This window comes from Amblyomma maculatum, chromosome 2, assembly GCF_055883805.1.
Source record: "Amblyomma maculatum isolate TAMU_Amacu chromosome 2, ASM5588380v1, whole genome shotgun sequence".
Classification (NCBI taxonomy): Eukaryota; Metazoa; Arthropoda; class Arachnida; order Ixodida; family Ixodidae; genus Amblyomma; species Amblyomma maculatum.
Window position 1 is genome coordinate 43410164 of NC_139345.1, and position 144179 is coordinate 43554342.

Consider the following 144179-nt stretch of genomic DNA (forward strand, 5'->3'; position numbering starts at 1 on the left):
TGGTTGGTTTCAACTCTGAGACACGTGGAGGTACAAGTGGATGTCGACCGGCCTGCCACCGAGCCAATAAAGGTGCCCCTTCGAGAGCGGAAACGTGTTCTTTCACCACGCACCGAAAAGTCACGTTCCGCAACCCTGAGAGGTAGAACTAAAAAAAACAAACGTAAGCTTTTTCGTTCTGGTTTGCGCGTTACTGAATCTGCGGCATGCTGTGCTTTCCTTCTCAAAATTTCTGAAGTTCGCCTGCTTACCGAGCAAACAGTCGCTTGAGGTTTGCATTCCTTCAAGCCTTTTTGTCAGTCCAGTTCGCGTTAAAAAATCAACGTAATTTTTTATCGAAGACTTGAAGACCAAGGGTTTGATTCATTTTTTTTTTTCAAATCTGTTTTTTTGTATTAGTGTTACGCAACAAGCACGGCATTATTTTATATTTTTCATGTGCGGACAACTGCTCACAACTGATGGTAGTAAGTGAGTAGTGCGAGACCGCGCCAAAGGCAGCGCGCGTGAAATGATTAAGAGCGCCACCTATTTCCCCTGTTCAGCTTCCAACCAACACCTCTCTCCCTGAAGCTAGAATGGCCCAAGTGCGTTATTTGTGTCGATATTAACGAGCTCATTATTGCCTCTTCATACGTGCGCCTAAATATGCTTACAAAAGTTTTAAGTTTGAACGTGAATCGCCAGGTGGGATAGTCAACAAATTTTTTGACAATAGACTTCTTCATGGACCAGAAGAAATGAATGGATTAATAATTGCCTCTTCGTTTTTTTTTTTCTTCAACGTTCATGAATACAATGCGCGCTCTTGTATGCTTTTGAGGGGAACCGCTTTGTGCCGACTTTGTGAAAGACCTGTTTCGCGCAATAGATTCATAACCTGAGCGCGCTGGGGAGAAGAGAATAAAAAGGACATGTCAGATGCATATGTTCGCACCAGGAAAGTCAAAGGAAAGCAACAAAATGTCTGCAGTGGTGCTCGCAGCGGTACTGCAACTTTCCATTTGTACGGTTTCTGGGACCTTAGTGAAGGATTAGAAGTGAATTTTCACTGGCTGGGGTGTTGCTAACAACGTTGATAAGCGGTTTGATACTTACTACTTCTACGAGTCGAAAATAGTCCTTCATTTTACTAACGATGATTTCACCATTTGTATCGTGGTAAGAAATGAAAACTACTCTTTATGGCTCTGCCCTAGTCCTCTCTCCTTTCTGGGCATAAGACTTTTCTCTGCTTTTCATTCCTTTTTCTCTGTTTATAGGGTAAAGTTACATCTGCTTTCTTTGTGACACACAGCAAGAACAGATCTTTTTACATCTAGCCACTAATTTTCTGCGTCAGCTTCACGGTACGTTTCCTTTTAGGCAATCAGCTTTCCAAATTCGCAGCTTAGTTGGGAACCCTAGCCCCTTCCTAATTTTTTGGCTAAAACATTTTAATTTGCTAGCATTGAATGCCCCGTTATTCAGAAAACGCGTCCGTCTGTATCACGAAACATTACCATTCGTTCATACAGGTCGCGTGGTCTAGTGGCCTCACATCTGGCACCCAATTAGCGGTTCGCCATGTCATGGGACCTTCTGACGTCATGAAACCCCCGATTAATTTATTGGCTGAATTCCAGGTGTCCTCGCTTGTGACAGGTGGCAGTGCCGAGTGCTGACTGTTGGAGGGGCGTAATCTCACGTGACCCCGTCAAACGTCAGATTTAATATCTTGGGTGCATAAAGACGCCATCAGCAGGGTCGCTAACAGCATTGCAAAGCTGCGCTGAAGAAAGAAAAGCTGTGGCGGTTTGGCGGTGAAGGCGCTCAAATGCTAAGTCCAAAGACCCAAAGACCAGCCGCAATGGCAGCTTTTCAATGGAGGCGAAAAGCAAGGCGGCCGCGTACTCTGCACTGAAAGTGCATGTTCAAGAACCCCAGGTGGTCGAAATTTACTCAGCTTTCCACTACAGCGCCCCTCGTAGCCTGAGTCGCTTTGTAACGTTAAATCGTATAAATTAAACTAAAGTTTAGCTGAAAAAACAAATTCAAGATGAATCGAACCACCTACTTTGGGTTGCGAAACACATGCGATACCCCTACCCCAATGAGACCTATCCTTAGTTGCAATAGTTTATAGGCCTTATGCGACCACCCCATGCCGTACATTTGACATTAGCTTCAGAACGGCACAGATACTTAGCTAAAATTAGGACCACATTTCGCACTACCAACCAGCTCTCCTAACTATCACTTACGACTCAGCCCTACCACTTAGCTCTGCTAGGTGGCACGACAATCTTGCCTTACTAATTAGTACTGTTCTTTGACACTATTTATGAAAAGCGCTGAAGGGAAGTTTTTAAGACTTTTACCTAAGAATAATTTACAACGCTTATGCGACAGTGCACATACATTTAAGTATAGTTAAGCCCGCCCCCCCCCCCCCCCCCCCCTCCAAACTTAAAAGTTATCCGGGTGATAGGAGACGCTGTATCAGACATTACAATATGCACTCTCTTCGCCATAGCATTGTGAACGGTCATGCACTGGAGAATGCAGCAAAGAGTTTTAACAACGTGCTGGTTAACTAATAATGCATATCTTTATAACTATTACTTTTAGGTTCTTTATATTAAGAGGTTTGTAGCGCATGGTAAATTATTCCCACATCAGTTTTTAAATTTTGGAAAAATGCCTTTCTCATCGCCTCTGCACTTGTAAGAAAACGAAACTAGGGCGACCGTCGACGCGCGTCGCACAGCAGGGCACCTGTAATGCGCCAGTGCACTCGGAGCTCACTTCTCACACCCGGGCGTTGTGAAAAGAGACCAGGCGCGCCTTCAAGTATTTCAGTCATGAAATATCACAGAAAGAATAGTTCAGACTGAGGTATATAATGATAGTCAACAGGCCTACTAGTGGACCCTTATTCGTTTTCTGGTGCACATGGCCGCTTACAATGCTATGCCGAGGAAGAAAATGTTCTTGTAAGACAAAAGGCCTACTTTTGAAGATTGCTGAAAATCTTTGGTGAATCACATAAAGAGGTATTTAAATTGAAAGGCCATGGGCGAACACGTTAAGAATGTGAATATTTTTGAGGTTTATTGCGCCGCAGAAACCAATGAATACGGAAGTCCCTGCAGCAGGGCCTTTAGTATGGTGTTCGGCGTGCAGCTAACAGCACCCACGGAAGGCGACATGCCTCAAATAAGTTACTTCCCTTTATTCAGCAGCGGATTCCATTCGCTTTCATCAACGGGCGGCTTAATGAAGAGTTTTGAACAACGAACAGACGTGTTTCGGACAGGTTTGCAATTCAGACTGCGTACTTTTATTGGCACGGTAATTTAAGGACGTTTACAATGTTATATTTGTCTCAATATAGCAAATGTCTAATACACCTTTTTCTATGGGTATTCAAAGCTGCATAACAGCATCTGATGTAGAGATTCATCTCGAAGTTATCTCTTTTTTTTTTTTTTTTTTTCTATGAGGGCTGAAACGAACTACTTTCTGGCCCCCAACTTGTCACGCTGTGCTGTTACAGCGGGAATTGTACGTGTTTAGACGAAGGCAATGGAAATCTGTATTTGAGTGCGGAATTTCATGTCCTCATCGAATGCCATTCACTTTTCCTTTTTCTTTTTATTTTTGTTTTCATAGCTTAGAGGTGAACTTCCAACCTTAAGATTTCGTATTTAAGCTCATTTAAAAGCCTAGACCGAGTGAGAGTTCATCGCATGGTGTCTCACTATTGCTCACAGCAGATTGTTTAAAATTTCTATCAGCGATATATCGAGTTGTCTGTAATTGCTTGGTTTGTTGCATTAATACGTTATAGCAGCTTGCTCTTTTTCCTTGCAGACTCAAATGGTGCGCTTAAAACTTTTTTTCAGGCTTTTCGCCAGTCTGCTCAGTAACGTTATGAAGCTAGAACCCTGCCGCCGACCATGACCTCTTTGACCTCGGTGAGTAAATAGTCGTCATAACGGCTTTTAGAGGTCGTTGTCTCCTGCTGAGCCGCCACACCCTTCGCAAATAAAGATTTTCTCTATTACCGCGCATTAAGCCTCTTCTTTCTGCTCTAAACATTCCCCGCGTGTATAAATGCAGCCACCGAGAAGAAATAATCGATGCCAAGCGTGGTCAATGAGTACAGAGTTTATCCGCAGTAAATATGGCTCCACTGTTTGCTGCAAACTTTTTTTAGTATATAGCTGATATCCGCATGCCTAGACGAAGCTCAGTCATTTTTGTTTGACCTCCTAGATCGCGTATTTCTACTATTGCCACCACTGACGTACTGGGCGTTTTTTAATCCCAGTAAAACCATGTAACTTCGCAAGTTTGTCTTCTTTCCTTCCGTCTGATTCCACTTGCAATCCTGCACAATGCTTGCATTCAGAATGAAAGACACATCGTTCACGAGTGTCATCCGCACTGCCTGTAGAGAAACACTGTTCTTTTTTTTTTCTTATCTGTTTGCTGTCGATATCTGTAGCCATTCGCATGTAGTGCTAGACTAGCAACTCTACAGGGAAAACAGAGAGTTTCTTTTGAGCTCACCGCTCTCTACATCTGCATAGCTGCTGGATGTTAAGCATGCAGTCAAAAAACAGAAGACATGCATAGTGTTATGCGGCAATTTAGAGAGAAAAGGTGTCGTGGAATTCTCGCTGTAGATTGCAGCACATGCCAAAGTAAATGTGCTCGCGATGCGCGCTGAATAGGAACAAATGTCTCAGAGCTAACATCGGCGCCAGTGCAAAGTGTATAAAAGGAGCGCAAGGACATGTTATTGATTGAACAAAGAAAATTTCCTCTACGGGAACATTTTTCGGTCGCCAATACGTAACAATGAATCTGTTTCGAGCATGGATAATGCAGCCACAATTGCGTACGTATTGTGAAACTTTATAAGTCCTTTTTGTGCAACCTATTTTTTCTAAGTGCTAACGGTGCACGTACGCACCTATTTAATTAATTTGTAAGTTAGTATTGTTGGTGGATTGAGAACTGCAAGTCTGCCGTCATCATTAATTGGCGCTGCTATGGCGCGAGATCCTTGCCAGCGGGCTGGAACTTTCTAGTGTAGGCTCCCCTAACACACAAAAGTGTCACGGTGCTTGCAAATTGTTCTTATCATGTACCAGCAGCCTTTTCGTGGTTAAGAGCTATTTTCTTAAACTTGTCTTGTGTTTGCCTTCAATCATTCAATGCTAAATAAAAATCAGGTAACCGCTTGGCGATAAATTTTCGAATAGTTTATAAGAAACTATGCAAGTGTGCCAACATGTAACCGTACATCCGTCCACTTCTTAACACAGACTGATTTTTCGCCTCCAATAACGATACTACATGTATTGCTTTCGTCAACTTTTTGCATAATCTGGCAGACAATTCACATATGAGAAAAGGGGCCAGTCGTTTATATGAAGAAACCATTGAGCACATAAGGGCAGACAAAAGGCTATTTATTCTTAACTATTTGAAGCGCACGAAAAGGTAGAAAAGATTATAGCAATCCCAAAGTTGGTCAAGTTTTCCGCGGTATACAAAAATGGGCCACGTTAACGCAGTTTTACCCGCTCCAAAGAAGATTAACAACTTTTGTTGTATACAGAACCAGAACGATGAAGAAGACACAAAAGATTAACGTCAAATATGCAACACAGTATGCTTCATGCGCTGAACGTGCGATATAGGGAATCGTACTGTTTATGGCGGACTTCTTTACAGAGGCTAAGTGGAGCGCTTTGTAGATGCCCTTTGAATGGAGAACAATTTCTTACGATCGTCGATGCACGCTCATCTAACGGCACGCGCTTAAAGCTCACGTTGTTTTAAAGTAAGTTATATCATGCAGCTCACAAGCACACCCGCATAAGTGCGCGATAGAAGTTTGCGAGCCATGGAATGAAATACAGTTGGGGACTACGTGCGTTTATCGGATTACAAAGGCCTCAGTGAAAAACGGGTCTTGGAGATATTGTATTGTATTTTCAGTCTGTGTTTTCCTACTGCGGGGCTATAGCCGGTTACTCATTCTGTGCTTCCGTGCACATAAAAAAAATTGTTGTGTGTGAACGCTTGTCTTTTCTCCCCCACTTCTGATTGCGAATTACGCTCTGTTGAGTTACATTACTTGTGTCAAGTCGTTTACAAAACGCTTTAATTTATACCTATCTACCTAAGGTAAGTCAAATTCTGAAGGATAAGCACAGATGGCTCTCATCGCGACTGGATAGACAGCTCTTTCTATGTTCCATGCAGTGAATAGAATCATCGCTCCTCGACCTTCCTTTCACGCATTATTATGCAAAGCATTTCTGCAGGGATTGAGGTCTGATACTTATCAGCGGCAAAAACCTTGCTCACGTGACGAAGACTGTTTTACCCAAAGAAAAACAACGGGGTAAGCATCGTAGTGGTTTTTAACTTCACGCTGCCAGGTATTTAAAAGCCTTATTTTATTACTCGATCATGTCGTACGTATACATTGAACATGAATAAAAAGTTAAACGCCACCTTTACGTTGGCACCGGTCTCTTTCCCAATTTAACCGAGAACTACATCCATTTCTTCTTAAGAAATCATTTATTCACTATGATTTCCCACCGATTATTTTTACGTGAAGCAATTCTACCCGCCTTTGGGACGAACCGGTAGTTCTGATCGGCATTCTCTACCTGCGGGCGGATGTCGTTCGAAATCACCTAGTTGTTTCTGAACCAGCTGGTTCAAGGTCAATGCATGGAAAGCGGTATCAATTCTTAGGGACGACTCAAACGAGCCTCCGAGGCCGGCACCTATACTTACTGCCGGCGTTTCAAGCCTCACTTTCCGATCGGCGCGGGTGACGCGTGTACCGCTCCGCACTTGCACCGCTGGGATCCCAGCCGAGCGGCCCCATCGCGACCGAACTCGGTGAGAAACTTCTTGACGATGATGGAGCGCGCGTCTCGACGTATGTCCGCCACTGGTGGTGGCGGGCTTTGCTCGGCGCGCGTCTTGTGGTCATCGCGATGACCCTTCCGATCCTATAAACGCCCGGGCGGCCGGAGGAGCACCCGCACTGTTCCGAGGATAGTGTGAGAGAGATATGGAGAAGCGAAGCGATGGCGCCGGGAATTGCGCGTTTCTCCTTTTCTCTATACGCACAACCCCTCCGCCCCACCTAGTCACTTGTGCTGCTGCTTCATCGCAGCACTTCGGCAATGAAGTTGCGTTTCCTCGGCTGCCTCTCGGACAGGGCGATGGAAATAAGTTGTCGAAAGTAGTTAGGGAGAGCTAGGAACGAAGGCCACTAAAGGCATAGTTGACTCCGGTTTCTCCATATCTCCATTATGTGGCCGAGGACCAAGCCGCGAACTCCCTGGGGCAGGAGAAGCGTAATGTTTATGGCGTAAGCATGCAAGAACGAGCATATATATATATATATATATATATATATATATATATATATATATATATATATATATATATAATAGTTAAATTCCGAGCAAGCGCGCCTCCCCTCTCGCGCGTCGCAAATGCCGGAAAAATGAAGGGATGGGAGAGGGTACTTTCTCCGATGTTCACAGAAATTCAAGATGGCGACAGCAAAATTATCCTGCCGGAAAAAAGTTCAGCTCCAACTATAACTCCAAAAAGTTCATTCCAATATAAAATTTGGATTTTTGTGCTGGGTGTGGCTGGCAGTGTTGACTGGGTGACGTACGTGTTAAGAGTAGAGTAGGGAGCGGAAAGGTGCAGTGCGGAAGAAGCAGGGAGAGGAGGGGGGGGGGGCTTTTCCTGAACGGCGCGGAAATGTGAGCCTAGTCGTGAAGTTAAAGAGGAGGGTGGCGCTTGCTTGGAATTTTAGGGTATGTATGTATGTATGTATGTATGTATGTATGTATGTATGTATGTATGTATGTATGTATGTATGTATGTATGTATGTATGTATGTATGTATGTATGTATGTATGTATGTATGTATGTATGTATGCATGCATGTATGTATGTATGTATGTATGTATGTATGTATGTATGTATGTATGTATGTATGTATGTATGTATGTATGTATGTATGTATGTATGTATGTATGTATGTATGTATGTATGTATGTATGTATGTACGTATGTATGTATGTATGTATGTATGTATGTATGTATGATTGCATGTATGTATGTGTATGTACGTATGTACGTATACATATATGTATGTATGTATGTATGTATGTATGTATGTATGTATGTATGTATGCATGTATGTATGTATGATTGTATGTATGTATGTATGTATGTATGTATGTATGTATGTATGTACGTACGTACGTATGTATGTATGTATGTATGTATGTATGTATGTATGTATGTATGTATGTATGTATGTATGTATGTATGTATGTATGTATGTATGTATGTATGTATGTATGTATGTATGTATGTATGTATGTATGTATGTACATGCACGTCAGCGCAGAGTGACATACACCTTCGCGAGCCTGTAGGTTCGGGAACTTGCTCCCTCACTGATTGAGGTGCGAGTGTCGCACCCACGCTATTTGTTTAATCTCATAGGGATGTGGTATCGTTATTTTAGGCTCTGTAAACACTTTTCAAACCTCACTGACCTTTAGGATTAGTTCCGTAACCCCATTCTGGCTCCTTCGCTTTTTCGCTTATGGCGCAGTTGTTGACAGGAAACCAGACGTAGCTAAGCGAACCAAACTACGCCACAGAGCGCGTATTTTATGACCGTATCATTCAAACCCACCGCGCGCGAGTTTCTGAATAGGTGGCTGCCTGGCATTCAGCGTGTTAGAGCCATTCGTTTCGCAACTGTTCAGCTCCAATGAACGCGGCCTGCAGGATATAACCGTTTGTGTGCACGCGCCTCAATATACAACCGGTCTTCTTTGACTCCGAGCTCCGGTCAGCGTCACTTTCGCGCCGCCTTTCACGCGGAGATCGGACGCCTGGAGCCGTGAGATCTCGCCGTGGGGCGCCGACGTCTTTCCTGCATTACCTCTCGCTTCCTTTGGTTCCTTTGGTTCTTTTCTCTGCCGGATGCATTCACGCCGACTCAAACGAATGAACGCTGGATGGGTTTGATAAAGTTTTCTTCTGGACTGTTATTCATTGCACAGTAAAAGGACTACACTAGTTCGTAAAAAAAAAAAAAGATGTTACATACGACGAGGAGAAAATACTGAAATTAGCGGGTTATATGAAAGGACAAAAAAGAAATCGTCATCTGCAAAAACGTAGAAATAACTCCCAGGGCGCCTAGTGCCTTTTAAAAAGAAAAGAACAAATCAGAGCTGGGTGATTTGACCAGGGCTATTGAGTAGTAACCGATGCTTCGCATTCGAGCACCTTCATTGACAGTATTGCAATATTAGAGTCTCTAAAGTAAAAAATAGCAATGTTCGTCAACTGCGATGCTTGTAATACAACACATGCTTTGCTCTACTGAATTATATATTTTTTTCGTTTCCGCAGCACAAAGCAAAATTGAAGCTTGCCGCTCCCGCTGTCCGCGTAATCGAGAAGTGGCATAAGCGTCGTATTTCGAATAACAGGATTACGCGGGTTTTGCTCAAAACAAAAAATTCTCAATTTTGTAATAATGAGGCGAAAAATGCGCACAAAGCGGACAGATAAAGGGGAACGAAGTACGTTATTACAAAGGTGACCAATTTTCTTACAACGTAGCTATAGCCCTACAAGCCCGCGCAAAAACCAACTAAATAAAAAAAATTAAATACAAACGGCGTGTCGTTTCTCCTTTGCCATTCTTCGTCCTCCATGTAGGGAATTGTGGTAACAAGGAGTTCATACGTATATTTATCTTGGCTTTGTCAAGTTTATGTCCTGAGAGTGATCGCAAAATGTTTGAAAATTTTGAATTTTACGAGCCCGTCAATAATACTCTCCTTCTAAATTGACATCCGAAGAGGAACGAACTTAGCCGTTTAATAACCTAAGCGCCGAGCACACCATAGCGCTTTCAGCCTCCAGGACACAAGCTCGTTCGTTCATTTTTATGTTTACGCTGATTGTGATCGTTTGAGATCGCGCGGCTTCCAGGGAAGGATGGTATGGGTCCTAATATTCCGAAGGGGTTCCCGTGCAGTATAAAATCCTAAGCACTAAACAGAAAGAAATTGTCCAATGCGTACTACTCTAGTCGGCCCTAAGAAGCACCAAGCCGGGCTAGCAGATAGCCCAGACAGGATAAAAGGATAAAAATGAAGCACGGTAGAGCTCTTCATTGAGGCGGGTTGACTCGCACGAAATGAGTCTTCGGCACTCCATATGTCCTGCCCAGGAAAGAGCACAGCTACTCTTAGAAAAGCTGCAGTACCAACGGAGAAAGACGCGACCAAGAGCACAAAACAACGGCGGTCGCGGAGGCAGAAAGAGCGAGGAAGGAAGGAAACGGGGGCAAATGGGGCCGGCTTAGACGTGATACGATTCACGCCCTACGGAAGCGGAATCGCCTTGGCAGGCTGGTCGGCTGCACCAACGCCGTGGAATTGAGAAGCGGACCCATATTTTCAGTCGGCATTATATGGCGGCTGCGTGGCCTCCACGTTGGGTTGGCTTCTTTTTGGGTTCGTTTTTGGGCCCTATTCTGCCGGTGTCCTCTCTTCATTGCAAGCAGCCTACCCCTCTGCCCCTCCCCCCCCCCCCCCCTTTTTGTCAATTTTATATATTTATATCCCTTTTTTTTTCTAAGTATTCTATACACGAACGCTTTCTTAGTCAAGACCTCTTTCCATGCTTCATCATTCGTATCGAGCATATTCGCTCCCAGACGCCAAACTCGGCGCTTGATTTGAAGGGCTAGTGGATGTGAATTTTGTTGACAAGACCGAATGAACACCCGACAGTTTGTAATAAAGCGTCCAAAGTTACTGGACTTTTGTAGTCATGCAGTGCCTCCATTCCTTGAGTGAGGAGGTGATAGGGACGCCAAGAAAGCTCCCTGCCTCTATGCGCGACTGCCTTTATGGTATTGTGTTCCCATATCTCAGGTACGTACAAATCGCTTCTATTGATTTTTGTAAGAAATTGCTGTTATATTTGTTATCGGACTTACCACGAGAATAAAATCAATCTGATTTCTTTTTCTAACTCGAATCTGCATTGCTGTTATATTTGTCATCGGCCATACTACAAGAAAAAAAACAATCTGATTGTATTTTTCTACGTGAATCTGCAGTATCTGAGCGGATAAAGATGCTAGTTGGCTTAAGCGAAACTGCGTCATTTCCGAGTCTTATATTAGCATGCGGATTTCTTTCTCTGCATGTGTATTAGTGCAAGCACAATGCCATTCGTCGCCTAGTTGTCATCTAAAAAATTTGTCAGTGAAAAATCTTGCGCTTGAAAATGTCAACTAAAACTAAGCTCTAGCTCGAGGTTGTGCCTGCAAGCCGAACGCATGCTCAGTGATAATTTCCAGGTACTGGGACACTAATTGAAAAATGGGATATGAAAGCAGTTTACCGATAATCAGGAGATGGCTTCGCGTAACATTTAGAAACTCATTAGAGAACGGTAATCTGCAAAGATGAAATGTACTTTACGGTAAATGCGCTGGTCATTCGCATGTGCAGTTTTATGGGGTTTGCAGGATTCCGCTGCATTTTGTTATGAAAGAGACTTATAAAGGTAGTATTTTTCTAAAAGGTTAAATCCCAGTGTTTCTGCTCCTAAGCCGCGCAGTGGAACGCGTTCAGGATTCGTAGAAGTCCTTCCGGCTGGAAACGGTAGGACAAAAATCGTGTTACCTTCAGGAGGTTTGGAACACTGGTAGTGCATTACGAGCACTACGAGAGACACGATGGGGTTCAAAAGCAAACTCCCTGGGCTCTAAACTTCTGACAAATAATATGCCTTTCGTAAAAAAAAGTACTTGTCTATTTGCTAAGTTTTTTTTTTTCTTTTTATTAAGCGTATTAATTTCCTCTCAGTAGTCTTTCATAAAGCCACCAAGCTGTATGGCTTACAGAATAGTCGTTTAAAACAGGATTTACGGATCCCTCAAGAGTTAAATGGACCGTTTGATAACAAGAGTCTCCTTAGCTTTTGATGCCTTTATTTCTTTCTGGATGTCTCGTGTGTTCCACTAAGAAACTGAGAAATGAACCATGCAGCTTGGATACAATAAGAAGAGACAGAACATTTCTATAAATTATTTTTTCAGAGCGCAGCTCTTCGGCGCGCAGTCCTGGCTTGAGCGCCAATGCCGTTGGTATCGGCATAACCGGTAGGCAGCTATAAGGGTAGCCCAGGGTCATCCTATAACCTATGGGGTTATATGGAGCCTATAACCCTATATGCTGTAGGTTAAAGAGGCCACTTTATAACCTATAAAGTGGCACTGGCCATCCTGAGGCGCAAGATTTCGGTAGTCTTCCCGCAATCCGCCATAATCATCCGCAACATTCAGGTCTTGGGCAGTCCTGTGAATGACAGAATGAAAGTCCAAGGGACCTTTTAACACTAATGAGTTGTGCCTGAGTTGGGGTGCCTCGAGTAGCACGCATTTCAGGCTACTGCAAGCGTTGTAAACGGTACTGCTATGGCACCTAGAGAATGAAGTGGTCAGCGGCGGTAGAGGAGAAGGTGTAATTGAAACTTTGAGAGTGCTGGAGGGGGGGGGGGGGGGGGGGGGGGGAGTCACCACCCAGCCTCTAGCACACAGTTCCCAGGTCATATGTACTACAACCATACCATGGAGGTGGTATGGATTGCTACCCGAGTGTCCAACTACCGGCTTGGCAGCTCTCTGATGGGACGCTGCCATGGGAGTCGAATCCGAGATCCTTGGATCCCGAGTGACACATAGAACCGCCTAGGCCATGCAATGGAGCAAGTACGGCATGGTTAGAATGGAGCCTAAGGAACGCGCTAAATATCCGCGGCGAAATATTTTTACGGAGAAGATAAACGCACTCCTATCGCCCACGCTCCGTTCGGGACGAGGTCGTCAAAACGTGGCTGTGGTGGCGGCATGTAAAAGCGCTTGTGTTAAAACAATAAAGAACCTCGAAGGTATTGCGTTCCGGTTGAAAGCAGTTCAAAGGTGTTTATGTGGGACAATGTAGAATATAGTTGAGGATTCGACGGAATCCCGTCCGGCGAGGGAAATTCAGCACATTGAAGAAAACAGCACTCGCCGAAGTCACGGAGGAGTATGCTCGAACAGCACATTTACAAAAGCATGTCTTCTAAATTCTATACATCAGCATACAGCAAAACTAAAATACCGGGAAAAGTGCTGTGCTCAGATTTTTCATTATTGAGTATTGTAATCATCAGCCCTTTTTTTACTTCGAAAGTAGTTCTATCGTGGGCTACAAGTAAAAACGGTAGCGAGGAAATTCCTCAAAGCAAGCCCCCAACCAGTGGCTTCGACAGGGAGAACATCCCGGCAACTGGGGCACAAAAGAATGTTTCCCCTCTAATGACTAGCAATGAATGGCCATGGCTACCAAGCAAACAAATGCTGTCTGTTATCTCCTTTTTATGTACGGCCATGACCATAACAAAGTAAACGTCTGGTCTAATTAAGGCTAATTTACACTATTTAATCCCATGTGATGCAAATGCTAAGAAATGAAGTCTGAAATTGTTCGTGCACGCATTGGTGTAATTACGGCTTCATAAGCCTAACTGAGCGTATTAGGCTTACGTAAGCCTAATAAGCCTAATTAAGCTTAAAAGCCTCAAGGGCATGTTAAATTAGCATATTACTGCTTCAGCCCACAGCCGCCGCAAATGCGGCTCCCTAAGCTCAATTCAGCTTGATTAAGCTTAGCTGAGTTTTGGTCCAACTAAGCGTATTTAGTGCGAAAGCATGGTTAGTTTTTATACACAAAACTTGGGCTTTTCAATAGCAAAATCACTGCCCATTTTCGGCGATTGTGCACGAGCCATAAGGAATTTTATAAGGAGAATTGGGAATTTAGGGTTTTCAGGAAATAGTGCAGACTATACTTCTAATCAGAGAGGCACAAATATTTTTCATTGCACCAGAGTCCTTCAGTGCTCTTGATGGACTCTGATTATACTGATCATGCCTTTTCTAGTGTTTGTGGCCCTCTTTTTAGCTCCAAGGCACGCCCGCCTTCCCAAGGGAGAGTTCGCACGCAGTGGCCGCCACTAGGCATATCCACAAGTGCCGCTCATGGCACGCGCACGGTTCAGCGTTAGAGCCAGACCACTTGTCAACCTTGGCAGATGGTTGTAAGACCGCCATTGCAGAACAAATATAGCCAGGACCGCCACTGCCCGAATTCAAAATGTCCTCCTTCCGAGTAATACTAGGGGAGAGCAAAGAACTATTGTGCCCCTTCGCTGGCAGAAGACTTGTGGTTCACATGCGATATAAAGGAATAGGCCCTGGGAAGAGAGGAAGGTAGTATGTCGTCTTGTGCATCACGGTGTGTCAGTGTATCCGCATAAATATTATGAGTAGCACAAACATGACTGCTAGTCCAGTTTAGACACCGTTACGATCGGAGGCCTTGTTGTCTACAGGACGGTTACAATTCGAGGCCTCCTGGGTCTCGAGCATTCAAGTTAACAACGATGCAGTCAACCAGAGCCTTTGGCTTGATGCGTAGTTCTGACGCCTAGCTTTGGCAGGGGTGGCTACCGAGCCCCCCCCCCCCTCCCCCCTAGCTTCATTTATGCGAGAAAGAACATGCTGAACAGTAGTTTCAGCTGGACGGACGCAAGAGCGTGACCACCCGGAATTATCTCGCCATTGAAATATTTTCATCAAGGCAGCTGATTGGGGTAAGTTGGTTGCGCACAATGGAGATTGTAGTGCTCGGTAACACGGACAACACGGAGGCATCATAATGCGGTACATTCTTTACCACTATCCATCTAGGCTTATATTCTTTTTTTTCTAAGGAACAATGGAGGCGAATCGGAAAACGCTATTCTGCTAGAAATGCGATGGTTCGAGAAGGGTGACCCTACTCGAAGTTCTAGAAGCCTTTTGTACTATCGTCATCATCATCGGAAAGGCTGATCTTCGACACAGGAAAATGTTCGAGTTGGTGGCAGAGACGAATTCCGCTGCTCCTTTTCACAAGACTGCCAGAGCGTCCAGCTGACTGCACGCCACGTAATAAGATATATTTACCAGTTAGGAGCTCAGGACCACCAATAGTATAAACGAGCCAAATGGTGCCTTGAAGTGTTTTCGTAATGCTCCTTCTTTAGGATTTTGCGTTACATTTTTCGACCATGTTCTTTTTTAGAAATGCTGCTACCTATATTTGTGCATATATAGAAAACATTGTACAGTCGTCTTATGGGTACTGTGTGCAAAGCTGATGAATTAATTCTGTAATTTGGAATGAGATCGAATAGCCTTCAGCTACTTAAATTATGCGAAGATGTCGGTGTAGAGATGAACTATATTGAATCTGAAACATGATAGCCCAAATCACTGTAATTTTCAGTGCTAGAGCTCAGAACATATTCTTGGTATATGCTATGTGAGAGTTGATGAAAATGATATGGACTGTAGACAATCAGCAGCCTCTGCTGTGATGTGTACGATGCATCGTCACCAAGTATGTGTTCTCAAGCTAGATATAAGGCTGATACGGGAAGAGTAAGTAACCATCCATTGCTGGTACAGCAACCAAAGGGAGTGAATATAGTGATTGAATTAGAGATGCTTTGCACGCTGCACTAGTCTCACATTGACCTATCATGCATATTTTAGAACAGCGGGCAGGGGTGTAAGACAGAAAATATATTGGTATGATACGCCCAACTTCAACTTAGTACCACTATCGGCAATTGAGTAATTAATTATTCAACTCGCGGTAATTAGTAATCAGAGCACTTAAGCACTCCTTTGTTGGAGGTGAACTAGCCAATAGAAGTCTTGCTTTTTGGAAAGCACTAATGGACAGGGGAAAATGGTGTGAAAATTTACGCCCACTCAAAGCTCGTTAGACGAGCTATTTTCAAGTTTTGCTTCAAGAATGCTCTCAAAGAAACTTACCAGCCTATAATCTCAGAAGCGTTAGGCCATCAGTCCTACGAACTGCTGAGTGCCGGATACCCTGATCATCTCTTCATTTCAATCGCTGAAGGTCTCCTCGAAACGATGCACACTGAGGTGGAAACCTGTGACGGCCACGCACTGCGCAATTGAAAATTCCGAGACAACTGTGGAATCTACACAGCAGAAGTGCGAAAGCCGGAGCGTTGCTGCTGCACACGGTGCATCACGTTTACTCTCATCATCATTATCAACCATAGGCATCGTCATTATCATTGCTACTGCCATCGTTGTCATTATCACTAATTGCAGCATCATTATCATCGCTACCATCATCCTCACAGTAGACAAGGAGAATTACGATGTGCTCTTCACGATCCCGGTCGCGGTGCAGTTGGTTAAAGCGCTCGGCTGGGGATCTGAGGGATGACGGTCCGACTTCAGGTGGAGACAGGATTTTAATTTTTCTGATTGACAGGTGCCGCGGACACTCGCTGTCGACGCACGCACGGACCGACACTCAGGCGGGTCATGAGCCATTAAATGCCTTCGTCTTAAAAGCTAGCTCTGAAAACTTGTATTCGCGCGCTGTCACATAGCCCATGAAAGATTGCGCAGCGTTACTACTGAAGGTCGTATAGTCGTGTACTCTGCCCCTTACAAGCTGCCAAATACATCTATAATGACTAAACCGGATGCAGGGCAGGAACGCATTCTTTCTTTGGTACCTTGATCAATTGGTCCCGCTACTAGCCAGTCAGGCTATGGGTCCAAACCAGTTCTGCAAACTTCTATGTAATATGACCATGAAAGTGGCAATAAAAAAAAAAAAACACGAATGCGGCAAGAAGCCGAGGTGACATTTGGAGCGAAAGTTTTACTTGGTCAGCTACGGCGCGTTTCGCGTACGCTGTAGTTTGACCATCAGCTGACTTTGAAACGCGTGCCTAGCGGGGCGCGACAAGCTTTACACCCGCCTCTTCTTCACAAGGAGAGGGCAGCACTCCATTCTTCTGTTGCTGCTTTGCTTCTTCTTCTACATCTCACACGTGCTTCTTCTTCTTCTTCACACACCTGACAAACTCCATTCGTACCGGTACGACCGGTACATATCGCCAGTCTCAGCGAAGCACCACCCGTAACGTCATCCCGTAGCTATGCGCCTCACAGCGTATGTGCGGTGCTCTTCAGCTGCTGCGCCGCAGCGGGGAATATAAGCTGCGGAGAAGTCGCTCGCTTACGAAGGCGTATATATATGGTGAGAATTGCGGGCAGTCTGAAGTGCTATGTCATGGATGAGGCAACAACGCTTAGTGTAAGCGCTCACCTATAATCCGAATGAACTCATCCTGCCTCCCCGTGAAGTGTACATGCGGCACGTAAGAAAAGTGGAACTGAGAGAGCTAAACGAGCGATGCAAACTCCCGAAGAGCGAGATGAGAGACTTGAAAAGCGAATACCCAAGGCGGAGGAGGAGAAGGTGCGACCAGAACAACTACATAAAAACGATTCGGTCTCATCTACGGCTACTACTGATTACGGTTTGTACATACTGGCTTATTTGAGTTAAGCCATTGCCGTTTTTTTTGTGTGTGTGCGTAACGCGCAGTACGCGTGGAATACTAAATTCAAGTTTGGAAACGTGCACGCTGGTGAAATTGGGAGTTGCGTAAACGATAGTTCAAGAGGGCAGTGCTAGTTTTTAGGCGTGCTGCTAAGGCAAGTATCTATACAAAAATTAGGTGGGTAGTGGCATTATCAAAGGCCGCTAAGGGCGACCAACCGGGAGGAAGATAGTGTGGTAGTGCAGCCAGGAGAGAGAAAAACTGAGAGGCCACAGGAAGGGAAAATTAACTCTCATTTACATTTAGAATAAAGTAAATACTTTCTACACGATGCTGTAGTATTTCAGGTAATATGTATCACTTCTGATGTGTTGCATTTACCTGATGTGGAAGTACAACGCAAGGAATCCACTAATAACGACCTAAATGTACTAAATTCCGTTATTTCCTGGCTTTGTGTCTTATGTGCTAAGTTGTCATGCAACATAAGCGCTAAGCTGACCGTCCAAACTGCACACCAAAGTACACCTAGCGGTCAGGCCACAATAATGAGAATACAATGCCCGTGGCCGTGAGCCAATATATATACATATGTATCTCCTAACCTCACTAAGCCCTAAGATATCCCATTTCATACCCTCTAGTTCCTTTAACAGCACTGCTAAACTAGCCTCACTATAGTAAGTTTCTAGCGTTAAACATTTCCAGGGTCAGTTTCCAACGGCGGCCTGTCCAGCGGAGCCAGAAATTCTTTGTACCCCCCACTGCATCACAGGTCTGACCGCCACCGTGGCCAATTGCTCTGCGGTCACTGGTGACTGGGGGCCTATGTTTTATAGGACTAATCATGGGAGGTAGTAGCCAATTACTGCACCAGGGTGTCCAACTCCTGTTCTGGTGAGGGAGTGCGTTGCCGGAGGTGTTCACCGGCATCAGGTCGTAGCCCTAATCTGTTTATGCAATTACATCGGCGCGCTGGTTTTTTTTTTTTAATCTGGTGGAGAATTGAGCGATACCGGGATTCGAACCACGGTCCTTTGCCATGAGATGCGGATATTCTATCTCCACACACACACACACACACACACACACACACACACACACACACACACACACACACACACACACACACACACACACACACACACACACACACACACACACACACACACACACACACACACACACACACACACACACACACACACACACACACACACACACACACACGCACACGCACACGCACACGCACACGCACACACACACACACACACACACACACACACACACACACACACACACACACACATATATATATATATATATATATATATATATATATATATATATATATATATATATATATGTTGTGAGCCCTCCACGGATCTTCTTTCATTTGTACATACCATGATATTCTTCTTCCTCTTGTACATATCATCATCATCGTCCCGCGGCGCCGGCTCCGGCACGCGCTAGGGTTTTGTCCATCGGAATAAACGCCAGACACGGCATCCGTTGCCTTGCCGTCTCGACCTGGCCTTCTTCCACAAGTGGTGGAGGTGAGACTTGATCCCCTTGCCGTTTTGTGCCCTGCCTCTCACTGGAGCTACGTTCCGGTCGCTGTTTACCGCCTGCCACCATCGTTATGTCTACCGAGAGTACCCACGAATCGGCAGGACCCTCTACCTCGGCTGCACCACCCCCTCCGACTGTGCCCACACGACAACGCGACCCACCGCTGTTCGCTGGTCGTCACGATGAAGACGTCTTGTGGAAGAAGGCCAGGTCGAGACGGAAAGGCAAGGGATGCCGTGTCTGGCGTTTATTTCGATGGACAAAACCCAAGCGCGTGCCGGAGCCGGCGCCGTGGGACGATGATGATGGTATGTACAAGAGGAAGAAGAAGATCATGGTATGTACAAATGAAAGAAGATCCGTGGAGGGCTCACAATATATATATATATATATATATACATATATATATATATATATACATATATATATATATATATATATATATATATATACATATATATATATATATATATATATATATATATATATATATATATATATATATATATATATATATATATATATATATATATATATATATATATATATATATATATATATATATATATATATATATATATATATATATATATATATATATATATATATATATAAACTTGAAGTAGGTGACACACGATGAAAAAACAACACTTTAATCCGACGTTTCGGCCGGGGTACGGCCTTTGTCAAGGAATGTAGAAAGAAGCTGTCGATTCCCATTTCTTATATACATGCACAATCGAAACACGTGACCAGCCACTGTCAACAAATAAACACCAAAATATCAAAAACAAGATTTCACACGCGTGATGTAATGGCGGTGCAAGGTATATAGACCGACCAAGGTATACCGGACCCATTCAAGATTCAACTCCCTCCCTATATATATATATATATATATATATATAATCAGGCTGACTATACTCGCTGCTGTGAGCCGGCCGCTCCTCCTGCCGCTAAAGCTTACCATAAGTCTATTTTTGTGCTGCATTCAGTCATCTTGCGACATGGTCCCCCGAGAGTTGTGATAAGTGAGAGAGGCCACCAATTTACTGCAGATGTAATAGAAGAACTCCGTTTATGTGCACTTTATTTTAGACATTCGACCTTGTACCACCCTCAGACAAATGATTTAACAGAACGCACCAACAGAACTCTCACCAATTTGCCTAAAATGTACATCGCTTCGGACCATAAATACTGGGACTGTGTTCTCCCGTTCTTCCCATACGCACTCAACCCTCCCAGGCATGAGACCACAGGATACAATCCGTTCTTCCTCCTGTGTGCCCGCTCCCTTCGACACCACACTATCCACACCGTCCTTCCAATTTCCTCTGGTGACGACTTGTGCTTACCGGAAACTCTTTGCTTGGCTGAAGAAGCGCGGCGAATAGCCCGACTGCGCACATCGGCATCACAAGAGCGATTGAAAGCTCGCTATGACGACCCCCACCGCAAGATCACCTACCTTCCTGGTGATCTAGTCTGGCTTTGAAAACCTATGAGAACGCGCGGCTTACATCAGAAAATGCTGGCGCGTTACACTGGCCCATATGTGATCCTAGAACGACTCGGTGAACTTAAATACCGGATTGCACGCCTTACGTCCAGTGGACGACTTTCGGCGGAAACTGGGGGACGCATTCACCCGCCTGAAGAAGTGTTATCGGCATGACACCTAACTCGCCCGGAGAACTTTGTTTGCGAAAGGTGGTAACGTTACAGAGCAATATGGATGAAGAATGTTACAGACTATATAGATGAAGAAATGAAGAACTCGGTGTAGGAGGACGAAAAGGAAATGGGTAGCAGTTGAGGTGCCGTCTGGCTGGGGTGCGCCATTGTTTTGTCTCAGTAGCGTTGCTTTCGTGGTGACATAAAGAGCGCTACAATATATATGTCAGTCAACACAAGGAGGGGTTAATATATGACACGCTTAGAAAACAAATGGCTCGGTAAGAAGCAAAAGAAATATATTTTATTCATGTTGAATGTTGACCCCGTGAAAATAATCATTCCCTTTTCAGATTATCTTCGACGAGCCACCACGTTCACCCTCCCTGTACACCGCTGTACATTTGTGTGCAAGTGTGTATACGAAGATAAATAGAATAACTGCGCAAGCTATGGCTATTTCAAGTTGCACGACGCTTCAGTCGAAACTGTTCGCCTCCATCGATGAGTTGCAAATATAATAACGCTATCTGCTGGTAATGGAGCCAGCTTGCCTGCCCGCCTTATCGCCTACCCTTCCGCCAGCTTGTCTGTCCTTCGTTACTTTGGCCTGCCTTGCTCTGCCTGCTGGTCGGTCACTCGGATGGCGGGAAGAAGAGCGCCTCTGCAGCGCATCAGTGACGGTCGACTGCAAATATTTGTAGACGCTGTTTCTTCGCCATTGCCTTGCCGTTTTGCCTCAAAGAGTTTTCTTGCTGGCAGATTAGTCGCTCGCGGGACCACATCTTGTGCGACGCGACTAGTGCCCTCATGGCAGAAGAGCACGCGTTATACCAAGCCCATCACGAAATCTGGTTAAATCGCTACATAAGATCGTTGCGTTAAAGAACTGCAAAAAAAAAAAAAAAAAAAAAAAAACAATCTGAACGGTTATCGATCACGGCTAAGGAATTAGACAATTGCAAAAAGAAATTAACAACAGGCGAACTTTCTTCAAAAATATCTTCCCGTGTCCTGGGGGCCAACGCTGTTAGGCTAGCGAGCTGTACACTCGGTGGCTTAAACGATGGAATACATGGGACATGACACTGCGCTAAAAAGCTTATTCAGACAGAAACCTAACGTAATATCGTGCTGACGATAGTACCGACGGGCGTTAGTTCTTGAACTTAGCACAATCGTTTACGAACTAGTGAATTTTCCAGTATGTTTAACGAAACCAGCTTTTCTGCCGAATTTATAACGATTCCATGAGTGCAGCTACCAGTCGACTTACCACGCAGTTGAGTGACGGCCTCACAAGAAGGGCACGAGAAAAATAGTTGATCCAAAGTCGTATTTAGCGCGCCCTTAAAAAATCATTTTAGTGCTCGGTATTTCGTGGGAGGGGTTATTGGGTGGTCGTATTGGGTATCCTCCTTCAGGCTCTGTAGCACTGAAAGTTCCAACTGCTAACTAGGATGGAAGGTACTGCTTGTACTACTCGTCGAAGTAGGCTGTGGCAGTATGAAAACAGCCTCGAGCGTTCGTCACTCGTTAGTTCGATCAATTAAGAAACGCAAAACTTGCGCGTTATTAACGGTATCTATTTTCTCTGCGCTGCTCATGTAACGGCCCTTTTGGAGAATCTTTCATTAGCTGATTATTTCCCGCTTTAATGGTTTAGCACAACACTCGTATCGATAAGAGCAATTAAGTCAGAAAGCCAGCCGAGTTGTCGAAACACACGGCTCCGAAGAGACTCTGCTGCGGTCTCCTAAACAACTAGCCTTCGCAAGGTAACAATGCTCGTAGCTGGCCAGGCAGTTACACGGCCCGCGAACACAGACAAAGGCAAACGGCAGTGCTACGGAGTCGTCGGCGAAAGGCGGCTGGTGTAAAATTAACAAAACGGCTCCGCTACCACAGCGTCAAAGCGAGCGAGAGCACCGCCATTGTTCAGAGGCAAGGAGGCGGAACAAAAGCAAACAGACTGCCGCAGCAACAGCAGAACTCTTTTCACGAGCCGGGACTAACAGCGCGTACGCCGACCCCGGTCTGGCGAGCTACAGCGGCGGAGCCGCGGCGGGGAATTAGTGGACGACTCACTTCATCAGGGGAAAAGTCTGTCGCTCTTTTGAGCTTCCCCTCTTCCCTCCACCTACCCAGCTTGCCGCATAACGAGGGTGAAAGAAGGAGAACGGCGGGAAACGGGTTTGTCGGATGCTCTTCGCTCCGGCAACTTTCTCTGCGTGAGCATCACAGCCAAGGCTTCACGCGTGGGAAAGAGTAGCGTAGGTGGGGCACAAGTCAGAAGGACAAAAAGGGTAGAAGGGTGCAAGAACGGTTGGAAAGAGAGAGGAGATTGTGCCGTGAAGAAGACTGGCGCGGAAAGACGAGTGTCGAGAGGTGAAGGCCCTCGCAATGCGTCACTTCAACAGAGCAAATTAGAAGCCCCGCGGACATGACACATTAGAACCGCTTTCTCTCCGCGTGCCTTTCCATTTCTTTCAATTTTTTTTCTCATTTTTTTTTCTTTAGCAGCACGCAGTGGACGCAAATGAGACGCGCGTGCATCTCTCACGCTGAAAACAAGAAAAACAGAACGGAGCAAGTCAAGGACAAATGCTCAAAATTCCTTCAAGTAAAAACGAAACGGATAAGAGTGACAAAGATGCGCATAAGCGACGAAGAGGGAAATTGCTAATAAAGAAGGTAAAATGCCAAGGAAAAGAAATGCGGCGTGTCACAGGGAAGAGAAAACTGTGCACTCCAGACAAGCCTCCCTCTGCTCACTTCCGTTCTCCCACGTGCGAGAGCGAGGTACCGGTCGTCGAGGGAGGAGCGGCTGGCCGAAGCGACGCTGCCGCCACCGCGAACAGAGGCGCGTCGAAAGGAACACGCAAAAGGAGTGGTCGCTTCGCCTCCAGGAACAGCCATCCATTAGGCCTAAGCAGACGCCGTGTCCGAACCCTGGGACCCCACTCGCGGCAGGAGAGCTCGCCTATATTCCAAGTCTAGTCTCTCTGGTCAGCCAGTGATGAGGAGAAAAATTGGCCGGATAAAAAAAAAGAGAGAGAGAGAAAGAAAAAAGTTAGAAAGAAGGAACGTGCGAAAGCAGAACCAGTCACCACCGCGGCACGAGCAGGCAGTAGTTGCAGGAACTGCACCACCACGAAAAGGATCTGAGAAAAGCTGTGCTCTTCTCAGAGTCGATGGCATCGGCTGTCCTGGTTCTGTTTTACGACCGTGGGACAGAAAAACGACGATCTGCATTGCAGTCATCGCTGCGGGTCGTTGTAAGCTGTGTGCATTGCGCGTGCGCGTCTGCTGTGACATCGCTTTTCTTAACTTGACTGGATAGCGGGTCTGGACGATGGTCCAAAAAGAGTAGAGTCGGGTTTGTGTGGCTTCCTGCTTTAGACAGCCGTATATATATTAAGTTGGATTTACAATAAATGGTGTTTAGTTTTCACAGCGACATTGCTAACGTGTGTGGCTAGCTAGTTTTTCTTTTTTTTTTATAGTTTTGGTGGAAATAGAGTCGTGCGCCGCAGCAGAACTGGTTTATAATATAGGTTTTATTTTTGGTATCAAGCGCAGCTAACGCCAGAGCTAGAGAAGCACGACCGAGCACAGATTCCACGAATGGGGTTAGAGTCTCTCTCACCTGTGCAGTAGATTCCAAAGGAATGTTAACACCTGCGCGGCAGTGAAACAGAGTTGAGTGTTTGCTGTATCAAAGGCTTGCTTTTTTTTTTTTTTAAGAGTCGACTGATTATAGCAGATTACAGCATGAAAGCGAGGTGCCCAGTTTTGACTGCCGATTTTGGCATGCAGTCTTCACAGGTGAGGACGGTGTACGGCCTACGTCGATACTGCCCATACTTATTTAATTCAATGGCCCAGGTGTCTTAGAGCAGAAGGCTTTCTTTGCGAAATTGAAAATTCCACCTGATAAAATAGATTACACTTGCGCCAAACGTCACTACCCAGTGAATTTAAGGAACCGAGCCTGGAAACGCTTCTACCTAAAAAAAGCTTCATGATTTCTGGGCGTAACGTATTTTCGCAGTTATTTCCCTGCGCTTATCATCAAGGAACGTTCAATTTCTGAGCGGAAGAAATTTTAAAACTGCAATGAAATCATTTTAATTAAGGACATGCGCGATAAAATGTCAGACCTCATGAAATTTCTTTTGCAATTATTGAAGATAGGTTATACAGTTAGTCATTCAGTTTAGTGTGAAAGGTAGAGATCTGACTTCCAGCCGCATAAACTAATCTGCGCACATTGTTTTGTGTATTTTCTTCCCACCCATCTCAGAGCCGCTGCGAAAGGAATCTGGAGCTCGCATGTAAAACGGTAGATTTCGTGAGCACTCGAAAGAGGCCGTTGTTCTGTAAAAAGCCATTGTGCATACCCGTGAAGACATATTTCACTTTCGTCTCCATAACAGCGCGAAACTTCGGTATGCGCTTTCCTCCTGCTGCTGCGACGACTCCACACGGCACCCCTTCCTTTCTTCATTTTTTTTTTCTGGAGGAGGAGTTACGTAATATTCTTCCACTTCTTACTGCAAGAAAATTTACCATTGTATGCGGTGGTTAGGAGACTGCGATTGATCGAGTGGGTACACAATATTCGAACCTGTGCAACTGGGCTAAAGTTAAACAACATGGGGTACATGCTACTGTAAATATCTAGAACTGTATGAAAAGGCCGCGGAACGCGCAACATGGAGACAGAACGGGAGCTCATGCTCAGACTGTTGTATCGAGTGTCCCTAAGAAGAAACCAAAATGGGCACGTGCGTCTCGCGATGTAAGTGGACAAGAAAAGTGCTTTCCTTTAGCACTCGCGCCATTCCCATTTGTCCCTTTCCCACGCCTCGACTTCGAGCGACTGCTCGCCGAATCAGTCAATAAACGGCGTTGAAGCTCCAGCTCTCAATTACTCGGATGCCGCGTGTTGCTTTGGGCGCACACTGCTAACAAAAGCGGCGAAGAAGGGGTCGAAGGGAGGGCTGGGGGAAGGGGGAGGGAGAGACTGCACAACACTGCTCGCATGCAAAAACGGGCGATGGAGGACGGGTAAGAGTTGTACGTGCTGCCGCCCATATCCGTTCCTTGAACAAGCAGGAAGCTCTCGCGGGCCGCGCAAGCTGCAGCCTTGAATGCGGGGTGAGCAATATCGCTAATGGACGCTAATTAATCGCGCGACGTTAATTATTTTCAGGATTCGAACGTCTTGGCGATATTGCGAACGAAGCGGGTATGTGCGCCAGGCAAGGAAAGGAGGAGGATGGAGAGCAGCTCACGGAGGGCCCCGCTTTCTGCTCTCTCCAGCCAGCTCTGTCTCACCGACTGTTTCTCGCTTTACTTGTCGGCAACTTCTACGCTTACTTTATTCGTCTGTCATTCATTATTTGTACTTGGCTGAACTTGCACTGTCGCGCTGCTCGTCGGAAGGCGTTCAAATCTCCAGAAGGCGTCGTTAATTTAAATTGCGAGCGCCTTTCTAGATTCCCACCGCATACTTCCGCTTCCCTTTTTCTATTCCTCTCGTTACTTGCTCTCCCTCTTCCTCCTCCTCCCTAAGCGTACGTTCTTCCTCTTTTACCTTGTGCTGGACACGGGGTGAACGCGGCGCGAGAATAACTGAACGTGGGAGCTGGGCACACCGCCGGCGCACCCCACTAGGTTCTGACTCCCTCTTCCCGTACCTCCTTCCAACCACTTTGTGGAATTCGTTTCAAAGGAACAATTTCGCCGTCCGGTCAGAGAAAACAGTTTTTGACTGTTCCTTCTGCGGCGGCCCATAAATATTTATTACGGGCCCGGTGCTGCCCAGCTCGCGCCTTTCCAGGTTCGCGGACTTGTCCTTTTCTTTCCCGTGCTCTAGCAATAAAGTGTGTGCGTACACGCGGGTGAAACGCTCTGTTCTCTTGGGCCGTTCTTTAGCCCCGCTGCTGAAATTCAAACATTAGTGAAGCTGAGCAAGCTCGGATATTTCTTTCAGAAGTTAAAAAAAAAAAGAAATACTTCTCGTTGTTATCGCCCGGCTCCGCCACATTATTCCTTCAGTCCTATTGTCCCGGTTGCACCTGTAAATGCCTTTGATCACAGTTCATTTCGAGCTAAGAGTTTTCACTGCTCAGCTGCAGGCTATTTAAAAAGTACCTGCTTCATGCGCAAGGCACGTTGCCCGCATGGTGGTCCCTCGATGCATTTGTTTGTTTCATGCACTGATATTAGCTTCCACGTATATCAGCATATTGTTTTAGGTCATACAATACGGCTAGCTATCGTGTACCTGGTAGCAATGATGCCACAAAAAAGTATGGAGTCTCAAGCTGGATGACGCTACTTTTGGATTACACTTGCGCGTTGAAGATTTGTGCTGCGAGCGAGAACATTTTCTTTTTTTTTTTTAATCTCATAGTCACAGCAACTAACCAACGAATAAGTTTCAACTTCTCGGGAGGAGTTCCACAATACGTGTCTTGTCGCCGGTTATAGTCCCGTTTTCGCCCTGTCAAAGGGCAAGAAAAATGCAAATGAACAAATAAATTGTTTTATTTAATCAAGGCTTCGAGTTTCGAGAAATTTCGGTTTATACAAAGAATGAGTGCTGTAGGTTGCTTCCAACAGTTTGAGGATCAAAAAACAAAAAACAAAAACAAGACAAAAACCAAAACAAACACTGCGTATGAACTGAACCCGTACGGGACAAGGCTCATTCGAATACTTATTAATAGAGAGCTACGTTCGTACCGAGCAGTTCTATACCACTCATATTCTACAGCCATCATCACACTGCGTTTTCTCTTCTCGCGACACTCACACGACAAATATAACGACATTTGGAACACGCATTTTCACGCGTTCTTCTCTGAAAGAGACACTGATTATTTTGCCATAGTACGCATCGTAGTCAATGGACCCCTACTGCTGTTAGTTTTAAATTCCTGCTGCAAGTGCCTATCTTGCGCCAGATTATTAGAGCTTAAATACAAGAACAGGAGTATAGAAATAGAAAAATGCAACTTTTTCTTCCACTGAAGTGGCGAAATATTTTCTAACAAATTGCTGACGCTTCCAGGCATCGGCGAAAATATTCTTAAGATTAGTGATTAAGACATGCGTCTGCTGGAGACTGTTCCTACCAGTAGCGGACAAGTACCATTTTCAATACTTGGTTTTTTAAAAGACACAGGCACCCAAAACATTCTAGACAGTTGATTTTACGCACTGTTTTATTTCGAAAATTGCTACTGAAAAACGGTGTGATGTTTCCCCGTTTCCAATGTGCTTCAAGGTAAAGTATGAACGGTAGGCGTACTCCGAACAAATTATTACGTTTGTCTATCACCCGAATTCAACAGCAAACAGGATAAGATTATTTCATGATAAAGATAAATCTGTGTTGTCAACCAGGTAAAATTGCGCACTTGTTACGCCTAACTGGTATATAGCTCAAGGCCCCTTTCAGATAATGTAATTAAGGTGACAACCCAGAACAATTTCGGAAGTTAAGCATCTGAGGAGACAGATCATATGCGATGATTTCGAGATGCGCAATGATTAACGCTCGCCTAGATTGTCACAATAACTTTAAGGTGAAGCTCGAATGTTTAGGCAAGTATTCTTCCTGCGGCCTTAATAGAATAATTTAATAAATTATTTGCTAGTTATTGTATGATTAGGACTTTAATTAAACGCCTCACAGATAAAAACTTTTGTAAATGTAACAGATCATCCAGTTCCACGACGTTATTTCGTGTAAACGTTCGGTTAGCTTTAGTACGGAGCTTGGAATCTTGCAGTCGTAGGTGGAAGGCTTTTGACACGAAGTTGGAAAATGAAACTGCAAGATATGGTTCAAACAGCACAAAACAATTTGTATTGATAAATGTGCTTGCAGCAGTATTTCTCTTACTGCTTTCGCACACATTGCCTGCTTATTCCAAAATTTCACATGTTCATTAGGAACGACTAACAGTGAAAATTATGTAACAAGCGATATCACTTTACATAGCTTCCACACAAACTTAACGAGCAGCACTTCTTTGCAGGATATTAGGTGCAATCCGACAGCAAGTGAACGCGGCGAAAGGAGGAGAGGCAAAGAAGGTAAGAGCGCGGTGAAAAAATGCGCACGTGTGTTCCTGTGTGTGTTTTCTTCTTTGTACCTGCTCCTTTCGTGCAGGTCGTTTCCCTGACAAAAAAGGTCTCTCTCCTTCCTTCCCTTTTCTTTTTTGTTTTTCCGCATGAGGACGACTCCTTTTTAGCTGATATTTGTTTTTGTTACTACCGCCGAGAACTCACAGCATAGATGGCACGTGGATTCGACTAGAGAAGCGAATACAGACTCAGGTAGACTAAAAAAAAAGTCGTACAAGTTAAAAATTACTGACGGCCTCTGACAGCCGTTGAAACATTAGTCAAAATTAACAGATTTTATTTGACAAAAAGCTGTTTTCTGAAATTGATCACGTAACTGACATTCACTGTCTACCTTTCGAGTAATTATATTCCCTCTGTCAGCGACCGTAGAGCACAGACTGGATCGGCTCTTCCTTCTGTTTTGTGAACAGATCGTCGTCTTGTATCGCGCGCTCACAGGCACACACAAGTTAAAAGAGCATTGCCCGGCGCCGCTGCATCTTTGGCAAGAAGATCTTGGTGCATCACATTTCCTGAGTTTTCACACTGGCGGAAGCGGCGAGTGTCCAGGATACTTGTTGGCTCAGCCTTGGCAGCACCGCATACGAAGAAGCAGCAGCCCAACCAAGATCACTACCCTGGTGGATCGCACAGTCCCTGCAGTGCCTTTAGATCGCCCACCTGCACATAATTAGAGAATGAGGAGACGGTATTAAAATCGCCATCTTAGGAATGAAACAAAAACTGAAAAACTGAAACGCAACAGGACATTTCCCCGCTAAGATGGTTTTCTGTGGTTTGACTTCATTTTGCTTTCCCTACAGACACTCTTAGCGAATCAAAAACTTCTGGTCTCATATTTCTCTTCTATAACTACGCAGGATTTTGGCAAAATAGATACGGCCTAACACAAAAGATGAGCTCTAATCTTTTCGCGTTGAAATGGTCGACTACAAGGACCAACTTGTTTGAGATTTCGTTTCTTAAAATCATTAAAGTAAAGCTGCCAAACATCTACCTATCTTGTAATACGAATTTCAGCGTTAGCTTGTTGCACGAAATGCCGAAAGTAGCTCGGGATGACTGTAAATTTTTAATATTGCTGTGTGGCGGAGATGCAAGTATTTAGAGGTTTAGGGATATAGGGATATAGGTGTTCAGGCATGCTGGTGTGATTTCTATGCTGCGTCATGCTCGGTTCCTAACACATGTAAGCTGGTGTGGCAACGTGGCAATGGCAGTGTTGTAGCCGAGAGCCGAAAGCAGTCAGCAGGTCTTAGAATGAGGTTTAGATGTATAAGGTTCAGTGTTAGATTGTAAGCTGGATGGTCGGACATTTATGGTGCATAATTGGGGCACTGTGAACTAAGGTTGATTTTTCGGTTCGTCGATGGCGGACAGATTTACGTTATAGTGGCGTATGAGTTTAGAATGGGGCGCGCATGGGCTATGCCACTACCAACGACACGAGATGATTTCGCGAAATGAAAATTATGCAGTTCTTGCTGCAAAATGCAAAGTGATGTTTTATTTTCATAAATATTCATGGCATCAGCCGAGCAAACTCTAATCGCCGCTGCTTTCTGCCTGTAAAGCGTGCTTCGCCTCTACAAACATCTACTTGCAACAAAGCGTACTTTACAAAAGTTTGAATTTGTCGTTCTTGCTGTTCTACATCTCTGGCTGTGACATGGTTACCAACTGTTTCTATCTTTTCTTTAACTTCATTCCAAATTTATTTATCGTTTTTTTTTATTCTGACATTTCTTTCTTGGAGACAAAGCACTCTCCTCCATTTGAAAGGACGGTAATTTGTCAAATTTTTTGTGTGTCCATGAGTTCTACTTTTTTAATCATTTCCAAACATCTCATCAAACACTTTAAATGAATAAACGACATAGTGAATTTAAGTACGCGTTCAATTTCGCTAAAATATAGCATATGCTGCTTTAGTCTCCAGCAAGTCGAAGCATTGAAGAAAAAGGATATCTCCCACTCTGTCTAAATATGAGCTGAGGTTAATGGAGAGGCTGCTAGTGGAAGCTCACCCTTTTGTCCTCTGGAAGACTCCTTATTTTGAATACCGTCTTGGAAGTGCTGCACGACCCAATGGCCTTGTGTTTTGTCAGGGCTTTTGACTCCTGTCACGGTGTTGCTTGCAGGCTTCCGGTGGGTCCGGTCGGATCCACCTAGAAGGACGAAAGAAGTATTCCCGGAGTAAGAAACAGAATGAGATAAGGCACATCAATGCGGTAGAAACCTTTTATACGCGGTAGCATCCCTTTTGTGTTTCTTACAGAAATGTAATTTCTCTCATTCTAATTATTATTTTTTCCACTGGTAATTTGTTCAGCTGAAATGCACTTCTCCCATTTGAATATGAAGGTAATGTTCTAGTGCCATTTCTTGCTTACCACCTAATGTTAAGATGCTGTCAGTACACGGACACTTATACCTTCTGCTGTCTTTCCGTACCGCAATACGCCAGGACTAATGGCAGGTTTGGTAGAAAAAGCTACATTCGTTTGTAATCCTGCTTACAAGCTGACACATGTTTTGCACCTAACTTTTAATTTTTAGCCGTTTATAAAAAAAAAGAATCTTTTTATGAGCGTTATAAGAGAATGATGGTTTGCATATATATTCATTTTATCTTGCATGCCTTATCATTACCTTATCGCGAGATTCGATGTTTAAAAAGAGAGTTTAGCAGTTTGTATGGTGCTCATAGTGGCCTAGGCCTTGCCTTTTTGCTGAGATTGTTCGTATATCGCTCGTAGAAAAAAAAAATATTCATATAAAGCTATCAGCCAGCGCAACGTCATAGATATTCCAGATTCTTAGTGCTCAGGAGATGAATGATTTTATCGATTGTTTTTTTGCACGCGTAGCATCTGAAGCTTATTAGGCGTCATTAAATGAATATTTTTAGGGCCTCGCAGAAATTCCCCATGCGCCTTGTTTGGTAAGGCATGGATATTGGAACCTATAGGTCTGGCTTCATAGCTAATTTCTTTTGGCGCGTTACGCCTGCGTTGCGAAATGACACTGAAATGCTCCTCTTCCAAGCAGAGAGCCTTCAATCTAATGCCCTGTGACTCCTTCATGCGACGGCTTTCTTTGGAACAGGGAAGATGTGCAGGAATGGGACTCCAACAGGGAAGGAAAAGCGAGCTGTGATTTTACACGCTGACCGATGCACGTGTCTCGTTCATTTCACCTCCCCTCAGTCTCCTCCCTTATTCTGACTGCGCTGCCTCCTCCTCCTTTCTGTCTGATGCTGTTCTCCCAACTGGCTTCGTCATGGCTGCATTCATTCTGAAGGAAGATCGTCGCGGTGCTGCTTGCTTGCAGAAAGGGAACGAACAGAGAAGGGGGCGCTTCCTCTCCGCTTGGTGGCTCGGAGAGCACAGCGGGGAGTGGTTCGCGCGTCCGCTGCAATTCAGCGCACAGTCGAGACTCTTATGAGCCTTCAATGCCACTTGCCGCCGACAAAACCCCGGGAATCAAAAGGTCCTCCCGGATCGCCTTCCACTGACGTCACCTCGGATGGCGGTGGCGGCGGACGACGCTTCACGCGTCTCGCTCTCCGGAGGGGGGCTTAGAATAGGGAGAAGGTGGAAGGCTGTTTATGCTCGCTTTTATTTACATCTCTTTTCGAGGATCCACGGGGGAGTCTCGTGGAGGATGCGAAGCGCAGAAGGAAGCGGCTTTGGCGCAATCAATGTGTTTCTCTGGGCTGGCGCCACCAGGGAGCGCGAACCACAAAAGGGTCCCGCACCAGTCCAAAGCAGGCATTCGTTCACGAAGAGCAGCGGATATAGAGGTGCAGCTCGAAGAGACAGCAAAGAAACGCAGGAGGGTGACTCCCAGCGTCCGAAGAGGGACGGCCTTCTTAGGTTGCAGACCGAAGAGCGCGCGGAACAGGACACTACAGACCGGGAGAGATACCACGCCCTGGAGCAGCCAGAAAGGCACTGGAGGGACAGGCAAAAGAGAAGAGAAAGAAGCAAGTTGGACGCGACGTGGAAGCGTTAGAGCGGGAGGAAAACGAAGCAAAGCATTGCCGACCCGGGGTTGTTTCAATGGAGGTCCTCTTTCTGACACCGCGGGTGTCGACCACGATACTGGGTCGAAGCTATAGAGAAGAACCCAGGCAACTTTTTCTCGCCGCTTCGGTTTGTTAGCGCGCTTTTGTCTCTTACGCTACCTGCTTCTGTCAGGCTCACGGCTCATTTTTACCGATTTCTGGTTCTTGTTCTTCGTCTCATGTTCCATCGCTTAGTTTTCCTTTCTGATAACGGCGTTTTTACCCGTTTGGCTGGCCTGACACTGTCTTTGATGTTTGCTTGTTTCATTTACAAGACATCTCTCTTCTCCATTTCGTAGTGTGGATATTGGTGGTCAAATATAAGGAACAGGATTGATTTTTCGGGTCCCCTTTGAATTGTGTAGACAATGTCGATGACGGTGGTTGCCGCGCCGCGATACGTGCGCAAGCAGGATACACGGCCACATGTCTACGAGTGATAGAACCCGCAAACGTGGAGTGTATGCAATATATCTAAATTATCGCGTACCGTTCAAGGTGCTCCAGTGCTCAGACACTAAACATACGATGAAAAAAAAATCTGTTTCACATCAGTGTTGCTGTGCTCCCACATCAATTCATGCTGCGCTCCCACACAACACGTTCCCCTTTACACTTAGCTGTCTGCAAATCTCGCTTGAAGTGAGGTTGCGTAACCTCAACAAACAACAGAGTGGAAGAACTTCACGTCAAGGGTTGCTGCGTGTGCAATAAATTTTCATCTAACACCACCGTAGTGGCGTTTTTTTTTTTCTTAACGATCACGACTCGTGTCCTTTTTTTCTTCATCATTCTGGTGAGCTATGTGAGCCGAAGTCTTCCGCGGATTAAGGTGCTTTTACGGGCACTAGTAAAAGAAATAGCAGGCTTTAAAAGAGAATGATGTCAACCAGCGTAATACCTGCTAAAGCATCGACCTTATTTATTAGCCTCATTATTTATATAAACGTTTGTTTTTTATAGTGGAGGTGTCGTTATAATAGGTTTGTGATTTATTAGGTTTGCCCCCCCCAAAAAAAATGTGGTTCCGCACATCCCGTCTGCCATGTTCGTCCATTTTCCTTGATAGTCCTGGACATGAAAGAGATCTTTCATACGTTTTTTAACCAGACTGTGTGCAATACATTATTCTATGTTCTTTCAGACGACAGCGTGAGGGACAGGAAATGGTTTTAAGTAAAATTTAATTGTAGTGTTTGAAAGATGCAGACGGAGACAGCGCACATCTGCAGGCTTACGCAACCGCCAGCCGGTGTGCTTCGCAGCATTTTTTCAATATCGGAACCGTCGGATCAGCGCTCAAGAGCAAACGTCGCCTTCTGCAGCATGGTTTCCGTTACGACGCAAGGGTCTTGAATGCATAGCCGAACATGCGCCTTTAGGTTGGCATTTCTGAGTCCGTTTCAATTTATTTGCCATTTCGCTTAGATCTGTCTTCATCACATACTTTTCCGCTGGCACAATCTTCAGTAGAGACGCTCTTTGTAATTATTTGTTGGGAGCGACAGATCACAGATAAACAAGCGGGCAAAACAGAATATGTGGTTGACTTTAGTGGAGGTGCTTTGAATTTTCTTTCTGATAGGAGAAAAGGGGGGGGGGGGGGGGGCGAATGTGTAGAACTCGGTGATCTCATCCACCAATCTATTCAGTACGTGTACAAGTTTCTCAAGCTTAGAAACCCCGCACAGTGTGAGCATGTGTAGTCCTCTCGCTATTCCATGAAGATACGATAACACACCACACTTACATAACTTACAGCAGTAGCTTGTGCGGTTCTGCATGTTTGAATTGCTGGACTGCGGTTTACCTGTTGCCAGCAAACAACGGCCTTCCTTCGCATGAAGTTTGAACTACTGTTGACATGCTGTCTGGTACATGTTTGTGTACTTTTTTACAGTTGAACCGTGGTTAGAGTACGTTTATTGTTAACGCAAACCTAATGCCTGTAAATCTGTCTTTTTAATATTTACGTGTAAAGTTATATTGTTATATCATGTAATTGGGGGGGGGGGGGGGGGTTCTGCTGATTGCTCTGTAGCCTGTGGTGCCTCCTGTCATCCGTGTAACGCTATAGACTCATGCATACCCTAATGCCGTACACAGTGAAGCTGACTGACTACGAGCATCTTTCCTTTGACCATCAACTGCGGTTTCTTTCATAGGTGATTTGAACTTATGTTTAGATTCATATTTCACTTCAGCATGAAATAATCAGTTTTTAAGACATGCAATCTCAGCGCTCGCACGCTGCATTGCATCCACGCATAAAAAAACAAGCCAAGAGAAGCCATTCGCACATTTCAAGAATGAGAATAGCATTCTGCAGCAATTACGGGAATGGCGTCTTCTATATGCGCCTCGCCGGGATGGTGCAGTGGTAAGACGCCCGACTACCACTACGGCTCCTCTTTCTCTCTTTCCGCTTTAACTCCCACCTTCCTCTCTTTCCTTACGGCGTGGTTCAGGTGTTTACAGATACAACTGTGACAAATACTGCGCCTTTCTCTTCCTGTGAACCAATTAATATTATTATAATCATTATTATTTTTTATGCATCAGATACTTGTGGGAATACCTCAAGCGTTCTACGTCAATGATGACTGAGTGTCAAGAAGAAAACTGTTTCAATCGCGCGCGAAAGTGAGCCAGAAAGGAAAATTACCAAGCAAGATTTCAGAGCTCTAGAAATAAATACAATTGCAAAAATTAAATAATGAATGCCGCATTGTGGTGGGAACCGAGTAGAGCTAAAATAAATCAGCGCGAAATATAGCCACAGAACACAGAACGATAACGCTCGTGTAAAGAATGCCCAGCATCTGCTTTATAGAACTTTATCTTCCCTGTCTCTACCTTTTTCCGTTTATTTTCCGTTTCAGCCGCAAAAGAAGAAAAGAGCATTTATTGAAGTTTGCTGCAGTACATCGCGTTGGTTATCGTGCTCTAAATAAGAACAAGCAAGAAATGCGCACCTAGCAATGAACCAGAACAAGAAAACGAAAACCGAGTCTTAAAGCAGGGATTGCACTCCCCATGTTGGTTGCCGGCAAGAATGCCGTTCAGTCTATTGTTCTGCAGGGGTCGGGACAACTCTCGTAAATTCTAATAAGACTTCCCTCAAAGCACCGGCTGTAAAATGCTTTTATTACTACTGCAGGTTACCCCCAGACTACTGTTCTGGCCAATGAACCCCTGTTATGGTGTCGGCCAAACAGTGACCTTCGCCCGAAGCATTGGATTCCGCACGCGACACCAGACATGAAGACGACAGGAAACCTGTGGAGCCATACTTCGGTGCTCGAGCTCTATACTTCGAGGCAATGAAATAATCCCATTCCATGCCGCTTGTAGAGCGTGTTTCGAGGAAGTCTCGACAAATACGGAGGAGAAATCTTAACATCTTTTCAATATATTTGTTCGCGAGAGTTGCTAAAACTCTGCTCACTGAACGCATACAGTCGAAACAAGTGGCTTTCACTTTATCGTATCATGTTGATGACTATATTTTATTGGCACAAATGGTGAGTCACGTATATATTTGGAGTAGCTGAGGCACGGGAATCGGTAATGCATCATCAGACAGGTAAGGCAGAGTACAGAGATTCATCCACGGTGATTTTAATCAAGATGGTGCAGCGTCAGTGTACTGCACCACATCCTTACACCGCAGCAACTACGCTTCTAATCCTGCCAGGCTGCAGCACTGCTGCTCTTCCAGCCGCAGCGGCTCGACGACTACTCATAAACAGACATGTGCTTGCTGTCTCCGTCAAGCGAGGCAGGTGTTACCGGAGAGTCTTCTAATCCTGCCAGGCTGCAGCACTGCTGCTCTTCCAGCCGCAGTGGCTCGACGACTACTCATAAACAAACATGTGCTTGCTGTCTGCGTCAAGCGAGGCAGGTGTCACCGGAAAGTCTTCTAATCCTGCCAGGCTGCTGCTGCACTGCTGCTCTTCCAGCCGCAGTGGCTCGACGACTACTCATAAACAGACATGTACTTGCTGTCTGCGTCAGGCGAGGCAGGTGTCACCGGAGAGTCTTCTAATCCTGCCAGGCTGCTGTTGCACTGCTGCTCTTCCAGCCGCAGTGGCTCGACGACTACTCATAAACAGACATGTGCTTGCTGTCTGCGTCAAGCGAGGCAGGTGTCACCGGAGAGTCTTCTAATCCTGCCAGGCTGCTGCAATGCTGCTCTTCCAGCCGCAGTGGCTCGACGACTACTCATAAACAGACATGTGCTTGCTGTCTGCGTCAAGCGAGGCAGGTGTCACCGGATAGTCTTCTAATCCTGCCAGGCTGCAGCACTGCTGCTCTTCCAGCCGCAGTGGCTCGACGACTACTCCTAAACAGACATGTGCTTGCTGTCTGCGTCAAGCGAGGCAGGTGTCACCGGAGAGTCTTCTAATCCTGCCAGGCTGCAGCACTGCTGCTCTTCCAGCTGCAGTGGCTCGACGACTACTCATAAACAGACATGTGCTTGCTGTCTGCGTCAAGCGAGGCAGGTGTCACCGGAGAGTCTTCTAATCCTGCCAGGCTGCAGCACTGCTGCTCTTCCAGCCGCAGTGGCTCGACGACTACTCATAAACAGACATGTGCTTGCTGTCTGCGTCAAGCGAGAAAGGCGTCACCGGAAAGTCTTCTAATCCTGCCAGGCTGCTGCTGCACTGCTGCTCTTCCAGCCGCAGTGGCTCAACGACTACTCATAAACAGACATGTGCTTGCTGTCTGCGTCAAGCGAGGCAGGTGTCACCGGAGAGTCTTCTAATCCTGCCAGGCTGCAGCACTGCTGCTCTTCCAGCCGCAGTGGCTCGACGACTACTAATAAACAAACATGTGCCCGCTGTCTGCGTCAAGCGAGGCAGGTGTCACCGCAGAGTCTTCTAATCCTGCCAGGCTGCAGCACTGCTGCTCTTCCAGCCGCAGTGGCTCGACGACTACTAATAAACAAACATGTGCTTGCTGTCTGCGTCAAGCGAGGCAGGTGTCACCGGAAAGTCTTCTAATCCTGCCAGGCTGCAGCACTGCTGCTCTTCCAGCCGCAGTGGCTCGACGACTACTCATAAACAGACATGTGCTTGCTGTCTGCGTCAGGCGAGGCAGGTGTCACCGGCGAGTCTTCTAATCCTGCCAGGCTGCTGCTGCACTGCTGCTCTTCCAGCCGCAGTGGCTCGACAACTACTCATAAACAGACATGTGCTTGCTGTCTGCGTCAAGCGAGGCAGGTGTCACCGGAGAGTCTTCTAATCCTGCCAGGCTGCTGCAATGCTGCTCTTGCAGCCGCAGTGGCTCGACGACTACTCATAAACAGACATGTGCTTGCTGTCTGCGTCAAGCGAGGCAGGTGTCACCGGATAGTCTTCTAATCCTGCCAGGCTGCTGCTGCACTGCTGCTCTTCCAGCCGCAGTGGCTCGACGACTACTCATAAACAGACATGTGCTTGCTGTCTGCGTCAAGCGAGGCAGGTGTCACCGGAGAGTCTTCTAATCCTGCCAGGCTGCTGCAATGCTGCTCTTCCAGCCGCAGTGGCTCGACGACTACTCATAAACAGACATGTGCTTGCTGTCTGCGTCAAGCGAGGCAGGTGTCACCGGATAGTCTTCTAATCCTGCCAGGCTGCAGCACTGCTGCTCTTCCAGCCGCAGTGGCTCGACGACTACTCCTAAACAGACATGTGCTTGCTGTCTGCGTCAAGCGAGGCAGGTGTCACCGGAGAGTCTTCTAATCCTGCCAGGCTGCAGCACTGCTGCTCTTCCAGCTGCAGTGGCTCGACGACTACTCATAAACAGACATGTGCTTGCTGTCTGCGTCAAGCGAGGCAGGTGTCACCGGAGAGTCTTCTAATCCTGCCAGGCTGCAGCACTGCTGCTCTTCCAGCCGCAGTGGCTCGACGACTACTCATAAACAGACATGTGCTTGCTGTCTGCGTCAAGCGAGACAGGCGTCACCGGAAAGTCTTCTAATCCTGCCAGGCTGCTGCTGCACTGCTGCTCTTCCAGCCGCAGTGGCTCAACGACTACTCATAAACAGACATGTGCTTGCTCTCTGCGTCAAGCGAGGCAGGTGTCACCGGAGAGTCTTCTAATCCTGCCAGGCTGCAGCACTGCTGCTCTTCCAGCCGCAGTGGCTCGACGACTCCTCATAAACAAACATGTGCCTGCTGTCTGCGTCAAGCGAGGCAGGTGTCACCGGCGAGTCTTCTAATCCTGCCAGGCTGCTGCTGCACTGCTGCTCTTCCAGCCGCAGTGGCTCGACAACTACTCATAAACAGACATGTGCTTGCTGTCTGCGTCAAGCGAGGCAGGTTTCACCGGAGAGTCTTCTAATCCTGCCAGGCTGCAGCACTGTTGCTCTTCCAGCCGCAGTGGCTCGACGACTACTCATAAACAGACATGTGCTTGCTGTCTGCGTCAAGCGAGGCAGGTGTCACCGGATAGTCTTCTAATCCTGCCAGGCTGCAGCACTGCTGCTCTTCCAGCCGCAGTGGCTCGACGACTGCTCATAAACAGACATGTGCTTGCTGTCTGCGTCAAGCGAGGCAGGTGTCACCGGAAAGTCTTCTAAACCTGCCAGGCTGCAGCACTGCTGCTCTTCCAGCCGCAGTGGCTCGACGACTACTCCTAAACAGACATGTGCTTGCTGTCTGCGTCAAGCGAGGCAGGTGTCACCGGAGAGTCTTCTAATCCTGCCAGGCTGCAGCACTGCTGCTCTTCCAGCTGCAGTGGCTCGACGACTACTCATAAACAGACATGTGCTTGCTGTCTGCGTCAAGCGAGGCAGGTGTCACCGGAGAGTCTTCTAATCCTGCCAGGCTGCAGCACTGCTGCTCTTCCAGCCGCAGTGGCTCGACGACTACTCATAAACAGACATGTGCTTGCTGTCTGCATCAAGCGAGACAGGTGTCACCGGAAAGTCTTCTAATCCTGCCAGGCTGCTGCTGCACTGCTGCTCTTCCAGCCGCAGTGGCTCAACGACTACTCATAAACAGACATGTGCTTGCTGTCTGCGTCAAGCGAGGCAGGTGTCACCGGAAAGTGTTCTAATCCTGCCAGGCTGCAGCACTGCTGCTCTTCCAGCCGCAGTGGCTCGACGACTACTCATAAACAGACATGTGCTTGCTGTCTGCGTCAAGCGAGGCCGGTGTCACCGGAGAGTCTTCTAATCCTGCCAGGCTGCAGCACTGCTGCTCTTCCAGCCGCAGTTGCTCGACGACTACTCATAAACAGACATGTGCTTGCTGTCTGCGTCAAGCGAGGCAGGTGTCACCGGAAAGTCGCGCGAAACTGCACCTCTCGCCCTTTAAGCGCACCATCGTGCGCATGCACAATCACCTAACCACCGTATTATAAATCTCGAGCGCAGGCATCGTTTACGCCGCTATGGCCTTGGAGAGCAGATGTCCTGCCATTGTGAGCTGAGGATTTGTGACATCATCTTCAGAAAAGCTTAATAAAATTCAATGTGAGCCTAAATTTTAAGCCTTATGATTAGAAATGTCGAAAATAAATTCTTTCTGATGATCACTAGCCAGTATCGAGTTGCTAGCTGAAATGTTCACTGCAAAAGCCGCAAGTTCCCGCTAACAGCTCCATAGCAGCTGCTTTTGCCTCCTCATACAGTTCCCTTCTCCGTTAGCTTCGTTGTTGAGGAGTCAAAAAACATTTTGGTTTTATTGTGGAACAAAGAAAATCGTGCAGTATTTTGAAATAAACTGCGGCATAACAGCTGACCGGGAATACTGCACTGCCTGAGCGCCGGCGCGCACTGCGATCGGGGACAGCAGCATTTCGATAAGGTTGCGGCATCCGTATGTGCGAGCTTTGCAAGCTCAAGATTATCACCTATAGTTTCTTGATGCGACCGGAAAGGGCATTTTCAGCATGAAACACTTTTGGCTCCCGTTGACGGCGACCTTCATGATATACTTCGAAATAAAACTGAAAGCCAACATCCGGGCACCGATTCTCAATCATGCGGACATGCTTTCTCTTCATCCGAGCACCGAAACGTGAATATCCAACCAGAGAACGAGATTCCACGTGACGAGTTGTCTCTCTCAGGCTTTCGTGCCCTTCTGAAAGATGGCGCCGTGGTGCCATACACTCGTGCGTAGAACGCCGTGCGACGGCGGCGTTCAAGGCGGCAGGAGGTCGAAGAGCGTTACGGCGTCTGGAAGAGTCTTTCATCGTGTTCCTCGTCTACTCATAACATTTATTTTTGTAGCAGACGGTTGTACAGACGCTCAGGAAGCACTTATTTTCATTATACAAAACACCCAAATGGTTTACTATTACAGCCTTACCATATCGATCTTAGCAGAGAAAAAACTTCAATATGGAAATATTTGTACACATGGGAACATTATGTCATTGCCATCAACGCATGAGTAATGTTATTTCGCAATACTTCACAGTTATCCCAAACTACAAGCGAGTCCAAGAAAGCTACACTCGGAATTTAATGGCAACGTGCAGTAGGCCCGAGTGACTTGGAAATCTAGTTACGTTTTCTGGTAAGCAGCGTGAGTTTCATCTGCAACAAGAACGTTGATTTAACACCAGATCTGACACTCGATTAGGGTGACTATGCAGCAACAATGAGGGAGAGCTTAAGGAAGAAACACAATTGAATGGAAAATGGAGACTAAAAGCAATTTTCTTTTCGAAAGTATTGGGTAGTATTGGTAACTTTACGAACCCACCATGTAGGAGCTTCTCATTCTTTCCGTTTAAAGTAAAGACTAGTGTACCGGCAGCTGGGGTGCCTGTAAATTATTGCCGACAGAGCTTCAGGGGAATGTACATCGTATTTTATCGGAAGCTAGATTTATAGCCGCTAATCAGTGGTAGAGGGCAGGGAGTGACCTCTTCCAGAGAACATGAATTAGTGGTATGCCCTGCAGGGATGACGACTCAGCTACTCTTGCATCCTCATTAGTTATAAAAGCAAAATGAAAGAAAGTTCAGTTACAAACGCATATTTGAATGGCAAATACCACTCGAACTTTTTTTTTTTTTTTAAGAATTTATATTGCACAGTTGAGCTATTTGAGCGCAGTCCTTGTTATGTAAGGCGTCGAGCTGGTGCTCGTTGTAATATCGACCTCCTCAGTGCTAGTATTGACGACACACTGCCTGGGACCCCGCCGGGGTAGCTCAGTGGCTACAGCGCTCGACTACTGTTCCCTAGGCTGAGGGATCGAATCCCGGCCTCGGCGGCAGCTTCTCCATGGAGGCCAAAAGCAAGGCGCCCGTAGCTGTGCGATGTCGGTGCAGGTTAAACATCACCAGGTGGGCGAACTTTCCGGAGCCCTCCATTACGGCTCCTCTCGTAGCCTGAGCCGCTTTGGGACATTAAAACCCATCAAAGAAACCAAACCAAACATATAACGATACGACGAACACTTCAAGGGCAATGTCGCTACATTCGCAGAAACCGGCGTGTCCAGAAGTGGGAAAGGAGGAGGAGTCAGAGATAGACCGCGTCAGCTTGACGCTGCACTCGGGGCGATGACGCGAAATTATCGCCGGCCAGAAATGAAACACCGTGGACAGCTTGACAGGTCATGAGAGAGGAGAGCTGCTATCACTTTCCGAACGCGGTCGGCTCTTCTTGGCTGCTTTGAGAAGGGCACATTCCGGCGCTCATTTTTCCTTGTCCCTCACGCTAGGCGTCCGTGGTCGCGACCGGCGTCTGCACAGGGCCGTCACTTCTTTATTTTCTTCCATCATAGCGCTTTCGTTTCTTCGTTCTTTTTTTCCTGTTATTACCGCTATTTTTGTCACGTCATCACGCCGTCAGCGGCCTTTTCATTTGCGCCACCAGCCGCGCGTTCCTACAAGACTTTCCTGGCGACCACCTTTCTACTGCCGTACAACGGCACCCCTCGCTTTTTGCCTCGTTTTCGCTCCGATCCAGTTCCTTTCTCTTTTTTTTTTTCTTTCAGATTGGCTGCATGAACGCCGCGTTTGATCCTTCTCCCTCCTCCAAGCTACCCTCCTCTTCCAAGCTCATCTCAGGGGCACGTCACTTCTATTTTATGATGCGCAGGATGCGGGGCATGGCGTAGAGGGTGCAGAAGAACAGGAAGGTTTCTTTGCTTGCCAAGAACGACATCGTTTCACGTCGGGATCAGTCGTTGCCGTCGCCTTCGCCGCCGTCTAACGTGCGGGAGAATTACGGTCTTCCACTCTTTCACACAATCGATACCAGATGGCACAAGTGACCACCGCTGTGCCAGCAGAAGCGCGATTAGTGACCGGGGGTCAACGAGAAGATAATCGAACCCTACGCGTGGACCGGTGCGAAAGGCAACAACCCCGACCTGAGCGCGTCTTCATGCTTCACTTAGCTTCACCCTCTCCTCCCTCCTCTTCCTCTCACACTGTCTCCCTTGATGCCTCCTCGTCCCACTCGTTTTTCACGCCCACACAACCCTTTTCACTTCCTTCCCTATTGACTCCATTACTGTCTTTTTTTTTCTCTTCTTCCCGGCAGTGTTTCATAATTTGACTCATCGCCTTCCCTTTTGTGCTCCTCGCTCGGCGTGCTGTGCTGATGTACGCAGTGTCGTCCGCACGATTCGTTTGCTCCTACGGCTCTAACGTACGCTGCTGCTTGTCAGGGTTCCTTTTGCTGCTGCGTACATGGGCGAAATGAAAGGAAATGACATCTTCACTTTTCTCCATATAGCTTAGCAGAGGCTTAAATCCCCGGCGACAGAAGGAGCAGCGGTCTCAGGAACGTCTTCATTGAATGGAACGCTAAGACGTCCGGTGGCAAACTCGAGACGCCTTGCGCAAACGAAACGCCACCGCCGGCGCTGGACTGGGAGGGAGGGCGGCCCGAAACCTCTGGAGCTGCAGATTCCGCCTTTGGTCGCAGCAGCGGCAGACCGGTTTCTCAGCGTCTGTGGAGCATGAAAGCGGATAGCGACTTAGTGTGGAGGCTCCCTTTTCAGAGACTGCCGCCGGAGCCAACTTTTCTCGCAACGTGCCTGCCAGAGTGGAAGTGATTGCTGCTATAACGACGTCGTCGGAGAACCGGAGCCCGAAACGTATACCTATAGAGACAAGATTTGCTTAGAGGAGAACGCATCACTCGCAAAAGTCCCGCACTGCTGCCCGGGGGAACTCGGGTGAGGGTAGAGTCGCCGTTTCTTGCGCAAGACGCCGCGCCGGTACTCGCGGGCGACCCTTGATGGGGTTCGTTTGGCGACGCTGCAGCGGGTTCTTGATGGAGCCTGAGAGTAGCGCACCACTCGAGGTCAAGGCTTTTTCCCTGCTCTACAAGGGCGCTTCGCCTTTGTGGACGACCCCCTCTGGCAGGATGACGATACGGGAAATCGGGCTGCCCGAGGATCCTCGGCCAATAAAATACTGCGCGATGGTTACTGAATTGACAACAAGGACGTCAGGATTGCGTAAGGCACGTAACGTCGAGCTAACGTTATGTTGCATACGAAGAGCGCTTCGGTTTGCGAAACTGACTTGCAGCGCACGAATTATTTGCCTCAGTAAATTTATACAAACTCTTGCGCACGACTGCCAACCCGCACGGCAATGCAGCACTTCAAGTGCTCACTTACGCTCATTATGGACGCCAGTCTCGACGTCACGATGACTTCACGTCGCGTAGCTCTCTTGAGGACATAGTCTCCAAGGTCGCAACTTCGTTACGTCGCCGAAGGAGTCGGAGTTATGTGCTCGTTATGTTGCCTAAAAGTTAAGGCTTGCGTGACGTATAGAGGAATAGCGCGGAATATTTCACAAGAGCGCATATGCGCACGCGTAAAACATTGCGTGTGCAGGCCTGTATTGACTGCATTATTTATATTGTGCACGAAGTAGAAAAGAGGGGTAAGTTATCTCAGTCATCTTTTTTAACCTGTATATGCTTTAGAAAATTCGCTAAAACTTCACCCGCCGTCACCTGACATTATTAGCGAGAAAGCTTCCCCATCCTTGAATTAAAAACGCAATAAAGAGCAATAATTAAATTTATGCGGTACTAAAGTAACAATAAATATTACTTTTCAATTTGAACTCATAATGTTCCAGCTCAACAGAACCAGTGTTACAGGTTGTCTGCCACCTAGAAGAGCAGTAAAACAGCATGCAACCGTTCAAGGTCAACACTTCTTTTTAATTTTGTATCCTGGCGTAAAATATCATTTGTATCCATGAATAGACTATTGCGTGCTTACACCAGCTCATTTGAGAGGTTCAAATATTGGCATCACAATAATAGCCATGCAAAAACAAGCTTACAGCACCTAATTACCATTAGCTATGTCAACGCGATATCATGAGAACAACCTTGTGCGGAGCTTCTTACGCCCGGTCACACATACCATACATATAACCACCGACAATAGTACAAATCAATTCCCAGTGCATGACTGCGGACGCCCCATGCATCTTTCGACCTGATTAGAATTACCTTCCTGCGGCAGACCCCGCGTCGTTTCTCCCTAGTCTCCCGTAAAAGACAAGACAATCCTCTCTTTCCACCTTGCCACCTCCAAACCGTGGCTGGTGGCTGGACGCAGCTGATTCTTCCGATCAGCCTCGGCGGGTGACGGCTGACAGGTGTGTTACGCCGCCGACGCCGGCTTTTCGCCCCAAGCGAAGTTATTCCCTTAGTCCGTATGCTGCATGAAGAGTTGGACTCTTGGAGATAAGCTAAGGAAAAGCCATTGCTGGATAGAGAAAACGACGGTGACGTTGCGTGTCTAGCGTGTTTGTTATGACATACCCAGCTGAAACAAAGTTTATTATCTAGCCGTAGCCATGCTATAGGTGATAGCAAATGCATAAAGTCAAGTTCTTTTATAGAGTCGTCTGGTTCTTGTCTACCACGTGACTGCTGGTTGTAGATTGACGCGAATGGACGAATATTTCGAGGGAATATTTATATAAATTATTTGTGAGGTCTCGTCCGAGCGAACGAAAGCGCATTATGCAGCGTTAAAGCCATGTAAAAACATCCGGTACTGCGGCGTGATTCCTTATGCGCGCATTTGTCATATAGTGCGTCGCCATCATATATTCTCCTTCCTTGCCTCTTGCTACGTGCGTAAGGTACCCAACTGCATTAACTTTCGGTTAATCTGCCACATTCTTACTTAGTCCAGTGTTTACTTGCGGTTCTCGCAACTGAGAAGTGTCGCACTACGCAGGCTCCGACAGTTTTAATAAGGTTTCGGAGACTCGTCTGTCGGTGCAGAATCTCAATAAATGTTCACGTCTTACGACGAGAAAAACACAGTGACGTGAGACGTGTCCTGGACTCCTGGAAGCAATTGTACTCGAACAAACGCGTTCAGTATGGATTGGTCACAGCGACAAAGGACGTGGCGAGGGGGGGGGGGGGGGGGAGAGAAGCAATCGGTTGCTTCTCGTTCACCCCAACATTCGCAAAATTGACAGTCCAAGGAAACGCTGATTCTTGCTTCCGCGATAAATCAAGGCCGGAAGGAAATCGGCGGGCAATATCTGTGAACACATCGCATTGTGTAAGCAAAACGCAGTACAAAGCCGTACACAAAGGGGTAGTAGCACTAGCCCATCGGACTCCGGCTGCAACGCACCCAACGATCGACGAGTCAGAGCCGCGTCCCGCTCCTCTATCTCGCGCGGTCCGAGACTGGAAGAAGCAACCGCCACCACGGCGACTCAATCTTCGCGTCATCTGAAAAGGCGCCAATCGACGCGGCAAGAAACCTTTGCCTTCTCGCGCGTGACTCTGTTGTAAGAGGAACGAGCGCGTGCCAGACAGCGAAAGCCCGCGTCGGCAGAGGATGCTTCTTCCGCCGGAAAAGGGGGAAGAGAAGGAGGGGGAGGGTGGCGGAGGCAGCACGCCGCTAGCTCGTCCGTCACGTGATGGCGAGGACGCATCAATCTGAAGCTAGGGAGGCAAAACCCATCGAAGCTGAAACCCACCTCGGGGCCGCGGGGCGAAAACCATCGAACTGGAAGCAACGCTGGCGGACGGGGAAAGGAGAATCGCACGGCGCACAGCGCCAGCCAAGCCAGCCGGAAATACTCTCCCCCATTCTCCTCCTCTCTCGCCACCCTCCTTCCCTGTCCCGTACCCAGTGCGCTCTTCCTTCCTTCCTTCCTTCCGCAGCAGCTTCGTAGCGGTCCTGCCCTCCAGTGCGCTGCCGTATCTGGCTTTCCTGCCTGGCCTGGTGCACGGGCTGCTCGCCAGTGGGGCTGCCGGAAGCGCCTGTGGTTCGCGGCAGTGGCCACGAGTTACTCCGGCTTTACAGATAGCTATAATTGAGTCAACTCCCCACTCCGGCCCTGCGGCCACAGCTCGCTTTTCGCTTTCCCCTGCCCCACCCCCCTTATGATGAAGCACACCGCGAAACACTCGGTATTTTTCTTCCACACGCTCGTGCACTCCGGCTGTGCGACTTCATATATCCACAATTAAAGGAAGAAATGTCGTTTCCTCGGAATAGTAACGCAACCGCTCCCTAAAATAAACCAGTTCCTTCAAGGGGCCAGTAACTTCACTCAATGGGATTGCGATTTGTCGCTATGCCGGCGTACGTACGCAGCTCTTTGACAAGCTCATAACTCATGCTTAAGGACGTTGTTCTTTGTTTGGCAGTCGACTTGGAACGTTTCTGCGCAATGCACATATTCCTACAATGCTTGCAATGGTTATGCGAACAAAAACCCGGCGGCGCCTGGTGTATGTCTAACAGAGCAAAAAAAAAAAAAAAACAAAAACAGACTTTTAGCCATACTTGCGGCGAGATAGATTTGAACACTTAGCGGTGCGAAGAGATTCGCCGAGTTTCCCCACAACCGAGACGCGAATACGTTGAAAAAGCTTGGCCCTCTGAAAAACTCCATAATTCGAGTCCTTCACAGTAGCAAGCAAACTATTTGATCCAGTCATCCGCATAAATCAGGATATATAGCCAGGTCGACATGCAGGCTCTGTTTCCGTTAGCGTATTTATGATTTCTCGTATTGAGACACTTTGGCTGCTAGAGCTGTGGTGAGGTTATTTGGTGTTTCTGCGCTGTTTTACAAACGCCGCTTCACGCTTTAGTCAGCAGAGCCCAGAGAGTCTACCCTCGCTCTGTTACTGCTTCTCAGGTGATCGGGCTCACCAGTTGCTGGCATCCGCAAAACTCTCCCAAATCTGCAAGGTATCAAGCGACAAGCCCTCTTAAGCGAAACCTGAAAGGAATGACAAGTTTAGTCACGGCTTCATTCAATTACAACATTGCTTTATCACAGTTCTTTTTACGCCCCTAGCCGTATTTCTGAACAAACGAACTTTGTGCGTTGCGCTGTCTTGCGCTGTCTCGCTCAATGTTCTCATCGCTTATCTCTACTCATGTTGAAAAGTTTTCGCAAGTAATATGTACCTATTTTTTACACGGTCCCGTGTCGTAGGCAGCCAGGAGCAACGCCTCCTCTAGGAGCCACGCTGCCGTTGTTGTAAGGCGAAAATCCTCATTGGCTGACAGGGTCATGATGTCACTGCCACAAGACTGTCGCGTGGGAAAATTTCAAACCCCCACAACGCTCACATGATACGTGACATCAAGCGTGAAATGGCATAGATAATAAATGGCATGTAGTGTGGATTTAAGGCCACCGCATTTCTCCAGTGATTTCAGTTCTGAAATAAGTTTAGGGGAACTTCTTGTTGGGCGAGTTGGCGCATACTATCGTGGGAACAAGTTGTGCATAGAAAGACACACAGGAAACATGAACACAGGTAGGCAGGAAGAGCGCAAACAATCAACTGGTTCATTTATTCGTTTCAGCCTGCGCATTTGTAGGTAGTGTGCACACATGCCTACAAAAACGGGAGGTGCATAAAAAATGAGAGGGCAAATTACACCCTGCGCGACCGTCACCCAAAGCCGCTCAAAAATTTCCTTTCAATTGTACAAGGAAACAGGAGTGTCACTAGCATAATTATCGCCTTTTTTTCTTGATATGATACGCCTCTAGAATTTCACGGGCTACTTCGTCATTGCTCCTGCCTACAATTATAATGCTTGTAAACACTGGTTCACAGCCGACGCATGCAATGCAATGAGCAGGCAAATTTGCTCTTTCTCTGTATCTAATTGAACGCTGATGCTCCCCTGCGCGTTCTTTGACGCAGCGTCCTGCCTGGCCCACACACACGCGTCCGCACTTAAGTGGGATCTGGTACACAACGCCCATGGCACATTTGATGAATCTTTCGGCATGTTTAACATCACATGCTCTTCGTCAAGCGCCTTCCGTACTGGGCATAACCCTGCGAGCTTCCGTGGAGCTGAAAAAACCACAGGGATGACATACCTGTTTGCCACCTTTTTTATGTTGTAGGTGACCTTGGGCATATACAGGACGACCGTAGTCTTTCTTCGGGGCAATCGCTCCATACTGTTGGCGTTGTTTTCTTTTTTCACCTTAAGGTTCTCAGCCACAGCTGAGATGACCTCACAGAAGAAGCCGGCTGAAAGCAGCCTGTTTATCTGGTTATCAAAGCTGGTCTGCATTGCATGCGGGCATGAATTCGTGAGAGAAGGTTTCTAGACACGATCTTGCTATGGCTCCCTTAACCATCTTATAACGGGCAGAATCGTAAGGAAGGAGTTCTTTCTGCGCTCTTGGAGCGTAGTGCCAGCAGACGTGATAAAAACTGAACTGCAAGCTTGGATCTAAAAACTGTTGTACCTCACGACTGCATGCCTGCATGTGTCCAATAGGAGTCCAGGTAAATATGACGTCATACAATCAAGGCAATCGCTCAAGTTTCGCCCCAATTCTTAATTGTTATATTTTACCCTTCTATATTTGCATCGACTACAATTTTATCACGTATTTAATCGAGGATGCAAACAGTTAGGAAATATTTACATTTGTTATTTTAAGGCCACGTGTTTCAATAGCCTGGAACACTTTTATACGTTTAATTAAACTACTTGCTCAGGCCTGCCATATTGTGTTTTTTCGCTCACACACACAAAAAACTAATGCAATGTAATAAAAAATGAAGTATGTACTACATGGCAAAGCCTTCTTAGAACCTCTTTCGAGAAACGTTTTTTTAGTTGATTGCCGTGAACACCTGTGAGAAAGGAATTAACCCGGAGATTGTACAGGCCAAAGCAGCTTACTTTATAGATAGTTGTTTCCTGCTACAATTCCTGAGCATGAATGTTCTGTCTAAAATTACGTTTTATCTCTACAAACTACAGGATTTAGGAACCACGCGAACAAGCTCTATTGATAGCAACATGCATCCTTCGAAACCTTCAAGAGCGTCTGAATAAACAGCGAATGTATATTTGGCATAACTTGCATGCGCAGCTTTGAAATTGTAGTTCTGAAGGAAGTGGGGCCTGTGTGCCTTTACTTGCGTATTACGTCAAAATGTTGAAGCAAATGAGCGGCACAAAACCACCAGATTGAACTAAATGGTAGCAGCATAAGCAATACACAGGAACAATACGCAATATCAACCCCCTCCCCTCCAAAACCTCCTTTCTCTCTCTCTTTCCTCTCTTGTATCTAACTATCAATTTCGCGTAATGCACTTTATTTTTGTGCCTTCGTTGACCGTTTTCAAGGCTTAATAATCATTGCGGGTGCACTTTACCAATTCTAAATTTTACTTCTTGATGCCCACGTGCTTAAGCTAGGCTCATCGAATATACAACTGGTCACGTATCAGCGAAACTTGCAACCTGCCAACCGTGACCATAGAAAATTAAGGGCACGCTGGCTTCTGTGCGATAAGCTCTACCCCGTGTGCATCACGGTGTGCTACTCTGTGTGGCGACAGGGCTATATCTCTGCAATTACTCACGAGCAGTTGGTTCGACGCAACGCTTACGCCGGTGTACTGACCACATTTTTACATGATGCACTAAACCAGCAGGATGCAAAAGCCTCATAGTCAGAAATTTGTTCAATATTATTAATATTATCATCAATATTAGTTTTGTCAGATATAGTTAGAAAAATTCGTAAAGTGTAGACGCCGAAATATCGTAGCAAGACCGTTTATCTCCTCTTTGCGGTTTCGGCGTGTGCAAGCTCTAGAACCAGAACTGCGGATTACCTTGACTTTTTCCCGACGCAGACGTAGTCGTGGAAATTTCCGTCGAAGGCTCCGTTCTGCCCAGTGGCGCCTCGATTTCTGCAGCCAGGAAAGAGAAGAACGAATCATTCAGTTTCGACTCCGAAAAGAGTCTCTTAACACCAGATGTACAGCTCCTTCGCAGTTTTTCGCGTCATTTCAAATGTTTATTACTGTATTCTTTCTCTCCTGTTATACCCGCTTCTAATAGTGTTCTCAAGGGGAGCATCAGAGGGCAAAATAAAGCAGACGACAGACATTTTTGGAAGGGCCTGCAGAGTCGAAATCTGAGTCGCTCGGCGCCGAGAGATTACTCAATATTCTTTTTTTGATGTGTGTGCTCAGGCTCTATCTCAAATAGTTTAGGTTGTTAGACGAATGGTGACGATAGTATTAGGAAGGAGTTTAGGGCTGTTTTATTTGATTGTTCTTTACTATGTTGGACGACGCGTTAAGACATCGGCACGTGTTAAAATGGCAGCCAACAAGAGAAACGCCAGATACAGGAAGAATAAAACGTAAAAGAAGCATGAAATAATATAAGGCCGGCAGGGAAGTTAGCAGCTTTGCTTTCGAAGCACCGATCATAGTGTTAGCGAGTTTGAAACGAAAGTTTTCTCTCTTAGAAATAAACAAAATTAAGCGAAAAGCGTCGTCAATTGATGGAGCCTCAAATTTTGGCGCAGGGTTTTCTCAAGCTGAGCGTTTGTAGGAAGACGTGAACTCCTTAAAAAATGAAGCGCACTGTCAATAATAGAACGGAGCTAAGACCTTATGATAATTCTATTTTCCATGAGGCCGTATCCGACATTCAACTCTAAGATATTCACCATCAAAACTAATAATGAGGGTAACTATATGTAACAAAAGTTGTCTTGTAATAAAATGACACTCATTATGGAGTTACTGCTATTTCCACATGTGATGCTCCATCTTATTGTCCAGTTGAGGTCACCAGAAAAGAGGAAGGTATATGCCACTTTTAGCCTTAAGTAAGGTCCTTCTCAATCACCGCCTCTCGTCTTGAATTGCAGGACTGCAGGTATGAAATTTTGCCGATTGAGGTTGTGGCGCAGCATATGTTATTTATGTTACGTTACGGGTATGCAATTCGCGCATAAAACAGCGCGCCCGCAGATGTTCTCATGCTAAGCTCCGAGGTGGCTTCCTGTTGTAAGTCTTGTTCGTTTTAATTCTTTGTGCAAGGGCTCCTTGTCAACCGGATTTCCTTTTCTTTTTTTTTATTCTCTCTCTGCCACTTTTGTTTCATTCCTAATTATAAAAAGCGGAGGCACTTTCTCAAATGCTTAAGCTTTGTCGCAGATGCGTCGCCGTGTTTCCACATTTACAAATCGAGCGAGAGAGACGGCCATTTACGTAGTAGGCCAGTGAGAGAAAGCGAGCGATAGAGAGCAAGTAACTAAGTGTGTGCACGAATGAGTAAGAGCCACCGAGGTTTGGGCGAATTAGGAAGCAAGTGAGTTAATGAGCGAGTGAGTGTGGGTGAGAAACTGAGCGGTAGATGGTTTATGATTTATGGGGTTTAACGTCCCAAAGCTTATGATGCTAATTAAGACCAGTAAGAGAAGGCGCGAGTGAACAATTGGGTGAATGAGCGAATGGGTGAGTTGGAATGTATCTGAGTATGTGATGGAATGAAAAGAGCGAGTGACATAGTGGGCTAATTAGAGAGTAAATGACTGAGTGAACGAGAGAGTAAGAGCAAGCAATTGAGTAGCGAGTTAAGAGTGAATAGGGTAGTAAAGGAGTGAATGAACGAATTCAAAAAAGGGAAAGTGAAAGAGTGGTTAAGTTGGGGAGTCAGGGAACGAATGAGAGCGAGCGAATCGTTGTGATTGATTAACTTGTTTATTTACTACGAGATGTGAGTGAGGAGGAGAGAGTTAGTGAATGAGGTAGTGAGGGAGTTAATGAGTGAGTATTGCCGACACTAATAATGATCCCTCTGATATCACAGGATTTATATTAAACGTGAAACCGGTATATAGACTAACTACGCTCACTTCGTCGCTCACTCATTCACTCATTACAGGTCAGCACATATTTAGGTTGGCACTGGCCGACAAAGTGCACCAGCACCCATCGCACGCACACGAAACAGCTACGGCATTGACATTTTAATTCTGCCTTTTGCGTGTTCCGGCTAAAGATAACGCAAGATATAAGATAAGACTTATAGCTTTTTCTGTATTTCTTAGTGTTTGAGTGTGCACAGGCACATGTCTGCGCGCAGTCGATGACATCCATATAGGTTACGTCGTCCAGTAACCGAAACGGCGCATTCGATGCCGACATGCAAAACAGGTACCCCGATGGCAAGTAAACCCACCACAACTGCCGTAGGTCCCTACTATGCCTTCCTTTAGCTTTACTAAACTTCACCAACAAATCACTCAAAGTTATGCCTCGGCCGACTCTACAAAAAGAAATCGGTGCAACAAAGCATTTGACCTCAATGAACACTAACGCAGTTTTGAGCGATAGAATTCTATTCTTCCTTAGAATACGTAGCCACCTTTAAAATGGAGTTTTCCTTGCAAGATTCAAATTTTTTCTTTGATGTCGTGTACATTTTCTGACGTTGAGAAATATGTTGCAGAAAGACTTATGTCTAACATGTTTCGTTCAAAAGTGAATGGGGGATGAGGTCTTTGAAAACATTTTCTTTATTTTTCAACATATCTGGTTGAAACTTGACATATGAAGTACAGAATAGCATGCTGATTTTAAATATGCATATGGATTTAAAATATAATAAGAAAGACAAGGTATGACAACTTAGCATAAATATTTATTACGGGCAATTATGGTAATTTCTCGCTAAAAAAAAAGACCCATTGGCAACATGCACACATTTCAAAAGATCCGCTACACATGCTAAAGCTATGGAAATTTCTGCAATGGCATTTTCTTGATCATAAATAAATACCGACGTGTGAATTAAAGAATTAAAAACGAACGTGGCAGCAATTAACCAAAATTTATTCTTATGCCTAATCTGGCACACATAACGAAAAAGGAAAGCCGTGAGATGTGCGGTGAACCTTTGAAATGTCTGCATGTTCCTGAAAGAGGTTTTTTTTAACGTGTTATTAACATAATTCCCCGTAAGAAACGACCTAATTAGAATAGTTATTTTGCCATACCTTCTCCTCGAGATGAGATCAGATATTTGAAATGTATATGTACGTTTCAAAATAACATTCTATTCCGCACTTGTATGTTAAGTTTCAACGTGGTCTTAAAAGAAGAGAGTTTTCAAGACCCTCACACCCTCTTAAGCTTTTTTCTCGAGAGCTCTCGTCGCAGCTCCGTCGATGAAACTCTACACACGACCTGTGCCCACTCGGTTCTAGAATGGGATGTGCGTTCAACCGAGCGAAAGCACGTGGCACAGGACAATACATATATGAAAGGAGGGGCCCTCCAAATGACATCAGCTACAAAGTGGAGCTAATGCACAGTGACATCTATTCAGAAATCCCAAAATATCCGTGTTTTTATTTTCTTTCGAATAGCATATGATTCGGGAGCGAACTCCCTAAGTTGTCTTGTTAGACTCGCACACTCTTTTGCTCGAACTCTGTAGTATTGCATGCCACTTAAATGGTAGAAACAGGGACACTGCAGATACCTCAAAGCAAGTCACTATTCAGACTGACTGCCATTTGCGTGAATAAGGACCGCCAACGTGTGAAGGCGACGCGACTAGTGACGGTAATCAGTGCACTCGTGATGAGAAACGAATGGAAGAAAATATGGGAGCAGCGAAACGAGCAAGCGATGAACCCGCGAAAGGTATGAAGAATAGCAGCTATGAACACGGTGGGTTTCAACTACACAACCACCAAGGTTTTCCATGCAGGCCAGTAGGATAAATTCGAAACTTCATTTTCGCGTTTCACAGTACTTTATTTTTTTTTTTTACGTTTCGCGTTACGGAATCCCTCGTAACATCTTAACATACGAAACTGTTTAAATAAACTCAGCATGTTCTGTTTAAATATTAAGGCATGCAATGAACTAGGTTATTTGTAAACCATGGATAAGTTCTTATTTTGTGAGAAATGCTCCCTCCTAGAAATTGCACAATGTTCATTTTTTTTAAATACATAACTCGCTTCCAGCTCATATCAAAGCAACGATTGTTGTTCACTACACGGAATAATTATGCACCTGCATTTAGCAACAAGCGGCACATACAAGTTCTGGCATTTGGCCTTACATGCATACGTATTTGCACTAACTGTATTGTTGACTGAGTGCTCAACAAGATTTTTCAAATATTCTTATCGGCCAACGTAGTGAAAGGATATTTAAAACTGGCCTTCACAAGCTGAGACGAAAAACAAAGCTTTAAGGTCAAACTTTTTAAAGAGACAAAGATGGCGAAATAACTTTTCATTAGCGCAGTATAAAAGGTTCCGCTCACAACATAATGAATTTCTTGCACTGATGATGATCACCAGCTGACAATTATTTACAATATCAGTACATTGCGCTGCTTTCAAATGTTGCACACATGTCTTAGATCGTATATAAGGTTCTCTTAGGGCTGCTGACTACCGCCGAGCTCGAGCAAATGTTTTCGAGAAATATTCAAAATTGAACTTTCGCATCTTTCTTCAAATCCTTTAAGTTAGGCAAGATAATCGTTTTAATTTTTCCTAGTAGGCAAATTTTTTTACCCAACACTTTTACCATTTAGGGCATATGTAACCCCTCCTTCACGGCTGGGCTCGCACAATCTTGAACCGAACAAACCCTGCGCATACTCTGAAACTAGTCCACCTTTTCCCCTTCATGCACTTACACATACTTGCCGATAGGCTAAGACGTATCATTCTCAAATCAGTTGCCTGCCACCTCAATAAGTGTCCGTTCCGGTGAGATTGAAGGGTAAGGTGGCTCGAATTTTGCGCATAACGCATCTAAGGCGCAATAGCCTAGGAAGTAAATGGAAGGAAAGGGTTCAGGCAGTGGGAAGATTAGCAGGGCCGGAGAAACAGACACGCGCGCACCTTGCGTGCTTGAAACCAGCTAATACCACGGCCAGCGAAGGAGCTCATCCTCGTTGAGAGCCCTTCTTCTTCGAGGGTAGTCTAAACGCTCATCAGGCGTCAAGCACCGTGCTGGGGATTCGAGAGCGTCGTTATTGGGAGCGGCTGCCTCCCCCTCCACTTTTCCCAGTTTCCTTCTCCACCATTTTCGAGCCCAAACAAGATTAAAGCAAATGAGCGAGGGAAAAATAGGCAAAAAAAGGAAGAACCAGTGTGGCGTCGAGTTCGAGCCCGCGGCCATCAGCTGGGGCGCATATGAACGCTTTAGGGAAACCATCGGGGGTTCACAACTCTAGGAGTGGCACCGGAGTATGGGAAAAGAGCGTGGAAGTTAGCCGGAGGGAGAGAGTAGGCTCTTAGCCTGAAAGCGAAAGTGGGGAAAGCGAAGAGTGTGTAGGGAGATGGGGAGAGGAGCACCGGCCGATGCGCGCTCCCCATAATCACACACCGTACGCTGGCGGAGAGAGCAGCCGCTGGCGGCGGAACGCTAATATCGGGAGAGTACTTTACGATCCTGCGGGGCTTTACTGCTGATGTGATTATTTACGAGGGCATGGCGCCGCTCGCAGCGCTCTTCAGTGACGGGCAGAGGATCCCGTTGTAAACGAGACCGTATTATTTACGCCTGAGACGGCGCGCGCGATCGTCCTCGTCTTGCCTAGCGTCCCTCGTTTCCGCGCTCTGCCTCATCGCTCCTTTTTTTTCTTCATATTATTTCCCTTCGTGGTTAACTTTTTAACTATGTAAAGCGCTGACCTTGGCTCGCTGAGTCTGAGTAGATAATGAAATTTTGAACACTGAGTACATTAAGCTGGTTCATCACTGTGGTCATTTAAGTCTGAAATCCCTGGCTGGTTAACGAGATAGGACAAAACGCATGTCAAAACGCTAGAATCACGAAACCTGGTCCTTCGAAAGGCGATTTACCGCAAGGCGTGAGGAGTCACTATAACGGCGCGAAATAGCGTACGCTAAGCACCTTAAGCATTCATGCACATGCGTACCTAAATCGACAAACTTAAACAAAAATAGGTTCCAAAGTTGAATGCGGCTTTAAATTGAGTATAAGTACGGAATTGATTTTTTGAGCCTAGAAAACAAACTATTCTAAAAGGCATCGACGTGATTTCTTACAAGAACAAGAGTCATTTCATTACTCGTTCTGTGAAGTATAACTACTCTCATGGGAGATGCTAGTAGAACATAAATAAATCTTTAATTGCAGTGTCATATGTCTGTTTCTTTTTTACCCGTGTGTTCGTCCTCACGAAAATATATTTATACATATCTGAAGCAGAGAGCCTCCTAGAATCTCGAAAAGCAGTTCGCAAATGTAAAAAAAAAAAAGAAAAAAAAAAGGAAAAGAAACACGCAAAAGAACTAAACTGAACAACAACCAATTTATTAAAGCTCGGGGCAACTGTACAACTTATGCGTTGTACGAGCTCGCCTCCGGACTCGCTGATGAACGTGGCTTTAATGAACATTCTTCACGGCCAAAAAAAATTAAAAAAGGAAGCATTGATGAAGAAAACACTCAGTGGCGTAACCCCCTCTCCACCCCCTAACTCGCTCCAAATAATTCTATGATGCTCTCCAAAAATACCCTGCCAGACATAGTCATGTTATACTTATAACCCCTAGCGCTATACTTAAATAATGAATTACGGAATAAATATTTTGAATGCTAGCAAAGTAGTTCTGCAATTGTAAACCGATGATGCTATCATCCTAAAAAAGGTTCTCTTTGAAATTGGTACGTGGTTAAGCACTCGTCCAGGACGCATCTGAATGTCGTATTAAATCAAACGCAGGATGACTAGACGTGTACCGGCCTTAACAACCATCAGTTTCCTCCTATACATATTCTAATATCGGTACTGACTACAGGTAGTTGCCCATACGCCGTCACTCACCATGAAGTTGTATCTTTCCTTCTGTTTTATCCAGGGCATTTTGTGCCATGCAGTGGTATGTGCCGTAGTCTTCTTTCCGAAGATTCTTGATTGTGAGCTTCATGTAGACCTTTAAGGAAGCGTGCAAGCAGCAATAAATAACATTTCATAACAGCCTATAATAGCATTCACGACACTGTTACCACTGCTTTGCACGCCCTGAAACAAAACGTTGCGGGTTAGTTGGTTCATCGCAAGGGGGGAAAACGCAAGTTACACACGGACAAAAAGGGGAGGATGAGACACAAACAGCGCTGACTTACAACTGAAGGTTTATTTCAGACACGTCGGTAAATATAGAGTAGCATCAAGGGATACAACAGCAACCTAGTTAGAAACAGTCATCACCACCAGAAAACATACAGGAAAACACAGATCATCCAGCTCCCGATAAGAACTGCAATCTTTATCTATTAGGGCTATGGGCTATTAGGACTATATTTCAGACACCGACGTGTCTGAAATAAACCTTCAGTTGTAAGTCAGCGCTGTGTGTGTTTCGCCCTCCCCTTTTTGTCCGTGTGTAGCTGGCGCTGTTCCCCCTTACGCCCTCGAAAATAAGGTCCTGTTTGCGGACTAGAATGAAATAAATTGGCTTACTATTAAAACCTTACGCGTTAACTCTGCTCGTCATGTACACAATGAAGTAGATGGAAAAATGCACCAGCAAAAATAACAGAACTTCAAGGCTCGTAATGTTTCGAGGAACGTTAAAGCCATCTCGCTCTTTAGTTCCTTTAAATCAAATGTCGGATCTTTTCTGACTTCATGTCTTAAATACGTCATAAGCGATGTTTATTAGCCTTCATATCCGCAATCTTACTCTTCCAGGTGCTCACATGAATAATAATAATATATTCATCCGCTTTTATTTCTGATACAGCGTTACTGCTTGCATAAGTTTATACAAAGCAAGTAACTTCTTGCAGATTGAGAGCATTCGTTTCATTACATAGTACTAAGATGCATTTATGAAGCTAATCATTAGGCTAATCGTAACGTATCCGATGTAAATCTTCGCTAGTATGCCATACGCTAAGTGAGTACATTCTGGAAGCCATGCATTGGAAAAGATATATGGTATCCCTTCCTCAGATAACAATTCAAAAACCTGGCAAACCTGCCCCCCATTTGATTAAACGATTGCAAGCGACTAATTGAAAGCTAAGACTCCGGTATCGTTTTACCGGCAATCTGTAAAGTAAGGCATCTTACTGAAGTTCTCATGCCTGTTTAATGTGGATTACAATGAAAAGCTCAGTGCAGTTTGTTTGTTTTTTTTGCAAGAGTTTGATAACTCGAAAGGAAAGTTCTCTGGGTGAACTGCACAGAAATCCGGTTATAAAGACAAGCAGCCGAAATGAAACACTTATTTGCTCTCGTTGCAGTAATACAGTAAATGAATCAGTTTTTAATGTGGCTGTGTGGCGTTTTTTCCTCGCGTTCCCTTTTCTTCACGAAGCACTACGTTTTTTAAAGAGTTGTACTCATCACTGCATTCACTTCTACATTCCCTGAACAAACTGCACAGAAATCCGGTAATAAAGATAAGGAGCCGAACAGCAGACGGTTCTTTACTCTAGTTGCAGTGAGATAGCTCATGATATGGTTTTGAGTGCGGCTTGAATTTTTACTTTGCATAACCTCTTCTTCACGAAGCACTATGTTGGCTAAGGAGTGGTAGTCAGCACCGCACGCTCTTCATCATCAATTTACTAACAAATATTGGCTATCAAACAATGTCTTGTACCATATGCATTTGTTTCAGTGACTTGTACTGAACTCTGATATGAATTACATTAATGATGTATTGTATTTGAAGGCTTCCTTATCATTACTTTTTAACGTCGATTCACAGAGGCTCAAAATATGCTCAGCTTATTTATGACAGCAGTGCATTCGCGTTTGAGTTTCTTAATGCGCCTTTTCTGAGCGGTGAGGAATCACTCTGTCTGAACGTTGTAAATAACTCGATTTAGCTCGTACAGGAACAGCTTACACTCAAACCGCTTAACTGAATTTTCTCAACTATTTCAGCATCCTCCAATGATATGTTCGCAAACTTTGCATCTACTGAGCGCAGCGTAGGTCAAACTGGCACCTGTCTGGCTACGTACAAATATGGTGGCGGACATTCTTTGACTGTAAAATATATGCACGAAGTTAAATAATGGCCTCTCAATCATTTCAGCTCTCTGGCGGTGCTACGACGCCACTTATCAGATCAAAAGAGAGAGAAATCATCGTGCGAAAGGGTGTAAAAAAACACAATTTCTCCATATTGTGTCTATCATTGCAGCTACCATCGAAACAATCCGAAATGCAACGTTTTTCTTGCTCAATTGGTCTCAACTGGTCTCGTCAGATATTTTATTGCGCATCAAGACAATCTGTGAGATGGTCTCTTTTTTTTTTTTTTTTTTTTTTGCACTTGATAGAGGAAAATGCCAATGTTCCAACTGGTGTAGGCAGCCATCTTGAGTTTTTGAAGAGTACTGGATGCCTTATTTGCTGGAACAAGCAATTGCGGCCCCTGTGTTTTTTCATCAAGCACATTTCGATTTCATCCCATCATCCCTCATACCTTGAGCCCTGTCCGGGTGATGTAAGCTTCGTGCCTTTTCGGCTTCTTCAGCCTGGCTCGAGAGTCGTTGGAGGTAACCGACGTTATGTTGGTGGCTGCCGTGTCCAGCCGATGAGAGCTGCGGAACCAGAAGTTCTCCGAGGGCGGATGCGCTTCTGTATGGCACTCCAGGACCACGTTGGAACCCAGCGGGGCACCCACCACTTGGTTTGGCACCCAGATCATCGGGGTGACTGAAAAAGCCAGCGGAAATAAATTACCAGGAAACTGATAAGATATTAATAGTAACATGGGCCATGAAGCAGGAGTTCTCCTTTGTTGTACTGCAGAAAAGTTTCATCGACATTAAATAAATATCTGTTAAAAAGTAATTTGCTGCCGCCTCTGAGATGTTTCTCGGCTGAACGTGCGGTCTTATTTCAGGTTTCAAGCATTCGTTTCTGACGAAGGCGTCTGTTTCAGGCTTAAAGGAATTCACAGGCGACTTAGCAGTAGAGATTTAGCAGGCAATGCGGTGACAGTAGGCCCTGTTATTTTCAGAAAAGTTCCTCCGGTTCAATCGTTTACCCTCTCTTCTTCGTAAAAGCTGTACTCTGCGACAACAAAGCTGAGACCGAAGAGCTCGAAACCTTGCTGCATGTGCTGCTGATCTAAAACAAGGAAACAATAGCAGAAGCATAAAAGCGCTAAACAAAAACCACACACCGAAATATGACTCTAATTTAATGGAGGTTACTACAAAATAGGTATGGTGAATTGTGAAAACGAGAAAGGTCTAGAATCCTCCGCCCGCCTTGTGGAACTATATTTCAGTTCATAATCATAAAAAGCACGAAGCCAAATAATTCGAATGCAAATATCATCGTAAGTTAAAAGATGTTACTACAGGAAGAAGTGGATGTGGTGAATCAGGTAAAAACTATCTGCCAATGAGACGACATCTTGTGGAGGCTGGATCAAGCCAGCTGACGTGTGCGAGCTAAAAGAAAAAAAAACGGTTGTTTTTAAAAGTTGCGATACAGCTTTTTTGAACGTTTTCGTTGCAAGATGAGATAAAAAATATCGATGAATTATGAACTGACGATTGAGTTAGGGATGATGATAGGTTTTATGAAATAAGCAGAGCCCGATATGCGTGCCTGCGGTGACCTTTGAGTGAGAGGGATTTTTATAGGTGTGACGCTCCTTGTGCGATTGCAATTTGCACCTATTCTAATTAAATCCGAAATTAGGCCCTTGACTGCCGCCGGTGCATTAAAAAGTACCGACGTAGACTGCCAGCGGGCAGTTTGATTTTTATTATTTCATAGGACATTTAGATCAGAAAGCAAGTACGTCTTCCTGTCGAATGCTTTCTAGCGCACTGACACTTCCGCTCTATTCTTGATCATATTTTCACGTGTTGGTGAGAAGGCCTAGACAAGAACCAAACAGAAGAATGTAGCGCTGGAAACAGCTCTTTATTTGGCTGTCAGCTTTCAAAACGCAATGTTTGGCTACTTGGAAATGAAATAAATGAAATTAAGGTGCTCGTGTAAGACACTTGGGTAAAAATGAATTGTGGTTAGGTTATTAATTTGAATGTGCAATATTTTTTTTAAGTCGTCCCAATCAAATATTGATGCTCCTTGAATATGCGTGAACTTGAGTGAGTCCCCCTTTATTGAGAGAGGGAAGCATAAACAGACCCAAAGCACTAAAATGGCGGCTAGAAGCGAGACCTTCAGAGCAGTGTCATTCAGTTTTATTTTATTACAAGACAATAATGACTGCTGCGTTTCATGAGAGGAACAGGACACTTTCCCATTGAAGATACCTTTGTGTATCGAATGAGAATATGGCCCAGTATGACTGAAATAACAGCTGCTTGATTCATTATGGGGTGCAGTTGGTCACACGTTTTATTCTTCCAGTGATGCATGTGCTAAACACTCCTTCAATGTTATTCTAAACGTCACGGAAAGTAAACAGTTCTATTTGTCATAAAACAGATATGAGTGTTCCGCTTGTTTGGTGCCTGGTTTGCTTAAATGCTCTCCTTACTTTACCCTGGCAGCAACGAAATTAAAGGGTTTAGTATTGCATTCGTGCAGTTTGTTGAAGCGAACTCATAGTGTTTGCTATTCAGTGTTTTTTTTTTTTTTTCTGAGGTGCGCCGTGATGCGTTATGAGTAAATTATACTTAAACCAAATTCTATTGGCAGCAGGTTTCCGCCACACCATCCTAACATCCTGTTTAATTAGGCTACTCTATCGTCACGCAGCGGTGGCGTAGCGGTAGAACATCCGCCTCGCATGCAAGAGGACCGGGGCTCAAATCCCGGTGCCGCGCAATTCTCCACCGGATGACAAAAAAAAAAAAAAAAAAAAAAAATCCGCGTGTCGATGGAATTGCATATACAGGTTAGGGGTGCGACCTGATGCCGGTGAACACCTCCGGCAACGCACTCCCTCACCAGAACAGGAGTTGGCCACCCTGGTGCAGTAATTGGCCACAACCTCCTATGATAAGCTCCATAAAACCCCGGCCCTCAGTCACCAGCGGCTGCGGAACAACTGACCACGGCGGCGGTCAGACCTGTGACGCAGCAGGGGGTGCTAAGAAAGCCTGGCTCCGCTGGACAGGCCGCCATTGGAAACTGACCCTGGCAACGTTTAATGCTAGAACCCTAGCTAGTGAAGCTAGTTTAGCAGTGCTGTTAGAGGAACTAGAGGGCATGAAATGGGATGTCATAGGGCTTAGTGAGGTTAGGAGGCCGAATGAGGCATATACTGTACTGAAGGATGGGCATGTACTGTGTTATCGAGGTTTACCAGAGAGGCGACAACTAGCAGTAGGTTTCCTTGTCAATAAGTATATAGCGGGTAATATAGATGAATTCTATAGTATTAATGAGAGGGTTGCAGGCATCGTAATTAGGCTTAATAAGCGATATAAACTGAAGGTTGTACAGGCCTATGCACCTACATGTAGTTATGATGACCAGGCAGTTGAAAGCTTCTATGAAGATGTTGAATCGGCAATGCGAAAAGTAAAGACGCAGTATACTGTACTAATGGGCGACTTCAATGCCAAGGTAGGGAAAAAACAGACAGGAGGCAAGGCAGTAGGTGACTATGGCATTGGTTCTAGCAATAGCAGGGGGGAGTTACTAGTTGAGTTTGCAGAGCGCAATAACTTACGAATCATGAATACCTTCTTCAGCAAACGGAAGAACCGAAAATGGACATGGAAAAGTCCTAACGGAGAGTCTAAAAATTAAATCGACTTCATAATGTGTTCAACCCCCGCCATTGTGCAGGATGTAGAGGTAATCGGGAAAGTTCGGTGTAGTGACCACAGGATGGTGAGGTCTCGAATTATCCTAAATCTGAAGAAGGAACGCAATAGATTGGTAAGAAAGAAACCCATCAACGAATTAGCGGTGAGGGGGAGGGCAGAAGAGTTCAGGATCTCTCTACAGAATAGGTATTCAGCTCTAACTGAGGATGGCGACATTACCCTAGAGGCAAGGAACAATAATTTCAGAGATATCATTACTGAGTGCGCGGTAGAAGTAGGCGGTAGGATAGTTAGAGAGGATACCGGTAAGCTGTCTAAGGAGACGAAATATTTGATTAAGAAACGGCAGAGTATGAAAGCTTCCAATCCAACAGACCAGATCGAATTGGCCGAGATATCAAAGCTAATCAATAAGCGCAAGGTGGCCGATATAAGGAAGTATAATATGGAGAAAATTGAGCATGCTGTAAAGAACGGGGGAAGCCTTAAAGCGGTAAAGAAGAAATTGGGCATAGGCAAAAACCAGATGTATGCGATAAGGGACAAGGCGGGCAACGTCATCACTAATATGGACAAGATAGTCAAAGTAGTCGAGGAGTTCTATACAGATCTCTACAGTAGCCAAAGTAGTCAGGACCGTAATGAGATTGGCGGTAGGGAAAAAAAGTCAGACGTTCCACCAGTGACGAAGGACGAGGTCAAAAAAGCACTAGAAACTATGAAAAGGGGGAAATCAGCTGGAGAGGATCAGATAACTACAGATTTGCTGAAGGACGGGGGGGATATCGTGCTAGAAAAACTGGCCACCCTGTATACGCAGTGCCTGGTGTCATCGACGATACCGGAAGCATGGAAGAATGCAAACATTATCCTCATTCACAAGAAAGGGGACTCTAAGGACCTTAAAAATTACAGACCAATCAGCTTACTGTCTGTTACGTATAAGGTATTTACTAAGGTAATCGCTAATAGAATCAGGACAACCTTAGACTGCAATCAAGCAAAGGATCAAGCAGGGTTTCGGAAACGGTACTCTACTATCGATCATATCCATACCATCAATCAGGTGATAGAAAAATGCGCGGAATATAACCAGCCCTTATACATAGCATTCATTGATTACGAAAAAGCATTTGACTCAGTTGAAACCTCGGCGGTGATGCACGCATTGCGAAATCAGGGGGTAGACGAGCCGTACGTGAAAGTGCTGGAAGATATATATAGTGGCTGCACAGCAACCATAGTTCTGCATAAAGAAAGTAACAAAATTCCCATAAAGAAAGGTGTTAGGCAAGGAGACACAATCTCCCCAGTACTATTCACAGCTTGTTTAGAGGAAGTATTCAGAGACTTGGAATGGGAGCAGTTAGGGATAAGGCTAGATGGAGAATACCTCAGTAATCTGCGATTTGCTGATGACATTGCCTTGCTAAGCAACTCGGGAGATGAACTGCAAATAATGATTGATGACCTAGACAGGAAAAGTAGAAAGGTAGGCTTGAAAATCAATATGCAGAAGACTAAGGTAATGTTCAACAGCCTTGGGAAGGAACAGAAGTTTACATTAGGTAGCGAAATACTGGAAGTAGTAGGCGAATATATCTACTTAGGACAGGTAGTAACCGCAGATCCGGACCATGAAAAGGAAATAACAAGAAGAATAAGATTGGGATGGAGCGCATTTAGCAAGCACTCGCAGATTATGACTAGCAGCTTACCGGTATCGCTCAAGAGGAAAGTATACAACAGTTGCATCTTGCCTGTACTCACCTATGGGGCTGAAACGTGGAGGCTAACCAAGAGAGTTCTACTTAAGTTGAGGACAACCCAGAGGGCTATGGAACGAAAAATGGTAGGGGTAACATTAAGAGATAGAAAGCGTGCAGAGTGGGTCAGAGAAATAACTCAAGTTAACGACATTCTAGTGGAAATTAAGAAGAAGAAATGGACATGGGCAGGACATGTAGTGCGAAGAGAGGATAACCGATGGTCGCTGAGGGTAACAAACTGGATTCCAAGGGAAGGAAAGCGTAGCAGGGGGCGGCAGAACGTTAGGTGGGCGGATGAGATTAAGAAGTTCGCAGGGGTCAAGTGGATGCAGCTAGCACAGAACCGGGTTAAGTGGAGAGATATGGGAGAGGCCTTCGCCCTGCAGTGGGTATAATCAGGCTGATGATGATGATGATGATGATCGTCACGCAAATTTAGATAGCGGATGTAGATGGGTGACCACACTTACAGGTGACTTCGAGGAATATACGCCGGCTGATGGAAGGCGGCACACCGTTGGAAGCGAGGCACAAGTAGGCGCCCATGTGGGACCGTGAAACACGCTTGAAGAACAGCTCCTGTCCCCTGTACACCGTCACTGCAACGTCGGAACAAGGACGCGAGAGCAGGTGTGAGCACGCAGGCTGTACGCATTGTATTTCCTTCTCAGTAAATAAAAAGATAATTCATCGGGGAGCTCAACTACATAATGTTTGGCATTATATCAGCATTAGAACCTGTTGATGCCCTTGCACAGAGTTTTATGTCGTGCTTTCATGGTCGTGTTTCGGATCCTTACATGTCTGTCTGTACAAAACCAAACATCTATTTCCGGTGAAAGTGAAGAAGGTAACCAGAAATCGCTTTACATACAAGCACTATTTCTCATAGTTTCATGGTAATTCACAATGAAGGAAAGGTCCTCCAAACCGCTTCATCGCAACATACATATCCTTACCAGCGCTATACGCAATGGAAAGTTCGTCTCACTCAAAAAAACTATAGTGTTCTGAAAAATGCGCCCAAATGTGTCTTTTTTTCTTCTTTTCAGTGGTTAAAGTAATAATGAAATAGATCACGGAAGGGCAACGCTGTATGACTTAGTGCAAGATCTGCACTACGTGCCGAGTAAAGCAATATCCGGAACCTTGCGCAAAAATTCCTTTAAAGGGATACCAAATTCGATGCTATAGCCTTGGGTGAAGAACAGGCAGCCATCATGCTTTACAAATCTCTCGAGCCGGACACAAAGCAAGGAGGATACGTGATGCATAAAAACAAAGGCCAGGCCCAGCAAAGAAAATCAAACAGCAAGCGAGCACAAAGGGGAAATCGCGCACGGTAGTTCTCTCTTCGGGGCCTTCCGCGAGAACTGCCGGGCGTGGGCAACCTAATGTGTGCCAGGCGAAATGGCAGCGTCGGCCAGCCTGCTGGTTTGTTCCGGGCGTCGCGGCGGCGAAACGAAAACCACCGGTCAGCGGTCGGCGTAGCAATATAACTTGCGCTCAAACGGCACTAAAACGTATCGCGCCCGCCCCACAATCAGCGGAGCCCATTACTCTTCATTAAAGGCCTATCGTCCGAACAGGGCGCCAAGATATAAAAGCCTCCCGCTGGCGGGTGAACGGGGCGCGCGAAGAGCATCCTTGACCAGCGGCCCTGGTCGACCAGAGAGCGTCTCTTATTCCGGACACGTCGCGGCTTTGCCCCAGGCCGGCCCAACGCCGCTGCGCGCCGCACGCTACGGGCCGAGATCCAGCGAGCTTGCTCCATCTCGGGGGTCTGTCGGCTGTACTATATTGCGGGACCGAACCACGCGCTCCGAGCGTTGATGAAGATTTGTTCGCCGCCGGCACATTCGTCACGCCTTCCGTTCGTTGCACCGGCTGGGGGATAGTCTCTGACACACGGTCATTCGCATCAAAAATTAAAAAAAAAAAAAGAAAAAAGACCTGAGTTCATTTCTGGGCCAGGTGCTTCCAATTCATGCCTTAGTCTTTACGTTGTTTCTTCTTCACGCCTTCTTCTTTTGCTCATTTCGTTACCTCGCCTAACGATTGTCACAACTTCAAAATTGAGTTCATGAACGACGTTGGTGTCGAAACGTTTAAAATGAACGAGCACAGTGTTGCGAGAACATCGCTGTCAAGTGAAGCCAGCGGCCTTGTCGGAAATTTTGCAACATCTTGACATTTACAATTTTTCATTCCAAGTTACAACAATGTGAATCGCGTTTCCTTGGCGGTATCGACTGTAGGGCATGACGGAGAGTGCGTAAGAAGCTATTTTTGTTGACAAGTCTAGAAGACAGTTTTCACAAAATATTTTGCACCAACTCCCTCAGCCACTCTTTTCTTATATATTATCATCAGATTAGAGAACCCTTTTTTAATGTTCCTTGGCCCAGTAGCGCAGCTGCCTCAGGAGACCAGCCCAAAGAGACATTTTCTAGCACATTTGTTCTCTCATTTTTCCCACGTGCCCGAGTTTATGGGCATTTTAGTTTGAAATAAATTTGCAACACTTTTCTGTTCTTCTTTCGGAAGCATGTCTAAGCAAGAGTTTTCATGGTGCTCTGGGACAGCAGCGTCTAACACGGATGTACTAATTATTCAATGCGATTTCTTTTTGGCGATCACTACAAAGACACCCTTAAAAAGCAAAGGAAATCGTGTTGAAATGGCACTAGAACAGACAAAATAATTTATTGTCGCTGACGGACGGACACAACATCATTGCCTTTATCCTAGTTTTATAGTATCATGGAGGCATACGACAAATACGCTGTTCTTAAATGACGCAGGACAACACGCAGTACTCTATAGCATTCCGTGTCCGCGCGGTTCGTTGTGTTACACCAACCAGCCCGTCGAAGAAGTGTTGAATCTGAAGGGATATTTTTGCCGTGAACAAGACATCTAAAAACCTACCATACTACGGTGGCACGACCGCTCAGAAGCCATTGCCACTAAAAAATATTGATCTAGTTACAATCCCGCAGCACTTGCAAGAAAGCTCATCGCCGGCAGCTATATCCACGCTAATGGCTATCAACATCGTCAGTGCAAACCTTGAAAAAAAAAAGTAAAATGAAGCAGCTTTCCAATTTTCAATTGTTAACAAGGTCTACTCATATTAACGTCATTTACAAACGGAATGTTCTTACAATTTTATTTCCGAGTGCATAAGATTTCTAAGCTGCTTTGATTGTAAAGTTCAACTTTAAAAGTTTGCAGCTTCTGGAAACATAATAGCGGTTAGAAGATCCCTCCAAAATAACTAGGAGGAAGTGCAGTTTTGAAATTTCTAAATCTAAACGTCGCAGTTCTTAAAAATAACAAGAACGGAGCTCGTTTTAGAAAGTTCTGAAAATGTCACAGTTGCTAACAATGCCAGCTCTAAGACATGAGCTCGAAGTTTTTTGGTCTCTTTTTTGAGCCGAGAAAAAAAAAAAAAAAAAGAAGTCTTTATAATGCACAACGATACCAACTTAACATTTTCCACAAATGGCTTGCGCAGTACTCTTCGTCACGTGATCAAGGATGAAGGAAAGGGATGAAAGCACAGATATATTAGCGGCGGAAGTAAACTGCGATGATCTCACTGCTTTTTACTAAATTACAAGTTTATGTTGACTGTGCATACACCCGGCAGAAAGAGGGACGCCATCTTTGTTGGCCTTGCACGGGAGCTATGGTAGAAGCAACTAGAGCAAAAGCAGGCGCGCAGTTGGACCTTGATGTTTGCCGGCATGCATACGTTCTAGCTTTTATAGGATGCCGATGAAACTCGGTGTAAATTTAATCTGAAATAGCAGCATAGCTTCCCAGGAAATGCTCATCTGCCTTCCTCATGTCCCTTTGGTGCTATTGAATTGCTGTAAGAGCGCGCTGCATTCATCGCTCTAGAGTCAATTAAAATTTTGTCTTATTTTCTGACATGCTGCCTCTTCCCCTTTGCACTGATTGAACAGCGCTCGCATCTTCCTGAAACCCGACTCTAGTGGCTTGTACAGTTATATATTTCTTTTCCTCTTGTTTTATATTTTAAAACTAGATAATATTGAAACACACCCATACAAGACTGCTTGCCTCCTCTACACGATATACAATTTAGAGCCGAATTCTTCAAACAGTCCCCCACGCGTGACGGATAAAAAAAACTTCGGCACCATAGTTTCGAATATGTCGCATAGGGAATATGAAGAAATGAAAAGAAAAAAAAAAGGTAATATGAAGAGAAGACAAGTGTAAAAATGAGCAAGCGGAGGAACCAAACGTGGGTGCGAATGCAAAAAGTATGGTAAAAATAAAATTAGAGAAAATAAGGGAGCTGCGGCCTCCGCTTGTTCCATTTTAAGCTAAACGCACCACAAAAGCAAAAGGAATCAGTGTGGAAACTCCATATATTAAAATAGAACGAATAAAGAGCAAAAATAATCGGTCGGGGGAAGCGTCGAATCAAAAGCTATGTCGGAATCAGCGTACGAGGACGTTTCCACTCGAACTGTTCCGAGTGGGACGTATTGCCCGGCGAATCCAATAAAATGACGTGATGACGGACACGTTCCTCTTTACTTCTGTCTCATTTGAAGCGTTTTCTTTGTGCATTAGTGCCCTAGTCGAGATTTCTTCTTTCCCACCCTCTCTCTTCCCTTCGTACTGTGCGCCTCTCTCTCTCGCTCAATCTTTCTCTCTTTGCGTTTTCCGCCTGTGCGTTTTACTCCCTCGTCTCCTCTCCTGCCCCTGACTTGCTACCATCCATTTCGCCTTGGTCTCTTCTTCTCTCAGACCGTTTCTTTGGTTCCTGTTTCGCTTCCGGTTGAACTATGTCTTCCGTCTCTTCGCATCAGAGGCGACACCGTCATAGGCCTAGCTCGCCTACAGACATGCTTTGAACATTTCTCTTTTCATCTGTCTACGCTGTCTCCGACGCTTTAGCTCGCCACTTAGTACTTTCAATCTCGGTGTCTTTATATATTCGCTTGTTGCATCCCTCCATACGACAGTACGTGCCCTTAACGCGTACGTGCTCTTGCGAGCACCTCCCCCCCCCCCCCCCCCCCCTCCTCTTCCTCATCCCGAATAGCGTCCCATCCATCACACGCCAGCCTCTCCTTCGCAAAGATGAGATTGTGAAAAATAAATAAAAATAAAGACGCAATAAAAGTTTGACGTAAAACGGCACCCCGATAGTTTCTTTTTGGTCGGACGTCCAGGAGGAATCCTGGCAAGTTTTATGAAAATGCCAGCTGTCAAAGGGGAGGATCTGGAATATAGCCGGCAGTCATACAAGGGCCAATCGATAGGGGTCTGCTTTATGAGCGTCGCTTTTGTCGGTAAGTTACGTTTCTCGGTCCACTCCGAAGCGCATTAGGCTATGGGCACCGAACTTTGTTAGTTCATTCAGGCGGATGTACCGGCGAAAAAAATAGCTAGAAAGTCCTGCGTGTCAAATACGATATTTTTGTTTCGGTATCTGGCGGCATTATTTTAAATTTCGGACACCAGAAGGTGCGCTGGGTCAAATACTTGCAAGGTCTTTAAATCAGGTCGCATTTATATACCGGTCATTCCCATAAAAATATTGCCAGGAATAACCCGACTTGACTTATATTCGTAACTAAACAAAATGACGCAAGGTCGTTATCAAACGGCGCGGCTTATATATCTTAACCTGATACGGTCTACGAGACAGGCTCTTCTCATTCGCTCGCCCTGTTTCCCCAGTAACTTATTATTTTTGTTTTATAAACTCAATCCAGCAGCCATCATATTAGTTAAAGCCAGCGCTCGAGGATAGTGAGTCGTCTTAGTTAAAGCCAGCGCTCGAGGATAGTGAGTCGTCGAGTCCATTTCAACGTATACCGCCTACTTCTTTTAGGTTCTTCTTTCAAATGTACACCCAAAAGGCATTTCGTACTTCATTTTTTTCTACTTCTTTATTGAAACTCGGAACATATCTATTCGCTCACTTTTATTTCACCTTAGTGTGAGTGCGAGTTTACCTGTTCACCTGGGCCCAGTTTACGCCCAGGTTTCGTTTGCTCACTTGCGCTTGGCAGCGGAGCTATATGGCAGCGCATGAGCGCAGTCAAGTGGCATTTTTTAATATACCGCGGCATTTCCTTATGTACCGGAATGAAAGGACCCCGTAGGAAGGTAACTTGATATAAAAAAAAAATAAACCGATTGTTTTTTAACTTCTCCATATAGCCCATGGCTATTAAGGAAATGTTAACGATTTTGGCATATTTATCATATTTGTGAGCTAATTAAGCGGAATATAAACAATGGGTGGGATGGGTGGAATATAGGAGCGTCTCCTTTGAAACGGGTTGGTAGCAGTTGCTATCATGCTCATTTCCCCCCTATATCTTAATTATTGTTTTAGATTGGTTAACTATACCATCATTCTATTTATTGAATTTTTGCTTCTACATTACTAACATTATGTCACTTTTCTGCTCTTGAGCCACCAATCTTCCAATCGTTTTTTTGCTAGCTTCCGCTGCAGGTTTATTCACCCGGCCACTGGTATCTCTAAACCTCAGAGCTTCAGGAAGAGTGACTGCGCCTACATCGATTTCCGGATGAATACCAATACATTTGAGTATTTTATTTAGGAATAGTGTCAATCCCGGGCGAGATTGTTACAAGCAGGGCACAAAAAGCATACACAAAATCAGACAATATTTGTAACATGTTCAACGAAAGGGACAATAATTTAAAACGAAAGGAAGATTGTAGTCAGAAATAAACGAATATTTATTTAGGCGCGGCGAAATATGTGGCTACGCCACTCAGATACAGGGACCCGTGAGGCGTCATAAATTCCGCGCCAATGTCGGAAAACCTGCGCTTCCTGCCTGCAACCGGAGACCAGAAGATTCTCCCTGGCCCCGTAGCCAAGGCCAGTCAATGCCCTCTCGTCAAAGCTACTAAAGTAGGACAATAACTGCGGTGGTTGCGAGAAGGACAGGAAACTGTACTGCCATCGCCGCTGTAATCGAGTGGCTACCTCACATGATCAGTGATCAACTAACAGCAGCGATTTCTTATGTTTAGATGCAATTCACTAGATGCACCTTGCTGACCCAGCCGACCGTGCGGCAATAGCCGCCTGCCCAATCAGCTATTGACACTCTGTACTGTGCACCGCGTGCAGTCAACACTAAATATAGCACAGGTGACACCAGTGACGTGATACGTTTTTCACGCACGCGCGAAGCCCTATAGTCTCAGCGCCTGTTAAATACAGGAACGACACACGACACTGCAGAAAGATCAAAATCATAATGCATTTTTCCAATACGGCCTACGGGTCGGTACCGAAAGCGTTAAATGCATCTACATTTCTGACAGCGCATTATTGGTGCCCAGGTTCTTGGACCTGGTGTCACCTGAGGTGTCGCTGTTGCTGAAGATTGGGACGCCGACACAGCTACGAACTGATGAAGCACTGACTGCGAAATAGGAGCTCTGCTTTTTACCCAGAATTCTATATGCGGGATGACGAGGAAGTCGGCATGGCGCCACCTTCCTTCTTGCTTCAAGCGTGATTAGCGCCCCTTCAGCAGACTGATAGGAGCAGTCTCGGTTAGGTAGGGACGAAATCGGCGGACAGCGTAGAAAGCGCCGCCGTAAGGCTATACTTGGTAGATCCACACGCGCAGAATATATTTTCTTCGAGACATAAACGCTACTTTTGTCTCTTGGTATTTCTAGTGGTACTGTGGGAAGTCCACTTACTAGGAACTTTAGATACGACGAATTTAAGCCGTCTGTTCGTAAGCTTCGTTCTAAGTTGGCTATAGACTGTGTCTGCATCCAAAGCCGTACTATTCAGACCGAATATACCAGAATTAATTTTCCTCTCTTCTGGCGATCCTTTATTTGGGAGGAGGAGAAATTTCAACGCTAGACTGCATCAAAGACGGTGATACCGGAGAACACGAGCGAAGTGCTGAAGGCGAAAGAAGCTGCAATGCAGGACTGTCGGCAGCCTAATTAAAAGCCTTTCCATCAAGTCCTCCTTGCGGTCCGCTGAGACAATGTAATATATACAGCGCGTCCCCGTTAAATGGATGAAGATATAAAAAAAAGCATTCTACCGAAAAAAGTTAAGCAAATGTTGTTATATATGTAAATTTCCAGCTACTATTTATTCTTTCACTTATTTCGCAGACAATAATTAACTTTATAAATATGGTACTAAGCGCTCCAGGTGCTTCTGACGAGATAGGCGTAGTGCAGCGCTTTTTATTCAACAAAAATGAAAGCCTACGAAGTTTGCAAAAAAATGCAAGTGACAGTATGCTCCGTGCGCTTGAATGCACCGCGATTACAACGCTATCAACCGTCACTTTGTGCAGCTTGGCCGATTTGCTTCTTCGGCGTAGCCTACAACAAAACTTTGCATTGCACGGTTCTGAAATAACAGCAGCGACTTCAGCCAACACGCCGGAAAAGTGCGCAGTCTGCAACCGCTGACGTTCATCTCGCAAACATCAGCAAAGCCAGGCTATGCCGTGAGAAGAGCAGAAAGCGCGAATCTGGCAGCGTTTTGCCAAGCCGCCGATGAGAGCGCAGTGATCGCTGCGCATCGAGCAGGTATGTTATTTCTTAAACTTGCCAACTTTCATAATTGTCCAATAAAAATTGCTACGCTAAGGTTACCTCGTCTGAAGAGCCAGCTAGGACTGTACCATTTTTGCGGCGCACGACAGCTTTCGTACTCATGCCTATGCGTCTGAAGCCATGCTTAGAAATTAAAATATTTAACGTACGCTAACTTTTCATGTACAAGCTACGCAGAAAAACTGCTTCCCAAGCTCCGCATAATCTATATCAACATTCGCTTGATTGAAATGAGGAAGAACGCTTCGGTGTATATATTTTTTTTTATCTTGGTCTATAATAGCTTAGACAATCTGTAAAGTGTATACGAAATGTCTGGTCAACAGTTTAGAAAGCGCTGCAACAGAAACAGCTATTCCGACTTCTTGCTTTTTTTTTTTTTATTGAAGGGGGTGCTAAAGGGTATTTTAGTGCATTATAGAGGTCATGGCGGCTACTTTTCACACAAAGAAAGGAAACAGGCTTGAATTATTGGCATAACGGTCAAAAACCACACCTACAACACACGCACAATTGACAAAACATTTAGTACAATGCTCACACACCTAGAAATCAAAACAGGATAGAAAGCATAGCATGAGATAATCGCAGTTATAATCACAGTAAATGGCACAAAAACCAAAATACAATAAATTAACCAGGAAGCAATGAAAGCAACAATAAGAATAAGAAAGCAGTACATTAGGCAGACGATGGTGATCCATAAAACTGATTGGTAGAGCACCTATGATCAATCAAAATGAAAACACTGGAAAACTTGAGCCGAGACAAAAAAAAAAAAAAAATACTCAAGTAAAATATGTAGCACTTCTCGAGGATATTGTTGCCCTCTAGAGAATTTACATCGCTGTCTGGCGTATTATAGTATGTGTGGGTTAAGAAAGTCGCACATGCGCCAGCCGACGTAACGCCTGCTGCGTACCCGCGAGCTTGTCTTGAGGTGACTGGAGAATCGCTGTATATCGCAGTATGGTACAGACACGTACCTCAAAAACAAAACATTTAGGCACAAAAGCCGTTGTGCATCAGCATACGCACATGCGTTCTCGTTTAAATTCAACATCCTCGCGAGGCTGCTCCGCATTCAAAAGCACTGGTTTATAAAAACACACCCGGTCGGACCAAAGTGACCGCAGTACCTTTCTGGTCGCCGATACGAAATGGTTGTGCGTCCTCCCGCCTCCAGGTGACTTTTGGTTCAGGGTTGCCGCTTGCCTCGCACCGGAAGCTCACGTTGTTGTTTTCGCGCGCCGTCAGGTTGCGGGGTCCGAAGGAGTCCACGAAGTACGGCGCCACTGTTCTCGGGGACCAGGAAGATGCCGAAACACGGGAGGTGGTCGCAAGAAAGAAAGAACGATAGGAAAAGCTAAGACACCGCCTATCTTCAGTGGATGTGGACCGGCTAAAAAAATCGAGAAAGTATATAGCGCGCCTTCTTCACTAACAAAGCGCTTTGCTGCAAATCCCACAGTGAAGATTGAAATTGTTACTCTTTTCCCAATGCTTAAATTCAGTTCAGGCGCGAGAAGAATTGAATCTGTTGAATCTACTTCCAGCGTGCATAGTACGCACAAATCGGAAGTCTGAAAACATGGGAATTTCAATCACCTAGAAAAATAATGAGAAAAACCACTGTTAGACTGGCAGTTAAGGAGTCGAAAATAGAAAAGAACCAATCAGAAGGAAGCAGTTCCGAATTTCCTATTTATTAATTGTCGAGCGTACATGAAATGTCCTCTTTCGATATTTATATTCGTGCTGTTTATTTCGTGCTTCTGTCAAAGCAGCCAGGCTCCAGAAACACAATAGTAATTGGTGCGAGATCACAAGTAAGAGCCTTCGACTGGCTCTGCAACACTATCGTACGTACGTAATATCCTATCTAACGCACACGTGATGACAGCGCGTCCACACCAGCAAAGCCAGATACACCCAGAAACTGCGAGCATCGTGCGTATTAGGCTTGGACATCAATAATCAATATATGTCGGCAGATCCTCATTCGGTTCGCATGCGGTTTTTTGCTATTTATTGCCAAAAACACTACCTTTTAGTTTTATATGGTGATTTCGATAGCAGGACAAACAATGAAAGCAAGATTTTGCTGCGTCTCGGAAGCTTATCCCGTTACAGTAAAACAACAATCCTACCAAATGTTCATGAGTATCTAACAGCGTCCCCCGCCTCTCTCACATTGATTGTGGAAATCCACCCAGTGGTTTCCTAAAGCACACTTACCTCTTCGCTTGGAGCTCAGGACAAACTTTAAAACCAAATTAGCTTTTGCGACTCAAAAAAACGTTAGATTATTATCGTCAATATGTTCATTTTAATGTCTCAGACTATTGTAATGTTGCCTCGCGATTAAAAGGGATGTCCAAGAAACTTTCGGCGTCGATTAGGTGCTTACGGCAATGATGCGACTTCTGTATTCTTCTCAACAAAGCACGCGTTTTTTTTCGCGTGAATAAAAAAAAGGCACCAACTGGCGACAATTCGTCAAATGCAATACATTTTGTAAAGTAGCTGATACGTATAGCTCAGTGGCCTGTCTAATATCTATTATTTTTCTGTTTTCACTCTTGAATTTTGATCTGTATATATATTCTGCTACAAGTTACAGCTTCTTACTGATAACGTGCACGCCCAAAGGTTTTATGAATACGCACACGACTAACTACTGTAAATCAGTGACGTTTGAAGGCGCAACACACACCGATGATTACCACGTCTTTAAACAATCCCGTTTTCGGGTACTGTTCGCCAGCAGTAATTCAGGAAGTTCCTGATTTTTCTCTGCCTTACATAAGGCTATGCTCATGAAAAAATTTGACTCTCAGGAAAAATGAATGTACGAATTTGGCTGATGCACGCCTTTGCGCGTATCTCTATTTTTTCCGGACTACAACATGCATTTCAAGCAAGGGAGACTCGTAAGGAATGTTCACTGCCACCACGAAGGATGTAAAGAATTATTTCAAGTTTTATACAGACAAAGCGCAGTTTTGAACGTTAGAAAAGGAAACAAGCGCGTAGTTAATTCGAGTGAATGCGTATCACGTACTTTATTTTCAAAGTTAAACATTAAACTCGGCTCTTATTTCTAAACTAGCCGGTCGGTTGCGTCTGCGGCCAACTTCGAGAAGTGGGGAAAAAAAATATATCTGAAACAGTATTTGTTTGCTTCTATTTACGTTTTCCCGACACACTAAACTTTGCCCGAGCCTTCAGGAAAGTCGTAAATGCGGCAGTAACGCACGCAACAACGAAGCAACTGCAGGGAACGCTGGTGATATCAACAAACTAATGACACTGTGGGACTCAGTGCTGACTGTCCATGTCGCCCTTTATTCATAACCGTTTTTTGTGGCTCTCTGAAAAACAAAAAGAAAGGGTGGGCGCACAAGAAATCCTAATGGCAGTAGAAGCAACTGCCACAAATTGGAACACTCGAGGACGGCCATAATACATGTCTTCCGCACCGGCCTTAAGACGTGAAGACGTCATCTCCCCTTATTCGTTGCCCCTGTAAACATGTGTGCGCTTTGACCAGGTCGTGACCTTCGTGACCAAAATGATCCCTAGCCGCAATAAGTACCCTCATTTTAATCCCAATTATTAAAATATACTGAAAACTCATCGAGATTCTTTTTTCTTCTTCGTTCAGGTGCCAAGTAGTACTGAAAATTCTCCAAAAAGGAGAAAATTCCCAAAATAAAACTCCTTTGCTACAAGTGCGCCTTGAAGGCAGTTTTGAGAACCAAAATGGAATCTTGCTGTATCATTGGATATAAGACAGTGTAAGTTATGTGTAGCTGCGACTCATACCCGCAAGTGAGAAGTATGACGCAATAAAATCAGAGAAGTGTCGATTAATTCTTATATGTAAGGCGAAAACTGCTCATGTAAGAACTTTGTTTCTGCCTTGATCAAAAGTGGCGCGCCTGGAGGCCCCGCAAGAAGCGCTTCGATCAGGCGCGCAGCGGCGCTCGGTCTAGGAATGGCTTTGCCGACGGTTCACAGATGGCAGCAGCTTATAGCCAGACCGTGTGAGCGGGATGCGGGAGCAAGCCGGGAAGAGATTTGGGGACAGCAGCGGCATCTGGATTCCATCGATCGAGAGGGATCTTGCTGCGCCGGTTCGTTCCTTTCCTGTGAGATGGCACCGCTATCCCATCAGAATGGATGGCGCGCACGTAGTGTAGGTTTGAAGATGCCTTTTTGCTATCGCTTATGTGTCCAGCAAAGAAGAAGCGTTCGGTAATTGCTCATGGCTGAAACTAATTGGTCTCTATCCGGCTCATTAAAAAAACCTTACAGAAGATTTTGCTAAGCAACAACGTTTTCGGGAATGTCATGAGGCAGCAATCAGGAAACGTTTAACGGAAGGTTCCTTTAACTTGGCCTAAAAAGTCATCCTCCTTGTTTGTTTTTTTTTTTTTTTTACCCTGCAGAAGTTTAAAACTTCTAGCAGTCTGAAAAACAAGCAAAACAACGTCTCATTAAACTCACTGCGAACCCGAGAGAAGTACATTCTCGGGAAATTTTATTATTTTATTTATTTATTTTTTCGTTCAGTCGTGTCCGACTCTTCGTGACCCTATGGACCATGTCACGCCACGCTTTCCGGTCTCTCACTATCTTCCTAACATCACATAACTTCATCTGCAGTGCCTCGAGGATGCCATCTAACCATCGCGTTCGCTGCCTACCCCTTCGCGGCGACCCTCAACCTTTCCCAACATCAGATCTTTCTCCAGCGACTCCTCTCTTCTCATCAGATGACCAAAGAAGCTGAGGTTTAACTTTAGAATTTGACCCTCCAATGAGCAGTCAGGGTTTATGGTCGACAATATCGACTGATTTGACCTTCTGGCAGTCCAAGGAACTCTCAAGAGTCTTCGCCAGCACCACAATTCAAACGCGTCAATTCTTCGGCGGTCAGCCTTTTTCACAGTCCAACTCTCGCATCCATACATCACAACTGGAAAGACCATAACACGAGTTCGGGAAATTTTGCTCCGTACAAGTGAAATATTTCCCGAGTCAAACATCGCTGACGGAAGAAACCCTGGCGGAAGGATCACTGGCGAAAGGTATTACTGCACCAATTACAACTACGGTGGAAATGGTTACAACTTCTCAGGTGACCTCACTTCCTTTTTCTCTCTCTCTCTCTCTTTCTTTCCCCCTCTTTTTCTTTTTCTTTTTTTTTTTTTTTTTGTCACTGACCCTTTAGCTATCCGTGACGTAGAAATGCTGCAGAGCGCCCCACGTCAGGCACCTCCTGTTCGTAGTGATTCACAGCCAAACATCGCACCAAGCGTATGCTGTACGCCTCAACAGTGGTAAACATGTTTTATGTCATTGGAATCGGCATTCGAATCAGATTCGCTGCCTCCCTAGTATAGGTTGCACACTGCGTCATGTTTACGACTTGCTTGCTACGGACAATGTGCCCCTACGCCCAACCCGACTTTTCTGTTCTGGCCAGGATCGCCCTGGCTTAGTAAAGTAGTAGTATGCTAATATCAGTACATGCTTTAATCCCACGTATTTCGAAACTTGTTATGAAGCTGGCCCGTTCACAATTCCATCATCGTCGACTAACCGAAGACATCAGCATCAAAAATGTATTGCTTGTCGATGAAGGTGGGCCTCAACCGGAGTAACACGTACAGGACTATGCATTCTGGCAGATTTTGAGAACTGCACCAAGGCTACAATAAAATACCTCGTTGAGTACGCGATCGCAACTCAGCACTTCAAGCACAGATTTCAATTATTTGCTTAATATTGACAGATGATGGCAAAGGCGCACAAATCCTCAGGACTGAGCATAGATGCACATCATACAGGTCAGCATGTCCCAGGTCCCGTCTTTGCTTGCACTTGGGACAAATCACTCAAACAATAGAGCATATGACATCGACTCGGGGCTGCCTCTCTCATGTCACACCATTAGATCGCACCAACAGCTTGTTCTGCATTGGACTCACTTCATCCAACCATGCATTTTATATTTCGTTATATTTGTACAGTGTGCTACTTGTTTTAACAAAGAAACCTAATAGCATTTCCGTTCCGAGTTTTCAGGTGCCTCTTTCAGCCATCGTTAAACATCGCGAACTGCTACACTTAGATCGAAAGTGCAGTGCTATAAAACACTATCAGGAATTCAGCACAAGTCCTGGCTGGCGCCCTAAGCCTTGGGGCCTATGGCGTTTCAACGGCAACTGGTGTGCTCACCTCTTTTTTCGTGCGTGTAACTAATTGCGCATATAACGAAATCTTTTCCACAGGGCTTAGGTGCTGCGTGATCCTCGTATGTTCAAGCCAACGGCATCTCGGTGTCTCGTCTAACGTTTGATTGTTATAAAAATGCTGAGATTTTACACAAATCTGGCCCCGCCTCGACGGCTAAACGGCTATATTGTGCTCGACTGCTGAGCACAGGGACAAGAGTGCGATTGCAGCCGCGGTAACAACGTTTCGGTGGAGGCGGAACACATGGTGACTGGGTAGTGTGTGATGTACGTACACATTAACGAACCCCAGGGAGTCGAAAATAATCTGGAACCCTTTACTACAGTGTCTCTCATAACCCATGTTGCTTTTGGACGTCAAACCTCACATTCAACCATTATGTGCCGCACTGTATCACCTAACAAAATTTGAACGAGCACTGTTCCACTTTGTGCCGCCGCAGAGCAGAAGAACAAGAGACAGCAATAATAACGAGTGTAATGATGCTGAGGTAAAGAATTGGAGAGACATGCATAAATGTGTGCAGTTAGCGCCTACCATTCTTCAAGTGACAATCCCCTCTTCAATTTTCCACCTCACACCTCTGCACTTCCCTCTCCTCCCAGTGCCCTCCTCACTGTCCACTCCAAGCCCACGATGCACCACCAGGTGGTAATACAAGCGAACTAGACCGCTGCCACAAATTCTCGGTAGTATACTCGCAAGGCGATGTGTACTTGTGAAGACAGGTTCACATACAAACGATTGAGCGAACACAGTTGCGAGCGACAACGACAGAGCGAAAATGGCCGTTCAAGCCGCCACCGCGACAGCTCAAAACAGGTTTTTGCGTCGAGGCGGCAGAAATCGCTACAACGTTTTCGCTTGCAAGTGAAACAGCCTTAACGCGATTTGCAACGATAGCTTCGGCTACATCTAGCGCATAATGGGATCATTCGGCTTGTGCATGACTTTTTTTGGGTGGCCTTCTTAACTTGGTTCTTTTCATTTCCTTCTGGTCCTCCTTTGAGTGGTTATTCCTCGGTGAACACGGCACACGAAAACGCCTTTATTCCTCGGTGAACACGGCACACGAAAACGCCTTCACCGGCACTGAACGTTGCCCCGCCGGGGTGGTGCAGTGGTAAGACGCCCGACTACTGTGCCGGAGTTCCTGGGATCGAATCCCGGCCTCGGCGGCTGCGTTTCGATGGAGGCGAAACGAAGTGGCGTCCGTGTGCTGTGCGATGTCAGCGCACGTTAAAGATCCCCAGGTGGTCGAAATTACTCCGTAGCCCTCCACTACGGCCCCCCTTTCTCTCTATCCACTTTCACTCCCACCTTCATCCCTTCCCTTATGGCGCGGTTCAGGTGTCCACAGAGCAAGTGTGATAGATACTGCGCCTTTCCCTTCCCATGAACCGACCAACCAACCAACCGGCACTGAACGACTTTCCACGTTCATAATCGTTTCACGGCCTTCTAGCAGCACAATCAGGGGACATCTGCAGGACAAAGGATGGAGGCGCGTGCAAGGAAGGCGAACCGCTCCTCACCGACCACGTTGAGGTATCCGACCTGGTTCTTCATGGGGCGCGTGTTCACTTGGCACATGTAGTATCCGGTATCGTCGGGGCGCACGTCACGGATCTCCAGCTGCCAGACGCGGTGGCCCGCGTGGCTCACCCGAATGCGCTCGTTCTGCACAATCACGTGCGTGTGCAGCGCCAGCAGGGTCTGCTTGTCCACGTTCAGCCACGCTACCTGCACACAGCGCTGGATCAAGGCACGGCAGAATCCGATGTCGGGTGACAACGCGTGGCATTATATTTGCATATATACGCTCTTTTCACGGGACGACAGCCAAGATTCGTACAGTCCATTCGTCTGCTTTGCCATGTTACGCCTGGGTAGTTACAGCTCGCCATTTTTAACGTGTGGAGGTGGTCAAGGCTGCTGCTGGTGCTTTTAGCATTTGGCCTCCGCGAACGCTGCCACCTTAAGCGCTGTGTCCACAACTAGAACGCAGTCTTCAGATAACACCTGTCTTCTCTCGATGACATGTATAGGTTGACATGTGAAACTATGAACCAACCAAATCAACAATATTCCTGGTAGCCGCTAGCTAAGAATGATGTTTGTGGTAGGTGGCGCACGCTGATAAAAGGGAGAAAAGGCACCTACCACTTGAAGTTCACAAAATCATGACTTCAACGTACCTGTTCTCTATTCCAAAACCTGGCTTTTATTGACCTCATGACTATCTACCTTTTGGTCAAGGTACGTAAGAACTTAAGAAGGGTGCAAAGACAGGACGATTTGATGGCGCTTACACCTTGAAGCTTTATATATAGAACGCTGCGTGTCATGGCAAGTGCATGCGGAGCGAGGTGACCGAAGAAACTGCGCATAACACGAAGTCGCCACTACATCTCGCCAGGACATCCGTGAAGGCACAATGGCACAGTGTGCTCCGTTAATTTTTTCCAGTTTCTCAACGTAGTAACCGTTTCTAGCGATAACTTAGGCATACTCTTTAAAACTTATTTCTATGCTTCAAGGAACCAAATAATGCTACCGCGATGATCTTGCAGGCTCGAAGCTGTTCAAGCCGACAAGAGACGGCAGGCGACCAGTATAAGCATGAAATGCCATTTTTAAAACAGCCGAATTATTAGGCCGATTTAGAATACAGGGATGAGTTAATGAGTTACTGTGCTGAGGGCCTTTATGTATTCATTCAGCCACGTGTCTAAACGGAAACAGCGCAGAGGTGTACTTACTGTATGGTTGCCCAAATTTTCGACGACACACTTTAGCGCAGCATTGCGGCCAGCGGCGACCGTGAGGCTGGGTATCGGCTCAGCGAAGTATGGCTCGTCCTTGCTGATGACTTCATCTGGCAGAAAAACGAAGCAAATTTTGTCGAAGCATTCAATCCGACACTCCAATGGAGAGTCTACGATTTGGCTTCAGCGAACACCCATTCGATGCGTAGGTTTGGAGTGCGGAGCTGAATGTGCTTTCTCAGGGGAGAAGCCAGGTCTCTGATGGGGTATGATCCTTTTCGAAAAGGTGTAACTTTTTGAGGATTTTACGATGTGCGCCTTAGGGATCGCCTTCCAGTGGACGAGCAGCCACTGGAAGGCGATCCCTAGGGTTCTTTGATATAGTGCGCACATGCTGTCGGCGATTGTTGGGATTTTTTACGCGGCGTAGTTTAGCGCCCTCTGTACGCAAAAGGTATGCAAGTGGACGCAGGAGAGCAGCTATCTGTACTCGATGTTCTTTCAATGTTGTGCCCTTGTATAACATATTCATAATAATATTTTATGAAAATAAAAAAAAAATACATTCGGAATTTGTGATAAGCTTTCCAATGTTTCTATGGGATTGACTGCAGAGCGATTTTAAAGGGCAATATATCACAAACAGCACAGGATATGAAAGGAAGCACTTTAAATCAACACAACAAAATTTTGAGGCTATTTACAGGACTAGTGTGTTTTATTCAATGTAGAGAGAGTACTCGTAGAGCGCGCGCACACACACACACACACACACACACACACACACACACACACACACACACACACACACACACACACACACACACACACACACACACACACACACACACACACACACACACACACACACACACACACACGCACACGCACACGCACACGCGCACACGCGCACACGCACACGCACACGCACACGCGCACGCGCACACGCACACGCACACGCACACACACACACACACACACACACACACACACACACACACACACACACACACACACACACACACACACACACACACACACACACACACACACACACACACACACACACACACACACACGAGATATTAGAGACAACATGACACAAGCTGTTGTTTTGTGTGTACTTACGTCTTTCCTGCATTTTTGTTCGCTATGGAATATATCTTATCACTCTAAGGGAATGGTTTGTTATATTGCCAAAGATACAGAACTTGGCTCAGACTGTGGAAGTGCTGAATGCTTTGTAGGGTGGAAAAGCGCGTACACTCTTGCTGCCTTCTCGTATGCAGTGATGGCATGGTATCCATCGAGTGGTTACATGCAGTTTAGGATGAGGTGTTAGATGTCGTTGAACACAGTAGCAAACGGATTGACGAAGAAAGCTTGCTCTCACTAGACTGGACTTGCCGTTTTATCAAAATTATCGGCTTTATTTTGGATCGCTAATTTAAGGAGTGGTTGCCTCAATTATGCCAAGGGCTTCCACAGTCTAACAGACTGTTCCATAGAATGTGTGGGTTGAGAAGGGGCGCAGTCAGTAACTGCAGAGCGCCACAGTTCAGGGCAATAATTTTCAGCATGGTAGTAGGCATCTGCATCATGGAGATGGCCGTGCTCTGTAAGACGTTTGACACGGTTAAGTTTGCGAGAGCAGCGGTACCCTGAGGACTCAGTGTTGTGTTAAGAAAAGAACGTGTGGCGGTGGTAATGAGTTTAACAGCGGAATGTATGGCCGTGAAAAGGCAGCTGTGAGGACTCGTCGTATTGGTGATGTAATTATTGTCGTCCTCCAAGTGGTGCGCACAGTAATAATCGCTGAATGAGACACTGCGTGCATAAACTGGGGCTCTTATTTATATGTCATAGGTAGGGCTTACAAATAAATGGTCGACAAGAAACTCGAGCACATCCGGAGTAATGAGCGTGCCCACATGCAGCGAAGCTTCTGCCTGCAAAGTAGGTTTTCATCTGGGAAACGAGAGAAAAAATAGTGGGCTCGTTACGCCTTTGCAAAAACAAAGAGCATTTTGCAGAAAGTGCTCCTCTTGTGTAGCGAAATGAGCGTCGTACTGATAGTCCAAGTGAGTGTGCTTGTGCGGAAGAAATATTCCTAGTTTCAAGGCGACAAAGAGCATCAAACAAAAGGCGACACAGGCATCATATGCCAGCGACCTTATCTTTTTAATTGAGCTTAGAATATATACAACCAGTACCAACTAGCCAGAATTTTCGGTTTACGCAAGGCGTCACATAAGTGCATCGGCGCTGAGCTTTGCATGCGCCACCTCCCATGCCGGTGCCATCATCATCAGTGCCCCCTCTGGTTATGTTCAGGGCGAAGACCTCTTCCATTCATCTTAATAAGCACCACACTGCTGAAGCTGCGTCCGCCCGAGCCCATCAAATCTGCTGATCTTGTCTTCTCACTTACGTGTGCCTTCCCTTCCAATTTCGTCCCATACGCAGAGGGACCATCAGTCACTTGCGCTTCAAATTAGACGCCTTGCCTACGCTCATTTCTTGTTCTCGATACCAGCTAGCATATCACTACCGCGCTTTGGTTGCATAACCCCCTGGCTGTCTTCTTCTCTTTCTTGTCCTTTACTTATGTAATTTTAGTTTTAAAATTTGCCTCCTGTTGAAAATCCACAACCTTCAACTCAATCAAAAGGCACGAAGTGCGCTGATGATTTTTTGACCAGCTGCTTCAGGTGAATTAAGCCGCCATCTGGTTGAGCGCTTTAAAACGATATGGGCTGACACGGCGTCTTTAAAGGAAAGCATTTTGTGCACGAAGTTCCGCCCCCAGATGTGAAATGGTGGTCCCGACGCCAGGGAACTGACGAGCAGATTAATGTAATGCGTAAGCGAAATATCTGTTAGGCTGACTTGAGCCCACGAAACACTTAACAACTCGGCGGCGATGACAGCACAAGCTGGCTCGGCGGTCATCGAAAAATAGAACCACAGCTGCTCTCGGCCACGCTTAATATAAAGCTCATATAGAACTTTCGAGACAAGATGTGAGAAGCAACCACCACAATATCAAGCAGAGTAGAAGCAGCTGCGCATTGTTGAGACAATTCTATAGAAATCTTGTCTCACCTTTAGTAGTATACGATGTCATTTCAACGCACACAAACTAATCATTACAATATCATGTGGCAATATAAAGACATACACGCTCTACTTCAGGGGTTTCTCTGTTTTCGCTGCTAGCATTACAGCTTTCTATACTCTTGCCTAATGGACCATCTAACAGCATAACAAATGAGATTATATGCCGATGACTGCGCTATTAACAAATATGTACCATACCCTGCAGATGTCATTGTTTATAGACGGACCTGAAAGAGTTAAATGAATGATACGGAAAGTGGCAGGTAATAATTAAAGTGAATGAGGCTGTTCAAAATTTACGTTCGTTACCAGCGCGAGTTGCAATGCCCCCATATAAATTATAGTTGAATCTCTTGCATATTTAATGGTAGATTTCAGGTTAACTTTTCTTGGACTGGTCATACTGAAAGCATCACGTCCAAAGCCTTAAATATATTAGAGCTAAACGTCGCTGCTTAGCGCGTCAATCCGCGTCACCACTTTGTCATTTGCCTCCGAAACGTGGAGAGTGGTAGAAGGCTTCGGGTGCAGACCGAGATGCGCAGAGGAGGCACGCAGAGGAGGCTTGCCTCCTCTTTTAATTCCGGCTGCTATCCTTCGGTTACCTTGTTACCTTTGGTTATCTTGCCGTGACATTACATGTCCTGTCTGTGTCCACTTGTCCTTCTTGACGTCGAGTATGGTGCCATAAATTCGCCTTTATCATTGGACCAGCGCTGTTCTCTTCTTGTTTTTTAAGGCATACGCTTTCAGATTCTATCCTTAGCTTGCTGTGTCACCCTTAATTTAAGTTCACCCCTTTCCTTCGCCTCCATGTTTTTGTCCCATAAGCGAACACTGATAAGATGCAGTGTTTTTACGCTTCTCTATTGACGTGTAATAGTTAAAATATTTAAATAGTTAAAAATCCCCTCCACCTCTTTATTATTATCCTGGTCATTCCACAGTCGGGACTCGGATCGGCTATCACTACTTCCCCAAGTAGTATTCATTTACCCCTTACATTGTTTTGTTTTCTGCTGTAGCTGTGGTGCCGTTTCAAGATCTGTTGAACACGACTATTGATTGTTTAATATTATCTTTAGTGCCACCATTCTGAATTTCATGTCCAGGTCCTCGTACATACTTTCATTTCGTCCCTGAATTAGCAATGCAATATGACCACCGAGTCACAGATTAGTGAGGCATTCTTTATTGACTCTTTTAACCAACTTTTCCCAGTACAGACATTTGATTATCTGCTGCAGTCCCGCGGATAATACTGGAGAATCTGGAATATTTCTGCTGGGAGTTCATCATATTTTTTAAAGTACAGTTGACCCTGTGTGGTCGCATATACGTTTTTGATTAGGCGACATCACGCAACTGCATATCGAAAAAGACAGATGATAACCTGGGCCTTTGCAAAAGCTCGCACATTACTCTGTGATGGCTTGCATATTAATAACGCTTAGCGGTAACCGCACTCGATGATTATTGGGGATGCAGCCTAAAACGCAGAATTTTATAACCTTAAAAATGGTTTGCTGTAATCCCAATTAAAATATATTTGGGAGTCACATAAGCCGGCTTTTAAGGGTATGACGCTACCTCTTTAATGGCTCCCACTTGAGAATTCTCCTTGGTGGCCCTCGTTCACAAGCGCGCATTGTGCTCCTCGCCTAATCATGAATTCCTTAATTTAGGTCTCTATTATCCCGCGTATACTCGGTACCACACACCAATAAGCTACAGCATTATGTGAAATGCCGCCCGGAATAACTACAACGCGCCGGTTTTAGTAAGCGGTGCAAACACGCCCCCATGGAATAGGAGAAACTTGCAAGTTCGACATCCAAGGCTTCTGTAGCGTGCCATTCCCATCTCACCCTGACAACACAAAAGAGATGCCCTCGCCATCACGGCCATGTCATGCGGTCGTGTGACGTCATGCAGCCCGCCAACTAATCAGTTCTCGAATATATGTCACCTCTCAGAGGATTGCTTTATTTTGGTTTGCAATGGAGACAACTCCGATTCCGGATTTTGTAGATAACGGGCTTTTAATTATGTCGCATTAAAAAGGAGCGAGAATGTTCAGCATAACTTAAGGCCACAAAAATTAAATTTCGTCGACATATAACATATCAGAGTATTGAGATACCTTCACTGTGATGAAAACCCTGAGGTAGGGCAAACATTTTTAATTATTAGTGATTTAGCGCAAGAACTTCCGTCACAATTAGAAAAAGACCGGAGTTCATTACTTGCATATGGTTCACAATCGTGAAAAGAAACGCGGTAAAAATAAACTCTCTTATCCCTGCTTAAAGCTCTCCTCATGGTGTATGCGCGTTTTCCCTGACAGTCGCACATTCTTCGCCGTTCCACGTAGGCAACTAGCTTATGCCTCTATTCGGATTCTCTCTCCTGCACGGAGCCAAGCCTTCATCACCCTGACTACCTTCCTGTCTCTATGCATCATAAAAATTTGTTTGCCTCTAAAACTGCTCCGAGGCCATAGCGCACTGCTCGAAAGGCTCCGCGATGAAATGCGACAGCACCAGGCGTGAGGCAGGCACACCATCACGCCGCTGCGATCCGCTTTTGACTTGCAAATTCATAGCCAGGCAAGACGCAGCTGCCGGGGTGCCGAAGCTCCTCAGACTCCAAACAAACAGCTTGGAACTTCGGTGTCTTTATCTGGCATTTTTCTCTGCGTTCCCGTAGCTGACGAGGTGCGAAAAACAGTAAGCTAAAAGAAAGGTGCCACGCCGTACTATATTTTTTTTTATCTGCGACCTAACAAAATAGACTTAAAGAAGCGCACACCAGACTGGGTATGAAAACCGTCATAAATAAACAGCCTAGAATATGCAGTTCTTGGTTTACCGCAAGGTCTTATATCTGTTTGTTAAGCTTTGCTCGGCAAGAAGTTACAGCTGCAGCCATTAGTTATTTAAGACCATGAAATGAATAAGAGTTAGCGTTCCACCGCATATTAATGCACTAGAGACTAAACTGCTTCACTTAGTCTCTGCCAAAAAAAAGAAATGGTGTGCAGTTTGATTATGTTTTTTTTTTTTTTTCACACATTCGTCAACAGGCTGTACCAAAGTGCAGGCTGGATCGCTTTCGCTCCTCATTACAATATAAAACTGCCGAGACGTCAAGAAATGAGATAGCCTGGTTCTTCAGCGGTTTCGTATATTTGCTTGTACTATGGTTAGTTGTGCAAGTGATTGCTTAACAGTATATTATGAGCGTCATTGCACCTATAATCATGCTTACCGAAGACGTCTTACTAGGCTCGGCGACTCTGCTCGGGACACGTACCAAATAAAAAGCCATCTTTGGCTCTTCTTTCAGTGTTTATGCTCTTAGTAATCATAAAGCACAGGTAGGAAACTCGTTTGGTCTCACTCAGACATTGGAATAGCAAAACCTCGTAAACTAAATTATGAAGCTTGGAGTTGTCCTAACTCTGCTATGTTGTTCTTTACATCCTCAAACGTGACACGCTTCTAGGTGGCGTGAACTTCTTTTTCAACTACGCTCTTCAGGGTCCTCCGGCGTCTTGAAATTTTTACAGTTCCGCAAAATTTTGTCTGAAGCACTCTATAGCGAGGTGTTATCTGAGGGAACAAGGAAATCCTTGCATCTGTCACTAAGTTGATATTTAAATCATGACTTTTAATTCCAAAAGGAGCACGTTTCATACCGAGAATTGAGTTCATCCGGCCGCTAGCTTGTGTTAACGTTATTCGAAAAACAGCCAGTGCACATTGAATGTAACGACAAGAAAGTATTTATAAAATCAAGAAGGAGCAATCGGTAATGATATCTTACAGTCAATGTCAAACGTTTAAAGCACGGGGGGTCTGCTTCTAAGCTGTGTAAGGGCGCTCCTTTAGAATTCAATGAAGCGCTTCCCATTGGAGAGTGCAGCAGAAAAAAGCCTTCTAACCTTCATGGCATTTGAGATGTTGGGAGTGCATTACGTGCCACATGATATGGCTTAAAATCAAGTCTCCTGGACTCTCCGTGCTCATGTATGCTGTTACTCAGCATAGCACATGCGGCTCCTCGTTATGAGCGCTACGCATGCGGTGACTACTTTGATATTGCACACTGTATGATGGTCGCAATCCTTTAAAGTGGCGTCTTTTCATTGCTTTCAACTACCATCGACAAAGATCAGTAAACATGCAGAGAATTGCAGAGAATATGCACTCGAGCCACAGTTGCCACCATATCGGTGTATGTAAAACACAGTTCAAAGCCTAGCACTTGATTGATCTTCACATTGCCAATTTAGATCACTGTATTTGCACACGAATTACTGCACATGAAGGCTGCACACAGAAACTAATCTTGTGGGAAGCGGAGCGATAAATCCTATACCAGCGAAGTAAAAATTGTTGTAGATTAACTCTGATTAAGCTAAATATATGCGAAAGCAATATAGCTTAGTTTATTGGCGTAGACAGAGCCATTGTGTATCTTTTGTAGTTTCTTTATTTATTCCAAAGAATACGCTCTTGCGATCAGTGAAGAAGTGTGTTTTCTACTTGGTTGATGGCGTATGTTGTTTCCGGTATAACTCTATGGAATACTAAGTCCAAACTTCTGGCCCAATGTGTGCTTGGCTTGGGTTGTTGCGGACATAACTCCCAGTGACACCACTCTTCCACAGCTTGGACGAATGAGGAGTCCTTGTCTTTGTTGATGTCCCCGGTCACGAGAACTAACTCGTTTTCGTTGCGCCAGGGATACCAGTGGAGATCACTTCCAAGGCAGTCTGATCGTTTGCCTGTGGAGCTAGCGCAAGAGCGTGCGAACGCGATTGAGCAGCGTTCACCTAGCGCACAGCTGGGCCCGTATTCCGAGTTTGCGTCGTTATCGAAGTGTCGCTATCTCACGTGATCTCGAGTCATCTGATTGGGCGAAACGCAGGAACCGGATGTTGACACTGCGGAACCGGAAGAGGTGGCAGCATCATGTTCCGGCGTTTCCACCAATCAGATGACTCGAGGTCGGGGAGATAGGGACACTTTCGATAATGACGCAAACTCGAAATACGGGCCCTGCCTCTGCGGAACCAGCGCGGAGCGAGCACAAAAGCGAGCGAACGTCATCGCATTGCTACGACAACGGCGTTGCCATGGCGACGGCGCGCCAGCTGTGGATGATCGGCACGCGGCGCGACGGAGCACGGAGCACAGGCCTCGCTGAAAAGCAAATCTACCTTGCGTAGTATTGCTTTCGCAGTAATACTCATCATTGGAGGCTTTCTTCTCTCATCTTAGCCTTTCACAAAATCGCCGACTCCTGAAATATGCGCATAAGAATACAAGCACTGTACTTTCTGGCGGCATCATTCGTTGCCTGTCTTCCATTCGAAATATAATCGCTAGAGGAAAATGTTTGTTAGTTTTCTTTGGTGAGATTTCTCCCTCTGTGCACTCATGTCCTGAACTTCATTACACAAAGTGAAATCTGATATTATTTCGCGAAGCGCTACAGGCCTGACGGTAGTAAGGACTGTAAACTCTGGCGCCCAGTGGAAACAGCAAAGCTTTGGTCCCTTCTCGCCATGTGTTCAGGCCTGTGTAACTCGCCGAATCCAATTCAAGCCTAAATACAAAAGCACGTACGAGTACGTACGTGTGTTGCCAATACCACGTGTGCCTCTTCGAGTGCGTGTATAATTAAGCAACAAGGAATTATAGAAATGCTAGAAATCTGGATTTCACCCAGTGTTTACCCAACTGCTTAATTTACAAAGCGTACAACTTGCAGGATAAAATACTTGATCTAAGAAAATGTCGTATTTGGCAATACTAAAGGACAATTATATAAGAGCAGATGCTGGTAAATATATTTTTATTTTTATGTCAAAGGCCGGAAACCAGTTGAGGCGACAGCAGTCCAAAGTCTGCGGTTTAAATTACAACACAGAAATAAACCAAGAAATTAGGGAAACGTTTAAGCTTTGTCTTAAGACTGTACGCGAAGCGCCTTTAACACTGGCTTTTCATTGCGCGAAATAAAAATAAAATCTTGTTTAAATCATTTCGATTTTGAAATTACTACTTTAACATCAGTATAGTTTCCAAACACAGGTTAGTAAGTCATACGCAGCACAACGTGTTCACCAGGTACCGCTGTAACACGCTGGGTACCAACCACCCTTTGTGGCTTATGCGTTGCTTGCCCATCTGGCATATAGAGGACCTGGCTTCTAACCCGAATGGCGAGAAATTTATTTCATTGAATTCTTATTTTCTGAAATATCTAATTATTTCTCGCCGCTTCTGGCTTTATTTGGACCATTCTCCAATTCGTTAAATAGCTTTATTTTGTTTTAAATTACTGCACGAGGTCATGTGGTTGTGACGTCATACACCCTGTTTATCAATCACAATTTTACCGCATGAGTATTTCCGACACGCGGTGCCAACTACTTATACGCCGACAGCTACCGCTTCGCGTAAAACTTATTCTAAAACTACCGTGATACAACCCTGAAATAAAGTCGCCCTTCTCACATAGATCTGAAAGTCATGTAAAGTGACAGCCTGAGACCAGGGGGGTGAATTTCTTGCAAGACAACTTTCGTTATCAGCAACACACTGTTCCTAGTAACGCGATAACTGGAGCTAAAAGGTCGAACCCATTTATACCCAATATTTGTTTCAATTGCAGCACTGGCACCATCATATGCTTTAACTTTCCCTTCCATTTTTTTTTCTTTCGCCTTCTCTGTTTCTTTAGCGGTAGCACTTTTTTCTGCTCCCAGTTTCTAACCGAATCACTCATCCTGCAGCAGAAATCTGTTTTATCAAATACTGAATTCCAATCGCAAGACCGTAGCGGTACACACGCTACGCTACAAAACTTCGGAATCCGGCAGAGAGCACTCGGCCGGAATCTTCGTTAGAAACTCATATTTCAGTCGGTACAAGCCATGATGTTCGCTCATCCCTCAGAGAGAAAATGCTGATCGTTTGCTACGGACAGAGAGACAACGAATCGACATAAGGTGCGCGTCTACGTCACGCCAACTTCTGGTCCAATCCGCTGATTTCCGCGCAGCGGCTCTTGGGAATGAGCTTGGATCAGTGATTGTCTGCAATCTTCGATTTGGAGGTGCGACCCGCGTCGCTCATCAGCGATTCGGATATTAGAGTCGCTCCGCAAGGACTAGAAAACGTTACCCTGAAGGTGCCCCAGCTCCACGAGTGGAAGTTAGCATAATCAACGTGTGAGTCTGGAGTGCAAGAAGCTGGGACACACCGTCAACATGACGAAGGTGTAAAATTCAGTGAGTTGGAAGTGACGCAAATAATAAAAACAAGACTAAACAGCGTGCAGTGGTAGCAACACGAACGCTCTTCCTGGGAAGCGCCGCGAAAGAATACGTCCAAGTATATTCACTGCGACAGAGGTGACATACGGCGCTCGAAAAAGACGGGGGATTGCTTCTAAATAATATATCAGTCGGTATAGCAGCAGAAATAGAGAAACCCGGGCAGCTCAGGGTAGCACATTAGAAGCAACAAAGGAGGCTTAACATAACATAAGAAGGTTGTATTTTGGACAAGAAGATCGCCATCGCGCAGTTGATACAGAAGAAAAAATATATTTCTTCAGCCTCTTCACATTGCTTTGGCTGAGATCCCGATCCATGGAGAAGACACGCGTGAAAGAGAAAACCCTCCGAAATAGCGAAAAAAAAAAAAGAAAACTATTATATTCTATCAAATTCCAGCTTTCTTCGGGCATTAAATTAAATTCTTAAGAAACTGCATATTATTGCGCGATACTATTATGAAAATATTGAAGAGGGCGACGCAATCTTGCAATGTGAGCAATCCTTTTAGAATTGATCCTGCCCCCACATTCAGCGGTGGGAATGTATTTAGCGATAGAAAAGGCATCATTATTAAATACCTACCATGCTTGCGAGAAGAGGAGGTCGGCGGTTATATTAATTGGTATAGTGGAATACCGTAATATGCGAAACAAATTCACCAAGAAACGGTGGTAATATATCATAATGATGATGAATCAAAAGACACCGAAGTGGTACAGGCATAAAATGAATGTTTTTATTACAGTAAATATATTTTCCTAGGAGAGGATGGTATCTACATTTAACAGCCCATTTTGTGAACATCTGCCACTGTGTCTAACGCTTCTGCGCTCATAATAAATTAAGAGTTACATAACTGACACTAATGGCAGCGTTTGGGCGAGTTGGTTAGACATGTTAAACCTGGAAAGCGCATAAAAAACACACGGACAACAGCAAGAGACAGACACACGAGCGCTTACTTCCAAATAAGTTACTTAATTACTTACTTCCTTACTTCCAAGTAAGTTACGCTTAAGCCGCGTTCAGACTACGTGCGCATCCGTCGTAAGTATCGTATTTATCGCAGTGCGCATAGTGGCTGGAACTCCCGTTTACGTAGCTTGCGACCGCGCATGTTCACACTGGGCCGTTCGGTAAGATGCGTTCTTTACGACCGGCCAATCAGCGCTCTCAACATGGCGCCGGTTAGCAAGCGGCTGATAGCGGAGGTCTGGGCTCTTCAAGCTCAAAATGAGATGTGAAAGAAAAGACTGGACACACAAATAAAATACGAAAAAGAACAATGGGTATATTAACAACTCGATTATAAATACACTTCGTTTCACACACGCACGTTCGCACACAGTTTTCAAACGTCCGCTCACCGTGCTGACGCACCGCTCACTCCTTCGCACATTTCTTCACGCGCCCGTTCTCATTGTCGACGTATCGCGCACTCCTGCTCGGTGTCCCGTGATCGCACTCTCTCGCACCAAACCAGGCGTACGGTCCGCCTGCATCCCTGCTTGCGATTTTACCAGTGCCCCGGAGCGATCTTGGAGACGGGCCGGGGCGGTGACTCAAAGGCCGTACTACTGACTCCAAACAATGAGCCGGGGAGCGCGGCAGACACGGAAACGTCCGCGGAACCTCGTCCCTCTTCAGAAAATGCTGTTTTCTTTTTCTCTTTTACGGTGAGCTTCTTTCAAACTTCGACGAGTCCGCACCAGCTCCGTTCTACGGCCCGACCGCAACGTCGTCCCGCATCGGCCTTTCGCTGCAGGCCAACTGTTTCCTCACTTGTCAACGGAGCCGATGGGCTGCGAGAATGCACGGGGATGAAGCGGGCATCCCCCGCCTCCATAACCTCACTTTTCTAAACTAGAGGAAACATTTGCTTGTTGAGAGCTTGTTCGCGCATGAAAAAACGGATTGATAAACCACTTACTACTTTGACTCAGCGCACTGGCAATTTGCAGGCAGGCATCGTTTTGCACTTCTCTCTGTGCGATTTCAGCTATTCGTAGTAGAGAGCCGGCCTCTGCCGAACTTTTTTTATGAGAGGCTGATAATTCCACAGCGAAGATTCCGCACTGCACATGATCAAGCTGCGGACAGACACAATCACCGACACAGACACAATCACCGACACAACACCAATAACAACGGCCAGCCGAGACACTGCAGCGGAGTAGGAGTGTTGGATGACGTCGCCTACTAGTGGTTTGCGCGCGAAATCTGGGAGGACCGGAAGCCCCGTGACCGGAAAGAGAAAACCGAAACGGCTGTGCGCATTGGTCGCGCGTAACAGACGTATCCGTACTAGTCGTAAAAGTCGCGGGTCCTCCGACATTTACGCCCACGCTGGCTGCGTACGTTGCGCATTTTACGCTCAATACGACAGCAGTCTGAACAGACACGTTACGTTTTTTGCGCTTACGCTTACGATCCTTACGAACGATACGTGCGTTGCGCACGTAGTCTGAACGCGGCTTAACTTGGAAGTAAGCGCTAGTGTGTCTGTCTCTTGCTGTTGTCCGTGTGTTTTTTATGCGCTTTCCAGGTTTATCATAACTGACACGCTTGATAACTGAACGGGTGTTTAGGTAATAGATGAGATAACAATCAACTAAGCGCGCGCAGCTGAGTGAAAGCTGACTTTTGAATTCTGGTTCAGCTTTTAATTCTGATTTTTTGCTTCTAATTTTGCTGATTGCTCACGTATATTTATGACGCAGTAGCACAAAAACATTAACATCATCTTAAAGGTCTATCGGGCTTCCGCGTCAAGCTACGCCGTAGAGTTTTGAGCTTAGAGGAACTTGCAGATTAACGTTAAATTGAAATTGATTTTAAACTGATGAAATTATCGCTACAATTCTTTGTAACGGCACGCAAGCAAGCTCGTTCCAGAGCGAGCCAGACTTATGTAAAGAATAGTTCTGGATCACCTTGATGTGAAGTATTTTGCAATCACGCGTCTCCTTGGTAGAACATCACTGAAACGGAGGCAGCGTAGAAGGCTTATACTCTCGAACGTCGAGAATAGCTTTGGCCAGGAAGGGATCCTTCGCCTAAGCTCCCGCGAGCGCTGCCTGCCGGAAGCCGGTCTAGTTGGAGCGTCGCCGGCGCGCGAGCAATCTGTACTCCGTGCTCGCGGCAGTTCCGACCCCTGGCGCAGCGGCGCCGTGAATATTTCAGCAGGGAGCGCATTACGCGCACGAGATAGATCGCGACGCCAGCCGTGTCGGAACTCATCGGATTCCTCAAGAAGCACCGGCGCGGCGCCTTGTCTAACCGATGGGCCAAAAGCCACTTTCATGCCAGGCAGCATCAGGGGCCCGGCTCGCGTTGATGCGCTGTGATGGCGCGGCAAGGGCAGCGTCTCCTTTGCCTCAACCCTCGCCCACCCCCTTGTTCCTACTTGTTTTGTTTTCCTCTTCTTCATTTTTGTACCTTTTTATTATTACTCTCGTTGCTAGCCTTCTTTCGTTTTTATTTCGTTCTGACAAGATTTCATGAAAATAAAAGTAGCCCTGAAGTAGCCGATAACACCACAACGAATGTCCTTGCTCAAGAAGCATGTACAGTCTTGCTAAAGGTGCACATTTAGCTCAGTCGAGCAAGCAGCGGGGATATTTATCGCATTTTCTGCGTTTATGTGCAATACTTCCCAAGAGGAAAGTTAGGTTCATGCACCACCTGCACTCCGAATCTGCATAACACATGGCAGCGCAACTGCACAAAGTTCAAAGCATTCGATTACTTCTGTGTATTAATTAGGACGTGGTGGGTGGCATCCACGCTTCATTTGAGAGTGCCAAGCACTGCTGCACTTGTTTGGATGGTGGGGTTGTGCTGTTGACTCCTAGTTGCTGAGAGATTGCAAACTAGAACGATCAAAGTAGCCTAGCTAAGCTAGAATACACCGGCCAAATATGACTGCAAGTGTTATGTTGTGTGTGTGGTTGTCGTTCAAGCCACGCCGTAAAATGTCAAGCGCATGAGCTATAACTACAGGTCGTTGATTCTCGAGATGAAAGAGAGAGAGAGATATAAAACAAACTTATATTGCAGGAAATGAGACAGGACGGGTCTACGCTCCGTGCTGGAAGATTCGTCGTAGCGGACGCTGTCAGGGCAGGAATCATTACCGAGTTAATAGAATTTAGTGCTGCGTGGAGCGAGACATGTGTTCGTATGAACCAGCAAAAGATGACGAGAAAAAAAAAATTCAATAATTTTGTTGTAGCGACGCGAGTTTGGTTTTGGTGTCGTTGTGATCAAGATTTTTCTCTGTGTGCATTTAATGTTCTGTGATCGGTAACTGTCTTGCCGCTCCAGCGAGTAAGTTATCCTAATATTGTCACGCGTTCAAACAAATTTTATGTTAAATTGGCTGAAGATAGCTTCAGGAAACGTGCAGATGCGATTAAGGGAACCCTCATTTCCCGGTTGCATCTTTCTGAGCACAGTCAATACCGCATTCCCGGCAGTCCTGATTTATGCATTATCAGCCGTGTGTGATCGGCATGAAATTTTAATGCCATGACTTTAAAGGCCCGCTCTACTGAAAACACACGCACGCACGCGCGCGCGCGCCCGCGCGCGCACACACACACACACACACACACACACACACACACACACACACACACACACACACACACACACACACACACACACACACACACACACACACACACACACACACACACACACACACACACACACACACACACACACACACACACACACACACACACACACACACACACACACACACACACACACACACACACACACACACACACACACACACACACACACACACACACACACACACACACACACACACACACACACACACACACACACACACACACACACACACACACACACACACACACACACACACACACACACACACACACACACACACACACACACACACACACACACACACACACACACACACACACACACACACACACACACACACACACACACACACACACACACACACACACACACACACACACACACACACACACACACACACACACACACACACACACACACACACACACACACACACACACACACACACACACACACACACACACACACACACACACACACACACACACACACACACACACACACACACACACACACACACACACACACACACACACACACACACACACACACACACACACACACACACACACACACACACACACACACACACACACACACACACACACACACACACACACACACACACACACACACACACACACACACACACACACACACACACACACACACACACACACACACACACACACACACACACACACACACACACACACACACACACACACACACACACACACACACACACACACACACACACACACACACACACACACACACACACACACACACACACACACACACACACACACACACACACACACACACACACACACACACACACACACACACACACACACACACACACACACACACACACACACACACACACACACACACACACACACACACACACACACACACACACACACACACACACACACACACACACACACACACACACACACACACACACACACACACACACACACACACACACACACACACACACACACACACACACACACACACACACACACACACACACACACACACACACACACACACACACACACACACACACACACACACACACACACACACACACACACACACACACACACACACACACACACACACACACACACACACACACACACACACACACACACACACACACACACACACACACACACACACACACACACACACACACACACACACACACACACACACACACACACACACACACACACACACACACACACACACACACACACACACACACACACACACACACACACACACACACACACACACACACACACACACACACACACACACACACACACACACACACACACACACACACACACACACACACACACACACACACACACACACACACACACACACACACACACACACACACACACACACACACACACACACACACACACACACACACACACACACACACACACACACACACACACACACACACACACACACACACACACACACACACACACACACACACACACACACACACACACACACACACACACACACACACACACACACACACACACACACACACACACACACACACACACACACACACACACACACACACACACACACACACACACACACACACACACACACACACACACACACACACACACACACACACACACACACACACACACACACACACACACACACACACACACACACACACACACACACACACACACACACACACACACACACACACACACACACACACACACACACACACACACACACACACACACACACACACACACACACACACACACACACACACACACACACACACACACACACACACACACACACACACACACACACACACACACACACACACACACACACACACACACACACACACACACACACACACACACACACACACACACACACACACACACACACACACACACACACACACACACACACACACACACACACACACACACACACACACACACACACACACACACACACACACACACACACACACACACACACACACACACAAATTGGGGGCACTTCAGCTCCGACTTCCAGGCTATGGTGCGCGAGCGTTAATAGCCCCCGCTTGCCGGCTTCGCTTGCAGATTCTCTTTCACGTACATGCAATTGGTTATTCGATTATCAGAAAACCTTTATTTGTGCCTATTGTGCCGCCCATACTCCCTGGCATAGAGCCTTAAAGTATCGCGTTGTGGGAAAGACCACCAGGCATTTGTGTAAGTCCTCGCTTTAACAAAGCCGTACTAACATTCCAGCGCGACATTAGGACAATGTGTCTTAACACGATATCCAAGAGTACCGGAAGGCAGTCCCACCTAAAAGGCGAAACCCGAGTTGGCGCAGCCTCGGCCATGCAGTGTGGTCCTATGACATCAAATCACCTTACTACAACTCAGTTCACGGCCATGCCCCCTACCAAACTACCGCATGTCAAAATAATGTGTTTGATTTTTCGATCACAACGCCTACGGCGGGTCTATATTCTGAAAAAACTGCCTCGACGCTATTCAATGCTATCGTGTTAAAGCCACGGGCATACCTCTGGCTGTTGGCAACTGACGGGCACTGGTTTGTTGTCGCGTTGTGGGACGTCACGAGACCACGTGACATGGCCACGTTAGTAGGAGCTGTGAACTCCGGCTTCTCCTTTGAGATGGGAAGGAGAGTAAAATCGAACCATCTTTGACCTTTTATTCTAGCCGGAAACGCTAACCTAGCCCACGCAGGCAAGTCAGTACGGCTTATTTAAAGAGAGGCTTTATCCAATGTTGGATCTTTCACACAATGTGGTAGCTTACGAAAGTATGGTAGTGAGTATATATGTAATAATAAAATCAGTAATTAGAAGGCTAGTGATTACGCAAGCCGCAAAGTGCATGTATGTGGGTAGGATCGGAAAGGGGAGCCGTCGGCAGGTGGGAGTCATCAATGCTGCCGCGTCATACATTTAAAGGCATGGCTTATACGTTCTCCAACTTTTCTTTCTTTTGTGCGTTTCTCTATCTGCTTTACAGACTAAAAGCAAATGCCTCGATTTAAAGCAAGGCGCCGGAACAGGTAATACGTGTCGTGTCCAAAGCAGATGAAGATAAGCGACCTATGATACAAATGGTATGAGAAGAAAGCCTTTAAATGTTTATTATTCACTCAAAAGTTTTCTCCTTCAAAATGAGTGAGCAAAATGTACTGCATGAAATGCAAATAAATCACAGTAAGCTGCGATCGACTATTACTAGCTAGCCTTTAATTTAAAGCTAGCCACTCCTCGCGTTAAGGAACTGTTCACGCTCACACATTTACAGAAACGGGTCTGAGTCGATTTTTTGGACAGCAGACATGAGACTATAAGGAGTTATAAATTACCTCTGTGAGGTTGCGGCACTTTTCAGCTATAATGGGACGGTATATAAGAAAAAATAAATTTTTTGTCAGTTTTAGGCTTCTCACATTCTTTGGAGGAAATCGGCGAGAAAATTAAGGCCACTTAAACCCCCACTTTAAGAATTTGACGCGATAGTGGTCCGTTTTCCTCTCTTACATGCATAGTCTTTAGCGTGCACTCGTTATTGCGTAAAAGCCTATCGCAATCACATACTTGTCAATGATTTGTTGCTGGATTGTACGTTAGAATGTCAAACCATATGAAATTAAATCTAGGAAACTGAGAAAGTAAAGTTGAATTCGTGTGGAGTTCCAGAAACGCCCTTTTGACCTCATTACTTTTGTGCCACAGGCAGAGCGCTAACCTCTTCTAGAAAATGCAGAATTTGACGCACATCTAAACCGAAGAATGGTGCAAGGATATTGCATTTAAAAGCAAAAAACAGAAACTTTAGAAGATAATATTCTACCTCGAGATCGCCTCACCTTTTTTTTCCGGCTGTTCTTGAATGAAGCGATATTTTCTCCACTTTGACTTGCGCCGACCTCGGTGTAGTTGCCTTGTTGCAGAAGAATTCAGCCACGTAGCCGTGTTGGAGAATGGCACTGTGCTGTGCCTCTTCCCTGGAGGAAACGTAAATCGGCTTTCGTTTACGCAGCCACAGAAAATCTCCATATGCGCTTTCCGCGACCTCCTCAAATAATTTGAAAGCTATCGATAGAAGACTAAGTAGTTCACTTACACATACTCTGATTTGTAAATATCTTGAATATTTAGTTCATAATTTTCTACAGATGATACCAAACGCCACCGTGCATCGTTTAGAACTACGCAGAATGAAATGTGCTTGTCTTGTTAAGTAACGCCGTCTGTTCCTCATCGTCATCCATCAGGTCGTAATCAACAGATATGCTACGTCACTAGTTAGGTATCCGCTACTGAAACCCACAAAACAACGCGCTATGCACATCGGGTGTCGGCATTGGTAAATGTTCATTTTGAGGATGTTCTGCTTTATCTCAGTCTAGGTTGTTTTGTTGACCATTTTGCAGTTCTGCTGATATACTTCATTCTACATTCGATTGATTCAATGCTTTTGATTGTGACGGCGCTGCATTCTGTTGCGTACGGTATGTTCATCTTGCCTTGAAACTGCATTGTTACTATCATCATCATGATCATCACCATCGTCATCTGCCTGACTATATATTCACTGCAGTAGAAAAGCCTCTCCCATGTCCCTCCAGTCCACCCGGTTCTGTGCCAGCAGCACCTACCAAATCCTCGCATACCTTCTAATTTAATTCACCCACATAACTTTCTGCTGCTCCCTGCTACGCTTGCCTTCTTTTTGAATCCAGTCATTTGCTCTTAGCGACCATCGGTTACCGTGCATTCGCACCGCATGCCCTTCCATGACTTCTCAATTTCAACTAGAATATCATAAGCACGCGTCTACTGTCTGACACAACTAAGCTCTATTCCTGTCTCTCAACGTTACATCTATTATCTTCCTTTCCATAGCTTACTTCGTTGTCCTCAATAAGAGAAGCCTTTTTCGAAAAAGTTAGCCTCCTTGTTTCTGCCCCATAGGTGAGTAATGAATGGTAATGAATGTACAACTGGCATACCCGTTTCTCTTGAGCGATATTGGTAAACGGCACTTCCTGATCTCAGAATGCCTGCCGAATGCTCTCCATCCCATTCTTATCCTTTTTGTTATTTCACTTTTGCGTCACGAATCTGCGATTAGTACCTGCACTAAGCAAACATATTTTCTCACAATTCCAGCGCTTCGCTACCTATTCTAAACTGTTGATCACTCCCCAGGCTGGTGAACAATACTTATGTTTTTGTCATTTCGATCAATAAAAGACCTAATGTCCTTATCTGCCTGTCTGAGCCACCAAAATCATTTGAAATTCTTCCCCTCGATTACTTTGCAAGACATTGCTATCAGCAAAAAGCAGATTACTGAAATTCTCTCCATTTACACATGCTCTTAACTGTTCCCGGTTTGCAACTTTGAATATGTTCTGTAAATAAGCGGTGAATAGCACTGTAGAGATTGTGCCTCTGTGACAAATACCCTATCTTATTGGAACTTTATTAATTCCTTTATGGAGAATCATGGTTTTGTGCAGCCAGTACACAAATATTTGGATACCTTCACGCATGGCTTCTCAAATCACTGATTCCGCAATGCCTGCATGAATGCTTAGGCTTCGACTGTATCAAATCTTTTCCGCAATCTATGAAGGCTATGTACTGGAGTTGGATTAATTGTGCGCATTTTTCCATCGCCTGGTTGACAGTTTGGATGCGATCTATTGCTGACCAGCCTTTAAGAAAGCCCATCTGGTTCTTTGATTGATTGAAGTCTAAAGTTATCCACATTCCGCCAGCAATTAACTTAATGAATACTTTGCAAATAACGAAACTTAAGCTTAATTGTCTGTAATTTGTGATGCATTTGGCGTCCCCTTTTTTATTGATTAAGAATGTATTGGCATTCTTCAAACATATCGAGGCTATTATGGTTATACGGCATCACGTATTCAGTGTGGACCGCTTTTTTAGCATGATTTCTCCACCGTCCTTCAATAGATCAGCAGATAACTATCCTCGCAAGCATTTTTCCCTCGTTTCACTGATCCTAAGGCTTTCTTTACACCGCTCTTTGTTACTGGGGGAATGTCTGGTTCCAGCGCATAACTGCCAGTTTAAATATCACCCTGATTACTTCAGCTACTGTACAGATCAGCGAACTCCTCGGCTACATTAACTATTTCATCCATATCAACAATGGCAATGCTCGCCTTGTCCCTTATCACATAATTTGACTTTTGACCGTGCCTTGTTTCGTCCTGACCATTTTAACGAACAGCCTTGTAACGAAGTTCAAAACCCTTCACTACTGATAATGAAACACAAGAAGTAACATTTAAATTTCAATCAAAATGGGTATTTTGGGGACACCCTAGAAAGAGTTTGGCTTGCCAGTGCGAACATTTCTCAATTCTGGTTTTGCCATAAACGTACAGAAAAACAAAATTGAAGCCCTAGGTCGAACAATACTTCCTTCGTAAGTTTTCGAGTCCAGACTTTTTTGGAGAATTTTTAATTGTGTGTCAGCTATGAAACGTTGTACGATATTGTCATGAACATATTGATCGGGCGAAAATGGTCCAACCTCCTGATGCGTACCAAAATCTTGTTTTTAAAGTTTGCCCTTCTCCCGCATCAGGTAGTCAAGACTGCCATATAAAAGCAATGGTCTAAGATATCACAATAAAGAGGAGAAAATGTGTAAATGTCCAGGAGATTACTACAGATATATTGATTTTAGTGTGTAATCTTACAATGTGCCAAAATATTGTGTTTCTCTACAAAACATTGTTCTACGGAAAGAAGTTTTTCTATAGAAACATTCACCAACGCTTTACAACGCAGTTTATTTAAATATATGTCTAATAGAATTCGTATTAAAATGGAAAAAAAATTAGTCTCATAAAAAAAATTACAAATTTGAGATATTTAGCAGCTAGAGAGACAAAGCTGATTTCGAGAAATTAAAGAACTTGGAACGTTTCTCAGAGTACCCTTAGACCTACGCAGTTGCTGAAAAGAACATATAGCAAATACAGTGAAACAGTAATTACCTATTGACTGTGTGGGAGCACATTTAGTTCCAATTCTACTCGAGCTTGGAAGTGATGCGGTTGTTTTTTTTTTTCAATACATCAAAAAACAAATGTTCTCTACAATACACGCGTGTTCTGACACCTGTGGAAACCTTTCTGAAATCGTGGCATAACAGTAAACAAAAATTATGAAGAAGAATCGCTAGCACTAAGGATAAGCAATTACAGGTTCTCGCGAACCCTCCACTAAAATATGAAAACGAATTACACAGAAAAGACTGCATTTAGCACCACTCCGTGAATATTTGTACTTCTTCATATAAACTGAATTATATTTCAGTTCAATGCTAAATTAAAACATCTTTGCCAGTAAGTGCTCTTACGTTGGTAAAACGTGCGATTGCTCGCATTTCAGCTGACTCGTAAAAAGCATCACCAATATGCTGTCAGCAGCACCACATATACTTGTATTGTTCGCATTTTTAGGTCTCTTAACTTCAGTATAGCCATTGGTGCGCTTAATCGCTACCGCGCTTGAGCTTTCAGCGACATTAGGTATTGTTGTCTGGTAAGCCTTCTCAGTAAGCATGAAAAACTTTCATCTCCCATTGTGGGCAAATGAAGGCAAACATGTCGGATCCCCCCCCCCCCCCCCTTCCATATACGGAGAACAACGCGCCTAATTCTGCTGCCTTAGAATAGTCGGTCACCACTTCAGCCTCCCACGCTGAGTGGATGCCTAGATATTGTTGCAGTGTGTGATGTGAGCACACGTCAAAGAACAGCAGTTGGTCGAAATCTTCGGAGCCTTCCCCAAGGTGTCCCCCAAGGTGTCCCATGAATATGGCTTTGGGACGTTAAACCGTATAAAACAAACCAAACCAGTTCATACTGTCGCCTTCATCATCTTTCATCTGGTCGTTCTGCGCAGCGAATATTTGCTAAGGCCGCTATGAGAATAATTTTACAAAAGGAAAAGAGCCGGCCACTGCAGGACACTTTTGCCGTTGCTGTGGCAACTTATCTCCAATCCTCCACAGCCGGAATATCTATATACGTGAGGTTGTAAAGGTGCCTGTTCGTTCATGGAACTTTGATATTAGAACCGGCGCTCTAGCAAGGCAATGATAGCCGGCAGCTGGACTTCAGTGCACGTTTTAGCCCATAGGAACAGCTTGCATATGTCACTCGCTGCACCTAGATGACTGCACTGTCCGGACCATTTACCTCCAATTTTAGTTTTTCTTGCCGTCCGAAGCACGCTCTCTACACCCGAAGGCTTTAATTCGGCGAAGGAACCATTGTCCCCGGAACAATCACGAGCGTGACGCAAACTTAACGCACTGCATGCTTAGCAGCTAGCACCGCGTGCATCGAGCTAGCACAAAAGAGGGGAATGGACATCGGAGTTTCTAACGCTGCGAGAAGTTAAATTTGGGAAGATGCGCGCGCGGCTGGCATTGATGCGGCCGCTGCGGGTAGATGACAGCTGGACTGTTCGCTTACTGAAAACACTACGGTTTAATTGTGTCTCGGCTGGACGTCCCGGGGCGTTTGTGCAAATTGAAACTTACGCCATATGGAAGAGACACATGTCAGGATGCTCTGCGAAGAGCGTTATTTCGATTCACTCGTAAACAATGAAATCATGTTATAATACCCAAACCTTGAAATGTGAGTTTGTTGCCCGGACGAGAAAAGTACTGCAGCAGTAATTAACCCTTTTTTTTTTTCAATATACGTGGTCCCTAGTGTGTTTCATGACACTTCAAAGCAGCTACGGAGTGGGCTATGCAGGATATATTACGCCTCGCGTTGCTTTCATCGCTTGTACTATATTTGTTTACGTCTGTGGAGAAGAAATGCAAGGAGTGGCAGTTTATATGACGTTATACATGTTGCAGCACCCGCGAGGCATCGCATGCGGTTCGCTTTAAAATTCGGCAGTCTCCTGATTTCCTCACATAACATGAAGCCTTAACAACGCTTACCACCATTAGTGACATAGAGTGTGGAACAGTGCGCATGTTTGCATCCTGGGTTTTTCAGAGATGCAGAGGAGCGTAGAGGGTAAGCGAATTGAACAAACGCTGACAGTCGTTGTACTGCATTCGCACCTGCGGTCACAGGCCGGATTTCTAGCGCCCCGAGCTGCGACATCCTGGGCGTGGAGTCCACCACGCAGGCGTACAGGCCGGCGTCCGAGAGTCGCACGCTGGCCACACGAAGTTGCCACGAACTGGCCTGACTGTGCTCGGAGCGCACCCGCGCGTCTGACGTCAGCATCCGGGTGTCGAAGGAGAGAAGCTCACCTGAACCGGCCCGGTACCAGGACGCCTGTGTGACAGAGAATAAAATTTGCGTTTTCACGGGGAAACTGCTAATCTTTTCGTTCATGGAAGAGACCGACACTGCGCACCGCTTGCCCATAGCCATGACGGCAAGTTATTTTTATGCGTTCCTTGCTATCGCTGAGTATTTACAATTATACCTTGCCGATTCGGTTTTGAGAAAAAAAAAAAAAGAGCTATTTTTAAACGACCCATAATTCACTTTTAGGAGTGCCTGTTGCAGCTGTTTCACCTGATTTGTGAAGAAAACCAGCAGTTGCTTAAACCAAGGAAACACAGCGCAGACGAGAGGACAAGGACAAAAGAGACGAATACGGCGCCGTGTTTGTCTCTCCTGTCCTTGTCCTGTCGTCTGCGCTGTTTCGAGTACTTCGCATTACAAATTACCACCAACTGGTCCAATATGTCGTTCCTTCTACAGACTAATATTTTTCCTCCGGGCCTATTAGAACCCCTTCTAATAAAGCGTACGTTCAATCATTCGCTTAATTGGAGTTGGTCAGTGGTAGTCGGGTAGTGAAATCGTTAACTCCAATGAATCTGATTAGAAAGTAGAAGAAAGACAACCACCAGGAACCACTGAGATCCGTACTCGTGGCTTTCACATGTCGCGTGCGCTGCTGTAACAGCTGGGCTATGAAGGCGGCTGTTAAACGTTTAAAGTTCGATTGTATTTTTGTTGATGCAAACTAGCCTTGAGAATGCACACAAGCGTCATTCTAGTACATCGATATGAACGTATTGTCCCTTTAATGGCTCAGGTGTGAAATACAAAGTGATCGAGAGGTAAGAGGGGCAGCTGTGCGAAAACAGAGCAATATACCAGATGTTTCAGTGTACACTTCCCAAAATACCTAAAGAAAGGCTGGTCGAAAAAGGGAGGAAAGGTTTCCTTAACAGCGATAGGCGTCAGAAATTTAATGGTTGTGCTAAATAACCAGGGAAGTAAATAATTTCCTGCAATTACCATTTTAACTAACAAAGTCTGATAGGTAGGACGAATGCCTAGTTCGTGGCCTTGTACTAGACGGTGCCATATATTAGCATTCAAAACAGATAAAACGTTCTTTAAGGCCCAGAAGTGTCAGCAGACCTGGTGCTTTTTCAGCCCAAATCGAAAAGATAGCAAGAAGCGCGTGTAACTTCACTACAAAGACAATGTAAGGTGCTGAAGTGTTCTAGTGCCTTTTTGATTGTTGATTAGGTTCAGGTAATTCAAATACCAGTAAGGTCTAAGTTACCGCTAACACAACATGAACTGCATATGCGCAGCTGACAAAAAATTGCTGCGATTTACCTGAGCTGGCCAAAACTGAAGTATCTGGGCTAAAGAGGCTAAAGTTTCAACGTTAGGCTTTAGGCAAAAATTGGCGAAGTTTGTGATAGAGGACTGTAGTGCTAGCGTACACTAAACTTTTGGAACAGCTTAACACATTTAAAGAGGCCTATGCTACAGCGGTGTGTTCTGGCTCCATTGCGCCCGGCTGGAAGTTGTTGAAGACAAAAACATGCGATGCAGAGCGCGACATAGTGGTAGGTAAACACCAGGGGTGATTGGTTGCGGTGATATCAGAGTACTCTCACACAGTGACCATCGAAGAGGATGTGTTCCCGTCGCCACATGGTCAAAACCCATTATGGGCCCAGTTGCGACCATATTTTGTTTCCTGTATTTCAAGGTCAAATCCCGTTTCTTAAGTGCCTGGTGTCCTCTGCCTGGGTGGCAAAGCTGGTGGTGCCCATACACATGGAGCCCAGCTTGGGGGTTCACTAGAGCACCTGCCTAATGTTATCGCATTGAATTGTTTCCTGGGACATGCCTCAGGTACCACAACACACACTATATTAAACATCCTTTCTTGAAGTCTAAGCGCTCCCAAATAATGTTCAGAGGTCTTGTTTTAACCAAGATGGGCACAAGGCTTTCTCCAGCCTAGTTCCCAGCTGTTCAGAGATGAAATTTTTAAAAACGGGCATTTGTGTAACTCGCCTCTCTCTCGATATAAAATCTATTGGGAAGGGACATACATTCACTTTTATAGTAATGCGAACTGTGGTACTTTTAATCAAATTTTGGCTAAAAGCTAATTTCCTGAGCATTTCAGACCAGTTAGGCAACGTACCAAGCCAAGCGAAGGTTTGTACCCATTGGATAAAATTGGGCGCCCGGCGCCTACGCTACGAGTCTCGCAACTTCCGAGCGGGAGGAGCGGGAGACAGTTTATACACATTTCTACTTTTGTTTAATCGCTAATAATTTTGTTCATAGTGGGTTTTATTAGCTTCGGTGCTGAATTAAAGATCGCCGGTAACTAACCTGCTATGTTCGAGCGTAATTGTTTTTTCCGGGACTTTTCGATGCATCGCCTCTGCCACTTTCTCATAGCAGAGCACCATTTCACAACCAAGGATTTCATCGCAACGCTTACCTTGTGTGATCCGAGGTTCTCAATGAGGCACGTGAGCACGATGTCTTCGCCTTCCGCAGCCTGGATTGTTGGTATAGGAGCGAGGAACAAGGGCTGAGATGTGCTGAATATCTCTGAAGAAAAAAAAAACAAAAACAAAAAGGATCAGCAAGTTACGACAACTGAATGCTCGACATTTGCGCACAATTTTGTGAAAACCAGAGTGCAGCACTTCTGTGCTACGCATTCCTAGAATGATTTCTAATAAATACTTTCCCTCCTTCGCTGCAAGTGTTGTTTTTGCACTTTTTATTCGGTACTTTCAGGGCTGGCCTAAAGTGGACTGCAAAAATAAACAAAAATGACCTCTATTTCCCCACATCGTGTTAATTTCTGTCTCATTATTGACTCACTCGTTAGCGCGATCCGAAGGAGTGGCTTTGAACAACGAGCGCGAGGATTCCTTGTAAATATCAGTGGTATAATTTACGTCAGGTAATTAGTCACGACACCAATGCATTCATTCAAACGAATAAATTTAGGTCACTCGGACACTTCAGTGCTACATTAATTTCGTATCGCTTGGCAACACTGTGTACGCTTTGCAGATTACAAATTTTAATGCACTGGAATGGCACGCACCGTTTTGCTAGTGGCTCTAACAGTTCCTCGACCCCTTGCAAGCTTGTAACTAATTTTAGAATTTAAAGTGTTTGTATGTAAGGCTTTTTCGAAATGACCTTCTACCGCTTTTGTTCAAAGTAGAGGGCGAAAAACGAGAGGGCGAAAAAATTATGCCCCCGCAATAGCCATTCAAGAAACGCCGCAGCGCGCTCCCCAGGTGATCTGGCGTTTGTAAACGAGACACCGAGAGGCGCCGGGCCTGAAAGTTGCCCCGTACCCGCAGTCCCTGTCTCAAACACGTGCTGTGCGTACCGTTTCTCGCACGCCGGCCGCGCTATCCAGGCGGGGCAGAGAACAGGCGCGCCATGTATATTACATCATACGGCAGCTCAGCCGAGTTACAAACCCTACGAGAAAGGACGAACTCATAGGATGAAGCGCGGAGGAGAGGGAGAAGAGAGGTCTCATTACTGCATAAAACATGCACTGCGTCGCCCCCTCCCGAAGACTGGAACGCGCGTGGTTGCCCGGTCGGTGCTGGGGAGCCTTAATTATTATGATTTCGCTCTAGTCCATACGGCGCAGGCGCTCCCGCGGTGTCACCCTCCTCTCCTCCCTTTGAGACCGGTTCTTCTAAGCGTTACGCACAGAACTCTGTTCATATAAGCTCGCTTTGAAGGCGATTGCCTATAGTGGTTTCTCACAAGATGGTTCAGTGATTACCCAGCTAACAAGGAAGTCTATGCAAGGAGAGAAAAATTCTGATAATTTCCCGCAGGGCAGTCAGAAGTGTTAAGGTACATTTTCGCAGTCGAAGCAGCTGCTAAAATCAGTTACTGCAATTTTCTAGATAAAGACGAAGTCTGAAGGATGCAACATGAACAGTTCGGCTGTATTTGTGCCAAGTGATTCTCCCCGAAATTGAAGTAAGCATATAGCTATTGCATCATTATCCGACTGCAGTATTTCATTTTCGTTCGAAAAATGCCCAGCAAAGGAACTGTTTTAACGCGACAGCAATAAAGATCTTTTTAGACGAAAACTCCGGCCTCGGCGATTGTAGAAAAACTCCGGAGTCATGGAGGAGTCATGGAGAGGGTCGTGGCGTCGCAACCACATGACATCACGCGGGGACAGCGCAAATAACACACAACAAACGCAGAGTGATGGTTTGGTTTGGTTTGGGGGTTTAACGTCCCAATGCGACTCAGGCTATGAGAGACGTCGTAGTGGAGGACTCGGGAAATTTCGACCACCTGGGGTTCTTTAACGTACACTGACATCGCACAGCACACGGACATCTTGCTTTTCGCCCGCAGCGTAAAGCGGCCGCCGAGGCCGGGATTCGATCCCGCATCCTTGGGAACAGTGGTCGAGCGCCGTAATCACTGCGCCACCCCGGCGGGGTAGTAGTGATGGAATTAGTGCAGAATTCCGCATTGGTAAACACATTCGCGACGACATTACACCACCATTGCGCTGTGTCTCTGAAAAAGGAATGGTGATGATGATTAGGTAAGTTAAAGGTTCTTTGCTTTACTATGAATGTTTTATTCACTAGGATATATCGATAATAAAGCTTCGTTTCCGACAAAAACGCACTTTCCAGCTTAATCGCTACAAATTGCCACTATCGCCAAAACAATCGAGAGCGCCGAACTCATCACTGCTCGAAACGCGCTATATAAACAAAAGGCTGTTAACAGCTTGGTTACGACCTGAGTTCTAACCGGTGCTACTAAGTTTAGACCGTGTTTCCCAGTTTTAATAAAGCTGCATTATACCTCTATTGGCAGGAGTTAAATGTTATCGAAAACTATGCTTGCCCGCAATTCTGCGACCAGTTCAGTTTTCGGTGCGCAAAATCTTAATCAATTCGTAAGAACGTGCCTGCTCGAAATTACGCGGCCACACATGAGCGAATACTGCGAAAAAAAAGCAAGGTACACATAGATATCTTGTTGATATCCTGTATTGCCAATACGGGGAGATCTTTCTTTTTAAGGATGCATAACGACGCTGTAATTTCGCTACAACGGTTTCTAATTACTGTTAGTCAATTCAAATAAATACGCATATTAAGACCCCAAAGCTGTGATTGGACAGTTTTCACTCGCGGTTGAACGCTAACCACGCGCCTGTAAAGGCACGTATGTACGAGCCCTCCCGTTGAGAACGTGCCAAAAATGTAAGGCAGCATTTCCTTTCACGACAAAACGTTACGGTAGCAAATGAAAGCAGCGACATCCTGAAAGAAAACTGACGCTGTTTGCATTTTTAGGGTTTATCATCATATGTATCAAAAGTTTTCCGGAAACGTCGTCTCATTCTTAATGATACAGATGTGACCAAGTATTTCTTTACAAAGCACTGCACGTAGGAAGAAAAGGGAGAAAAGCCAAATTTCTTGGCATCTTCTGATGCAAGCGCATTAAAGGAGCATGAAGTCGGCAGATCACGTACAAGCAGTCTGCACATCAATATTACCTTTTTTTTTTTCTTCGTAAACCGTACAGCCGCCGAACCGAGTAAAGTTTTAGGCGGCATAAAATTGAAATGAGTTTTCCCTTCAGCGCCCTCCTGCTGGCAAACAGACGGCGTCGAGAGAAGATTTGCTTGTCGCGATGTGTCGCCAAGTCGGTATACAGCGCATGCGGTACGGGGAATGGTATGGCGCTTATCTGGACACATTTCCGTGACTCAGATCTTACCTAATGTCCTCATCCCCTCCCATTTTCAATCCTGATTCCTCCACACATCGTTTACGCCGATATCTCGCCTTTGTTATGGTCTCACGATGTACCTGATTTTTTTTATTTATTTCTTAGTAGTTCTTACAAGTACCAATTTGTTGTCTACGTTTTTTTCTCCTTGTTTCAAATTGTAGTATAATCTTTAAACGCACAGAAAACTAAGCAAGCAATTTATCTTGCTCTCTGTGACATCCGAAAGGCCGGCTTTAAAGAATTTCTAAGCACCACTGCAACAACGAAATCATCGAGCCTTTCCATACTTGTATATGCTTCCTTTGATGCATGGATATGGCCTTGGCCGTAAAGATACTTCTAACGTTCCGCTGAATGACCTCCGTTCTGAAAAATAAACCTTGTCGCATGCATTAAACTGTTGCATATTTCATTTCACTATTTCTACCTCTGTGTAAGAGAGCACAGGAGGATAGAGGAGTTTTATTGCAGCGATACCTAATTATTTTTGTTTACTGGCACACAAGCTTATACAGAGGCGTCTGTGCAGGTCAACTGACTGGGTCATAATTACTTCATTCGAGCCATACTCCAACTTACGTCTATCATTTGAGATAAGTATACGAATACATACATACATACATACATACATACATACATACATACATACATACATACATACATACATACATACATACATACATACATACATACATACATACATACATACATACATACATACACACATACGTACATACGTACATACGTACATACGTACCTACGTACATACTTACATACTTACATACATACATACATACATACATACATACATACATACATACATACATACATACATACATACATACATACATACATACATACATACATACATACTTGTGTGCGCGCGTGTGTGTGCGTGTGCGTGTGTGTGTGTGTGTGTGTGTGTGTGTGTGTGTGTGTGTGTGTGTGTGTGTGTGTGTGTGTGTGTGTGTGTGTGTGTGTGTGTGTGTGTGTGTGTGTGTGTGTGTGTGTGTGTGTGTGTGTGTGTGTGTGTGTGTGTGTGTGTGTGTGTGTGTGTGTGTGTGTGTGTGTGTGTGTGTGTGTGTGTGTGTGTGTGTGTGTGTGTGTGTGTGTGTGTGTGTGTGTGTGTGTGTGTTGGTTGGTTGGTTGGTTTGTGGGGTTTAACGTCCCAAAGCAACTCAGGCTATGAGAGACGCCGTAGTGGAGGACTCAGGAAATTTCGACCACCTGGGGTTCTTTAACGTGCACTGACATCGCACAGCACACGGGCGCCTTGCTTTTCGCCTCCATCGAAAAGCGGCCGCCGAGGCCGGGATTCGATCCCGCGTCCTTGGGAACAGTAGTCGAGGTTGTGTGTGTGTGTGTGTGTGTGTGTGTGTGTGTGTGTGTGTGTGTGTGTGTGTGTGTGTGTGTGTGTGTGTGTGTGTGTGTGTGTGTGTGTGTGTGTGTGTGTGTGTGTGTGTGTGTGTGTGTGTGTGTGTGTGTGTGTGTGTGTGTGTGTGTGTGTGTGTGTGTGTGTGTGTGTGTGTGTGTGTGTGTGTGTGTGTGTGTGTGTGTGTGTGTGTGTGTGTGTGTGTGTGTGTGTGTGTGTGTGTGTGTGTGTGTGTGTGTGTGTGTGTGTGTGTGTGTGTGTGTGTGTGTGTGTGTGTGTGTGTGTGTGTGTGTGTGTGTGTGTGTGTGTGTGTGTGTGTGTGTGTGTGTGTGTGTGTGTGTGTGTGTGTGTGTGTGTGTGTGTGTGTGTGTGTGTGTGTTAGGAATGAATGCCATAAGCCAGCACATAAGTTGTGTGAGGTGTGTGTAAAGGAAACAAAGTACATCAGGCATAAACATAAAAAAGGCGTGGTCTAAGGCGTGGTGGCGTGTGCGAGAGAATTCCCGTAGGCAATTACGAGAAAAATATGTGCACGAAGAAGAATTGTGAAATGTGTAACAATGCAATATATATATATATATATATATACCGGGTGTCCCAACTAACTTGAACCAAGGGGTACAAAATAATATATTTGAGGTAGGCCAGTGAAACCAATTGCATACAACTGCCAGCCTGTTTGCGCACTACAGGCAATTTTTTGTTTTGCATTTACTTAATTAGCTAATTATGTTAATTTTTCTAATTTATTAAATATCGACTTTAGACCAAACATGTGATTTGGAAAGTTGTAGAGCACCTTCAGAAACCCCCATTCCATTAACTGCGATAAAGAAAATCTCACGTGTATCTTTTTTTCCGGGCTCAGAAGAAAGCCCGCGAAATACAAATAATACCACGTGACTAGCGCATTTGTGCGCCGCGATTGTGGTGCTCTCAGTCGTGGTTTGAGCGAACGAAATCAGCTGCTACCGTGACCCGATAGTCCCGTTGCAGCGGCAGGCAGAAATGTTTGCGATGGTTCGAGCGAGCTCGAGCTCGCCCGTCGCCACCGCGATTTTGGCCAGGCCTGCACACCGCAGCAGCCTACATCACGACAGGGGGGTGGCGATAAAGAACCGGCAAATGAAGGTGCAGCGCTAATTTTAGTCGAGTCACATGATGTCATCTCGCCCCTTTATCCAATCCTTTATGCGCAGATTCAGTGGCTGATGCCTTATCGCTCATTCGTTTGTCGTGACGTTTGCTATTGGGAGAGAAGGAGGCCTTGTTAGAATGTCGGTGGTGTCGGCTCGCCACTCTCGCTGCTACTGCACCGTCACGTGGGCCGGCTGTCTGACGCGGGCGAAGAAGCCATCGCAGGCATATCGGCCTGCCGCTTTAACGGGGCCAAGAAGACACGGCCGCAGCTGATTTCGTTCGCTCAAGCCACGACTGAGAGCACCACAATCGCGGCGCACAAATGCGCTAGTCACGTGGTATTATTTGTATTTCGCGGGCTTTCTTCCGAGCCCGGTAAAAAAGATACACGTGAGACTCTCTTTATTGCAATTAATGAAATGGGGGTTTTTGAAGGTGCTCTACAACTTTCCAATTCACATGTTTGGTCTAAAGTCGATATGTATTAAAATAAAAAAATTAACATAATTAGCTAATTAAGAAAATGCAAAACAAAAAATTGCCTGTAGTGCGCAAACAGGCTGGCAGTTGAATGCAATTGGTTTCACTGACCTACCCTAAGTATATTATTTTGTAACCCTTGGTTCAAGTTAGCTGGGACACCCGGTATATTGTGGAAGATGGCCAGGTCGAGACGGCAAGGCAAGGGATGCCGTGTCTGGCGTTTTACTTCGATGACAAAACCCAGGCGCGCGCCAGGCCGGCGCCGCGGGACGATGATGATGGTATGTACAAATGAAAGAGGAAGATCATGGCATGTACAAATTAAGGAACGTTCACAGAAGGCTCACACAATCTGCCCGGGGGGTCGGAAGCGGCCAGCCTGGCCGCTCCTAACTAACCGATGCATCGCGGCGCACAAATGGTTTCAAGCGAGGCACATCAACCATTTCAGTTCCACGGTGGCGTCGATCAGCTGGGGGATTAACAGGCGTCACTTTGTAGTTCACTGGGGAAGTTTGGCTTATGACCTCATAGGGACCTACTTAGCGGTGGTGGAATTTGTCATTAAGGCCAGGGGTGTGCAATGGTGTATAAAGCAGTACTTCGTCACCAGGACGAAAAGAGACCACTCGATGTGTAGAATCATAGCGAGTCTTGCGGTTTTCCTGGCACGCTACCGTATTGAGGCGGGCAAGATGACGGCATCTGGCCAAACGAGATAAAAAATGGGCAGGTACTGACGTGGAGTAGTCGGGCGTAGAGAAGAAGGAAGCGCCAAGAATTGTAGTGGGAGGACGGCCATAAACAAGAAAAAATGGAGAGTAACCGGTAGTTCGCTGTACTGCTGTATTATAGGCGAATGTGACGAATGGTAGAACAGTATCCCAATTTCGATGATCTGGTGTGATGTACATGGATATCATGTCCGACAAGGTGCGATGAAATCGTTCAGTGAGACCGTTAGTCTGGGGGTGGTAGCTTGAGGTTGTCTTATGAAGGGTGGATGACGCGTGAAGAACTTCGGCAACGACTTTCGATAAGAAGACTGTACCGCGGTCACTTAGGAGCACCCGAGGAGCGCCATGACGCAATACAATTGATTGCAAAAAGAAATTTGCTACTTCTTCAGCGGAACCAGTCGGTACAGGTGCTGTCTCAGCGTAGCGTGTGAGGTGGTCGACAGCCGTTATAATCCAATGGTTACCCCCATCGGAGAGAGGTAGGGGACCATATAAGTCGATGCCGACTACGTCGAATGGCGTGGCGGGACAAGGAAGAGGTTGTAGAAGGCCAGCGGGCGAAGAAGTCAGCTGTTTGCGACGTTGGCACAGAGGGCAGGATGCGGCGTATTTGGCAGCGGTGGAAGATAAGCCAGGCCAAAAGAATCGTTTTCTCACGTGGTCGTAGGTTTTGTCAAAACCAAGGTGACCTGCAGTAGCGTCATCGTGGAGAGCCCCCAGTATACGTGGGCGAAGCACACGCGGCACGACTGGGATCCAGCGAGTTCCATCAGGGCAATACACATAGCGGAGTAGGATGCCATCTTCGAGCTTGAAATTGCGAAGCTGTCGACGAAGCCTAGCATTGGGTGGGTCCGAAACGCCGATAAAGCGGTCGATAATAGGACGGCAGTAGGCATCGGCTAATTGCTGTGAGCGGAGAGCGTGCTTGTTCTCAGAGTCGTCAAAACAAACGGTTGTGATATACGTCGGGCAAAGAGACGGTCGGCTCTGGTCAGAGGTGGTAATGCATTGGGAAGAAAAACAGCAAGTTGATTCCGAAAGGGGACAGCGAGAGAGAGCGTCGGCGTCTTGGTGTTGGCGACCAGATTTATAAGTGACGTCGAAATGGTATTCTTGCAGGCCTGTCAAATTTTTGAGTGAAGACAACCAGCAAAGAGCATGGTGGTCGGTCACAACTGTGAAATGCGGACCGTATAGGTAAGGGCGAAATTTTTGGACATCCCAGACGACGGCAAGACACTCCTGCTCGGGAATGGTGTAGTTTTTCTCAGCTGGAGTCAAGGTCCGACTGGCAAAGGCAATCACTTTCTCACGCGATGTTGCATCACGCTGCAGAAGTACAGGTCGAGACGGCAAGGTCGAGACGGCAAGGCAAGGGATGCCGTGTCTGGCGTTTTACTTCGATGACAAAACCCAGGCGCGCGCCGAAGCCGGCGCCGCGGGACGATGATGATGGTATGTACAAATGAAAGAGGAAGATCATGGCATGTACAAATTAAAGAACGTTCACAGAAGGCTCACAATATATATATATATATATATATATATATATATATATATATATATATATATATATATAGGGTGTTACAGGGAAGACTAAGTAATTTAAAAAAATAGTCGGTACACACAACCCCTGCCTTGGCCCACATAATATTCTGCAAAGCTTCGCTAATTCTTCATGTAATTAACAAGAACCCACTAATTAACGTTCCTATAATTATATTTGGGCGGCTAGTCCCAATGTAAAGATTAATGTCATTCACGATACGAAGCCATATAAGTTTTTGAAACGAAGAAAAACTCAGTTTCTAGAGCCCTGCAGAGCGAGGAAATGACGCTTTTTCCCGCACGCAACCGAAACTGAGCGCACGAGGAGCGGCGAAAGTACGACGCAAACGCAACGTCCGCTGAGGACGTGTTGTAATGAATGCAGCGCCCGATTCGAAACGTCTCTCCTAGCTTCCCTGGCTAGGGAGCCTCTCCGCTTAGCTTAGAACGCGGCCAGCGTTATCACCTGCTTCGTTGCTCGACGGGAACGCCGATTTTGAGAGCCTTGATAAGCTCTGGCCTGGCGCTCTGCCAGTTGGATAACTTCTGGAGAGAGTTTTTTTAATCTTTTTAATTTTGTCGCTAGCTTTGCGCAAGGAATGCACCACGCTTCTGTGACAGCGTGCAGATTGCTGTTGAACGTTAAACGGTGCTTGTATATTGGCATTATTTGTATTGGCGCGATTGCTGTCAAGGTGAAAATTTTGTTCTTAACGAATCCGCCGAGGAAGGTATTAAGAGATGAGAAATTGGGTGACCAGGTCAGGTTGTTTTTCTCCCACACCCAATGCATTGGTTGGGAAAGGTGCTGTCCGGGAATTACAAAGCCGAAGGAAAGCAATACAGCGGGCTCTTTTATGCTGATGCGTAAAACTATTATTATTTTTTTTTCTCTGCGACCAGTGATAGTTCAGCTCTAAACTCACAGATGGCGCTGTTTAGAAGGCAGTATGTGTAATTTTCCCATTAAGGCTTCCGTCGATGAAGTAAGGACCGACAACACGGCCGTCATAAATTCCTCACCAAACATTTGCCCACAGTCTTACTTCATGCTTGTGCTGACGTATAGCCAATGTGGGTTCTTGTCGCGCCAATAATGGACATTGTGGAAATTGACATTTGAGTCTCTTCTTATGCCTCGTCTATCCCAAGCATTTTGTGCAGAAATTCCGAAATTTCGTTACATTTATATAGGCGTCATTTGCAAATATCAATCCGTTTCTAAAAGTCATTCGGTGTCAGATTCATTTGAAGACACACATATATGGTTCGCAGCTGCGTCTTGAAAATGACCAAAGTGGAGACGGGCTGGCTCCGTACGCGTTGGCAATTTACCTAACACTTGCTCCCGGCCTGAGAGCAACGTTGCGAGGATCAAAGTCATCAATTCCACCTAATGGACTTTCTTTTTCTGAAAATAAACTGAAACAGTAGTCTTAAATCGATTAAATATCGATATGAATGGGGGAGAGTCGGCACACAGCGACCAGGTTGCTTGACAGCATACAATCTGGATGCCAGCTCCGCGTCCATTACCGCGCGGAAATAAATCATCACAATGTCCAACATCTCGGCTGTGAAGTATCGGAGTTGCACTGGTGTGGCCATTCCCACAATTAGCACGATGTAACGTGACGCTTTACTCAGGCGGCGTTTCCACACATCGAAGTGATTTGAAACACATGCATTGCAACGGCCTTGTCAAACACGCACCTAAAAAACAAAATGGCACCTCAAATGAAGACGTGCGCGCTTTTTGAGAAATAGGAGCTAATACATGCTTAGAACAACCGCAAAAACAACAGCCTGATAGGATACAGCCACTGCCGCGCAAAGCCCTCTTCTACGCGGAAAAACCGTTTTTTCGGACACCGTTCACCCCATATGCAGAGATTATAGGAAACTGGAAGCTCAAGCTAATTAATTAATGAATGCATGGTGACAATCCAAGTCGAGCTTGCCGGGAAGCCATAACAAAAGTCGCAAATAAAAAATAAAACTGTAGCTCAGCCCATCGGGTCTCTGAGAACCGATGTCGTCGCATCTGACGATGACTATCCTTTTCATACGCCAAGCTACAGAGCAGGCGATAACGCAGGACGCGGTCTAAGCTCAAGCGCCTAGGCTCCCTAGCCAGCGAAATTAGCACCCACGTTTCGAGTTAGGCGCTGCATCCTTTACGACACATCATCAGTTGACGTTGTACTTGCGCCATACTTCTGGCGCTCCTCGTGCGCTTAGTTTCGGTTGCGTGCGGAAAAAAACGTCAGCTTTCATTGAGCTGCATGGCTCTAGGAAATGAGATTTTCTTCGTTTCAAAAGCTGATTTGGCATCGTTTCGTCCACAGCATCAAACTGCTCATTATAATTAACTGCCCAACTACGATAAGTAAAAAGGTAATTGCAGCAATTTTGTTAATTTCACTCATAATTAGAGACGTTTTGCAGCAAAGTATGTCCGCTGGAGCAGACAGCGTGTTCCTACAAATATTGTTTGAATGTTTTGAGTCTGCTATTTTTAAAGTTACTTTAAATCCATTACTAACAATACGGATACTGATGCGTACGTTATTCGCGAACATGGTAAAGCATTCGCGAAAAACCCGGCACCTTTTTTTGTGCGTGTATTCTTGTTTTTATAAGTAGGATTTGACCTGTGTTAAAGTCTCTATTTGCTCGCTTAGTGTTACGGGTCTTCGTTAGTGCGCGGCCGCAATAATCAGTAAGACCCCTCACGATCAGTAAATATACCCGTTGCTAGTCGGTGATATGTATCTGTTATTTTCATCTCATGTTTCGTAGCCAGATATTCTATATACGTTCTAACCAAAGCCGCTAGAAGGATGTAAACATCACGTAGACGACACACGTCTTTCTCTTCGTTCCCCTTTTACGACGCCAACTCACGGTTGGTTTACGCCTTCTTTTTTTTTTCTTCTTTTCTTTTACAGCATGTTACTCGTAAATATTACCGCCGTCCTGCACACTCGGCTTGTGGACACAGATTAGACGCCCAATCGTTCTTTAGCGTCGGAAAAATACAAATATACAAAAATGTATCGAACAGAACGAGAGAAGAAAATGCGCGAAATACGCAAGCCAAAAAGAAAACCAAAAGGTCGACATTGCACGTGAGTGGGTCGTCAAACTCGGTGAGAAAGAATCAAACGTGTAAAAAGCGAGAAAGCGCTGTTAAACCCCCGCGGGTGGTCGTAAAGCAAATCCAACTCGTCTTTTAGGCCGGTGGATTAGATTGCCTATCCAGTTTACGTAACTGAGCACATTTTCTGTGTTGGTGTCCAACCTAAATTCAAACGCTAGGCCCACGTTCTCCACGACAGTGAACCGTCTGCTGCATTAGAGGTGGGGGGAGCGCTGCACTGGTTCTAGCGACAGCACGCAACGTTGTGACAGACTATTTAAGAGACTGTAGCAGAACCATTGCTGTCATCGTGTGCTGTGGCAAAACGTACAAGCGATTCAACCAGCTAACACTCATCCTATGTTCGTTCTTGAGCGCATGGCAGTATGTTATAGTGCATCAACTTTTGGTTTTGTTTCTAGGTTCGCCTCTAAGCTTCTTGTTCGGCAATTGTTTTCCAGAAACATTTCCGAATACAACACACACCAGGAAGAGAAAGACAACTGTTTTGCGTGCAGGTAATGTTTGGGAAAACGAAGATAAAGAAAAGTATGATTGGGAACTTGATATAAAATGTGTGGCTTAAACTCCTACTGTGCCTCAAAAATAAGAATGCAAGCTTCGAGTTGGAAGAACATGCCAACTCGGGCATGTCATGAGGCCTGGCGAAGTCACACAGTTCGACCACCAATCAGCACCCAGCAATGTTACCTGTGAACTACCACATATCAGAGGCATGGCCGTGATACCACGATCGCAACGCTGGCTCCAGCATCGTTTTCTTTTTTTTTTTTTTTTTTTTTTTTTTGTTGAGAATGAGGTTTTTAACCCTGTCGTTTTAAATGTTGATGGCCGGGTTAGGAGAGCGACTTGTGAACTCCCACGATGCCCTCGGGCTGCTACCGGTGGTCGGTTGGCGCACTCACACCTTCCCACGCCATATTGCAAAAGGTCGATGAGCATGCAGAAAACCTGCATCCTCGAAGGTTCTCGGTAAGGTGATATCATGTTGTTCTTCAGGAAAGGGGGAGACGCCTGTTAGTAATTGTCGATATCTGAAAGCTTACTGTCTCAAGATAGTGGGTGATATGGAAGAAAATCTTGCTGTCTCGATGGCAGCCGCGTATATACCTTGCGTATTAGAAGTGAGTACTTAAAACGTGCCCCTTGATTCGTGCCGAAATGTTAATTGTCCCCGAGATAACCAGGTACTATTCGCAGGAAAGTGCGCAAGTGCGATCATGACCAGGGATAAACGTGAACTCTTTCACCCAGATGTGCGATAGCAGGAAGCGGAAGTGGCAAGTGCACGATGCATAGCCCGTGCTGTGATATAGACAAAGCCTACCATGTTTGGAGCGTCCACACGCTTCCTTAGATGGTTATTAAGGACCTGTTTGCATTATTTGTCCGTGTTCTGTGTGCAGCATGGCCCATAGCGCTTGCTGTGAAGAGATCCTCGAGGTTCGGAGTGGTGCTAGCGTGAAGTTCAGTTGCAACGAATGCTGAACAGAAGCCGGTCTCGACTACCACGGTTCTTCAAACCCCATACATTTCCAATGGATATGCGTGTATGTATAGCACGTACTCGCATTCGTGCCCTCAGCCGCTCCACCCCCCAGTGTTATGTCACGTGATGCGGGCGTCGCCACTTCCCCTTACTCCTCTTCAAGTTCACGGAGAGATGAATGGACAGAGAGAGAGAGCTTCTGCTGCAGCGATGCGGCCGCTCCGCCTCCTCAATGCTGAGCCGCGCGACGTGTAAGTCACCACCTTCTCTTTATCCACTTCAATGTCACGAAGAGAGGGATAGAGAGTGAACGGCTTCGGACAGACATCGGCGAAATCCGTGATTGCGGCTAGTAGGGCTACGCACTAAAAGTAACGCACCAACAAATAAGAGCAACATTTACAATTGTTCCGACTAATCATTTCAACCATTCGTTTGCCAGTGAAGAAGAGGGGAAAAAGTTGCACGCCTAGCCTTAAGAGCAGACGGGGTAGCGAGTGCGCTCGTTGCCTCATAATTTTGTGCCTCAGATGCTACTTTGATCACACCCGCTTCTTTGCATATTATTAAATGACGTTGAAGTTTCAGCTCAGCATCTTTGGATTTTAAGACCAGCTCAGCAACAGCACCGCGCTTACGATCATCGGCAAATCGCCGATCTTCTAGCTCGGCTTCCTCCACACACTAAAGACGCTTCACTTCCATTTCTAATGCTATTATCTCGCCATACAGCCTTCTCTTTAACCGTCTAGCTGCCTCCGCATACCGAGCGGTCTGCTCCGCCTACTCGGCATCGAACCGTCGTACGAATTCTCCCTGGTCGTCGAGCAGCCCCATCACGACAATGCACATCCTCAAACGAAGCCCCTACACTATTACGTATCTGTACAATACCACACATCGCTGCCGCACCTGTGCCAACCACCGGCCATCGCAGGTGTTCAAATTTTCTCTCTCTGTCTCTCTTTCACACACACACACACACACACACACACACACACACACACACACACACACACACACACACACACACACACACACACACACACACACACACACACACACACACACACACACACACACACACACACACACACACACACACACACACACACACACACACACACACACACACACACACACACACACACACACACACACACACACACACACACACACACACACACACACACACACACACACACACACACACACACACACACACACACACACACACACACACACACACACACACACACACACACACACACACACACACACACACACACACACACACACACACACACACACACACACACACACACACACACACACACACACACACACACACACACACACACACACACACACACACACACACACACACACACACACACACACACACACACACACACACACACACACACACACACACACACACACACACACACACACACACACACACACACACACACACACACACACACACACACACACACACACACACACACACACACACACACACACACACACACACACACACACACACACACACACACACACACACACACACACACACACACACACACACACACACACACACACACACACACACACACACACACACACACACACACACACACACACACACACACACACACACACACACACACACACACACACACACACACACACACACACACACACACACACACACACACACACACACACACACACACACACACACACACACACACACACACACACACACACACACACACACACACACACACACACACACACACACACACACACACACACACACACACACACACACACACACACACACACACACACACACACACACACACACACACACACACACACACACACACACACACACACACACACACACACACACACACACACACACACACACACACACACACACACACACACACACACACACACACACACACACACACACACACACACACACACACACACACACACACACACACACACACACACACACACACACACACACACACACACACACACACACACACACACACACACACACACACACACACACACACACACACACACACACACACACACACACACACACACACACACACACACACACACACACACACACACACACACACACACACACACACACACACACACACACACACACACACACACACACACACACACACACACACACACACACACACACACACACACACACACACACACACACACACACACACACACACACACACACACACACACACACACACACACACACACACACACACACACACACACACACACACACACACACACACACACACACACACACACACACACACACACACACACACACACACACACACACACACACACACACACACACACACACACACACACACACACACACACACACACACACACACACACACACACACACACACACACACACACACACACACACACACACACTCGCGCGCGCACGCACGCACACGTAGATTATTTATCGATTTCAAGCTGGTTTCATTCAATAATCACAAGTCACAACTCAATGGCATGCTTCTGTGTGCCAAAAATTACCCACTCGAATCAGTATTTTTAAGCAAGGCGTCATTCAAAATAGCTCGCCCACTCTTAGTCAATCCACAGAGTTGCAAATATTTAATTTGTTGTCCATGACAACAGTATTAGCAGGCGGCACTAAATGAACGGTAAATTTTTTGTTTGGCATAAAGGACGGCAGACTACCTAGAGTACGTTTCTCTCGAATTATGCTATCGAAAAGATGTAATAAATAAATAATTAATACTTAATTGCATATTGCTCTAGCGCCTTGAAGTTTTCCAAGCTCGCTCTATAACACTCCAACATACGAAAAAATAATTCTCCTATATTTTTGCATAAACTATGCCCACGCTAGAGAGAGAAAAATCCAATGAAACCAGGGCCGGCTTGCACGATAAAGTCCGAGCTAAGTCCAGACTTAAATGGTGTCTTTAGAAAGACCAAGCTTATTTAAGACGGCTCGTGTTCCGAACGTCGAACGCTTCGGGTTCATGTTCACCAGAGTGGCTTCCCAGAACGACCTCAGCAACCACTTGGGGCATTTTTCCTCGTAACACAATCTTAAGCCGCAAAAAGCAATGGCACGGATTTTACACAGCGCAAAATTGACGGAATGTGTACATCTTACAGCAAATACAGTGCCAGCGCATCCCTGTATTTCCCTAATTTTTCTACTTAGACACCTGGCGTCCTTGTGTCTTAACCAAAAGAGCACTAGAGTCGTAATCATACAAGCGACTTATTCAAGTCAGGACTAAAGCCCAGTCTTGACTCCAGTCTTAAGCGTCCATGCTAGTGGCCTATTCTTTAGACTCCAGTTAAGTCTGGACTTAGCTAAGACAGTCTTAAGAGTGTTTTGTGCAAGCGGGCCCTGATATAGGATGCCTGTTAAAGGAAAAAAAAACAAGGAAGCCAAACAAAACGCGCAAGCTTTACGAAGCAAGGGATCGTTTATACAAAGTTCATAGTATGCGTGCTCATAACTTGTTCTCTACCTTCGCGTCGCTGATGCTCCACATAAAAATTCGAACGACGAAACAATGTACTCGGACGGGCTGTTTACCACACGTGTGGCGCTGAGATTGCGAGATACCGCCTGCTCTTCCTGTCTCTAAAGCACTAGCTGCACAAATCAAATTAGTGCCTCTTAGCTTTTGCCAATATCTCTCTTCCATGTAGGAAAAATGACTTTTCACTCAGAAAACCCATCTTTTCTTTCTCAAATAATAAAAATCTCACAGGCAGCGGAAAACACCAAAGTGAGCAAATGTTAGCTAGTAGGGCGTGCCTATGGTAGGAAAAGGTGGCCTGCGTAATTTTGTGTCCAGCTCACAAGCAACAATGCTTTCATCGGTATATTTACAGACTAACCGCTGTTTATGACACCTTCCTAATGGCGTGTGTAATGTATATGGTGAAAGTGTTTTTCATTGCAAGTTCCCACTTTCGTTTAATCTTTTTCTAGACCAACTTAGTGCGCATTTCAGCGCAAACTTCATACTCACAATAATAAAGAAAATAGCAGTGACTGGGAATTAATAAAGAGTTAAAAAGAGTGCACTTCCCTAAAATCTCTGCCACGATGAAAGCCTGCCGCGCAGACCATCCCCTTATCAAGAGTGACGCCTTTCTTCCCCCTTCAGCCCCTTACTAGCGCATCAGCCTTGTGCCTGACACTGCGTCGATGGACGCCTCTCAATATTAATTTCATTTTCAATTCTCCTTCGGGGCTCAAGTCGGGCGGCAAGAAATCACCCTTCTTCCCTAGCGAAGAAGACTCCACGCTTTCGTTTCTTCCTTTCGTAGCATCTTAGGCACGTATACAAAGACTTGAACCCCGTCCTATTCTTCGAACACCCTCCCCCCCCCCCCCCCCCCCTTCACCCTCCCCTCCTCGCTCCGCTAAGGAAAGGGTTTTGCGAGGGCTCGTCTATAATTCAGAAGCCTCAGAAGCCTAGAAAGCTGGAAAGCAAACCACGTTCTGTGTGCAAAGCCTGCCGCTAGTGGCCGCGGCTCGAGCGTCGACAAACGAGGAGCGAATCGGTCGCCCCCTGCTGGCACGTCTGCCGGGGCGAACGTTGACGAGCACGTAAACACGTCGCTCTCGTTTCTATCCTCCCCTTAACTCCCGCCTCTTTCGAACAATTTTGCATTGCGTCGGCAGCTCCAGCTCGAAACAAAGCTGGCTGTTATTTAAACGGCGGAGCATTCGGAATCGGGAGTGATGCTTTCTCTTGCGCGTGTTGCTCTTGCGAGTCGTAATGAGGTAAATTGGGAATGAGGATGTCTTATTTAATCCTCCTCCTTTGACTTCCGGCACGGCAAGGAACGCAGCTTGAACGAAAGAATCGGCCACCTGTTGTTTACTTTCAACATACTTCTCTGCAAACAGGATCGCAACGTAAATGAGTGATGCCAGCCTGTGATGGGTGTGTTATTTATGTTTTCTTTTCTTTGAGAGGAGAACGGGGCACTATTGCATACATAAAACATTGATCTTCTTACTTTCCAGACCCTAGATAGCGAGACATATATAGCCAGTAGCTAGGTTCCAGATTTTATTAGTTTGTTATTATTTCACCTAAACGTTCAAAGTGCTTAGCATACTGGTTTGGTTATGCGGTTTAACGTCCCAAAGCGCCTCGCGCTAAGAAAGACGCTGCAGTGGAGAGCTCCGCCAATTTCTTTACAGCTGGGGTTCTTTAGCGTGCACTGAAGGCACGAAGTAAACGGGCGCCTTGCTTTTCACCTCCATCAAAAAGCAATCGCCGCCACCGGGATTTTATTTCGATTACTAGGGTTGTAGTCGAGCGCCCTAACCACTGCGCCATCGTGGTGGGGTCTCAATCTACGCGTTTATGTATTGTTTTTGCGTCTAATTCGCCCTCCCCCCCTCCCCCCCCCCCCCCCCACACACACACAAAAAAAAAAAAAAAGAAAGGAAACAATGTCAGCGGCGATCTTCAGGTAAAGTCATCAGTAGCAGCACTTATTCCCGTAAGACTGTTTTCTGCGGAGGTATATTTATGCGTTCATTAACCAGGGTTTAGAAAGGGTTCTCGACACACATCGTGCAGGTTCAAAAGTACAGCATAAGGCATGACGCATAAGGCATGAGTAAAATACGGTTTGAGAATGAAATATGCTTAGTCTAAGTATTTGCACCTGGTGCTTCGAAGTGGAAAGACGAGTGAGAACAAAAAAAAAAGAAGAAGCATATTACACAAACAACGTGTCTACATAAATTTATTACTAGAATGGTAACAGGTTTCCCGGTACTCTAGAGTTATCTTGATTCACCCAAACACCCGTCTTTCTAAAAAGAACAAAGCTGTACTCGGTAGCATGACCAAGTACAAAAGGAAAAATACTCTGAATCAATGCTTGCTTCCATCAAGCACCTCATTATCTTCTTGTAAAACCATGCGCCTTTCTTTATCTTGGTTTTCTTGCATTATTTCCTTTGGTGCCTTAGAAAGCAGCTCTTAAATTACGTGCGTTTTCCCACTACGTTCTCTGATGGCGTTGCACAGCAACATAAAAGCAGAAGAAGATCACAGCAGCACAACACAGTGAAGTGCAGCAGTAAGAGAAGGCACCAGCCAGGTAAGCATTGTTCCGCAATCGCTCTTATCCCGCAGCTCGCGCAGGGCATTTTTTATTCTTGCGTTCGGCCGTTTCCGTTTATTTTTCTAACGTGGGCATGGCTATGCTTCCAAGCCTCTCGCCGGCCTCTGCCAACGCAAACATAGGCAACGAAGCCAAGCTTTTCCATCATTTCCTTTCCTTTTACATCCATATATTCCCTGCCTCTCGTCTCCCTAAATCCGTGCAGCGCGGCAGCAGCATAGGGCAGGAAAATGGGCATGTAGGCCTGCATGTACGCGGGGTATTCTCTTATGGATTTTTAAAGGCTAACGCTGAATGGTGCGAGTATAATGCAAAACCTCTTAGAGGCCATTCTTTATGGTCGACCTCTGGGAAACCAACGCGTACGTTAATCTGAAGGGTTCGAGCCACCGGGTGCATTCTGTGTCGCCCACGATCGAGTGGGCAGGAGCTTCCGCTTATCCTCACTGCTCAGAATTATCGACATGAGGCGTACCCTCTTCAGCACCCTTACATTCCCTCTTACATCAGTACGCTTTCTCTCACCTTGTGTTTTATTCTTTGGTATCGTGTTTCCATCCACTGCAAGGTCTCCCGAGAGGGTACGAAGCCAAGCAGGACAACGAAAAATAGCGGAATAGATAGACACCGAATGAAAGTGCAAAAATAAACCGGTGTCGCTCAGCAAACTGTAGCTACAGTTTCGGCAGGTAGACTCACTCCCGCAAACGCGCGAACGCACGCACAAAGAGCGCTGAATAAATTACGAGTGTTTCACGGACAGCACGAGGCAGGGTAAGAAGAGGTTGGACGGGGGACTTTGAGGTTGCCCATGGGGGGTGCCCGATGGGGAGCAAGGCTCGAAGCCACGTAGCTCGCCAGATCTAACCGGTACCGGCTGCAATGCGGCGGATTGCTCCCGCTCACACACGGACTGGGGGAAGGATTAGGGAGACGAGGCGCGCTCTTCCCTGTTACACGCAGCCAGGCTTCGGTCGGTCTCTAGCTTCTGCCTGCTAGTGATCCCAGCGCGGAGAGGCGGGACACTAGCTGCCGACGTTAACAACAGCAGCCGTTGCAGGTCGAGGACGAAATGAAATATTGAACTGCTACCGTGTAATTCTTTATGGGAGCCCGTAATTCGTCACGGAATAGGAAAGCAAGGCTTTACCGGTGTTCGAGGAACTTGGAAGCGTGCTTTTTGGGGAAACTTCTAAAGTCTTGCCTTCGTGCTATCAATAAGTTTAAGACAGCGCTCTCTAATACTTGACTAGCAGGAATAATTGATAGGGTCTAATTGGTTGCTCATACTTACTTGCTGCAAGCTACTATATGCACGAAAACATCCGAATGTGCCACAGTGTAGCGCGCAGTAGTTTACTCGTCACCTATTCCGAAATTTATATAAATATTAAAATCTAGACCTGGCCGTTTTTACGGTTTTACAAATCTGGTACGAAATTTTGCGAAAAATAATGTTTATTTGAGAGAACATTTGGAATTCCATTAAATTCAGTTCGTTTTTTATCGTTCCGTGCGCCAGAACAACGGAGCAATCTCAAACCTATGCGAAAACACTATCAGCAGCCTTAATAGTTTAGGGACTTGCATCATTTATAAGACAGGGGGCGGGGGGGAGGGGGGGGGGGGGAGTAGTAGTATTCTACAATGCCTATCACTTTGCTAGCCGTTTGTTGATGGAGATTCGGCTCTTCGTATTGGTCTTGGTTTCTGTTTCTGCGGGACCACCTGCTGCTTCAAAGGTGGTGCGACTCTTGTTTTACAGCCGTGTTCATCTTCCAGTGTTGTGGCATGCTTGAAGTTTAACCATATTTTGAAGCGTTTTTGGAGCTAGAGACGTCAAAAGTTATGTCTTTACCGCTGTTTAAAATAGGCTTCAAGTGATCCTTTGTACCCCGAATTTACGAATGATGGCAACACTTCGCATGGCGGCAAGAATTAAAGCTGGCAAATATCGCTTTGTAAATTAGCCAGTGATATATGGGAGCCGCGGACAAACAGCCAAGCTTGGTATCTACATTCGTAAATACATCATCAAGCCTGTCGCAAAAGATACATAATTTAGAAACCACCTCCCCACTGCCAGAATTTTACGAAAACGTAAGTTTTCAGTTTAGCAAGCATGGCCGTAAACAAGAACCTTAGACTACAATAAAACAAGGGCACAAAAAAGATAGCACGTCTTGTTCCTAGTGCTGGAATTTAACAAATGACCTTTACCGCTGACGATAACATGTGAAAGACCAAGGAGCAGAATACCGCTTTCTGTAATAGATAAACACGCACTAAAATGTCAATAGAGAAATGCGATCGCTCATAAGGGCTACTTTCCTACTCTTAAGAAAGATATCTCTCAAAACCTGTGACAGAAATTTGATAAAGGCTAGCTATATTCTGCAGCTAGAAGTACGGATGTAAAAATACTTCGTTTTCCTCGAAAGCCATGATCGTGTTTTATTCCTACCTGACTGTACACAGCATCAGTGTATACACAGGTTATTTACAAATACATTTCAAATATACGGCGTTCGCTATCGCTCATATAGGTGTTAACTTTACAAGAAAATGAGACTACAAGCGTACGTTATTCAAACGTCCACTAGCATAAAATCACCATTGGCTTCCTATGATGTGTACATAAAATAGCTAGCCGCTGTTAGCTGTTGGTGGCAGTCTGAAGAGATCCCTAAATGCATTCGATGTTCATCCTAACAAGTCTTTAACTATCAGCAACCTTCAAATAATCAAATGAAGCGTGGATTTTCTAGTTAAACGTGAACAACCTCAGAAAGCCTGGCAAAAAAAAAAAAAAAAAAAAAAAAAAACGCAAGTGATTCAGAAAGTCGGCCCGGCTGGTGGTTAATCATTTAAATTAAGGACGCAACCAAGAGGCATCCTGCGGTAGTCTTGTGTGCTTATTGCGTGTGTTCGCCTTTAACCTTGGTGATAACCTCATAAGAAGTGCGCAAAAAGAAAAAAAAAACACACAATCCGTTAGAAAACTCGGTCTCTTGGGGGACGTAAATTTCAGTCAAGGCACATTTATATCAGCGTTTCTTTTGTTTTACAGTGTGCGACTGATATAAAGAGCAAGAAGATACAGACTTCTGATAAAAAATTAGAAAGCGGTAGCAATCAAGTTTTCTACTACCCAGGAGCGTGCAACATTGAGTATTTGCTCCAGATTTTTAGCGAAATGAAATACTGAGTACAAAAAAAAAAAAAAAGAAAATTGCAGATGTGCATATTTTCTTTTAATACACCGGTCTGTGCTACGAAATTCAAAGTTCGTCGCAGAAAGTAAGAAACCGTTTGGCCGTCGTATGCACAAAAAAAGTCCTTGCTTTAAGAATTCATTTGTAAGGAAGCTATCCGGTAGCATGCTGGCTTGTCGCTTCCAGCATACTGTTGTCCTCTTCTTCAGTAATTTCTTTCCTTTTTTTTTTTTTTTTTGCAGAAGGTCCTGCTACTTTTTGGTACTCTTCGTCACAGCTGTATATTATACCATCAGCCACGTTTCCCTCAGCTGAGAAAACCTTTGTATCCCTAGTGTTGAGGCGCAGCAGTTCAGACCACTTCATATTTCAGATAGGGATGAGCGAATGCTTTCTCGGAACCGACTTGAATACGATTGGCCTAGTTTTACTACAGCTTTTAATACGAATAGCGTAGTTAAACTCCAAGTTGAATACTATTGGAATAATGGAATAGTCAAATCGAATTCGAATCGATTTGCGTAAGTTTTCTTTACTTTCGTCAATATATTACCCCGCCGGGATGGCGCAGTGGTTACGGCGCTCGACTACTGTTCCCAAGGATGCAGGATCGAATCCCGGCCTCGGCGGCCGCTTTTCGGTGGAGGCGAAAAGCAAGGCGCCCGTGTGCTGTACGATGTCAGTGCACGTTAAAGAATCCCAGGTGGTCGAAATTTCCAGAGTCCTCCACTACGGCGTCTCTCATAGCCTGAGTCGCTTTGGGACGTTAAACCCCAGAAACCAACCAACAAACTTTCGTCAATATTTGGACTTATCGAACATTGATGCAAGCTACCGAGGCACTAGGGTCGAAATTATAACTGATGATGTTGAACCTGCAGCTCTACAAATATGCAGCCGTCATCGAGGGGATGCAGTTCGAATTCAGTATGTCCTATCCGCGACCGACATGCGATGCGCCTGGGAAATTGACCCTTTAGGTTTGAAGACGACAGTGAAACTACAGCGTCGTGTCTAAGTTGATGAAAGGGACTGGGACACTTTCGGCCTATACATAACAGTTTCTGTACGTGCGAATCCAAGACAACTCCCCTTTCATCCTTCCCTTACAGCGAATTTAACAGAGCGAGTGAAAGGAATCGAATAACAGTATGTACGGAATTCCACCTCTGGCGCCAAGGATGCTGCTCTCCGAGACGCAGCATCACTTCGCGGGAGGCGCATCTTCTTGGCACAGTCGTTCTACCCGAGCAGCCCTGGCGGCATCGCTGTCCCTGACCTTCCTCTTCCTCCTGACCACCGCCCTCGCCACGCGCACCGCCAAGCTGTGGGTAAGGGCCGTGTTCTATGCATATGCCTACTTGAGAACGCCGTTTGCGACATTATTAGATTTGTACCAGTATACCCTACATGTTATTCCTTGTTCCAGCCAGGGTATCCAGTAAACATAGGACTACCGCGGGAGTGGCGCATTTCCGGTTATGCAGATTGGGGTGCAATATGAGTGAAGTTATTTTCTATGCTAGTCCATAAGCTGGCCCAAGCCTGCAGCTACATGGATTCTAATGAAGGATAGAAATCTCGACCTTTAGTGCGTTGGTGTCAAGTCTGCCTTGGAACAGGGTAAAGAACGAAACAACAAAGATAGAGAAATAAAGCGCCATTTTTTTTTTTGTCAGTTATATTTAATTCTTCTCTGCTTCAGCGGTGCTGTTGTAAGTTTCGGTAGCACCTTGTACTATTTAATGTGAATTTTTACCCGATTTGAATATCTACTCAACCTACATTTCCGACTTATTCTTCTTATTCTTCTTTGCTCCACTTCTTCGTTTCACATAGGTGCGCGGTTCCTTCCAGAAAACAGTGCGTGGGGAAGGATAAGTTCTCCGCCTTCTGACAATGCTTTAACTGAAAAGCAATATTCTACAAGCTAAGCTAGACAAATAAATAACAAAAAGGCGGTTATCATCTCTACCGCCAAATTTCTTAAGTGCTGTGAGCCAAAAGAATTTTCTTACCGCTGAAAAGGGCGATCATGGGGTATTGTTTGGTGTAGACGTCGGGAGCTTGAAATCGGTGGCCGGAAATTCTTCACATGTAATTTCCTCTAAAACAGCGCAGTTTTTGACTGCCGGGCAAGCATTAACGTATCTAAAAAGAGTACAAAAAAACTTTCACTATGAATAAATTGTATTGAGCGCTTCTCGGTGTTCTTTCATGTACACTACGAGTCTAGATATAAAGAGTCATATAAGATACGTCTCTGCTGTCACTAATGTCGTGTTGTCGCCGTGCAATAGTAAGTACCGTCTTTGCCAAAAGTAACCAGGCTGCATGTTTTGCTTCTCGCTTGCATTCTAACGCAAAAATGGATTTCCAGAGGATTACAGCTTATTGGGAAGTGAGAACAGGAGCTCGCCTTTACTTTGCACAGATGTACAGCTTCAGAAGTGGCACTAATTTTCTGCTACCCGACTGAGAAGCGGCACACGCAGCCTGGTTACTTTTGGCAAAGACGGTACCTCAATGCTGTTCGTGGTGTGCCGAAATGAAAGATTGATACATCAGAGTGCAATCTCCTAAAACACGGCTATACTTACATTAAGTCTCCGTGGTACATTGATTGCTTAATAAGCGCATAGACGATGTAGCTAGATCTCCTGAATTCTGGTTGTATTACCTTAGTTTATAAAGCTCTATCTTGGTGTCACGTTTGCTGTTTATTTCGTATTCACTGTACCTCCTCAAAACGCAGGCGAACTCAACAACTGCAATTCGAAGCAGGAAATTCAGCGACACTGCAAACGTTGGAAACGCTACCGGTGTGGTGCCGCAGACGACAGCTGTAGAGCCAAGATTTGTTCCAGAGGCATTGCTTTTGAACTGAATTTAGGTCTGTCATCCAGTCCTTTGCTTTTTGAAGTTTGAATAAACTGTTGCCTTCGAAGATCGATTACTGATTTCTGCTAGAGAACACGTAGCTGTGTAAAGTTAGCTTTTGTGACTGGTTATTTCCAGCGCCAGCAAAGCACGACTCAAAAGATTTAAACTCGCCGTTATATTCTACGGACAACTCACCCATTAACGAAGTTGTGCCATTCTTTTCTGAAGTGCGGTGCTACCGTATTGTTCTCTAATGATGCGAGAACCTTGATAACAATAAAACATGCATAATCTGGGACTTCCCAGTGTCATTAGCAGCATAATTTAATACAATCAGTTTAGGCCTAATTTGGCTTGACGTGATTAGAAAGCAAACATTAGGGGTCGAAAGGTGAGAAGTACCCAATGGAACAAAACTTCAGGAAGGTAGACTTAATGTACACCTTATTTGGTCTCTCATTTCAAACACGCAGCAAAGGTTTCGATGAATTTCTAGGTGCGCATAAACTGAAGGAACCAGTTCGGCAATAAATTTCTTCCTTCGGTCTGAGCGGTGTACATGGGCGCGCGCCGCGACAGCCGCTGCGTATACAACGCCATCCCTTTCCCCTCGCACGCACCATGCAACCTCTACAGAAGGAAGTTGCCTTCTATCTAATTACCCTCCGCCTAGTCTCTGAGAAAAGAGAGCGATATTTTTAAGGCGAAAATTTAATAAGCTTCCTTTCTTTTTCTCGCCCACTTCATGCAAAATCTGGATCGATTGCAAGTCGCTTGGCTAACGTACTTCTCGGTCGCATTATCATGCTACTTTTTTAATTCGAAATGTTTCTATGGGGCATGAGATAGGATTGTCCATAAATGAATGTAGGTCTTTGAGTTTACTTCGAGACGCGGAAGCAGGCTTCGCCTCTTAGAATTGTTCGCTATAGCCACAAGTTCAGGTTTACTTCCCTTGGAACCGTAAGGACAACCTCTCGTAGCCGTCCGGTTGTTGAAAAGTGCGTGCTTGGACACTTTCATAAAATATGACAAATATCTGCCCCAGTGGTTTCCCGGGATCACATAGAGCCTGTTTGGGGCACTGCGTCTTCATGAGAGCACTATAGGCACGTCGCCGATAGGATAGGGCCGCCCATCCCTAATACCTGTAAGGAATACCTCACCCGATCTCATTAGGTGATTATGGTAACTGCACAGGAGAATCAGGCCATGTGAACGCTTGTGTGTGAAACGAAGAGGCGTCCGTGTGCTGTGCGATGTCAGGGCACGTTAAGGATCCCCAGGTGGTTGAAATTACTCCGTAGCCCTCCACTACGCCTCCTCTTTCTCTCTTACCACTTTCACTCCCATCTTCCTCCCTTCCCTTACGGCGCGGTTGCGGTGTCCACAGAAACAAGTGTGACAGATTCTGCGCTTTCTTTTTTCTGTGAACCAACTATATAAAGCATATCGGCCTGGCATGGCCCCCAAATGGGGGCGAGGCTCACGAGACAAGCGCCAGCTGCGTCTTTTTGTCTGAGCAGATTGGTACCAGCTCTCCTCGGAGGGAGCTGGCAGTAAAGTACGATGGGGTGCTCTTCCCCTACATCCCCAAAGGGTGTGTGCCAATGTGGCCGTTACTGCACAGTCGCAATTGAGGCAAATAGGGTCGTAGTCCCTGTTCTTAATCAATGCCAATCTCGAATAGCTGAGAATAGAATGTGTTTGAAGTTTACGCAGCATGGTGGCCCTCGCTCTGTCAAGTTAAAGATGGGGAGGCGGGTAGCGTCGTCTCGTCTCTCTGTGTCGGTTACTGATTTCGGCAAAAGTCAAGGGGGCCTCAGCGAAGGCCTCTGGATCCGCGGAGCCGCCCACCCGGTTTGTTAGACCTCGGGCTAATCGGTGACCTCTTCGTTCCCAGAGTTCCCAGCGTGGGCGGGTACCCAGACTAAGGGGATTTTATGATCGGGAGTGCAGCCGCCGAGTATGCATGCGGCGGTTGGGCAGATAAAGCATTTTAATAATTTTGAATCGCACGTTTCGAGTCATTAAGGACTACGTGCGTACGCGGATCGGCGATGGCCAATGCGATCTCAGTTTCCTCCGCCAAGGTGAAAGAGGGAGCGTTAACCGTGGCAACAATAACAAGTGTGGTGCGTGGCGTGGCTACGCATCTGACATAGAGATTGTCACTTTGTCTCGCTACATCCATGTAGCATGCGTGGTCGTCTGCAAGGTAAGTGGTGTCAAGTGTCTCGGCCTTGATTCGACGGCGTGCGTCGTGGCGCCCAGCCAGCATACTTTTGGGAATGGGTTTAACCGTGAGGCGGCTGTAGACCACTATAGGAAGGGGAGCTGCGTGATATGTATCCCCGATAGGAGTTACGTGTAAGCGGTCAACGAGGCAGAGGAGGTGGCTCAGCTACAGAGTCAATACAGGCCCGTGCATTTTCTTTTCCTTCTTCCTACAGCCACAACAAGAACAACAGCGTTGAAGCGCGCTCATTCCCGCTTGGTCCTCATAGCTGGCGGAATATGGGTGACGTCACATCCTTGACGTCACCCTAATTAACCTCCCTATTTTGGTCTTTGGTAGTTTCAAATTGCGCGCCAATCGCAGTGTCGGTCACTCGCGGAATCCCGCTATCATCCTCACAGAAGAGCTTTTCGCGACGCGGGTGGAATCAGAAAAAAGTTTTCCCTGGTCTTCTACGCCGTTCACCAGCAGCTAAACTCTCCTTGGCTTCCATGTCGAGCGCGTCTAAGTTCACCGGCCTTCTATAATTCGTTTGCAGGAAAGAAAAGGCGCAGGCAGCATCATCGCGGAAGCCAAGAAAAGCGTCCCGGCGTCGTTAGAGCGCACTCGTTCCTGCTTTGTCCTGATAGCTGACAGCAGATGGGTGACGTCATATCCTTGAGGTCACCCTAAGTGAGTGACAACTATTTTATATTTCAATGTTTGGTACATTAAATTGCGCGCCAATCGCAGAATATGTAACTCGCGGAATCCCGCTATCCCCCTCGCGGTGGACAAGCGGAATTATAAAGAGCGATTGTCAACGCCACTGTGTTTTCCTGCCCAGTCGACAATAAAGAAAACATTTCTGAAAAACAAAGCAATAAAGAAAAAAAACCAGGGCGTGGCATAGCAGTAAAACGCTCGGCTGGGGAACCAAGGGATGGAGGTTCAATTCCCGGATGGAGACTAATTTTGTTTTAATGAGGAGGAGTCGCACACGTCTTACGGGTTGCTAGGCAACTCCGGCAGAGCTTGGCGAGGTTACAGCCACTGTAGCGAGGTGGCTGCGCATCCCCTGATGGAGCTGGGACAGGTAGGTGTCCGCCGCTTGCGGCGGGGGCTAGCCTGCCACCGAATTTTTATCTGTTGTAGGCCGTCATTGCACCCGCCACCTCTTCGGCGGTGAACGACGGCTGTTGTTGCGGCGCGCGTTTTTCTTTCCCTCTTCCTTTTCTTTCTTCTCTATTTTCTCTTCTGTCTGCACGAGGCAGCGGAGGTGGCTCAGCTACAGAGCCAGTAGCAGGCCCGTGCATTTTCTTTTCCTTCTTCCCACAGCCACAACAACAACAACAGAGGCCTCTTGACCGAACGCTTGAAGCGGTTATCACTTTTTGTTCACGCGCCTACACCGGGAACACCAGTAATATATATGGTCCACAGTCTCTGTGATGCCACAAGTTGAACCTTCAGGGGAGTCCGCCTGTTCAAATTAATGCATGTACAGGGTCGTCCACTTCTAGCTATAACACAGACACATCTTTCAAATCAACATTACGTACGAAACAGCCACATATCGATGTAAATGATGCACGCACACAGGGACCCGGATGTGCTGCTTCACATGGCCTGCCACTTAGCTTTATTGTGTGGTCGGTTCGAACGCAACAGCGCTTTGAAGGCGGTGAGCGTGTTACAGCTAGAAGTGGACGAGGCTGTACCTAGGCGTGAAAGCAACATTTAAACCAAGTTTATGTAGCAAGCATGCATGGCTCGGAATTCCACGCTAAGCATAAAATCTCAGTGTTCGAAGAAATTTTATTAGACGGATGTTTTAGGCGTCTGGCAGGGCCCAGTAAGCTGCCGTAACATTATTTACAGTTCGTAAGAAGACACGCGATATCCGCTCTTGAAAAAGGCGCAGCTCTTTGGAAGCCACTGCTGAGGGCACTACTTGTTTTAGCATCGGCCTGTATATTTCAATGGAGCCCGCAGTGAGAAGGGATTCGTTTAAATATTATCCTGTGGCCTTCTGGTCGGGCTGATGTAAGGAGCTCCATGATGTTAAGTGCCAGAGACTGGTAGGAGATGTGCGTAAGAAATTTTCCAAAATGTGCACTGCAGTTTTTCAGTTCGTGAATGTACACCATTTTAGAGGTGGTTTCCCACATATGTAGTGAATAGATCCCCGAAGGACCGCACGTTCAGCAGCGGTTGACGTAGAATTATGCCCCAAAGGGAAATGGATAATCTTTTTCTGAGCGGGTATCAATAGAGCTGCAGCAGATGCATGTGCTGACACATATCCGTCATTGTACACATTAATATATTTATTTAGTATCCCGTGAACACGCACGCAAATCGAAGGTTTACCCATCGCCCATAGTGGTTGAGATAGGAGGATATAGCCTGTTGGTACTTGCGACTTATAACTACGGAGTCCACCTGTAAAATTTCAGTCCGGCCGCTCATTCAGAATCTTCGTCAGCTTGTAAATGCACACGAAGTGGTTCGAACGACAAGTATGTCGATATTGGGCGAACATGTCCATTTTCAATTGCGCATTAAATTATGTCACGGCTTTTAACTGTTAGAGGCGCGTCTAGTTATTATAAGCCATATATTCAGCGCCTGCGCTTGTACACTCTCTAAAGTCCGCAAGTAGGAATCGCTCATATTAGAGAGTACTCAGTGACTTTACCGAATGTAGCCTACAGAGTCTCGTAAAGCCGTAGTAAGTAGCGCTGAGTTGGACCCCATTTGATGCCTATTATGAAGCGAAGAACATGGCAAAAGATAAGCCTTTTCTGTGTATGTGGGAAAGATGCAAACTATATCTGAGGATATTTGAGCTGATGCATCGTTTTTTTTCTTTTTTTTTTTCAAGGAATGTTCTTTTGAAAAAATGAGCTAAACTTACGGTCAAGGGCTTTTTCGTAGTCCCTTGCAATGGCTTTTTTTATAAAGATTGGAGCAACAAGTGCAGCGTCGTGGTCCCCCTAATTCATACAACTGCAAACCCTCCCGGCACCGCGCCTGATGCTATCAGCACTGTGTGCCTCGATACTCTGTGACACGTTTTCGGTACCTGAATGTGATAAACAGCGCCACCTAACTACTCCGATTTGTTGCAATGTTAGAAACAGGGTAAACAGTGCTGCTGTGCAAGCGGGGCCGCGGATGACCACAACCAAGATGGTTTTTGGCTGCTTCCGGTAAACACGCGCATGCACAGGGGGCTTTCTGAAATAGGACTCGTAAGGAAACAGGCACAGGCTATTCGCGCAAGCGCTCCATGCAGGGTTTCGTTCTTGTTGTTGTTGTGGCTGTAGAAAGAAGGAAAAGAAAAGGCACGGGCCTGCTACTGGCTGTGTAGCTGAGCCACCTTCGCTGCCTCGTGCAGACAGAAGAGAAAATAGAGAAGAAAGAAAAAAGAAGAGGGAGAGAAAGACGCGCGCCGCAACAACACCCGTCGTCCACCACTGAAGCGGTGGCGGGTGCAATGAAGGCCTGCAACAAATAAAAATTTGGTGGCAGGCTAGCCCCCAGCGCAAGCGGTGGCGACCCACCTGTCTCAGCCCCATCAGGGGTGCACCTCCTGCACTCGTGCAGCCAGTTGTAGTTGTTGTTGTTGTGGCTGTAGGCAGAAAGAAAAGAAATGCACGGGCCTGCTACTGGCTCTGCACTGAGCCACCTTCGCTGCCTCGTGCGGACAGAAGAGAAAATAGACAAGAAAGAAAAAAGAAGAGGGAGAGAAAGACGTGCGCCGCAACATGCCGATATAAAATGCATAAAAATAGCCTCCCATGGCGTATCAGATTACCACTGGCTTTAAGGATTTTATTGCTGTACTTTAAAATTTCTCAGGTCTTAAGCTTTTTCCGTCCGGCTTAACGTCAGGCTCGCACTAGCGCGTAAGTATCTGCAATGCGTGTGCGGACGAAGGGGAAAAGGAAGACGAATTTCGATGATTTCCAGCATCGCCATGATTGTTCACCACGCCGGGTGCTCCCAGGAGCGCATTGAACCCGAGTCGGCCTCGATCGCCTACTCGGTGCGTTACACAGGGATCGCCGTCTGCTCTGTTTTGGGCGTGGCCACGGTCATCCTCTCCCTTTTTCTGTTCACCAAACTGGTGCTCAAGGTAGCGCGACCTTTTTCAAATTCACGCGGCGCTTAGGATGAAAGCATGGCTTTCTCTTTTCTTTTTTGGGGGGGAGAAGGGGGGGGGGGGAGGCGCTTGCTCAGGCAGGTACGTTTACCATGGTCACAAGTACCCGGCTCACTTTAGGCGAGAAACGAATGCATTATCTAGCAAAACGTTTTTGTTGAGAAACTTCGTCAGTCTTACTTTTACACCTTCAATCACCAGGCTGAATTGGAGAGGCGCTGCGCAAGTTCTTACCGAAGCTGCGGCTTTAGGCATATCAGCTCCAGATTGCCAACCTTTCATGAGGATTTTTACTTGTAGAATAAGCGAGGCGAAGATAAGACGAGCTACTCGCAACGCGTGGCAAACATAGGAAAGAGCGACCATATTTGTGGCAGCATATGGGACAAACATCACAACGAGCCCCGCCGCGGGGGTGCCCGGCGTTCGCTCCCGACCGCTGGCGGCTGCGTTTCGATGGAGGCGAAACGGAGAGGCGTCAGTGTGCTGTGCGATGTCAGTGCAGATTACGTTACGATCAAAATTACTCTGTAGTCCTAAATTATGGCTCCTCTTTATCTATTTCCACTTTCCCTCCCACTTTCCGTCCTTTTCCTCAAAGCGTGGTTGTTGTTGTTGTTGATGGAGGCGAAACGAAGAGGCGTCCGTGTGCTGTGCGATGTCAGCGCACGTTAAAGATCCCCAGGTGGTCCAAATTACTCCGTAGCCCTCCACTACGGCTCCTCCTTCTCTCTTTCCACTTTCACTCCCACCTTCCTCCCTTCCCTTACGGCGCGGTTGCGGAGTCCACAGAAAACAAGTGAGACAGTAACCGTGCCTTTCCTTTCCTAAAAATATATCAGTTTTTATATCAGTTGTGCCTGTAGGAAGACGGAAAAGAAAATTCACGGGCCTACTACTGGCTCTGTAGCTGAGCCACCTCCGCTGCCTGTTGTGGATGCAGGAAGAAGGAAAAGAAAATGCACGGGCCTGCTACTGGCTCTGTAGCTGAGCCACCTCCGCTGCCTCGTGCAGACAGAAGAGAAAATGGAGAAGAAAGAAAAGGAAGAGGAGAGAAAGACGCGCCGCAACAACAGCCGTCGTCCACCACCGAACCAGTGGCGGGTGCAATGACGGCCTACAACAAATAAAATTCGGTTGCTGGCTAGCCCCCGCCTCAAGCGGCGTTGACCTACCGTCCCAGCCCCGTAGGGCCAGGAACTGCCACCCTTCACCACCTCCCCGGCCTGGTCGCGCGGTTCAGATGTACTACACGGAAACAAGCGTTGTTGCGACTGTGGGAAGAAGGAAAAGAAAATGCACGGGCCTGCTACTGCCTCTGTTGCTGAGCCACCTCCGCAGCCTCGTGCGGACAGAGAATAAAACAGAGAAGGAGGAAAGGGGGAGAGAGGAAGACGCGCGTCGCAACAGCCGTCGTCCGCCACCGAAGTGGTGGCAGGTACAATGGCGGCCTACAACAGGTACAAACACCGATGGCAGGCTAGCCCCTGCCGCAGACGGCGAGGACCTATCAGTCCCAATCGCATAGGGGCAGGAGCAGCTACCCTTCCCCCAAAGCAAGTGACAAATACTGCGCCTTCTTCCTGTGAACTAGTTATTATTAAAGAAAAATTTGCCGACGATTGCGTTACTTTCTAAGGCGAAA

The 144179-nt window shown here is 45.8% G+C and overlaps 1 protein-coding gene across 1 annotated transcript; it reads right to left on the reverse strand.

Annotated features, from left to right (window-relative positions):
- Positions 1–27413: 27413 nt before the first annotated feature.
- LOC146198542 (protein amalgam-like) lies at positions 27414–113873 on the reverse strand. Its single transcript, XM_084591928.1, has 13 exons — positions 113861–113873; positions 110547–110659; positions 107884–108103; positions 102608–102745; positions 83533–83648; positions 82306–82513; positions 75643–75798; positions 66334–66462; positions 60812–61044; positions 58189–58297; positions 51174–51251; positions 31038–31178; positions 27414–29670 (listed from the first exon to the last, which is right to left on the reverse strand). The coding sequence occupies exons 1-13, from the start codon at positions 113871–113873 to the stop codon at positions 29573–29575; spliced, it is 1752 nt and encodes a 583-aa protein (XP_084448054.1). The 3' UTR covers positions 27414–29572.
- Between the last annotated feature and the right edge of the window lie 30306 nt (positions 113874–144179).

Coding starts and splice junctions, on each gene's coding strand:
- LOC146198542 (XM_084591928.1), bottom strand. Junction 83,649..102,607: donor AGAACAGCCGGAAAAAAAAG/GTGAGGCGATCT, acceptor TTTTTCTGCCAG/ATGAAGTCATCAGCAAGGAC. Junction 29,671..31,037: donor GTCTTCCAGAGGACAAAAGG/GTGAGCTTCCAC, acceptor AATTATGTGCAG/GTGGGCGATCTAAAGGCACT.